We start from the raw sequence: 144,179 nt of genomic DNA, 5'->3' as shown, positions 1-144,179 counted from the left end.
ATACTATCATTCTTTATGTAATTTGTCAGTTTCTTTTTGTTCAGTTTAGTCACATGATTTCTCAAGTTACAGTATGTTTTCCAATCGGCTGTGCAGCCAGACCCTCTCAACCATACCATTTTTCAATTCCTCATCAATCCACTGGGATTTCAGTTTTTCAGTCGTTTCTTAATGGGTGCATGTTTATTAGTAACTGGAATAAGCAATTTCATAACTGTGTCAAGTGCATCGTCTGGTTGCTCCTCATTACACACCACAGACCAGCACGTGTTTTTTTACATCTTCAACATAGGAATCACTACACAACTTATTGTATGACCTCTTGTACACTATGTTACTTTGGAACTTTGGTTTTCCTAGATATGGCTGCAATATTATGATCACTACATCCAAAGGATTTGTAGCAGATTTCTGCAGCATTAGTAAAGATGTACTCAATACATGTGGATGAATTCATTCCTGTGCTGTTTGGAAATACCCTTGTAGGCTGACTGATAACCTGAACCAGGTAGCAGGCACTGGTTACAGTTTGAAGTCTTTCTTGAGTGGGCAGCTTGATGGAAGCCAGTCAATATTTAGGTCACCCATAAAATGTCCTCTGTTATCACATTTATCAAGCATTTCACACACTGTTAGCACTTTGGTCTATAGCAGCTTCCCACAATAATGGGCTTTAGGTGAGGCAGGTGAACCTGTAGCCATATTATTTCAACAGCATTTGACATGAGATCCTCTCTAAGCTTTACAGGAATATGACTCTGAACACAAATGGCAACACCTCCACCATTGGCATTCCTGTCTCTTCTGAAGAGGTTGAAACCATGTATTGCTACCACTGTATCATCAAAAGTATTGTCTGAGTTTCAGAGAAAGTCAATATATGTTATCTGTTCCTAGCAAGTTATCGATTTCATGAACCTTGTTCCTTAGCCAACATATGTTAATGTGGGCAATTTTTTGCACTTTTTTTAGGATTCTTGATTGATAAGCCTCCCAGTAAAGCAATAAAAACAGAGGGAGACATGATAGTGATATTTGTGTTTCAGCTGGTAGTGCAGGGTGAACTGCACACAGTGGACTTCCTACTAGGGCAAACCGCGAACAGTATAACTCAGGTTCATAGGTGCGAGATTACTGCATACAACAGCTGTAGGATCGACAGAGACATTCAGGGGAGTTAGAGGGACATACATTAGGTTACTTACATTATAACTGCCAACGCCCCTTGGACAATGTACACTAGCGCTACGACAACTCAGCGACACAATGGTAGGGATTATCTGAGCAGGGCTTGGGTTACTGATAAGTAATTGTCTCAACGCAGCCTTGAAATGCGCAGACAGGGTCCAGGAGCCAAGATGATTTGGATTGACTCTGTCATTCCTGTAGAGCATCTTCTGTTTCCAAAAGATGTCAAAGTTATTTCTAAAAGGTATGCCAACAGAGCTACAGTAGTCTTTCAGCCAGGTGTGTAATGCCAGTAGTCTGCTGAATCTTTCACAGTCACGGCCCAGTGACGTTACCGGGCCTGAAATACAGTAATTGGCCGCTTTTTTTGAATCTTTCAGAGCTAGAATCAGTTCTTTTAAAATAAATGTTCAGCTATTCCAAGCTAGCCTTACTAATGTCGTTTGACCCCACATGGACTACAGCAGCGTCAGCCCCCAGCAGCTGTGGTAGAATGGTAGGAAGCAGCCTTGTAATGTCCTGTGTTCGTGACCCAGGGTAGCACAGGGCTTTTGCCCCGGGAATATAGATGTTTCTCACCATAGAGCTGCCGATGACGACAGCTGGTGAGTTTGACGATAACGGTGATGATGATGATGTTGATACTGTTGTGATGAGATGAACATGATGGTATGGATGAGGATGATGGGGAACACTTTTTATTTGAGGGTCTGCTTTCTTATATTAAAAACATGATGACTATTTATTAATAATGTGATACGTTACATAGATAGATAGATATATATAAGGACTGTTGGTTAAATAAACATGTATCCCAGTGTTTCCTGGTCCTGGGGACCTAGCCTGACGACTCATATTAAATGATTCCGCTGCTCTGTCATTCACTACATACTTTAGTCTGAGACTTCCATCATTTAAGTTGTTTGTGGGGATGAGGGGCACAAGGGACTTTCTGGCCCAACCCATCGGTTTCTAGACCAATCAGACAGCCCCGAATGTATTCGCATTTGGTCAAGGGTCAGGGAGGTACTCAGCTCCAGACTCATTGCAGAGAAGAAACTAACGTCCGTGGGCGTGGCGTAACGTTTGGCGGGAGCAAGGACTCTGTGTAGCCAGGAAACTGAGGACCCAAAATGGTGCCAATTTTTGTTTTTGCCCTGTAGGTTTGATGATGAGTTGAATGAAGTGTGTTAGTGGACATTTATTGTTTTTGTCCTTCCACTAAGGCAACTGCACATTTGTCACTTCTGTTAATAAAAGCTTGAAAAATTATGATTATTCATGTGTGGTCGCTCTCTCTCTAGGTCTGGACACCCCTCTCCAGCAGTACCCCTTCAAAGAGTGGCAGGTGACTGGGTTGGACCTGCTGCAGCTCTCCTCCCAGGACCTGGAGCGGCTGGGCGTCCACAAGATCAGCCACCAGGAGCTCATCCTCGAGGCTGTGGAGAAGCTCTGCTCCCTGGTGAGACCCGGGCTGCTGCTCCCTAGGGGCTGGAGGGCTCATAGATTGATAGAAGGCCCAAGTTTTTATTTAATTTTTTTCTGGTTGGAAGATTTCCGGAATAAACAGGGAACCCGAAATCCTCCTACCAGGATTTCTGGAAAACGTAGGAATTTGGGGGAAAGTTACCGGCATTTTTGGTTGATCAAATAAAATTTGATTTGTCACAACTGGTGTAGACTTTACCATGAAATGCTTGCTGACGAGCCCTTCCCAATGATGCAGAGTTTAAAAATAAAATACACAAGAATGGAGCTATATACAGGGAGTACCAGTACCAGATCAATGTGCAGAGGTACAAGGTATTTGAGGTAGATATGTACATGAAGGCAGGGTAAAGTGACTACACATCAGGATAGATAATAATAAGGTATTTGAGGTAGATATGTACATGAAGGCAGGGTAAAGTGATTAGGCATCAGGATAGATACCAGTAAAATAAAGAACCAAGTAGCAGCAGCAAATGATGAGTGTAAAAGTGTGTGTGTGTTTTGTGTTGTCGTTATGCATGCGTGTGTGTGTGGTCAGTGCAAGATCGAGTCAGTGCAGATAGTTTGGGTACCAATAATTGACTATTTAGCAGTCTTATAGCTTGGGGGTAGAAGCTGTCTCTGAGCCTGTTGGTCCGAGAGCCGACGCTCCGGTACCGTTTGCCGGACAGTAGCAGAGTGAACAGTCTATGGCTTGGGTGGTTGGAGTCTTTGGCAATTTTTTGGGCCTTCCTCTGACACCGCCTGATATAGAGGTCCTGGATGTACATGGGCTGTCCGCACCACTCTCTGTTGCTGTCAAGGGTGGTGCATTTGCCATACCAAGCGGTGATGCAGCCAGTCAAGATGCTGTCGATGGTGCAGCTGTAGAACTTTTTGAGAATCCGAGGACCCATACCAAATATTTTCAGCCTCCCGAAGGGGAAAACGCGCTGCTGTGCCCTCTTCACGACTGTGTGTGGACCATGTTAAGTCCTTAGTGATGTGGACGCCAAGGAACTTGACGCTTTCAACCCGTACCACAACAGCCCAGTCGATGTTGATGGGGGCGTGATCTCCCCTCTTTCTCCTATAGTCCACGATCAGCTCCTTTGTCTTGCTGACGTTGAGGGAGAGGTTGTTGTCCTGGCACCACACTGCTAAGTCTCTGACCTCCTCCCTGTAGGCTGACTCATCAGCGACGGTGATCAGGCCTACCTCCGTCGTGTCGTCAGCAAACTTGATGATGGTGTTGGAGTCAGGAGGGGACTAAGCACAAACCCCTGAGGGGCCCACGTGTTGCGAGTAAGCGTGGCAGAGGTGTTGTTGCCTACCCTCACCACCTGGGGCCGGCCTGTCAGGAAGTCCAGGATCTAGTTGCAAAGGGAGGGGTTCAGTCCAGGGTCCCTAGCTTGGTGATGAGCTTGGAGGGGACTACGGTGTTGAACACTGAGCTGTAGTCTATGAACAGCATTCTCACATAGTTATTGCCCTTCTTGTCCAGGTGGGAGAGGGTAGTGTGAAGTGCATTTGAGATTGCGTGGATCTGTTGGGGCAATATGCGAATTGGAGTGGGTCTAGGGTGTCTGGGATGATGGTGTCATGACCAGCCTTTCAAGGCACTTCATAATTACAGATGTAAGTACTACAGGGCGATAGTCATTTAGGCAGGTTACCTTGGAGCTCTTTGGAACAGGGACAATGGTGGTCATCTTGAAACATGTTGAGATTATAGACTGGGAGAGCTGGTCTGCGCATGTTTTGAGAACACGCCTTGGTATTCAGTCTTGTGATTGCTAACCTGTTTTAAGCGTTTTGCTCAGGGCCTCCCGAGTGGCGCAGCGGTCTAAGGCACAGCATCGCAGTGCTAGAGGCGTCACTACAGATCCGGGTTCGATCCCGGGCTGTGTTCCAGCCGGCCGCGACCGGGAAACCCATGAGGCGGCACACAATTGGACCAGCGTCATCCGGGTTAGGGGAGGGTTTGGCCGGCTGGGATGTCCTTATCCCATCGCGCTCTAGCGACTCCTTGTGGCAGCTGGTCGCATGCACGCTGACTTCGGTCGCCAGCTGTACAGTGTTTCCTCCGACACATTGGTGCAGCTGGTTTCCAGGGTAAGCGAGCAGTGTGTCAAGAAGCAGTGCGGCTTGGCGGGGTCGTGTTTTGGAGGACGCAAGGCTCTCGACCTTTGCCTCTCCCGAGTCCGTACGGGAGTTGCAGCGATGGGACAAGACTGTAACTACCAATTTGGATATCACGAAATTGGGGAGAAAAAGGGGTAAAAAGTACCAAAATAATAATAATTTTAAAATGCGTTTTGCTCACACCGGCCATAGAGAGCGAGATCACACAGTCATCCAGAAAAACAGGGGCTTTTACGTAAGGCACAGTGTTGTATTCCTCGAAGCGAGCATAAAAAGCATTTAGCTCGTTTGGGAGTTCTGCATCGCTGGGCAACTCATGGCTGGTTTTCTCTTTGTAATCCGGTATTTTCTGCAAGCCCTGCCACATACGATGAGTGTCGGAGCCGGTGTAATAGGATTCCACCTTCCTCCTATATTCTCCTTTTGCATGTTTGATGTCTCGTCGTAGCGGGCTTTCATTTATGTGTCCATGTCCGTGTTCCTTGTAAGCGGTAGCTCTAGCCTTTAGCCCAGCACCGATATTGCCTGTAATCGATGGTTTTTGGTTTGGATGCATTCTTATAGTCACTGTGGGGATGACATCATCTATGCACTTATTAATGAAGCCTGTGACTGTTGTGGTAAACTCCTCAATGCTATCGGATGAATCCCGGAATATATCCCAATCTGTACTAGCAAAACAGTCTGCTTCATCTGACCACTTCTGTATTGAGCGCTTCACTGGTACTTCCTGTTTTGAGCTTTTGTTTGTAGGCAGGAGAATGGAGTCATGGTCAGATATGCCGAATGGAGGCTGAGGGATGGCCTTGTATACGTTTCTGTGGGTAGAATAAAAATAGTCTGGAGTTTTAGCGCCCCCTAGTGGCGCAGGAGACGTGTTGTTAGAAGTGAGGTAGGACGGTTTTGTCTCCCCGCGTTAAAGTTTCCGCCCACCAGAAACGCTGCGACTGGGTGAGCGGTGTCTTGTTTGTTTATGGCCCCATACAGTTCATTGAGTGCCAGAGTGGTGTTGGCTTGTGGAGGGATGTAGACAACCGTGATAATTACAGATAACAACTCTCTTGGTAGATAAAAGGGTCTGCAGCTTACCATGAGCTATTCTATATCAGGTGAGCAAAAGCTGGAGATTTACTTCACACTGAAAGCAGCACACCAGTTGTTATTTAGGAAAAAACACACTCCACCTCCTTTCGACTTCCCCGAAGCCGCCGTCCGATCCTGTCGCTGCATGGAGAATCCACTGAGTACTACGTGCATAGCGTCATCATCCAGCCACGGTTCAGTAAGACATATAATATTGCAGCTTTTCAAGACTCTCGAACGGAGCTCATCCATCTTATTCTCGAGTGACTGGACATTTGCCAACAGAACAGGGGGAGCGCCGTTCATTTTCACCAGGACTCCACCTCGTCTCCCGCGTCTACGCCTGCAGCGTTTTGGTAGCCCATGGAACAAACGAATAGGTACCGGTATGAACAGCTGAGTCGGAGTTGAAGTCACATATGAAGTCAAAATCAATGTTAGCAACTGTCGATCTGATGTCCAGAAGTGCTTGGCTGTCATATGTGATAATAGTATGAACTTGTACAAAAAAAGTCAAGATAAACATGATAAGTCACTATATAACAAAGGGTTGGAACTCTCCGTCGGCGTCATCTTGGGCAGAGAACTCATTCCAGGAGATTATAAAAGTATTTCGACTACGTTTGCATTTCATGTAATTTAATCAGGAATTAGAAAAATTTCCCCAAAACAGCTTTACTGCTTGCCAGGAGGTAATGGTTATTTGTGGGAGGAGGAGAAGATTGGGAGGGTTCAGGATTTCACAGCCAATCTGCCATTGACAGCACAATGCATCCCATAGGGCGGCGCACAATTGGCCCAGCATCGTCCAGGTTTGGCCGGTGTAGGCCGTCATTGTAAATAAGAATTTATTCTTAACTGACTTGCCTAGTTAAAAAAATAAAATAATTATAATAATATGTAATTAACATTTCTCAAGTTAGGATTCAGCCCAGAGAGATCATTTCCAATAGACGATACTTCACATTCGTCTTTGGTTCTATAGTAGGCTAATATTGTCGGTACAGCGTGTGCACAGAATGTCGAGCAATAGAGAGACCTTGAGCCGAGTGGAGAAGAAGAACACAAGTGCTTCAATGTGAAGTTCTTTTTCATTCTCGTTTGGGCAAAAACTGTAGCAGTATCAGAAACACAGATCTGGGGCTGTACCAGCCAAAAATAAGTAACTGGTTTTATTTTAACCTTTCAAGTCCCCCTCTGACATTCACCAACTGCCATTTACAGATTACAGCAGAGGGTTGAGTTATTAAATTCAGGCTTCATCGTTCTCTCAATATATTTATCTCTTTAATTCCCCATGTCTTCCATTCTCTCACTCTATACGTTTTTCCCAAATTAAATTGTCTCTGCTCTCCTCCCTCCATCCCTTGCTTTTTCTCTCGCCACAAACTTTCTGTGGACTCAGTCTCAGGACACTAATGTAAACAGAGGACACGTTTCTGTGTTTCACCGCTTCCAAGTTTCAACATGCTTTTGTTTCCCCTGGGAGGATTAATTAAATCGAAGGGACGGTGCCGGGGCCTGTGGGTTTGAGTGGCGTAACCGCGGACGTCAGGCCGGGGCTAAGCCGTTGATCTGCTTGTAATAGTCTGCTTTAAAAATAACTGAGTAACAGGGGGTTTCTGCCCTTCATGAATTAATGAAGTGGTCTCAGAGTGGGAGTGCTGATCTGGGATCAGGTCCCCCCCTGTCCATGTAATGCTATTCATTATGATCTAAAAGGCAAAGCTGATCCTAGTTCAGCACTCCTACTCATTATGAATACTGGCCCTGGTCTTTCCTGTGGTCTGAATGGCCCCAGCAGCATGTAGTGACTAAAGGTCTGATCAGGTGCTGGGTGCTATTAACTATAATACCGTAATGGCTTATGGTAAGCTTACCGGAGGGAAATGTTATGAACTACAAAGGACTCCTATTGAGATTTATAGCTGCTGTGTGTGTGTGTGTGTTGGGGGGAGATGAGTGTGTGTGTGTGTGTGTGTGTGTGTGTGTGTGCGCGCACGCTAACGTGCGTGAGTGTGTTCTGTCTCGTTTCTAAGTGTGTGTGTGCATGGAGATCTCTGGAGTGTACATCCTTGAGTGTGTGCTGACATAGGAACAACTGGTCAGACACCCCATAATAACCATCTACTGCATTGAAATATCCATAAAACATTAATGAACACTTCCTAATGGTTGATTTTGTTTTCTGTTGGTCATGTGACCACGTCCTTAATCACAGAGCTATACAACACACATCTCTTGACCATATGACCATAAGTGTGTGTGTGTGGTGGTGGGGGGTGTATTTGTGTGTGTGTGGTGGTGGGGGGTGTATTTGTGTGTGTGTGTGGTGGTGGGGGGTGTATTTGTGTGTGTGTGCAGACAAATGACCAGCTCCTTGAAAGTGTGAAAAGACAGTAATGACTGTCCTTCATTATGAGGCCATCCACCGTCTATTGTTCTTCCCCAGATTGTATATATTTTAAAATACATACATACAGACATGTGCATTCGGAAAGTATTCAGACCCCTTGACCTTTTCCATGTTTTGTTACGTTACAGCTTTATTCTAAAATGTATTACATAGTTTTTTCCCCCTCATCAATCTACACACAATACCCCATAATGACAAAGCAAAAACGTTTTTTTTCAGAAATCTTTGCAAATGTATTAAAAATAGAAAATAAAAATATGCCATTTAGATAAGTATTCAGACCCTTTACGCAGTACTTTGTTGAAGCGGGCTGTCATGTGCCTTTTTAGTGAGGAGTGGCTGAAACTGTAATATCTTATGTTTCACGGAGTCGTGGCTGAACGACAACAATGACAACATTCAGCTAGCAGGCTATACACTACATCGGCAGGACAGAACGTCTGACTCTGGTAAGACAAGGGGCGGCGGTCTGTGTATATTTGTAAACAACAGCTGGTTGTCTTGACTTCTTTCTTATCTCATTCTCGTTGGCACCAAAAGTAAAAAAAGTGTTGATAGGGGACAGAATGCGGTCAGACCATCATGTAATAGGCATATATATTACTCTTACTGAATTTCCACGTGGGCGAGGATATTGGAAATTTAATCAAAGCCTATTGGATGATAATTTATTTATAATTAGAACAAAGGAATTTATAACTGATTTTTTCCAACATAACAGAGGTACAGCGAATCCCCTTATTGTATGGGACACCTTTAAATGTGCCTTTAGAGGCCATGCAATTCAGTACTCATCTCGAAAACAAAAGCAATTTAGGTCAAAAGAGTTTATACTAAGAAAGGAAATAGAAAGTCTAACAGAACAGATAGATGGCAATAAAAACTGTAACATAGAGGCTCAGAATAAATTAGAGGAAAAACAAAAAGAAATGGAGAAACTTATTCAAGAAAGATCAAGTGTAACATATTATAAAAATAAAGCAAACTGATGGAATATGGGGGAAAAATGCACAAAATTCTTTTTAATCTTCAACATAGGAATGCTACCAAAAAGAACTTAATGAAACTGGTTACAATTGACGGAGTCACCCATGATTCACCAAATGACATTTTGAAGGAAGAAACAAAGTACTTTAAGCATATGTTTTCTTTTCAGTCACCTCCATCTCCTCTAACTGAAGCTAATTGTAGAGATTTTTTTCTATTGATAATGTCAAATTAACAGCCACACAGAAAGACTCATGTGAAGGTGAAATTACAGAGGAGGAACTTCTGGATGCAATTAAAGACTTTAAGTCTGGGAAAACTCCAGGGTTGGATGGCATACCAGTCGAGGTATACCAAACCTTTTTTGATATACTAAGAGGACCGTTATTAGCATGTTTTAACCACTCCTATGTAAATGGTAGATTATCTGACACTCAAGAAGAAGGACCGATCTCATTATTACTGAAACAGGATACAAGTGGAAAATATAAAGATCCAGTCCATTTACAAAATTGGAGGCCCCTTACACTTCAGTGTTGTGATGCAAAAATCCTAGCAAAATGTATAGCGCATAGAATTAAAAAGGTATTGCCGGATATTATTCATTCTAATCAGACAGGTTTTTTACATGGAAGATACATTGGAGATAATATACAGTGGGGAAAAAAAGTATTTAGTCAGCCACCAATTGTGCAAGTTCTCCCACTTAAAAAGATGAGAGAGGCCTGTAATTTTCATCATAGGTACACGTCAACTATGACAGACAAATTAAGGAAAAAAAATCCAGAAAATCACATTGTAGGATTTTTAATGAATTTATTTGCAAATTATGGTGGAAAATAAGTATTTAGTCACTGACAAACAAGCAAGATTTCTGGCTCTCACAGACCTGTAACTTCTTCTTTAAGAGGCTCCTCTGTCCTCCACTCGTTACCTGTATTAATGGCACCTGTTTGAACTTGTTATCAGTATAAAAGACACCTGTCCACAACCTCAAACAGTCACACTCCAAACTCCACTATGGCCAAGACCAAAGAGCTGTCAAAGGACACCAGAAACAAAATTGTAGACCTGCACCAGGCTGGGAAGACTGAATCTGCAATAGGTAAGCAGCTTGGTTTGAAGAAATCAACTGTGGGAGCAATTATTAGGAAATGGAAGACATACAAGACCACTGATAATCTCCCACGATCTGGGGCTCCACGCAAGATCTCACCCCCGTGGGTCAAAATGATCACAAGAACGGTGAGCAAAAATCCCGAACCACACAGGGGGACCTAGTGAATGACCTGCAGAGAGCTGGGACCAAAGTAACAAAGCCTACCATTAGTAACACACTACGCCGCCAGGGGACTAAAATCCTGCAGTGCCAGACGTGTCCCCCTGCTTAAGCCAGTACATGTCCAGGCCCGTCTGAAGTTTGCTCGAGTGCATTTGGATGATCCAGAAGAGGATTGGGAGAATGTCATATGAAACCAAAATAGAACTTTTTTGGTAAAACTCAACTCGTCGTGTTTGGAGGACAAAGAATGCTGAGTTGCATCCAAAGAACACCATACCTACTGTGAAGCATTGGGGTGGAAACATCATGCTTTGGGGCTGTTTTTCTGCAAATGGACCAGGACGACTGATCCGTGTAAAGGAAAGAATGAATGGGACCATGTATCGTGAGATTTTGAGTGAAAACCTCCTTCCATCAGCAAGGGGCATTGAAGATGAAACGTGGCTGGGTCTTTCAGCATGACAATGATCCCAAACACACCGCCCGGGCAACGAAGGAGTGGCTTCGTAAGAAGCATTTCAAGGTCCTGGAGTGGCCTAGCCAGTCTCCAGATCTCAACCCCATAGAAAATCTTTGGAGGGGAGTTGAAAGTCTGTGTTGCCCAGCGACAGCCCCAAAACATCACTGCTCTAGAGGAGATCTGCATGGAGGAATGGGCCAAAATACCAGCAACAGTGTGTGAAAACCTTGAGAAGACTTACAGAAAACGTTTGACCTGTGTCATTGCCAACAAAGGGTATATAACAAAGTATTGAGAAACTTTTGTTATTGACCAAATACTTATTTTCCAACCATAATTTGCAAATAAATTCATAAAAAAATCCTACAATGTGATTTTCTGAATTATTTTTCTCATTTTGTCTGTCATAGTTGACGTGTACCTATGATGAAAATTACAGGCCTCTCTCATCTTTTTAAGTGGGGGAACTTGCACAATTGGTGGCTGACTAAATACTTATTTTCCCCACTGTAAGGCAAGTATTGGAAACATTAGAACACTATGGAAAATATGGGAAACCAGGCCTGCTATTCATAGCAGACTTCGAAAAGGCATTTGATAAAGTTCGATTGGGTTTATATATAAATGCCTGGAGCATTTCAATTTTGGAGAATCTCTTATAAAATGGGTCAAAATCATGTATAGTAACCCTAGGTGTAAAATAGTAAATAATGGCTATTTCTCAGAAAGTTTTAAACTGTCAAGAGGAGTGAAACAAGGTTGTCCACTATCGGCATATCTATTTATTGTGGCCATCGAGATGTTAGCGATTAAAATCAGATCTAATAATAATATCAGAGGATTAGAAATAAAGACCTTAAAAACAAAGGTGGCATTGTACGCTGATGATTCATGTTTTTTTTTAAATCCACAACTAGAATCCCTCCACAGCCTCATAGAGGATCTAGATACATTTTCTAACCTCTCTGGATTACAACCAAATTATGACAAATGTACTATATTACGTATTGGATCACTAAAAATACAATTTTACATTACCATGTAGTTTACCAATAAAATGGTCTGATGGTGATGTGGATATACTGAATACATATCCCAAAGGAAATAAATGATCTCACTTCAATACATTTTAATAGAAAATTAGCAAAATAGATAAGATCTTACTACCATGGAAAGGAAAATACCTGTCAATTTGTGGAAAAATCACCCTGATTAACTCATTAGTATTATCACAGTTTACCTATTTGCTTATGGTCTTGCTACGCCTAGCGAACAGTTTTTTAAATTATATGAGAAAAAAAATATTCAATTTTATTTGGAACGGCAAGCCAGACAAAATTAAAAGAGCATATTTATATAATGAATATGAATTCGGAGGACAGAAATTATTAAATATTAAAGCATTAGACCTATCACTAAAAGCTTCCAGTCTTACAAAAGTTATACTTAAATCCGAACTGGTTCTCAAGCAAATTAGTAAGATTGTCTCACCCAATGTTCAAGAAAGGCCTTTTTCCCTTTATTCAGATTACAACCTCACACTTTCAGTTATTTGAAAAGGAAATAATCTCCCAAATGTCACTATTTCTAAAACAAGCCATAGAAAGTTGGTTGCAATTTCAATTTAATCCTCCAGAAACGACAGAACAAATAATGCAACAAATATTGTGGTTAAATTCAAATATACTAATTGACAAAAAACCTTTATTTTTGACAGAATGTTTAAAAAAGGTATAATCTTTTGTAAAATGATATCATCGGTAGGACTGGTGGAGTTATGACGCACTATGCAGCTAACAAAAACATATGGAAATGTCTGCTCTACCCAAAATTACAACCAAATAATGGCAGCATTACCGCAAAAAATGGAAGAGGAAAGTGGAAGGGGGAGAAAGTAAGGAACTTGTCTGTCGGCCTTGCATTAAAGAACATAATTGGTTAAGGGAAACTGTGATAAATAAAAAATATATCAGTTTCACTTAAGGACCAAAGGATTGACAGCCGTCCCATATAGATTGCAAAATAGTTGGGAAGAGATCTTTGATGTACCGATCCCATGGCATAGTGTTTATGAACTGACACGCAAAACGACACCGGATTCAAAAATTAGAATCTTTCAATTTAAATTACTATATAAAATCCTTGCTACCAATAGAATGTTATTTATATGGGGGATACAATCTTCCCAGCTCTGCAGATTTTGCTGTGAAGAGACGGAATCATTGGACCATTTGTTTTGGTTCTGTCCATTTGTAGCTTGTTTTTGGACACTGGTCCAGGAATGGCTAAAGGATTGCAATATTTACCTGGAACTAACCTTGCAGATAGCATTACTGGGTGATCTGAAAAGTCATAGTCAATCAATCAATAATATAATAATACTTTTAGCAAAGCTGTTTATTTTAACTCTCAATCTGTAGAAGCAATGAGAATAGAAAGGTTCAGAATTATTGTAAAACATCACAGCACGGTTGAAATATATATGGCAAATAGAAATCCGATATGGATGGTGTTAGGCAGAGATAGATGGGAGGTATTGAATAGGAGTTGAAGGATGGGACTAATAACAAATAACAACAAATAATAACAAAGATAGCTAATAATGTAAAGCATACTGTGTCCATAATAAGTATATAGGTTGTATGTTGGGGAGCTTTTGGGAAAGAGCACAGTTAGAAAGATATGGCATATAGAAGCAAACCGGATGGACATCATGAAAACGATCGGAGAGGTTGAGAGTAGAAGTAGTTCAGGAGCAAAAAATTAATAAATAATAATAATAATAATAATGATATATGTATGTATGTATATGTATATATATATGTATATATATAATAGAATTATTGTAAAATTAACTGTGTCCATAAGGTGTAGATAGTAAGTATAGACCGAAGTAGAGACCTGGGCATTGTTGTTCACTAATTTACTCCAAGTAGGGAAAGGATGGTGGGGTTGAAAAGTAATAAAGGGGAGTATATATATAAAAAAAAAAAAAAAAAATGGGGGATTGGAAGTGATGCAGACAATTACATTGATAGAAGATACAATCTATCTGCAATATTAACAACAGCTGGTGCACAAAATCAAATACTAAGGAAGTCTCGAGGTTTTGCTCGCCTGAGGTAGAGTATCTTATGATAAGCTGTAGACCACACTATTTACCAAGAGAGTTTTCATCTATATTTTTCATAGCTGTCTATTTACCACCACAAACCAATGCTGGCATTAAGATTGCACTGAATGAGTTGTACAAGGCCATTAATCAACAGGAAAACGCTCATCCAGATGCAGCGCTCCTAGTAGCGGGGACTTTAATGCAGGGAAACTTAAATCCGTTCTACCTCATTTCTACCAGCATGTTAAATGTGCAACCAGAGGGGAAAAAACTCTAGACCACCTTTACTCCACACACAGAGACGCATACAAAGCTCTCCCCTCGCCCTCCATTTGGCAAATCTGACCATAACTCTATCCTCCTGATTCCTGCTTATAAGCAAAAACTGAAGCAGGAAGCACCAGTGATTCGGCTAATAAAAAAGTGGTCAGATGACGCAGATGCTAAGCTACAGGACTGTTTTGCTAGCACAGACTGGAACATGTTCCGGGATTCTTCAGACAGCATTGAGGAGTTCACCACATCAGTCACTGGCTTCATCAATAAGTGCATCGATGATGTCGTCCCCACAGTGACCGTACGTACATACCCCAACCAGAAGCCATGGATTACAGGAAACATCCGCACTGAGCTAAAGGGTAGAGCTGCCGCTTTCAAGGAACGGGACTCTAACCCGGACGCTTATAAGAAATCCCGCTATGACCTCCGACGAACCATCAAACAGGCAAAGAGTCAATACAGGTCTAAGATTGAATCATACTACACTGGCTCTGACGCTCGTCGGATGTGGCAGGGCTTGAAAACTATTACAGACTACAAAGGGAAGCACAGCCGCGAGCTGCCCAGTGACACAAGCCTACCAGACGAGCTAAACCACTTCTATGCTCGCCCGAGGCAAGCAACACTGAAGCATGCATGAGAGCACCAGCTGTTCCGGACGACTATGTGATCACGCTCTCCGTAGCCGATGTGAGTAAGACTTTTAAGCAGGTCAACATTCACAAGGCCGCAGGGCCAGACGGATTACCAGGACGTGTACTCCGAGCATGTGCTGACCAACTGGCAAGTGTCTTCACTGACATTTTCAACATGTCCCTGACTGAGTCTGTAATACCAACATGTTTCAAGCAGACCACCATAGTCCCCGTGCCCAAGAACTCTAAGATAACCTGCCTAAATGACTACCGACCCGTAGCACTGACGTCTGTAGCCATGAAGTGCTTTGAAAGACTGGTCATGGCTCACATCAACAGCATAATCCCAGAAACCCTAGACCCACTCCAATTTGCATACCGCCCCAACAGATCCACAGATGATGCAATCTCTATCGCACTCCACACTGCCCTTTCCCACCTGGACAAGAGGAACACCTACGTGAGAATGCTATTCATTGACTACAGCTCAGCATTCAACACCATAGTGCCCTCTAAGCTCATCACTAAGCTAAGGATCCTGGGACTAAACACCTCCCTCTGCAACTGGATCCTGGACTTCCTGACGGGCCGCCCCCAGGTGGTAAGGGTAGGTAACAACACATCTGCCACACTGATCCTCAACACGGGGGCCCCTCAGGGGTGCGTGCTCAGTCCCCTCCTGTACTCTCTGTTCACCCATGACTGCATGGCCAGGCACGACTCCAACACCATCATTAAGTTTGCCGACGACACAACAGTGGTAGGCCTGATCACCGACAACGATGAGACAGCCTATAGGGAGGAGGTCAGAGATCTGGCCGTGTGGTGCCAGGACAACAACCTCTCCCTCAACGTGACCAAGACAAAGGAGCTGATCGTGGACTACAGGAAAAAAAAGAGGACTGAGCACGCCCCCATTCTCATCGACGGGGCTGTAGTGGAACAGGTTGAGAGCTTCAAGTTCCTTGGTGTCCACATCACCAACGAACTATCATGGTCCAAACACACCAAGACAGTCGTGAAGAGGGCACGACAAAGCCTATTCCCCTCAGGAGACTAAAAAGATTTGGCATGGGTCCTCAGATCCTCAAAAATTCTACAGCTGCACCATCGAGAGCATCCTGACTGGTTGCATCACCGCCTGGTATGGCAACTGCTTGGCCTCTGACCGCAAGGCACTACAGAGGGTAGTGCGTACGGCCCAGTACATCACTGGGGCAAAGCTCCCTGCCATCCAGGACCTCTATACCAGGCGGTGTCAGAGGAAGGCCCTCAAAATTGTCAAAGACTCCAGCCACCCTAGTCATAGACTGTTCTCTCTGCTACCGCACGGCAGCGGTACCGGAGTGCCAAGTCTAGGTCCAAAAGACTTCTCAACAGCTTCTACCCCCAAGCCATAAGACTCCTGAACAGCTAATCATGGCTACCCGGACTATTTGCACTGCCCCCCCACCCCATCCTTTTTACGCTGCTGCTACTCTGTTAAGTATTTATGCATAGTCACTTTAACTCTACCCACATGTACATATTACCTCAACTACCTCAACTAGCCGGTGCCCCCGCACATTGACTATGCCACGGTACCCCCCTGTATATATAGCCTCCCTACTGTCACTTTATTTTACTGTATATATAGCCTCCCTACTGTCACTTTATTTTACTTCTGCTCTTTTTTTCTCAACACTTTTTTGTTGTTGTTTTATTCTACTTTTTTGTTTAAAATAAATGCACTGTTGGTTAAGGGCTGTAAGTAAGCATTTCACTGTAATGTCTGCACCTGTTGTATTCGGCGCATGTGACCAATAAAATTTGATTTGATTTGATTTGATTCTGTCTGGCCACTCTTCCATAAAGGCCTGATTGGTGGAGTGCTGCAGAGATGGTTGTCTTTCTGGAAAGTTATCCCATCTCCACAGAGGAGCTCTGTCAGAGTGACCATCAGGTTCTTGGTCACCTCCCTGACCAAGGCCCTTCTCCCCCGATTGCTCAGTTTGGCCGGGCGGCCAGCTCTAGGAAGAGTCTTAGTGGTTCCAAACTTCTTCCATTTAAGAATGTAGGCCACTGTGTTCTTGGCGACCTTCAATGCCCTTCCCCAGATCTGTGCCTCGACACAATCCTGTTCCGGAGCTCTACGGACAATTCCTTCGACCTCATGGCTTGGTTTTTGCTCTGACAACTGTGGGACCTTTATATAGACAGGTGTGTGCCTTTTCAAATCATGTCCAATCAGTTGAATTTACCACAGGTGGACTCCAATCAAGTTGTAGAAACATCTCAAGGATGATCAATGGAAACAGGATGCACCTGAGCTCAATTTTGAGTTTCATAGCAAAGGGTCTGAATACTTATGTAAATAAGGTATTTCTGTTTTTTATTTTTGTAATATTTGCAAAAATCTCTAAACCTGTTTTTGCTTTGTCATTATGGGGTATTGTGTGTAGATTGATGAGGGAAAAAATTAGGCGTATGTCGCGCATCACTACTTCACAGGAGAGCCATTTGAACATAAACTATTTTTTTAAATCAAATGCGTTTTTTGGCAGAAATGCCTTCTGGAACATGTGAAGTGCCTTAATAACAACCTTGTATGCCATCTGTAAATACGAATAAAATTGTTAAATTACGAGCCTAGTTGGTTTAGCCATGGAAGAAGAGAGGAACCTTCTCGCTAGCCATGATTGGCTGAGATAATGGATGGGCTGGACATGCCGAGAGATGAGTTCGGATTGGTCTGCCTTGTATAACGCTTCTGTCTATAACATGAGCTGGTCAGTATGTGTAGGTAGTCCTTTCTAATGTGGCTTTTTTGAAAGATATCATATAGTAGAACTGCAAAAGTGTTGCTCTCCACTTTCTGGAGGACCGAATTTTGAAATTAGTGGAATGTCCGGTAGAATTAGAGTATGATAGCTAAGGAGATGGAGAAAATTCTGGCGTTTGATTGCAAATATGCAAAGGCAGTCGAAAAGAGAACACACAGGCTGTTGTATAAAACACCTGTCTCTGGATTACATCTTCAAACTAAGGGAAACCATGGCATCCGTGACAGAGAGGGAGAAGCGTCCATCCATGTATACGGGTAAGATAGTCTAGCTAGCTAAATTTTCAGATATTTCACATTTCTAATTTTGTCAAAGTCGTTTTCATTTCAAGTTCAAGCGTACTGTTAGCTAGCTAGTTAACGTTAGCTGGCTGGCTCGCTAGCTAATGTTACGTGTATGATCTGTGTAGTAATATTATTCACATCTCAGAGCCATTTGCATTGCTAGTTATAGCCTAATGTTAGCTAGTTAACTAACATTGAACCTTTCTGGTTAGTTACCTGCAGATTCATGCAGGGTAGTAACATTATAAATTGCGATTATGGTTCATTGTTTAGCTAGCTAGCTACATGTCCCAGCAAAAGACTCCACTATGCAAGTAACGTTAACCATTTCAATAGAATGTTTATGATGTCACTGTGACAACTGTCGATAGACGTAGCTGGTAAATTCACTCTGGCCATCTACTCCGATTTCAGAGCACTCTCGTCTGAGTGTGCCAGAGCGCAGAATAACTGACAAATTTACGAACGCTCAACACCCGTTGAATATGGCCAGTGTTAGTAAACGTTGTCAAAAAAGTGTAATTAAATAATTGTTGCCAGCAGCACAGTTACAGTCACCAACGCTCTGGATAACATAAAAGCAGCCTAACCAGCTCTGCTAGGGTGAGTAAAATGGTCAGAGTGAGCTGTTCTCTCATATGTGTCTGGAAGTAGCTAGCCAACGTTAGCTTGGGTGCTTGACTGCTGTTGTGAGGTCAGAACGCTTGGATCAACCCTACTCCTCAGCCAGAGCGTCCAGTGTACGCTCCGAGAGCAAAAAGTTCTTAGTTTATGAACGCCCAGAGCGCACATTTACATTTTAGTCATTTAGCAGACGCTCTTATCCAGAGCGACTTACAGTTAGTGAATACATATAAAAAAAAATTATACTGGCCCCCCGTGGGAATCGAACCCACAACCCTGGCGTTGCAAACGCCATGCTCTATCAACTGAGCTACATCCCTGCCGGCCATTCCCTCCCCTACCCTGGACGACGCTGGGCCAATTGTGCGCCGCCCATGAGTCTCCCGGTCGCGGCCGGCTGGGACAGAGCCTGGATTCCAACCAGGATCTCTAGTGGCACAGTTAGCACTGCGATGCGGCGCCTTAGACCACTGCGCCACTCAGGAGACACTCCAGATAGAATTTAAGACAAACCTGTAATATAAACCAGGCTTTAGTCTTGAAATCTTTGGTTGTTTAGTACACTGCCTCACATGTGAATCCTTAAAGAGATGGGTGGGGCTAAGGCTTAAGAGGGTGTGAACAATGCTGAATGGGTGTAGACAAAGAAGAGGTCTCCAGTAGGTACCAAAACATTCAAGTGCCATTCTTTCAAAAGTGAGCAGAATTACTTTCCCATTGTTCCTCAACTGTAGTGTATGATATACCATTTTCTAGCTCAGTCTCTACTGTTATCCAATATAAAAAATACAATTTCAAATTTTGCTAGATAAGATCGAACCGGTCGGTCATATACACACTACCGGTCAAAAGTTTTAGAACACCAACTCATTCAAGGGTTTTTCTTTATTTTTACTCTTTTCTACATTGTAGAATAAAAGTGAAGACATCAAAACTATGAAATAACACATATGGAATCATGTAGTAACCAAAAAAGTGTTAAACAAATCAAAATATATTTTATATTTGAGTCTTCAAATAGCCACCCTTTGCCTTGATGACAGCTTTGCACACTCTTGGCATTCTCTCAACCAGCTTCACCTGGAATGCTTTTCCAACGGTCTTGAAGGAGTTCCCACATATGCTGAGCACTTGTTGGCTGCTTTTCCTTCACTCTGCGGTCCGACTCATCCCAAACCATCTCAATTGGGTTGAGGTTGGGGGGTTATGGAGGCCAGGTCATCTGATGCAGCACTCCATCACTCTCCTTCTTGGTAAAATCTCCAATTTGGACTACAGACCAAAGGACACATTTCCATTGCTCGTGTTTCTTGGCCCAAGCAAGTCTCTTCTTCTTATTGGTGTCCTTTAGTAGTGGTTTCTTTGCAGCAATTCGACCACGAAGGCCTGACTCACACAGTCCCCTCTGAACAGTTGATGTTGAGATGTGTCTGTTACTTGAACTCTGAAGCGTTTATTTGGGCTGCAATTTCTGAGGCTGGTAACTCTAATGAATTTATCCTCTGCAGTAGAGGTAACTCTGGGTCTTCCATTCCTGTGGCGGTCCTCATGAGAGCCAGTTTCATCATAGCGCTTTGGTTTTTGCGACTACACTTTCAAAGTTCTTGAAATGTTTTGTATTAACTGACCTTCATGTCTTAAAGTAATGATGGACTGTCGTTTCTCTTTGCTTATTTAAGCTGTTCTTGCCATAATATGGATTTGATCTTTTACCAAATAGGGCTATCTTCTGTATACCACCCCTACCTTGTACGACACAACTGATTGGCTCAAATGCATTAAGAAGGAAAGAAATTCCGTAAATTAACTTTTAATTGAAATGCATTCCAGGTGACTACCTCAGGAAGCTGGTTGAGAGAATGCCAAGAATGTGCAAAGCTGTCATCAAGGCAAAGGGTGGCTATTTGAAGAATCTCAAATATAAAATATATTTTGATTTGTTTAACACTTTTTGTTACTACATGATTCCATATGTGTTATTTCATAGTTTTGATGTCTTCACTGTTATTTTACAATGTAGAAAATTGTAAAAATAAAGAAAAATCCTTGAATGAGTAGGTGTTCTTAAACGTTTGACCGGTAGTGTGTGTGTGTATGTACAGTTGAAGTCTGAAGTTTACATACACCTTAGCCAAATACATTTAAACTCAGTTTTTCACAATTCCTGAAATTGAATCCTAGTAAAAATTCCCTTAGGATCACCACTTTATTTTAAGAATGTGAAATGTCAGAATAATAGTAGAGAGAAGGATTTGGGTCAAACGTTTCGCGTAGCCTTCCACAAGCTTCCCACAATAAATTGGGTGAATTTTGGCCCATTCCTCCTGACAGAGCTGGTGGAACTGAGTCAGGTTTGTAGGCCTCCTTGCTCGCACACACTTTTTCTGTTCTGCCCTCAAATTTTCTATAGGATTGAGGTCTGTGGTTTGTGATGGCCACTCCAGTACCTTGAATTTGTTGTCCTTAAGCCATTTTGCCACAACTTTGGAAATATGCTTGGGGTCATTGTCCATTTGGAAGACCCATTTGCGACCAAGCTATAACTTCCTGACTGATGTCTTGAGATGTTGCTTCAATATATCCACATAATTTTCCTTCCTCATGATGCCATCTATTTCGTGAAGTGCACCAGTCCCTCCTGCAGCAAAGCACCCCCACAGCATGATGCTGCCACCCCCGTGCTTCACGGTTGGGATGGTGTTCTTCGGCTTGCAAGCAACCCCCTTTTCCCTCGCAACATAACAATGGTAATTATGGCCAAACAGTTTATATTTTTGTTTCATCAGACCAGAGGACATTTCTCCAAAAAGTACGATCTTTGTCCCCATGTGCAGTTGCAAACTGTAGTCAGGCTTTTTTTATGGCGGTTTTGGAGCAGTGGTTTCTTCCTTGCTGAGCGGCCTTTCAGGTTATGTCGATATAGGACTCGTTTTACTGTGGATATAGATAATTTTGTACCTGTTTCCTCCAGCATCTTCACAAGGTCCTTTGCTGTTGTTCTGGGATTGATTTAAACTTTTCGCACCAAAGTACGTTCATCTCCAGGAGACAGAACGCGTCTCCTTCCTGAGCGGTATGATGGCTGCGTGGTCTCATGGTGTTTATACTTGCGTACTATTGTTTGTACAGATGAAAGTGGTACCTTCAGGCGTATGGAAATTGCTCCCAATGAAGAACCAGACTTGTGGAGGTCTACCATTTTTTTTCTGAGGTCTTGGCTGATTCCTTTTGATTTTCCCATGATGTCAAGCAATGAGGCACTGAGTTTGAAGGTAGGCCTTGAAATGCATCCACAGGTACACCTCCAATTGACTCAAATGATGTCAATTTGCTTATCAGAAGCTTCTAAAGCTATGACATCATTTTCTGGAATTGTCCAAGCTGTTTAAAGGCACAGTCAACTTAGTGTATGTAAACTTCTGACCCACTGGAATTGTGATACAGTGAATTATAAGTGAAATAATCTGTCTGTAAACAATTGTTGGAAAAATTACTTGTGTCATGCACAAAGTAGATGTCCTAACCGACTTGCCAAAAATAAATTTGTGGAGTGGTTGAAAAACGAGTTTTAATGACTCCAACCTAAGTGTATGTAAAGTTTCAACTGTGTATATACTTGTGTGTGTGTGTGTGTGTGTGTGTGTGTGTGTATATATATATAGATAGATAGATCGATAGAGAACAATACAAAACATACAAATGACAACATACAGACACACACAAACATCCACAACATCACCCCTGCCCAGACCCACCTACTCATCTCCAGTGCCCTCATCACTCTCCGCCACATGGCCTCAAACTGCACTATTTTGTTTATTTCCGTCGCCCACGCACTTTCAACATTTAGATAAAGAATTTGACCATTCCATTGGTTGATTTCCAGTTTTTAAGTACTTTTTTTTTCAAGATGATTGACGAGAAGTATCGTCCAACCCATCGGGTCTCTCACTGCACTCTCATATGCCATGTCCTGAAATATGCAGACAGGCGGATTAAAAGGAAATGTACACTGTAATACTTCTGACAGCCAGTGTTCTAACTACGCCCATAACTTTTGTGACTTCATATCATTCCCAGAAGGCATGGATTATTGAGTCATTTTTAGTTTTACACTTAAGACATGACTCTGCCGTTGTGCTGTAGAATTTTGTGAATTTTGTCTCTTGTGTAATAAATTCTATACATTCGTTCATACTGGATTAAGCGTCAATTTTTGTTAACTGTAATTTCGTTAGTTATGTTCCAACATTCCCAATATCAGTTCTTTTTTTGAAGTCTTGGTTCCAATAGTTAATTTTTAGTATTTCTTTTTTTTGTCTGTTAGACAGGGTAACTTACTTATCAAATAGGATTCCCTCAAGATTGCGCTGATTTCCAAACGATTTCAAGTAGAAATGTATTGATATGAAACTTTTAAGTTGCATGTATTTGAAAATATCTACATTGGTCAGTCCAAAATTGCTTTTTAGTTCTGTAATGGAAATATATTTATTTCCTATTACCAAGTCATTTACAGTTTCTGGCTTTTTCATTTTCCATGTCGACCAATTTTATAGGAGAATTCTGAAAAGATATCCATGGATTGTTCAATAGGATTGTGTTTTTTTTAGGGAGTGATATTAGTTATTGTAGAATAGTTTTCATTTTCTTCCATATTATTATAGTGTTCTTAACTAATAAAGTTGTCAATGTTCTTAGCTTTATCCTTTGAAAATAGACATGTGAAAAGATTCTGGGGATTAGCATGCACATCTTTAATATGTACTCATTGTCCCTCTTTAGTGCATTTTAACTATACAGTGCCATCGGAAAGTATTCAGACTCCTTGACTTTTTCCAAATTCTGTTACATTACAGCCTGATTCTAAAAGGGATTAAATAAATAGAAAATCCTTAGCAATCTACACACAATACCCCATAATGACAAAGTGAAAACAGGTTTTTAGAAATTTTTGCAAATGTATTAAAAATACTAAACTGAATCCTTATTTACGCAAGTATTCAGACCCTTTTCTATGAGACTCAAAATTGAACTCAGGTGCATCCTGTTTCCATTGATCATCCTTGAGATGTTTCTACAACTTGATTGGAGTCCACCTGTGGTAAATTCAATTGATTTGACATGATTTGGAACGTACACACGTGTCTATATAAGGTCCCACTGTTGACAGTGCATGTCAGAGCAAAAACCAAGCCATGAGGTCGAAGGAATTGTCCGTAGGAATTGTGGCCTCCATCATTCTTAAATGGTAGATGTTTGGAACCACCAAGACTCTTCCTAGAGCTGGCCGCCCTGCCAAACTGAGCAATCGGGGGAGAAGGGCCTTGGTCAGGGAGTTGACCAAGAACCCGATGGTCACTCTGACAGAGCTCTAGAGTTCCTCTTTGGAGATGGGAGAACCTTCCAGAAGGACAACCATCTCTGCAGCACTCCACCAATCAGGCCTTTTTATGGTAGAGTGGCCAGACAGAAGCCATTCCTCAGTAAAAGGCACATGACAGCCCACTTGGAGTTTGTCAAAAGGCACCTAAAGACTCTCAGACCATTAGAAACAAGATTCTCTTTTTGGCCTGAAAGCCAAGCGTCTGGAGGAAACCTGGCACTATTCCTACGGTGAAGCATGGTGGTGGCAGCATCATGCTGTGGGGATGTTTTTCAGCGGCAGGGACTGGGAGACTAGTCAGGATCAAGACAAAGATGAATTGAGCAAAGTACAGTGAGGTCCTTTATGAAAACCTGCTCCAGAGGGCTCAGGACCTCAGAATGGGGCGAAGGTTCACCTTCCAACAGGACAACAACCCTAAGCACACAGCCAAGACAACACATGAGTGGTTTCAGGACAAGTCTCTGAATGTCCTTGAGTGGCCCAGCCAGATCCCGGACTTGAACCCGATCGAACATCTCTGGAGAGACCTGAAAATAGCTGTGCAGTGACGCTCCCCATCCAACCTGACAGAGCTTGAGAGGATCTGCAGAAGAATGGGAGGAACTCCCCAAATACAGTTGTGCCAAGCTTGTAGCGTCATACCCATGAAGACTCAAGGCTGTAATCGCTGCCAAAGGTGCTTCAACAAAGTACTGAGTAAAGGGTCTGAATACTAATTTTAAATTTGATATTTATTTTGTTTTTATATATATATATATATATATATATATATATATATATATGCAAACATTTCTAAAAACCTGTTTTTGGTTTGTCATTATGGGGTATTGTGTGTAGATTGATGAGGGAAAATAAACAATTTAAAGAAATGTTTTAATAAGGCTGTAACGTAATAATGTGGAAAAGGTAAAGTGGTCTGAATACTTTCCGAATGCACTGTGTTAGCAAGTAAAAGCCCTGGGTGGAGAGATGATACAGTTCCAAGTCTGGAAGGTTAAAACCACCCTCAGACTTAGGAAGATATACAGTGAGGGAAAAAAGTATTTTGATCCCCTGCTGATTTTGTACGTTTGCCCACTGAGAAAGAAATGATCAGTCTATAATTTTAATGGTAGGTTTATTTGAACAGTGAGAGACAGAGTACCAACAAAAAAATCCAGAAAAACTCATGTCAAAAATGTTATAAATTGATTTGCATTTTAATGAGGGAAATAAGTATTTGACCCCTCTGCAAAACATTACTTAGTACTTGGTGGCAAAACCCTTGTTGGCAATCACAGAGGTCAGATGTTTCTTGTAGTTGGCCACCAGGTTTGCACACATCTCAGGAGGCATTTTGTCCCACTCCTCTTTGCAGATCTTCTCCAAGTCATTAAGGTTTCGAGGCTGATGTTTGGCAACTCGAACCTTCAGCTCCCTCCACAGATTTTCTATGGGATTAAGGTCTGGAGACTAGCTAGGCCACTCCAGGACCTTAATGTGCTTCTTCTTGAGCCACTCCTTTGTTGCCTTGGCCGTGTGTTTTGGGTCATTGTCATGCTGGAATACCCATCCACGACCCATTTTCAATGTCCTGGCTGAGGGAAGGAGGTTCTCACCCAAGATTTTTTACGGTACATGGCCCCGTCCATCGTCCCTTTTGATGCAGTGAAGTTGTCCTGTCCCCTTAGCAGAAAAACACCCCCAAACCATAATGTTTCCACCTCCATGTTTGATGGTGGGGATGGTGTTCTTGGGGTCATAGGCAGCATTCCTCCTCCTCCAAACACGGCGAGTTGAGTTGATGCCAAAGAGCTCGATTTTGGTCTCATCTGACCACAACACTTTCACCCAGTTCTCCTCTGAATCATTCAGATGTTCATTGGCAAACTTCAGACGGGCCTGTATATGTGCTTTCTTGAGCATGGGGACCTTGTGGGCGCTGCATTATTTCAGTCCTTCAGGGCGTAGGGTGTTACCAATTGTTTTCTTGGTGACTATGGTCCCAGCTGCCTTGAGATCATTAACAAGATCCTCCCATGTAGTTCTAGGCTGATTCCTCACCGTTCTCATAATCATTGCAACTCCACAAGGTGAGATCTTGCATGGAGCCCCAGGCCGAGGGAGATTGACAGTTCTTTTGTGTTTCTTCCATTTGCGAATAATCGCACCAACTGTTGTCACCTTCTCACCAAGCTGCTTGGCGATGGTCTTGTAGCCCATTCCAGCCTTGTGTAGGTCTACAATCTTGTCCCTGACATCCTTGGAGAGCTCTTTGGTCTTGGCCATGGTGGAGAGTTTGGAATCTGATTGATTGATTGCTTCTGTGGACAGGTGTCTTTTATACAGGTAACAAGCTGAGATTAGGAGCACTCCCTTTAAGAGTGTGCTCCTAATCTCAGCTCGTTACCTGTATAAAAGACACCTGGGAGCCAGAAATCTTTCTGATTGAGAGGGGGTCAAATACTTATTTCCCTCATTAAAATGCAAATCAATTTATACAATTTTTGACATGCGTTTGTCTTGATTTTTTTGTTGTTATTCTGTCTCTCACTGTTCAAATAAACCTACCATTAAAATTATAGACTGATCATGTCTTTGTCAGTGGGCAAACGTACAAAATCAGCAGGGGATCAAATACTTTTTTCCCTCACTGTAAAACTTTCCTGTTTTATTCTGAGTGTTATTTTCCCATATAAAGTCCTGTTATGACCGAGTATACTTTTTTAAAAGAATGTCTTCGGTGGTGTCATAATGTGAGGTGTAGGTGGGGTTGAAGTCAGGCGCAGGACACCGAGGTATAGTCCAAAATGTTTACTAAAGTCCAAAATGAACAAAGTACAAACACTATGCACGGCCACAATACAAACAAGGTGGCGACTAAGCGCAATTACGCATAGACAAGCGTAATTACAAAAATACACAAAAACACGACACGAACCACAAGACGACTGGCGAAAACAACACACAACTAATCCATACAAACACAGGGAACTTATAGGACATGTAATCAACGCAAACCAGACACAGGTGCAACGGACAGACAAAAGCAATCGCACATGAAACATCCAACGGTGGCAGCTAGTACTCGGGGACGGCGAACGCCTTTGCCTGCCCGAACCAGGAGGAGGAGCAGTCTCGGCCGAAACCGTGACAGTACCCCCCCTTGACGCGCGGCTCCAGCCGTGCGCCGACCTGACCTCGGGGACGGCCAGGAGGACGCGGACCCGGGCGCGTGGGATGCCCATGGTGGAACTCTGTCAGGAGGGGATGGATCGAGGATGTCCCTCCTGGGCACCCAGCACCGTTCCTCCGGACCGTACCCCTCCCACTCCACGAGATATTGGAGACCACTCCTCCGGCGCCTGGAGTCCAAGATGGTCCGGACCCTGTCGCCGGGGGCCCCCTCGATGTCCAAAGGGGGGCGGAGGGGTCTCTCCTATCTCCTCTTCTTGGAGTGGGCCAGCTACCACCGGCCTGAGAAGAGACACATGGAACGAGGGGTTAATATTTTTGTACTCAATAGGCAGTTGTAATCTGTAACACACCTCGTTCAATCTTCTCAGGACTTTGAAGGGCCCCACAAACCGCCGACCCAGCTTCCGGCAGGGCAGGCGGAGGGGCAGGTTTCGAGTCGAGAGCCAGACTCGATCTCCCGGTGCGTACACCGGCCCCTCACTGCGGTGGCGATCGGCGCTCGCCTTGTGTTGACGGATGGCACGCTGCAGATGGACATGGGCAGCGTCCCACGTCTCCTCCGAGCGCCGAATCCACTCGTCCACCGCAGGGGCCTCGGTCTGGCTCTCGTGCCACGGTGCCAGGACCGGCTGATACCCTAAAATACACTGGAAAGGTGTTAATCCGGTGGAGGAGTGGCGGAGAGAGTTCTGGGCCATCTCTGCCCAGGGATATACCTCGACCACTCCTCCGGCCGGTCCCGGCAATAGGACCTCAAAAACCTACCCACATCCTGGTTAACACGTTCAACCTGCCCATTGCTCTCTGGGTGGTACCCCGAGGTAAGGCTAACCGAGACCCCCAGGCGTTCCATAAAGCCCCCCAGACTCTGGAGGTGAACTGGGGACCTCGGTCGGACACAATATCCTCGGGGTCCCCATAGTGCCGGAACACGTGGGTAAAGAGGGCCTCGGCGGTCTGTAGGGCAGTAGGGAGACCCGGCAGTGGGAGGAGACGACAGGCCTTAGAAAACCGATCCACAACGACCAAAATGGTGGTATTACCCTGGGAAGGGGGTAGATCGGTCACAAAATCTACCGATAGGTGGGACCATGGTCGTTGTGGAACGGGCAGAGGATGTAACTTACCCCTGGGCAAATGTCTAGGTGCCTTACACTGGGCACACACCGAGCAGGAGGAGACATAAACCCTCACATCCCTGGCTAACGTTGGCCACCAGTATTTCACGCTAAGGCAGTGCACCGTCCGACCAATACCAGGATGTCCAGAGGAGGGGTGATGTATGAGCCCAAGAAATAAGCCGATCACGAACCTCGAGCGGAACGTACGTCCGCCCCACAGGACACTCGGGGGAGTAGGGTCGGTACGCAGCGCCCGCTCGATTTCCGCATCGACCTCCCACACTACCGGAGCCACCAGACAAGACTCCGGAAGTATGGAAGTGGGCTCAATGGACCTCTCCTCCGTGTCATACTGCCGGGACAGTGCGTCTGCCTTACCGTTCTGGGACCCAGGGATGTATGTGATCTTAAAAACAAACCGGGTCAGGAACATGTTCCACCTAGCCTGACGAGGGTTCAATCTCCTAGCTGCCCGGATGTACTCCAGGTTACGGTGATCAGTCAGAATGAGAAAAGGGTGTTGAGCCCCCTCAAGCCAATGCCTCCACACCTTTAGGGCCTGGACTACAGCTAACAGCTCCCTGTCCCCAACGTCATAATTGCGCTCCGCCGAGCTGAGCTTCTTGGAGTAGAACGCACAGGGGCGGAGCTTAGGTGGCGTGCCGGACCGTTGCTGACAGGACTGCCCCAATACCGGTCTCGGACGCGTCCACCTCTACTTGGAAAGGCAAAGAGGGATCCGGATGCGCCAGCACCGGGGCCGAGGCGAACAGGTTCTTCAGCTTGACAAATGCCCTGTCCGCCTCAGCTGACCACTGCAAGCGCACCGGACCCCCCTTTAGCAGAGACGTAATGGGAGCTGCAACCTGTCCAAAGCCCCGGATAAACCTCCGATAGTAATTAGCAAAAACCCAAGAACCGCTGCACCTCTTTTACGGTGGTTGGAGTTTGCCAATTACGCACAGCCGATACCCGATCTACCTCTATCTCCACGCCAGACGCGGACAACCGATAACCCAAAAAAAGAGACGGACTCCTGGAAGAACAAGCATTTCTCTGCCTTGACATACAAGTCATGCTCCAACAGTCGTCTCAATACTCGGCGCACCTGGGCTACATGCTCGGCTCGTGTAGAAGAATACACTAGAATGTCGTCAATGTACACCACTACACCCTGCCCATGCATGTCCCGGAAAATCTCATCAACAAAGGATTGGAAGACTGAAGGAGCATTCATTAACCCGTACGGCATGACGAGATACTCGTAATGACCCGAGGTGGTGCTAAATGCTGTTTTCCATTCATCCCCCTCCCTAATGCGCACCAAATTGTACGCGCTCCTGAGATCCAACTTTGTGAAGAAACGTGCTCCGCGTAATGACTCCGTCATCGTCGCAATCAGTGGAAGTGGGTAACTGTATTTTACGGTGATCTGATTGAGACTACGGTAATCAATACACGGGCGCAATCCCCCGTCCTTTTTCTTCACAAAGAAGAAACTCGAGGAGACCGGAGAAGTAGAGGGCCGATGTATCCCTGTGCCAAGGACTCGGCTATGTAAGTCTCCATAGCCGCAGTTTCCTCTTGAGACAAGGGATACACATGACTCCTGGGAAGAGCTGCTCCGGTCTGGAGATTTATCGCACAGTCCCCCTGTCTATGAGGAGGTAGCCGTGCTGCCCTCGCTTTGCTAAACGCTAGAGCTAAATCCTCATACTCGGGGGGAATGCGCAGTGCGGGCACTTGGTTCGGACTCTCTACCGAGGTCGCCCCTATGGAAACACCTAGACATCTCCCTACACACTGGGCAGACCACTCCATAAGAGCCCTCTGTTGCCACGCTATGGTAGGATCGTGGGTGCTTAACCAGGGAAGCCCCAACACCACTGGATACGCAGGAGAGTCAATCAGATAGAACTGAATGACCTCCTCATGACCCCCCTGCGTAGTCATAGTCAGCGGTGCTGTGACATCCCTGATCAGACCTGACCCCAATGGCCGGCTGTCCAAAGCATGGACAGGGAATGGAACTTCTACCGGCCGAAGGGGAATTCCTAACCTAGCACAAAATGCCCTATCAATAAAGTTCCCAGCTGCGCCTGAATCTACTAGCGCCTTATGCTGGGAATGAGGTGCCACCTGTGGAAAACGCACAGGAATGCTCATGTGACCAACAGAGAGCTCTGGGTAAGTGGGGCGCCTACTCACCTGAAATGACTCCCCAGTGCGTGACCTGTTGTCCCTCTCTCAGAAAACCTTCCCCAGCACCTGGCCGCGGTGTGTCCTCCACGGCCACAGTTGGTGCAGGGGTTGGTTTTCCTCGGTTCTCCCTCCTCCTCTCTCTAGCGCCCAGCACCCCCGAGCTCCATAGGAATTGGCTCAGAGGTGCTGGAGGATGGAATGGACGACCCCCCACTCGGGGACGTCCCGCGGGTGGCCAGCAGGGTGTCAAGCCTGATGGAGATGTCCACCAGCTGGTCGAAGCATAGATTGTTGTCCCTGCAGGCCAGCTCACGACGGACGTCTCTCTCGCAGGCTACACCGGTACTGGTCGATGAGGGCCCTCTCATTCCATCCCGAATCCGCAGCTAACGTCCGGAACTCCAGTGCGAACTCCTGTGCGCTCCTCTTCTCCTGTCGGAGGTAGAACAGACGCTCCCCGCCGCCTTCCCTTCAGGTGGGTGATCGAAGACTGCCCGGAAGCGGCGGGAGAACTCAGCGTAGGTGATGGTAGCTGCGTCTATTCTCCTCCATTCGGCGTTGGCCCATTCCAACGCCTTGCCGGATAGACAGGAGATGAGGGCGGAGACGCTCTCGTATCCCGAGGGCGCTGGGTGTATAGTAGCCAGGTATAGTTCTATCTGCAGGAGGAACCCCTGACACCCGGCTGCAGAACCGTCATATGCCCTCGGGAGCGAGAGCCGAATGCCACTGGGTCCCGGTGCTGAGAGAGGAGGACTGGTTGTTGGTGATGGGATAGTGGGTGATGGCGTGGGCACTTCCCTAGTCACCAAACGACTCAGCTTGTTGGACGCCTCGTCAAGGGCGGCCTCAAGTTGCTGGAACAAAATGTCTTGATATCGTAATTGTTCCTCCAGCAACCTGGGTGCCGCCACTGCTCCTGCTGACTCCATAAAGGTGTGTTGTTCTGTCATAATGTGAGGTGTAGGTGGGGTTGAAGTCAGGCGCAGGACACCGAGGTATAGTCCAAAATGTTTACTAAAGTCCAAAATGAACAAAGTACAAACACTATGCACGGCCACAATACAAACAAGGTGGCGACTAAGCGCAATTACGCATAGACAAGCGTAATTACAAAAATACACAAAAACACGACACGAACCACAAGACGACTGGCGAAAACAACACACAACTAATCCATACAAACACAGGGAACTTATAGGACATGTAATCAACGCAAACCAGACACAGGTGCAACGGACAGACAAAAGCAATCGCACATGAAACATCCAACGGTGGCAGCTAGTACTCCGGGGACGGCGAACGCCTTTGCCTGCCCGAACCAGGAGGAGGAGCAGTCTCGGCCGAAACCGTGACAGGTGTGGTAATTGGTATTACCAAGATAAATATAAAAACGTTGAGAGCCATGCCATTCTAAAAAGGTTTATTCCACCTGTAAGATTCATGGGAAGATTGTTCCATTTAAAAAGATGTGCCATCATATTGTTGAGTAATGGGATGAAGTTGTCGTTATATGTGTTGGTTGTTGTCACTTATTAAGCATCCTAAGTATTTGATGAAAGTTGTGGTCCACATAAAGAATTGCTGTAGATTGTGAGTTATTATTTCTCCTATTACCATTTTAGTTATTTTTCCACTTACATTTTATACCCAGATTGGATTTCAACAAAGATTTTTTGGCTTTAATTTGGGCCTCTGTCATTAACTTGTTTATACACTGCGAATAATATTTTATAAGCAGTGTGTGATATTTGGTCCGCTGTGCAATCTTTTGGAAGCGGTGTGTGCTAGCTGTGCATACGTTTATCATATTGTTGGATGAGTTTTCGTGTGATCGTTTATGTAGGCAGACACTCTTAGATGTCATTGTGCATCATGGCAATATGAATATAATATACCTACAGAACTAGATCTACTTTCCAATGAGGGATCAGACCCTCCAGTTGAGTGTCTTTCAGTTTACTAAGCCAGTCAGTACACTAATACAGTATTGTGCACACTCTTAGCGTCTTATTCATTCTCACTCTACAGTCTATACTCTGTCTGTCTGTACTGACTCTACAGTCTTGACTCTCTGTCTGTCTGTACTGACTCTACAGTCTGGACTCTCTGTCTGTCTGTACTGACTCTACAGTCTGGACTCTCTGTCTGTCTGTACTGACTCTACAGTCTGGACTCTGTCTGTCTGTACTGACTCTACAGTCTGGACTCTCTGTCTGTCTGTACTGACTCTACAGTCTGGACTCTCTCTCTCTCTGTCTGTCTGTACTGACTCTACTGTCTGGACTGACTCTACAGTCTGGACTCTCTGTCTGTCTGGACTGACTCTACAGTCTGGAAACTGTCTGTCTGTACTGACTCACAGTCTGGACTCTCTGTCTGTGTACTGACTCTACAGTCTGGACTCTGTCTGTCTGTACTGACTCTACAGTCTGGACTCTGTCTGTCTGTACTGACTCTACAGTCTGGACTGTCTGTCTGTACTTACTCTACAGTCTGGACTCTCTGTCTGTCTGTACTGACTCTACAGTCTGGACTCTCTGTCTGTCTGTGAGGTGTATGTGAACTCACAGCACACTTGCCCTTGTCTCACTCTCTGTTTCCCTCCTTGTCTCCCTCCCCAGACGTACGGTATGGGGAGGGGAGAACCCTGCGCTGTCTGACAGAGAACCTGTGTGTGGTGGCCCACTCCTGATCATGGGCATCCAGATCCGCTGGAGGGTGAACACCTACGATGGGCAGAGCGCCACCAAGCTGCCAGCCAGCGTACTGCAGGTTGTGCTGGAGCTGATCACCTCCGCCAAGGGCCTCTTCTCCCTGCTCAACAGGTAAATTACACACACGCATGCACACACACACACACACACACACACACTACAGCCCTTTATTACATCACTTTTACAATGATTTAGGCATTGTATCATATACACTACCGGTCAAAGGTTTGGACACACCTACTCATTCAAGGGTTTTTCTTTATTTTTTACAATTTTCTACAGTGTAGAATAATAGTGAAGACATCAAAACTATGAAAATAACACATATGGAATCATGTAGTAACCAAAAAAGTGTTAAACAAATCAAAATATAGTTTATATTTGAGATTCTTCAAATAGCCACCCTTTGCCTTGATGACAGCTTTGCACACTATTGGCATTCTCTCAACCAGCTTCACCTGGAATGCTTTTCCAACAGTCTTGAAGTAGTTCCCACATATGCTGAGCACTTGTTGGCTGCTTTTACTTCACTCTGCGGTCCGACTCATCCCAAACCATCTCAATTGGGTTGAGGTCGGGGGATTGTGGAGGCCAGGTCATCTGATGCAGCGCCCCATCACTCTCCTTCTTGGTAAAATAGCCCTTACACAGCCTGGAGGTGTGTTGGGTCATTGTCTTGTTGAAAAACAAATGATAGTCCCACTAAGCCTAAACCAGATGGGATGGCGTATCGCTGCAGAATGCTGTGGTAGCCATGCTGGTTAAATAAATCACAGACAGTGTCACCAACAAGCACCCCCACACCACCTCCTCCATGCTTTACGGTGGGAAATACACATGCGGAGATCATCCGTTCACCCATACCGCGTCTCACAAAGACACGCGGTTGGAACCAAAATCACCCATTTGGACTCCAGACCAAAGGACACATTTCCACCGGTCTAATGTCCACTGCTCGTGTTTCTTGGCCCAAGCAAGTCTCTTCTTCTGCAGAAATTGGACCATGAAGGCCTGATTCACACAGTCTCCTCTGAACAGTTGATGTTGAGATGTGTCTGTTACTTGAACTCTGTGAAGCATTTATTTGGGCTGCAATTTCTGAGGCTGGTAACTCTAATGGACGTATCCTCTGCAGCAGAGGTAACTCTAGGTCTTCCATTCCTGTGGCGGTCCTCATGAGAGAGCCAGTTTCATCATAGCGTTTGATATTTTTTGCTACTGCACTTGAAGAAACTTTCAAAGTTATTGAAATTTTCCGGATTGACTGACCATGTCTTTAAAGTAATGATGGACTGTCGTTTCTCTTTGCTTATTTGAGCTGTTCTTGCCATAATATGGACTTGGTCTTTTACCAAATAGGGCTATCTTCTGTATACCCTCCCTACCTTGTCACAACACAACTGATTGGCTCAAACGCATTAAGAAGGAAAGAAATTCCACAAATTAACTTTTTAAGAAGGCACACCTGTTAATTTAAATGCATTCCAGGTGACTACCTCATGAAGCTGGTTGAGAGAATACCAAGAGTGTGCAAAGCTGTCATCAAGGTAAATGGTGGCTATTTGAAGAACCTCCAATATAAAATATATTTGGATTTATTTAACACTTCTTTTTGGTTACTACATGATTCCATATGTGTTATTTCATAGTTTTGATGTCTTCACTATTATTCTACAATGTCGAAAATAGTAAAAATAAAGAAAAACCCTTGAATGAGTAGGTTTTCTAAAACTTTTGACCGGTAGTGTAGGTATGGCCATTGGGCTGCTAAGCCCTATGACTAGGATTCAGAGTTTGATTGGACAGTCTGTAGAGAACAACAGCAGGCAGGAGAAGACTAAGAGATAATAATATGTTGTCAGTCGACCTCCGACTTCTGCGTGTTAGGACCTGGAAGGGATCACGTTGTTGGGCCTTTTTGGTTTTGGTGTACACATTGAGAAGGTGCTCAGCTTCTTTGTTGTGCCTTGTTGGTTACTCAGTGTAGGTGTTTATAATGCTGATAGTCATCTCTTACTCTGCACCTCTGTCTGTCTCTCTGTCTCTTTGTCTGTCTGTCTCTGTCTGTCTGTCTCGCTTTCAATTCAATTTGCTTTATTGGCATGATGTAACAATGTACAAAGCGTGCACTTTGGAGATTTAAGTGATTCATTTACAATATTAACATAAAAATAATAATCAAGATTGTCAACGAAACAATCCGTAACAACAATAATCAAGGGTAAAAATAACCATACAATGGACAATAATAACAGTGGTATAGAGGACATGTGCAGGTTGGTCTGTCAGACTCAGTCACTCATCTTATTGCAGGCAGCAATGTAGTGTGCTTCCAACCCACAGCTCTCTGCATCCTCCCCCAACAGGACGGGTAGCCGATTCTCATCAGAGAGGTCTTTGAAACCTTGAATAAGGGTTTCAAATTTGGGGAAATGACACTCTCTAATTGGTTTATATTTTTTACATTTTGTCAGGAAATGCGGCTCTCTCTGGTTCTGCTGTGGTGCATTGGTTGCACAGTCTTTCCTTTACAGGGAGCCAGGTTTTCCTGTGTCTACCCTTCTCAATGGCAAGGCTGTTCTCACTGAGCCTGTACTAAGGTTTTGATCAGTAACCATGGTCAAGTAGTTTGCCATGGTGTACTGTTGATTTTAGGGCCAGATAGCACTGCATTATGCTTTGGGCTTGTGTTTCCCAATAGGTCATGTAGTTTTGTATTGACTGTGTTGTAATTTGGTTTATTCTGATTGATTGGATGTTCTGGTCCTGAGGCTTCAGTTAGTAGAACAGGTTTGTGAACTCAGGAACATCTGGATGAAGGACTCTTTATTTAATATATTTTCTTTCTTTCGTTCTTTCTTTCTTATATTTACATTGGTGACGTCTTTCTCTCGTCTCCTTTCACTTTCCTGTCACTCTTATCACTTTCTATCGTGATGCTATGTAGGATGGGTTATGTTCCAACCTTATCAGCCTCCCTTATCCTCCATCAGGAATGCATCATTCAGTTACGCCTTTAATTACATGAAAATCTGCATATTTCTTTGATTTCCAGATGTATCCCTTTCTTCATGTGTCTGTCTGTGTCCAGGTACCAGTTTTCCCAGCTGAGCGGTTACACGGCCAGTAGGAACATCATCACCTACTGTAAACACCTGGGGACCACCGTACACAAGGTAGTCTACTGCTCCCATGTTAAAGAACTGAGTCGTGTTTTTTTGTTTTTAACTGTTTTAAACGGAAAGCAAAAATTTAGTGTTTCTTATTGGACAAGTCCAGGTAGTCCCTCCCTGTTTCAGTCTGTTTTCTTCCATTTAGTGCCTAATGAACACGACCCAGTGTTCCATCATGGCTGATGATGTTTTCATTGTACAGGCGCTCACTGCTGAATGAATGAATGAATGTCGTTCTCTAATACATAGGAGTAACCTGACCAGGAAAAACTCTGGTCCTTGTTAACAAAATAATAATTTTCTACACATTGAATGAATGGCCTTGAGAGGTGAATTCAATCTGAATTAGCTTTTCTAGTTGGACCAAACAATACTTACCAGACACATTTCATCTTTAGAGGAGGTGTACACAAGGCAGGCTGGAGGAACTACAACTGTGTTTGTGTTGCTGCTTTCCACGGCCACCTAACACAGTACAACAACAGCAATCTCACTCCCCTCCTATTGGGGAATGCACAGACCAACCACATGCATTCTTTATCTGGCTGCATGCTTGGAATAGTTTTGATACCTTGAAGAACAACAGGTTGACTGCCAAGAAGGAGTTTTTTTTGCAGCTATATTTTGTATTTTTGTGTTAGGAAATTGTGTAAGAGTGGGAGGAGGTGGATGAATGTGTATTTAATGTGATTTGTAATGCAGAGTTAAAGTGCAAGTTCTAGACTGGGTACTTGTGAAAAAGACAGGCCTGGATTTGGTGCCTGGGGGAGGGTGGAGCAGGGGCGGGAGGGATTTGGGGATTTTCAGGGAGGGAGTAAGAGAGGGGGCGGAAGTGAGGGGAGTTAGCGATCTTCGGGGGAGGGAGTGGTAGGGGGAGGGTGGACGGATGGAAGGGTTCACCGGAACTCAACTTGTAGTTCACTGGAACTCAACTTGTAGTTCACCTGCTGTGAGTTGCAGTGCAGTCAGACCAATGAGAGACTGATAGAGAGCGAGAGAGAGGACACGGAGAGATCCCAGAGTACTACATTTAGAGCTCTTACTTGCAGACCTATTTGCAGCTCTGGATTGTCTCCAGCCAAAGTAGGTAGAACTCTGGAGCTGTTTTTCTGCTGGCTTTATTGCATTTTGATTGAATACTGTAGCTAACTGGTTTAACTACCGTATGTGGATGTCTGTTTGTTTGATTGTCCACACTTGCAGTGCTAACAGTTTCTGTACATTTAGACCATAATAATACATTTATCTTGTAGAAAATGGCTTTTTGTTTTTTCTGTTGCTTTTTTGTTTTCTTTTTTTTGTTTGCATAATACATTAGAGACGTGATAAATAGACTTGACCTCTTCTTCACAAATCAATGCAAAGCTCTTTTGAAACAGACTATCAAAGGCTTTGAAGTGTGAAACTCACTCACTACATTCATTTTGCATCCAGAAAATGAATAATGACACATTTGTTGTAGCCAATTCATGAATATGACTGACTCTGAGTAAGAACCATGGGCTAGTCATACTATTTTTATGGTAAGAACCCACGCAGAAAGGAAGGAAGCTGGGAAGTGAGTGTCTGCTGGAGGTTAAATTGGAACAATGAGGGCCTTTGAAAGATGTTTCTTGTCCAGCCAAGTTCTGGCTTACTGACTGTTATTTATTTATTTTTGTACGAAACCTATCCAAACTGTAGACTCAAGGTAATTAGTAAGTGAAACTTTGTCAGGCTTCATCATTACGCCAGACTGTTTTGACGGTAGACTGCTCTGTGCTGGAGGCGATGAGGGGTTTGAAATTACTACCCATTGTTTGGTTGGTTCCTGTTTTGGACCCAATGAGTCCCAATAGTCATAGGCCTTATTCATCTACAGTATGATGGAGGACTGTGTGTACCACAGAGAGAGTGTGTGTGTGTGTGTGTGTGTGTGTGTGCGTGCGTGTGCCACAGAGAGTTGCTGAGGTATCGGATATTAGTGGACAGAATCCAAGATTCCGGTGCTTTAGGAAGGCAGTTTTGTATGTACAGTGGGGGAAAAAAGTAATTAGTCAGCCACCAATTGTGCAAGTTCTCCCACTTAAAAAGATGAGAGAGGCCTGTAATTTTCATCATAGGTACACGTCAACTATGACAGACAAATTGAGATTTATTTTCTCCAGAAAATCACATTGTAGGATTTTTAATGAATTTATTTGCAAATTATGGTGGAAAATAAGTATTTGGTCACCTACAAACAAGCAAGATTTCTGGCTCTCACAGACCTGTAACTTCTTCTTTAAGAGGCTCCTCTGTCCTCCACTCGTTACCTGTATTAATGGCACCTGTTTGAACTTGTTATCAGTATAAAAGACACCTGTCCACAACCTCAAACAGTCACACTCCAAACTCCACTATGGCCAAGACCAAAGAGCTGTCAAAGGACACCAGAAACAAAATTGTAGACCTGCACCAGGCTGGGAAGACTGAATCTGCAATAGGTAAGCAGCTTGGTTTGAAGAAATCAACTGTGGGAGAAATTATTAGGAAATGGAAGACATACAAGACCACTGATAATCTCCCTCGATCTGGGGCTCCACGCAAGATCTCACCCGTGGGGTCAAAATGATCACAAGAACGGTGAGCAAAAATCCCAGAACCACACGGGGGGACCTAGTGAATGACCTGCAGAGAGCTGGGACCAAAGTAACAAAGCCTACAGTGCAAGACGTGTCCCCCTGCTTAAGCCAGTACATGTCCAGGCCCGTCTGAAGTTTGCTAGAGTGCATTTGGATGATCCAGAAGAGGATTGGGAGAATGTCATATGGTCAGAAGAAAACCAAAATATAACTTTTTGGTAAAAACTCAACTCGTCGTGTTTGGAGGACAAAGAATGCTGAGTTGCATCCAAAGAACACCATACCTACTGTGAAGCATGGGGGTGGAAACATCATGCTTTGGGGCTGTTTTTCTGCAAAGGGACCAGGACGACTGATCCGTGTAAAGGAAAGAATGAATGGGGCCATGTATCATGAGATTTTGAGTGAAAACCTTCTTCCATCAGCAAGGGCATTGAAGATGAAACGTGGCTGGGTCTTTCAGCATGACAATGATCCCAAACACACCGCCCGGGCAACGAAGGAGTGGCTTCGTAAGAAGCATTTCAAGGTCCTGGAGTGGCCTAGCCAGTCTCCAGATCTCAACCCCATAGAAAATCTTTGGAGGGAGTTGAAAGTCCGTGTTGCCGAGCGACAGCCCCAAAACATCACTGCTCTAGAGGAGATCTGCATGGAGGAATGGGCCAAAATACCAGCAACAGTGTGGGAAAACCTTGTGAAGACTTACAGAAAACATTTGACCTGTGTCATTGCCAACAAAGGGTATATAACAAAGTATTGAGAAACTTTTGTTATTGACCAAATACTTATTTTCCACCATAATTTGCAAATAAATTCATAAAAAATTCCCTCATTTTGTCTGTCATAGTTGACGTGTACCTATGACGCAAATTACAGGCCTCTCTCATATTTTTAAGTGGGAGAACTTGCACAATTGGTGGCTGACTAAATACTTTTTTCCCCCACTGTACACCCACTTGAGTCTTAATGCAAGATAGCTGAGTTATAAGGCAGAAGGGACTGAGACTGACTGGTGTCTTTCATTGGATTGAGGTTGTATACAGTTTATTGGAAAAGTGTCGTTTCTAAGAATTTCTATTAGACTTAATAAGAACATGCTAGAATAGGGCCGACAACCTCACAACTGACAAAACACATCCACACAGGTGGGTTGGTCCTCTCTCTGCCCGTCTCTCTCTCTCTGCCCGTCTCTCTCTCTCTGCCCGTCTCTCTCTCTCTGCCCGTCTCTCTCTCTCTGCCCGTCTCTCTCTCTCTGCCCGTCACTCTCTCTCTGCCCGTCTCTCTATTCAAGTAAATTCAATTCAATTTAAGAGCTTTATTGGCATGGGAAACGTACGTTAACATTGCCAAAGCAAGTGAAGTAGATAGTAAACAAAACTGAAATAACAATAAATATTAACAGTAAACATTACACTCAGAAGTTCCAAAAGAATAAAGACATTTCAAATGTCATATGATGTGTGTGTGTGTGTGTGTGTATGTATATATGTGTGTATATATATATATATATATACACACAGTGTTGTAACAATGTGCAAATAGTTAAAGTACAAATGGGAAAATAAATCAACATAAATATGGGTTGTATTTACAATGGTGTTTGTTCTTCACTGGTTGCCCTTTTCTTGTGGCAACAGGTCACAAATATTGCTGCTGTGATGGCACACTGTGGTTTTTCACCCAGTAGATAAGGGAGTTTATCAAAATTGGGTTTGTTTTTGAATTCTTTGTGGATCGCTGTAATCTGAGGGAAATATGTATCTCTAATATGGTCATACATTTGGCAGGAGGTTAGGAAGTGCAGCTCAGTTTCCACCTCATTTTGTGGGCAGTGTGCACATAGCCTGTCTTCTCTTGAGAGCCAGGTCTGCCTACGGCGGCCTTTCTCAATAGCAAGGCTATGCTCACTGAGTCTGTACATAGTCAAAGCTTTCCTTAAGTTTGGGTCAGTCACAGTGGTCAGGTATTCTGCCACTGTGTACTCTCTGTTTAGGGCCAAATAGCATTCTAGTTTGCTCTGTTTTTTTGTTTGTTCTTTCCAATGTGTCAAGTAATTCTCTTTTTGTTTTCTCATGATTTGGTTGGGTCTAATTGTGTTGTTGTTGTTGTCCTGGGGCTCTGTGGGGTCTGTTTGTGTTTGTGAACAGAGCCCCAGAACCAGCTTACTTAGGGGACTCTTCTCCAAGTTCATCTCTCTGTAGGTGATGGCTTTGTTACGGAAGGTTTGGGAATCGCTTCCTTTTAAGTGGTTATAGAATTTAACGGCTCTTTTCTGGATTTTGATAATTAGCGGGTATTGGCCTAATTCTTCTCTGCATGCATTATTTGGTGTTTTACTTTTTACACAGAGGATGTTTTTGCAGAATTCTCCATGCAGAGTCTCAATTTGGTGTTTGTCCCATTTTGTGAATTCTTGGTTGGTGAGCGGACCCTAGACCTCACAACCATAAAGGGCAATGGGTTCTATAACTGATTCAAGTATTTTTAGCCAGATCCTAATTGGTATGTCACATTTTATGTTCCTTTTGATGGCATAGAAGGCCCTTCTTGCCTTGTCTCTCAGATCGTTCACAGCTTTGTGGAAGTTACCTGTGGCGCTGATGTTTAGGCCGCGGTATGTATCGTTTTTTGTGTGCTCTAGGGCAACGGTGTCTAGATGGAATTTGTATTTGTGGTCCTGGCAACTGGACCTTTTTCGGAACACCACTATTTTTGTCTTACTGAGATTTACTGTCAGGGCCCAGGTCTGACAGAATCTGTGCAGAAGATCTAGGTGCTGCTGTAGGCCCTCCTTGGTTGGTGACAGAAGCACCAGATCATCAGCAAACAGTAGACATTTGACTTCAGATTCTAGTTGGGTGAGGCCGGGTGCTGCAGACTGTTCTAGTGCCCTCGCCAATTCGTTGATAAATATGTTGAAGAGGGTGGGGCTTAAACTGCATCCCTGTCTCACCCCACGGCCCTGTGGAAAGAAATGTGTGTGTTTTTTGCCAATTTAAACCCACACTTGTTGTTTGTGTACATGGATTTTATAATGTTGTATGTTTTTTCCCCAACCCCACTTTCCATCAATTTGTATAGCAGACCCTCATGCCAAATTTAGTCAAAAGCTTTTTTGAAATCAACAAAGCATGAGAAGACTTTTTCTTTTGTTTTGGTTTGTTTGTTTGTCAATTAGGGTGTGCAGGGTGAATACGTGGTCTGTCGTACGGTAATTTGGTAAAAAGCCAATTTTGACATTTGCTCAGTACATTGTTTTCACTGAGGAAATGAACTAGTCTGCTGTTAATGATAATGCAGAGGATTTTCCCAAGGTTGCTGTTGACGCATATCCCACGGTAGTTATTGGGGTCAAATTTGTCTCCACTTTTGTGGATTGGGGTGATCAGTCCTTGGTTCCAAATATTGGGGAAGATGCCAGAGCTAAGGATGATGTTAAAGAGTTTAAGTATAGCTAATTGAAATGTGTGGTCTGTATATTTTGACGTATTATGACATAAATGTAAATGTAAAAATACCATCAACACCACAGGCCTTTTTGGGTTGGAGGGTTTGTATTTTGTCCTGTAGTTCATTCAATGTAATTGGAGAATCCAGTGGGTTCTGGTAGTCTTTAATAGTTGATTCTAAGATTTGCATTTGATCATGTATATTTTTTTGCTGTTTGTTCTCTGTTATAGGGCTAAAAAGATTGGAGAAGTGGTTTACCCATACATCTCCGTTTTGGATAGATAGCTCTTCGTGTTGTTGTTTGTTTAGTGTTTTCCAATTTTCCCAGAAGTGGTTAGTCTATGGATTCCTCAGTTACATTGAGCTGATTTCTGACATGCTGTTCCTTCTTTTTCCATAGTGTATTTCTGTATTGTTTTAGTGATTCACCATAGTGAAGGCGTAGGCTCAGGTTTCTGGGTCTCTATGTTTTTGGTTGGATAGGTTTCTCAATTTCTTTCTTAGGTTTTTGCATTCTTCATCAAACCATTTATCACTGTTTTTACTTTTCTATGGTTATCTGTTATCTCTCTCTGCCCATCTCTCTCTCTCTCTCTGCCCATCGCTCTCTCTCTGCCCATCGCTCTCTCTCTGCCCATCGCTCTCTCTCTGCCCATCTCTCTGCACATCTCTCTCTCTCACTCTCTCTCGCTCTGCCCATCTCTCTCTCTCTCTCTCTCTCTCTCTCTCTCTCTCTCTCTCTCTCTCTCTCTCTCTCTCTCTCTCTCTCTCTCTCTCTCTCTCTCTCTCTCTCTCTCTCTCTCTCTCTCTCTCTCTCTACCCATCATTATCAAGTTCCAGCTCTGGTAAGGTCAGCAGAATACACAGTCACGCACGCGTGCATGACACCACCGTCCTCATATGCGTGCAACAAGTTAGCCCTTGGCTAAGAAACTTAAATGTCAAATCTCTTGTGACCTTGTTTCAGAGAGGCAGGCTTTGAATGATAATGCTCCCATTATTACATTGCTTGTTTCTAGAGAATTGGTTCATCTGTAACAAGAACAAGGGCCAGACAGATCATGTGTGACCCAAATGGCACCCCATTCCTATATAGTGCACTACTTTGGACCAGAGCCCTATGGACTGTGGTCAAAAGTAGTGCACTACTTAGGGAATAGGGTGCCATTTGGGACACAGCCATGTCTCCCAGGGCCCTTCTAGAAAAGAAAGAGCACTCTTCCATTTCCTGCCTGTATAAAAACACAGGAGTGTGTGTGTTTTATGTTTGCACGTGTGTGTGTGTCTCTCTCTCTCTCTCTCTCTCTCTCTCTGTCTCTCTCTCTCTCTCTCTCTCTCTCTCTCTCTCTCTCTTTCTGTGTGTGTGTGTGTGTCTGCCTCCCTCCCCACTCTTGGGGTTTATTTTCTCCAGTGCCTTGAAGGGCCATGAGTCAGCTGCTGTGATCCTCCACTCCACCACTGACTACTGGCTCTGTAGGGCTGGAGAGGATAGGCTCACACAGTACTAGACAACAACAAGCAAAGTCCATTCCACAGAGCGAGAGAGAGGTGGACACTGAGAGCGTGGGCGATAGATGGAGAGGGAGGGAGAGTTACATTGAGAATTTCTGTGAACATGGAGAGAGGATCAAGGAAGAATTGTTTGAAGGAGTCGTATTGAGGTATGTGAGAATGAGAATGTAATACTGTTTGTGTTTTGAATCTGATTGGTTTCCAATGGCCTGTTAGTGATACAGAATCTTGACAGTAAAGGCTACTGTAGTTAAGAACGTGATATTGCTTCTCTAAGATGTGATACAGGAGTTTCTTGCTGCTTCTGTTCACAAACTTTGAGTCATCGATGTTATTCAATGATCATACCCATTGATAGAGTGAGTTTAGACTCTTGGAGGTTGACAAATGCACCTTCTTATTCACAGCTGTGGTGAAGTTTTATAGGATGATTTTATCTGTTTCGAATAGTTTTGTTGTCATCAGAAATACATGTTCTAGTTAGTTAGTTGTCTGGTTGAGGTGCTACTGAGCACGACGTGCTCAACCAAGAAGACGTATTTTCAACGTCTTTCAATTTCCTTTTAACGTCTTTTCAACATCTTTCAACGTCTTTTTAACGACTTTTCAAAGTTTTGTGCTCATGAGGTTGGTGAGTTAATGATTAAGTGTGCAGCTCGTTGCCATGTTCCAGTAGAAGTAACTGATCATGAGCAGGGTTGAGGTTACTTTCTAAATGTAATCCGTTAGTTACCTGTCCAAAATTGTAATCAGTAACGTAATTTTTTTGATTACCCAAACTCAGTAACGTAATCTGATTACTTTCCGTTACGTTTGGATTAGTTTCCTCTTATGAGGAATTAGAGAAAGACAATGGATCCATCAAACGCATTTGGTGTGTCATCATAGTGGTCTCTGATTGGTGGTCATCATTTGGTGTGTCATCATAGTAGTCTCTAATTTGTGGTCAGACTCGCTCAGGTAGAACAAACTTAAGATTGCACCTTTTTCAGTGCTGAAATGGAATGTCTTTGAGAAAACAAGGTGTCAGTGTATTTTTTTCGCAAACATCCTTTCTGAAAAAGTAATCCAAGAAGTAATCATCTAGTTTTTCAAAAGTATATGTAATCTGGTTACAGTATTTTTTTCTGGTAAAGTAACCAGTTTATCAGTTACTCCCCAACCGTGACCATGAGCTTGTTCAACAAACACCAGTGTCAACACCAGCTGCCTGGTGATGACTCATCACTTTGACCACTCATGTTACACAATGAAGGGACATGAGCCATTTCAATCAGATATGTATTGTTTCTAGCCTGGGTGCCAGGCTGTTTCTGCTCTCTTGCCAGCTCTTTATGGAATTGTCATGCCAAACAATGGCTTGACAATGGAGTAGGCAAAAGCACAAACAGATCTGGGACCAGCCTGCAGACAGATCTGGGACCAGCCTACAGACAGATCTGGGACCAGCCTACAGACAGATCTGGGACCAGCCTACAGACAGATCTGGGACCAGCCTACAGACAGATCTGGGACCAGCCTACAGACAGATCTGGGACCAGCCTACAGACATCATATGTTAGCATTTGCAGTTCACTTAGGCTGAGTTTTATTGTAGTTACAATTTGAAGTAATAGAGTTAGGAAATGTTGAACGTAACACTCCAATATAGAGCAGGGAGAAAGTGAACTGTCACTCCTTGGAGTCCCTTCACCAGCATTTAAAGAGGTATACTCCTAATCATCACTTGGGTTGGTTTGGTGCAGACCTGGGTTCAAATGATATTTAAAATAATTTCAAATACTTTACCTGGGCATGACTGAGCTTGCCTGACGCAATGGAAGCAATAGAATAGTCGCAAAAGAGCAAACCCCGCCCATCTGGTACTTTAGACCAGTGGTTCCCAAACTTCCATCATTGGGGAACATCCCGCTCGGGGGGCTAAAAAACGTTAGCTTGCTGGGCCCCACAGTTTCGGAACCACTGCTTTAGACAGGCTGGGTTGGTTTTGTGTTGAAGAGGTATAAAGAGATACACCCCAGGTATGTTCCTACACACACACACTCATTCACTCACACTCACAAATGCATGCTTCAGTTCGACTAAATTGCCTCCCAGTGATGATGTGGCACATATCCTATGGACATTTACTCATAAAATGACCTTTTTCTTTTATTGTGCCAATTCATCTCTATGTACGCTATAGGAAGCCCACTCACACTTAAAGGTCCAATGCAGCTGTTTGTATTTCTATCAAATCATCTTTGGGTAACAATTAAGAACCTTACTGTGATTTTTTTCAATTAAAATGGTCAAAAATAAACAAATATAGCTTAATAGCGAAGAGCAATTTCTCAAGCAAGAATTTTGCTATGACTCTCTGGGAGTGGTCTGAGTGGGGAGGGGAAAACCGAAAACTAGCTGTTATTGGCAAAGAGGTTTGGAACTCTCTTTATTATTGGTCTATTAACAAATTTACAGCCTGGTGATTTTTATTTATTTATTTATTTTTATTTCACCTTTATTTAACCAGGTAAGCCAGTTGAGAACAAGTTCTCATTTACAACTGCGACCTGGCCAAGATAAAGCAAAGCAGTGCGATAAAAACAACAACACAGAGTTACATATGGGGTAAAACAAAACATAAAGTCAAAAATACAACAGAATATATGTATACAGTGTGTGCAAATGTAGTAAGTTATGGAGGTAAGGCAATAAATAGGCCATAGTGCAAAATAATTACAATTATAATTTAGTATTAACACTGGAGTGATAGATGTGCAGAAGATGATGTGCAAATAGAGATACTGGGGTGCAAATGAGCAAAATAAACAACAATGTAAATGACAATATGGGGATGAGGTAGTTGGGTGGGCTAATTACAGATGGGCTGTGTACAGGTGCAGTGATCGGTAAGCTGCTCTGACAACTGATGCTTAAAGATAGTGAGGGAGATAAGTGTCTCCAGCTTCAGAGATTTTTGCAGTTCGTTCCAGTCATTTGCAGCAGAGAACTGGAAGGAATGGCGACCAAAGGAGATGTTGGCTTTGGGGATGACCAGTGAGATATACCTGCTGGAACGCATACTACGGGTGGGTGTTGCTATGGTGACCTATGAGCTAAGATAAGGCGGGGATTTGCCTAGAAGTGATTTATAGATGACCTGGAGCCAGTGGGTTTGGCGACGAATATGTAGTGAGGGCCAGCCAACAAGAGCGTACAGGTCACAATGGTGGGTAGTATATGGGGCTTTGGTGACAAAACGGATGGCACTGTGATAGACTACATCCAATTTGCTGAGTAGAGTGTTGGAAGCTATTTTGTAAATGACATCGCCGAAGTCAAGGATCGGTAGGATAGTCAGTTTTACGAGGGCATGTTTAGCAGCATGAGTGAAGGAGGCTTTGTTGCGAAATAGGAAGCTGATTCTAGATTTAACTTTGGATTGGAGATGCTTAATGTGAGTCAGGAAGGAGCATTTACAGTCTAACCAGACACCTAGGTATTTGTAGTTGTCCACATATTCTAAGTCAGATCCGCCGAGAGTAGTGATTCTAGTTGGGCAGGCGGGTGCAAGCAGCGTTCGATTGAAGAGCATGCATTTAGTTTTACTAGCGTTTAAGAGCAGTTGGAGGCCACGGAAGGAGTGTTGTATGGCATTGAAGCTCGTTTGGAGGTTTGTTAACACAGTGTCCAATGAAGGGCCAGATGTATACAAAATGGTGTCGTCTGCGTAGAGGTGGATCTGAGAGTCACCAGCAGCAAGAGCGACATCATTGATATACACAGAGAATAGAGTAGGCCCGAGAATTGAAACCTGTGGCACACCCATAGAGACTGCCAGAGGTCCAGACAACAGGCCCTCCGATTTGACAAATTGAACTCCATCTGAGAAGTAGTTGGTGAACCAGGCGAGGCAGTCATTTGAGAAACCAAGGCTATTTAGTCTGCCAATAAGAATGCGGTGGTTGACAGAGTCGAAAGCCTTGGCCAGGTCGATGAAGACGGCTGCACAGTACTGTCTATTATCGATAGCGGTTATTATATCGTTTAGGACCTTGAGCGTGGCTGAAGTACACCCATGACCAGCTCGGAAACCAGATTGCATAGCGGAGAAGGTACGGTGGGATTCTAAATGGTCAGTGATCTGTTTGTTAACTTGGCTTTCAAAAACTTTCAAAAGGCAGGACAGGATGGATATAGGTCTGTAAGAGTTTGGATCTAGAGTGTCACCCCCTTTGAAGAGGGGGATGACCGCGGCAGCTTTCCAATCTCTGGGGATCTCAGACGATACGAAAGAGAGGTTGAACAGGCTGGTGATAGGGGTTGCGACAATTTCGGCGGCTAATTTTAGAAAGAAAGGGTCCAGATTGTCTAGCCCAGCTGATTTTGTAGGGGTCCAGATTTTGCAGCTCTTTCAGAACATCAGCTATCTGAATTTGTGGGAAGGAGAAGCGGGGGGGCATGGGCAAGTTGCAGCGGAGGGTGCAGAGTTGGTGGCAGGGGTAGGGGTAGCCAGGTGGAAAGCATGGCCAGCCGTAGCAAAATGCTTGTTAACATTTTTGATTATCGTAGATTTATCGGTACTGACAGTGTTTCCTAGCCTCAGTGCAGTGGGCAGCTGGGAGGAGGTGCTCTTATTCTCCATGGACTTTAGTGTCCCAAAACTTTTTGGAGTTAGTGCTACAGGATGCAAATTTCTGTTTGAAAAATGTAGCCTTTGCTTTCCTAACTGATTGTGTATATTGGGTTCTGACTTCCCTGAAAAGTTGCATATCGCGGGGGCTGTTCGATGCTAATGCCGTACACCACAGGATGTTTTTGTGCTGGTCAAGGGCAGTCAAGTCTGGGGTGAACCAGGGGCTATATCTGTTCTTAGTTCTGATTTTTTTTTTATGGGGCATGCTTATTTAAGATGGAGAGGAAAGCACTTTTAAAGAACAACCTCGCATCCTCTACTGACGGAATGAGGTCAATATCCATCCAGGATACCCGGGCCAGGTCAATTAGAAAGGCCTGCTCGCTGAAGTGTTTTAGGGAGCGTTTGACAGTTATGGACGCAGGCAATGAGGCAGTGATTGCTGAGATCCTGGTTGAAGACAGCGGAGGTGTATTTAGAGGGTAAATTAGTCAGGATGATATCTATGAGAGTGCTCATGTTAAAGGATTTAGGGTTGTACCTGGTAGGTTCCAAGATAATTTGTGAGATTGAGGGCATCTAGTTTAGATTGTAGGATGGCCGGGGTGTTAAGCATATCCCAGTTTAGGTCACCAAGTAATACGAACTCTGAGGATAGATGGGAGGCAATCAATTCACATATGGTGTCCAGGGCACAACTGGGGGCTGAGGGGGGTCTGTAGCAAGCGGCAACAGTGAGATACTTATTTCTGGAAAGGCAGATTTTTTTAAGTAGAAGCTCAAACTGTTTGGGCACAGACCTGGATAGTATGATAGAGCTCTGCAGGCTGTCTCTACAGTAGATTGCAAATCCGCCCCCTTTGGCAGTTCTATCTAGACGGAAAATGTTGTAGTTGGGAATGGACATTTCAGAATCTTTGGTGGCCTTCCTAAGCCAGGATTCAGACACTGCTAGAACATCAGGGTTGGCTGAGTGTGCTAACGCAGTGAATAACTCAAATTTAGGGAGGAGGCTTCTGATGTTAACATGCAAGAAACCAAGGCTTTTGCGATTACAGAAGTCAACAAATGATAGCGCCTGGGGAGCAGGAGTGATACTGGGGGCCACAGGACCTGGGTTAACCTCTACATCACCAGAGGAACAGAGGAGGAATAGAATAAGGATACGGCTAAAGGCTTTAAGAACTGGTCTTCTAGTGCGTTGGGTACAGAGAAAGAAAGTGGCCGATTTCCGGGCGTTGTAGAATAGATTCAGGGCACTATGTACAGACAAGGATATGGAAGGATATGAGTACAGTGGAGGTAAACCTAAACGTTGGGTAAAGATGAAAGAGAGCATCACTGGAGGCACCGATTGAGCTGGTCTCTGCGTGTGTGGGGGGTGGGCCAAAGGATCTATCTGAGACAGGTTGAGCAGGACTGGGGGCTCTACATTGAAAAAGTACAGTTAGAACTAACCGAAACAGCAATAGGCAAGGCTTATTGACATGGGAGATAGGCATAAAGCAGTCACAGGTGTTATTCAAGAGAGCTAAGACAACAGCTGGTAATGGCAATGAAAGTTTGAGCTGAGGCTAAACAGATCAACAGGATGGGGTACCGTATAAAGGAACAGTCCAGCAGGCATCAGCTGTGTAGCTGAGTGAGCATAAGGTCCAGTGAACAGCAATAAGTAAGTCCGGGAGCAGTTCAGTGGCTGCTACGCTACAGGCGAGCTGGAGGCACGGCTGTTGATTTGCGTGTGCTAGGGGGCCGGGGCTAGCAGATAAATCTTCGTGGTTGTCGCAACGGGAAGCCTGTTGAAACCACATCAGACGATTACGTCGGCAGACCAGTCGTTATGGATCGGCGGGACTCCGTGTCAACACTAGGAGGTCCTGTCCGGTTGACAGAGAGGTAGATAGCCGGGAGATGGGCCTGGCTCGAGGCTAGCTCAAGGCTAACTGGGGTTAGCTTCAGGACAGTGGTGATTAGTGGTGATTAGCCAACAACGACAACAGCCATTCGGTTGCAGCTAGCTAGTTGCGATGATCCGGTGTTAAGGTCCAGTGATTCAGTGATTCTGGCAGAAAATCCGATATGCTCTGGCTCGATAGCGCGATGTGCAGACTGGCCGATAATTGTCCAGGCTAGAGCTGGCTGGTAGGTAGTGCAGGCCACGGCCACGGACAATGGTGAAGACCGCTAACGGTGGCTAATAGCAAGTAGCTAGTTAGCTGGCTAGCTGGCTAGTTTCAGCCAGAGGTTCTGGATAAAAATGTATGAAGAAATAATGATGTCACCAGACAGGCCAAAACTCCATTCCAGGTGGTATTTTCTAACAGCTCGTACACTAAAAGAGCATTATCATCATTTTCACTATTTCACAGTATTATTCCAACCTCATAGTGTGGAAATAGATATAAAACACAGGGGGGGAAATGTGGACTGCACTGGGCCTTTTAAACTACTCAAGGGCTTTTTGTCACAATGATTATTAACGTTTGTGTGGTGTGTGTATGCATACATGTGTGTGAATGCATCATGAGATTAGAGTGCAGTATGTTCTTCCACCCAGAACAATCCACATCTGTTTCCTAGACAACTGCAAAGCACACCACATAGACACCAGGCATGTAGTTGAAGTGCATCACTTGACCTAACTGTATGGGAGAAGTGAACCTTATGTTTGAGTAGCTGTGCCTTGCTCCCACGGTATATGAATCCAATCCAAGTTGAACGCTACTTTCTGAGTGTGTCATTTCCTGTATAAATTAGACTAACAACAGTAATTTACAATTCATTATAGATTATTTCAAGTGAATGGCTATACCCTCAGTCTCACTTTTACGGGCCATCGTTAATTAACTGGAATAAAGGCATATTACATAAGCAATAACGCACAACAGACAGTGTTGAATAACTGTACACCTCTGGCAGTGTGAGAAGGCACAAAGCAGAAGGTCAATTTTTATAAAGACTTTATTTATTATAGAAGTAATGGAGGCTTTCATATTCACTCTTCTGCTAAGCAGCAACCACAGTCTGTGAGGAAGTCATATTGAGGAAAAATGGAACATTGAAGTGCCAGGGGCTGTTGTGAACAGAGCTGGGTAGTGATGGGGGCTGTTTGGAACAGAACTGGGTAGTGATGGGGGCTGTTGTGAACAGAGCTGGGTAGTGATGGGGGCTGTTTGGAACAGAACTGGGTAGTGATGGGGGCTGTTTGGAACAGAACTGGGTAGTGATGGGGGCTGTTTGGAACAGAGCTGGGTAGTGATGGGGGCTGTTTGGAACAGAGCTGGGTAGTGATGGGGGCTGTTTGGAACAGAACTGGGTAGTGATGGGGGCTGTTTGGAACAGAACTGGGTAGTGATGGGGGCTGTTTGGAACAGAACTGGGTAGTGATGGGGGCTGTTTGGAACAGAACTGGGTAGTGATGGGGGCTGTTTGGAACAGAACTGGGTAGTGATGGGGGCTGTTTGGAACAGAACTGGGTAGTGATGGGGGCTGTTGTGAACAGAACTGGGTAGTGATGGGGGCTGTTTGGAACAGAACTGGGTGGCAATGGTGGGTGGGGCTGTGGGGGGCTTTTGTGGCAGTGGGGGTCCTCTCCCTGGACAATGCTACCAGTAGATGTGGTCCTCTCCCTGGACAATGCTACCAGTAGATGTGGTCCTCTCCCTGGACAATGCTACCAGTAGATGTGGTCCTCTCCCTGGACAATGCTACCAGTAGATGTGGTCCTCTCCCTGGATAATGCTACCAGTAGATGTGGTCCTCTCCCTGGATAATGGAACCAGTAGATGTGGTCCTCTCCCTCGATAATGCTACCAGTAGATGTGGTCCTCTCCCTGGATAATGCTACCAGTAGATGTGGTCCTCTCCCTGGATAATGCTACCAGTAGATGTGGTCCTCTCCCTGGATACTGCTACCAGTAGATGTGGTCCTCTCCCTGGATAATGGTACCAGTAGATGTGGTCCTCTCTCTGGATAATGGAACCAGTAGATGTGGTCCTCTCCCTGGATAATGCTACCAGTAGATGTGGTCCTCTCCCTGGATAATGCTACCAGTAGATGTGGTCCTCTCCCTGGATAATGGTACCAGTAGATGTGGTCCTCTCCCTGGATAATGGTACCAGTAGATGTGGTCCTCTCTCTGTGATGTCAGATGGGGATCACATGTTGGTGGGGAGGCAGCCTGCCGTCTGATAGTGCTGAGCGATTAACTGAAATGTCAGTTATTTTTTGTTTTTTAAACAACTAATTGACCGACATCAGTTCAATTATTTTAATTCCATCTCCTTAATTTTTTTCCTGTGAGCTCAATGCGCACATTGCATAGTGTCTCTAGAGATAAATCAGATCAAGCCCAAACTGTGCGATGTAGTAGGGAGTTGTAGTTTCCAACAGGACAAAGTTCTGAATAGTTTAGTGCAGAACATGTTGTAATTAACTACAATGGCCATAATCCATTGCGCGTCGGTATGTTTCTTTTACTCATGCTACGTTAGATTAGTGTCGGGCAGACACGGAGAGAAGAGAGAACACGGGAGAGGAGTAAAAAACAGTTGCTTTGAGAGGTATCTCTACCTGAAAAAACATGATCTAAGTGATTGATAGTTGGTATTCAGCAGTCATAAAGGTCTGCGTTATTTACTTTGAAGAACTACTAAAATAGTGATTTAGTCAGACAGCATAGGCAGCAGCTCTATAGAGATGAGATGATGACTTGGAATGAAATAATAAGTCAACAAAAAACAAATGTAATATACACAACTGAAATATTTTATTAAAGTAAAGTAATGTGAATAAATGATGGTTAATAAGTGAGTATAAATGGGCAGTTACTACCATCATTATATTTTTTATTGATTGTTTTATTCTGTGTTGTTACAGCATTGAACTTGCATACAGCATTTAATGTAAAAAAAAGAAAGAAAAAAAAGTTATTACTTTTTAATAATCTAACCGAAGCCGAACCGACCTCAAAAACCACTAATCGCTCAGCACTACAGTCTGATGATGTTGGTGTGACGTATGTAAGCCACTGTGAAGTCATCAAATATTCCTTTGAAGTGTGTGTGTGTGTGTGTGTGTGTGTGTGCATGCATGAGTCCATACAGTACGTGTGTGTGTGTGTGTGTGTGTGTGTGTGTGTGTGTGTGTGTGTGTGTGTGTGTGTGTGTGTGTGTGTGTGTGTGTGTGTGTGTGTGTGTGTGTGTGTGTGTGTGTGTGTGTGTAGGTGAGCCTGCTCTCTCACCTCATAGAGGAAGTACCATAAAGAAGCGTGTGTAGAGTTCCATGGCTGTGCTTTCCCTCAGCACACCCACCTGATCTACAGAAAGAACAGTTTCAGGGCTGAAGTGCACCTGTCCTGTCATCACTGAGGCTGTTTCCCAAATGGCACCCTATTTCCTGGCACCCTATTTCCTATGTAGTGCACTACTTTTGACCAGGGCCCACCAGGGCATAGGGAGCCACTTGGGACACAGACCCAGATATCCTGTTCTGTGGGTTCACAAAGAAGAAGAAGAATGTATCCCAGGAGGATGGAGGAAGCATGCTTTTATGGTAATAGCAGCATATGGGGGAATTTGAATAATTTAAATAGATGGCACCTGTCATAGAGAATCTGTAACGTTAGGATGTCACTCACCTTTGAGGTCTGTGGACATTGTACTAACTTTGATTTTGGAGTGTACTGCCCCTTTAACTATTGAGCTGGGGATCAGAGTGGTTGGATGTCTTTAGACGTTTACGTAAGAAGGCCTGTGGCGTGGTGTGGTGCCCTAATGTAAATACAGGGGGGGGAAAAAGTATTTAGTCAGCCACCAATTGTGCAAGTTCTCCCACTTAAAAAGATGAGAGAGGCCTGTAATTTTCATCATAGGTCCACGTCAACTATGACAGACAAAATGAGAAAAGAAAATCCAGAAAATCACATTGTAGGATTTTTTATGAATTTATTTGCAAATTATGGTGGAAAATAAGTATTTGGTCAATAACAAAAGTTTCTCAATACTTTGTTATATACCCTTTGTTGGCAATGACACAGGTCAAACGTTTTCTGTAAGTCTTCACAAGGTTTTCACACACTGTTGCTGGTATTTTGGCCAATTCCTCCATGCAGATCTCCTCTAGAGCAGTGATGTTTTGGGGCTGTCGCTCGGCAACACGGACTTTCAACTCCCTCCAAAGATTTTCTATGGGGTTGAGATCTGGAGACTGGCTAGGCCACTCCAGGACCTTGAAATGCGTCTTACGAAGCCACTCCTTCGTTGCCCGGGCGGTGTGTTTGGGATCATTGTCATGCTGAAAGACCCAGCCACGTTTCATCTTCAATGCCCTTGCTGATGGAAGGAGGTTTTCACTCAAAATCTCACGATACATGGCCCCATTCATTCTTTCCTTTACACGGATCAGTCGTCCTGGTCCCTTTGCAGAAAAACAGCCCCAAAGCATGATGTTTCCACCCCCATGCTTCACAGTAGGTATGGTGTTCTTTGGATGCAACTCAGCATTCTTTGTCCTCCAAACACGACGAGTTGAGTTTTTACCAAAAAGTTCTATTTTGGTTTCATCTGACCATATGACATTCTCCCAATCCTCTTCTGGATCATCCAAATGCACTCTAGCAAACTTCAGACGGGCCTGGACATGTACTGGCTTAAGCAGGGGGACACATCTGGCACTGCAGGATTTGAGTCCCTGGCGGCGTAGTGTGTTACTGATGGTAGGCTTTGTTACTTTGGTCCCTGCTCTCTGCAGGTCATTCACTAGGTCCCCCCTGTCACGGTTTCGGCCGAGGCAGCTCCTCCTCCTTGTTCGGGCAGGTTTCGCCGTTCGTCGTCTCCGGAGTACTAGCTGCCACCGCTCCATGTTTTCTGTTTGACTAGTTTTGTCTGATTAGTCACACCTGTCTTGTGTTATGTCTAATTAAGCTCCCTATTTAGTTTCCCTGTTATGAGTGTTGTGTTGTGTGTAATTGTTTCGTGTTGGTGTCGTTTCGTACCTGTGTTTTGGTACGCCACCTCTGTATTGCCTACTTCTCGATTTAGAGGAGTTTTGCGCGCCTGTTTTGGGCGCTTGTGTTTCACGCCTGTGTGCGTTTTGCCTCTGGCTATTTTGGATTTTTGCATTGCATTTTCCAGTAAAGTATTTTGGACTCTCCTTCTGCTTCTGCACTTGATTCCACACCACACCATTTCTACACGGCCCTGACAGAATTCCACACCACTTCGATGGAATCAGCAGGAGCACAAGTCAACAGCGTGGAGGGACGTCTCCAGGGACAGGAACATCGCATTAATCGGATCGGGCACGCGTTGGAGGGCGTCATGGACACTCTTCGGCGCTGGGAGATCAGCGGTGTTCCCACAGCCCCACCGATCGCTCCATCACCACCAGAGAACCTGCCTACTCATCCACCGGAACCCAGTGGGATTCGGCTCTCGCTCCCGAGGGCGTACGACGGCTCCGCTGCCGGGTGTCAGGGCTTCCTTCTGCAAGTGGAGCTCTACCTAGCCACTATACACCCGGCGCCCTCGGGATACGAGAGCGTTTCCGCCCTCATCTCCTGTCTCACCGGCAAGGCGTTGGAGTGGGCCAACGCCGAATGGAGGGGAATAGACTCCGCCACAGTCACCTATGCGGAGTTCTCCCGCCGCTTTCGTGCGGTCTTTGACCATCCACCAGAGGGAAGAGCGGCGGGGGAACGTCTATTCCACCTTCGACAGGGGATGAGGAGCGCTCAAGAATTCGCACTGGAGTTCCGGACTCTAGCGGCTGACGCGGGGTGGAATGAGAGGGGCCCTCATAGACCATTTTAGGTGTAGCCTTAGGGGAGGACGTCCGCAGGGAGTTAGCGTGTAGGGGACGCTACGTTAACTTTTGACCAGCTTGTGGACATGGCTATTCGTCTGGACAACCTACTCACGACCCGCGGACGTCCCAGATGGGGGCCTCCCATTCCACCCTCCAGCACCTCCGAGCCTAGTCCGATGGAGCTGGGAGGGCTGGCGCTAGAACTAAAAGAGGAAGGAACCCGAGGGGAGCAGTCTCCTGCACCAAGTGTGGCCGCGGAGGACACACCGCGGCTAGGTGCTGGGGAGGGTTCCCTGAGGAGGGAGATGGCAGGCCATACAGTGGGGGAGTCCACCCAGGTGAGTAGGCGCCCTACTTACCCAGAGCTTTCTGTCGTCCACTTTACATTGCCTGTTTGTTTTCCACAGGTTGCACCTCGTTCCCAGCATAAGGCGCTAGTCGATTCAGGCGCAGCTGGGAATTTTATAGATCGCAAATTTTGTGTTAAGTTAGGGATTCCCCTCCTTCCAGTCGATAAACCTTTCCCCGTACATGCTTTAGATAGTCGTCCGTTAGGATCTGGGTGGATTGGGGAGCTCACAGCGCCACTTAGGATGATGACGCAGGGGGGTCATGAGGAGACGATTCAACTCTATCTGATTGACTCTCCTGCGTATCCGGTGGTACTGGGGCTTCCCTGGTTAACCACCCATGATCCTACTATTTCGTGGCGAGAGAAGGCTCTTCAAGGGTGGTCTGCTCAGTGTGAGGGGTTTTGTCTGGGTGTTTCCGTAGGGGCGACCTCGGTGGAGAGTCCGAACCAGATGTCGGCACTGCACATTCCTCCTGAGTATGAGGATTTGGCACTTGTGTTTAGTAAGACCCGAGCGGCAAGGTTGCCACCTCATAGACAGGGGGATTGTGCGATAGACCTCCAGATAGGAGCAGCGCTCCCGCGGAGCCATGTGTATCCTTTGTCACAGGAGGAGAAAAAAGCTATGGAGACGTACATTGCCGAGTCTCTGAGACAGGGATACATACGGACCTCTACTTCTCCCGCGTCCTCGAGCTTCTTTTTTGTGAAGAAGAAGGATGGAGGTCTGCGTCCGTGTATTGATTACCGCGGTCTCAATCAGGTGACTGTTAAATACAGTTATCCACTCCCGCTGATTGGGACTATGACGGAGTCATTACACGGGGCACGGTTCTTCACAAAATTGGACCTCAGGAGCGCATATAATTTGGTGCGCATTAGGGAGGGTGATGAGTGGAAGACAGCATTTAGTACTACATCCGGCCATTACGAGTATCTGGTCATGCCATATGGGTTAATGAATGCTCCATCAGTCTTCCAATCATTTGTAGATGAAATTTTCCGGGACATGCAGGCGCAGGGGGTGGTGGTGTACATTGATGATATTCTGGTGTACAGCCCTACCCGGGCCGAGCATGTAGCCCTGGTGCGCAGAGTATTGAGGAGACTGTTGGAGCATGACCTGTATGTCAAGGCTGAGAAATGTCTGTTCTTTCAGGAGTCAGTTTCCTTTTTGGGTTACCAGTTGTCTGCGTCAGGGGTGAGAATAGAGGTGGACCGAGTGTCCGCCGTGCGTAATTGGCAAACCCCAACGACAGTTAAAGAGGTGCAGCGGTTTTTGGGGTTTGCGAATTACTACCGGAGGTTTATCCGGGGTTTTGGTCAGGTGGCAGCTCCCATCACGTCTCTTCTGAAGGGGGGTCCGGTGCGCTTGCAGTGGTCGGCTGAGGCGGACAGGGCTTTTGGTAAGCTGAAGGACCTGTTTACCTCGGCTCCGGTGTTGGCGCACCCGGATCCCACTTTACCGTTTCAAGTTGAGGTAGACGCGTCCGAGGCTGGTATAGGGGCCGTTCTATCTCAGCGCTCGGGTACACCACCTAAGCTCCGCCCCTGTGCTTTTTATTCTAAGAAGCTCAGTCCGGCGGAGCGGAATTATGACGTAGGGGACAGGGAGCTGTTAGCCGTAGTCCAGGCCCTAAAGGTGTGGAGGCATTGGCTTGAGGGGGCTCAGCACCCTTTCCTTATTCTGACCGATCACCGTAACCTGGAATATATTCGTGCAGCTAGGAGACTAAAGCCTCGCCAGGCTCGATGGACTATGTTTCTCGCCCGGTTTGTGTTTAAGATCACTTACATCCCTGGGTCCCAGAACGGGAAGGCAGATGCTCTGTCCCGCCGGTATGACGCGGAGGAGAGGTGCGTGGAGCCCATTCCCATACTACCGGAGTCGTGTCTGATGGCACCGGTGGTGTGGGAGGTCGATGCGGAGATCGAGCGGGCGTTGCGTATCGACCCTAGTCCTCCACAGTGTCCGGTGGGTCGGACGTACGTCCCGCTCGAGGTCCGGGATCGGTTGATTTATTGGGCTCACACGTCTCCCTCCTCTGGACATCCGGGTATTGGCCGGACGGTGCACTGCCTTAGCATGAAGTACTGGTGGCCAACATTAGCCAGGGATGTGAGGGTTTATGTCTCCTCCTGCTCAATATGTGCCCAGTGTAAGGCACCCAGACATTTGCCCAGGGGTAAATTACAGCCCCTGCCCGTTCCACAGCGACCCTGGTCACATCTATCGGTGGATTTTGTTACCGATCTTCCCTCCTCCCAGGGGAATACCACCATCCTGGTCGTTGTGGATCGGTTCTCTAAGGCCTGTCGTCTCCTTCCCATGCCGGGTCTTCCTACTGCCCTACAGACCGCTGAGGCTCTATTTACTCACGTCTTCCGGCATTACGGGGTACCCGAGGATATAGTGTCTGATCGAGGCCCCCAGTTTACCTCCAGAGTCTGGAGAGCATTTATGGAACGTTTGGGGGTCTCGGTGAGTCTTACCTCGGGTTACCACCCGGAGAGCAATGGGCAGGTCGAAAGAGTCAACCAGGATGTGGGTAGGTTTCTGAGGTCATACTGTCAGGACCGGCCGGAGGAGTGGGCGAGATATGTGCCCTGGGCCGAGATGGCACAGAACTCTCTCCGCCACTCCTCCACTAGACTAACCCCTTTTCAGTGTGTATTAGGGTATCAGCCGGTTCTGGCACCGTGGCATGAGAGCCAGATCGAGGCCCCCGCTGTGGATGAGTGGGTAAGGCGCTCGGAGGAGACGTGGAACGCTGCTCATGTCCATCTGCAGCGTGCCATACGTCGACAAAAGACGAGCGCCGACCTACGCCGCAGTGAGGGGCCAGTGTACGCACCTGGAGATCGAGTCTGGCTCTCAACCAGGAACCTGCCCCTCCGCCTGCCCTGCCGGAAGCTGGGTCGGCGGTTTGTGGGGCCTTTTAAAGTCCTGAGGAGATTGAATGAGGTGTGTTACAGGTTAGAACTACCTATTGATTACAAGAATATTAACCCCTCATTCCATGTGTCTCTCCTCAGGCCGGTGGTAGCTGGTCCACTCCAGGACTTCGAGATTGAGGAGACTCCTCCGCCCCCGTTAAAGATCGAGGGGGCTCCGGCGTACACTGTTCGGACCATCCTGGATTCCAGACGCCGGATGGGGGTCTCCAATATCTCGTGGAGTGGGAGGGGTACGGTCCGGAGGAACGGTGCTGGGTGCCGAGGAGGGATATTCTGGATCCGTCCCTGATGACCGAATTCCATCGTGGTCATCCTACGCGCCCGGCGCCGCGCCCTCCGGGGCGTCCCCGAGGCCGGAGTCGGCGCACGGCTGGAGCCGCGCGTCAAGGGGGGTACTGTCACGGTTTCGGCCGAGGCAGCTCCTCCTCCTTGTTCGGGCAGGTTTCGCCGTTCGTCGTCTCCGGAGTACTAGCTGCCACCGCTCCATGTTTTCTGTTTGACTAGTTTTGTCTGATTAGTCACACCTGTCTTGTGTTATGTCTAATTAAGCTCCCTATTTAGTTTCCCTGTTATGAGTGTTGTGTTGTGTGTAATTGTTTCGTGTTGGTGTCGTTTCGTACCTGTGTTTTGGTACGCCACCTCTGTATTGCCTACTTCTCGATTTAGAGGAGTTTTGCGCGCCTGTTTTGGGCGCTTGTGTTTCAAGCCTGTGTGCGTTTTGCCTCTGGCTATTTTGGATTTTTGCATTGCATTTTCCAGTAAAGTATTTTGGACTCTCCTTCTGCTTCTGCACTTGATTCCACACCACACCATTTCTACACGGCCCTGACACCCCCGTGTGGTTCTGGGATTTTTGCTCACCGTTCTTGTGATCATTTTGACCCCACGGGGTGAGATCTTGCGTGGAGCCCCAGATCGAGGGAGATTATCAGTGGTCTTGTATGTCTTCCATTTCCTAATAATTGCTCCCACAGTTGATTTCTTCAAACCAAGCTGCTTACCTATTGCAGATTCAGTCTTCCCAGCCTGGTGCAGGTCTACAATTTTGTTTCTGGTGTCCTTTGACAGCTCTTTGGTCTTGGCCATAGTGGAGTTTGGAGTGTGACTGTTTGAGGTTGTGGACAGGTGTCTTTTCTACTGATAACAAGTTCAAACAGGTGCCATTAATACAGGTAACGAGTGGAGGACAGAGGAGCCTCTTAAAGAAGAAGTTACAGGTCTGTGAGAGCCAGAAATATTGCTTGTTTGTAGGTGACCAAATACTTATTTTCCACCATAATTTGCAAATAAATTCATAAAAAATCCTACAATGTGATTTTCTGGATTTCTTTTTCTCAATTTGTCTGTCATAGTTGACGTGTACCTATGATGAAAATTACAGGCCTCTCTCATCTTTTTAAGTGGGAGAACTTGCACAATTGGTGGCTGACTAAATACTTTTTTTCCCCACTGTAGATCCAGCTCAAGCGTCTCGCTCTCTCTCTCTCTCTCTCTCTCATTCTCTCTCTCTTGCTCTCTCTTTTTCTTCCCCCCTCTCTAGCCCTCTTGCTCTCCCTCTCACGTCACACAAGCTTTAATTGGCTAACTGTAATCCAAGCGCTCATTGCTTATAGGAGTTCACAGGATTTACCCTCCACCCAACAGGGCAACCCAGGTAAACACACACAGTCACACACACGTACACACACACACTGTCCCAGGGACGAAAATAACCTCCCACTCGCTCTGCTATGTTGACACAACGTTTTATCACTATTTCATAACAGTGACTTTGAATACAATTGGTCTGCCCCTCTAAAAAGGTGTGTTTGTCAATGAAGTGACGAGTGAGGTAAATATGAAATGGATAATTTTCTAGTAACAGATGACATTCATATCCGCTGAAACTCTCTTAGATAATACCTTTGATGATAGAGTGGTAGCAATACAAGGTTATAAAATTTACAGAAAATACCGAAATGCCAATGGTGGAGGTGTTGCTGTGTCCAACATAATCCAGGTAGAATCAGGAATTCCCCAGGGCAGCTGTCTAGGCCCTTTACTTTTTTCAATCTTTACTAACGACATGCCACTGGCTTTGAGTAAAGCCAGTGTGTGTCTATGTATGCGGATGACTCAACACAGGTGTCTTCACAGTCCCCAAGTCCAGAACAAACTACGGGAGGTGCACAGTACTACATAGAGCCATGACTACACGGAACTCTATTCCACATCAAGTAACAGATGCAAGCAGTAAAATTAGATTTAAAAAAAAAACAGATACAAATACACCTTATGGAGCAGCGGGGACTGGGAAGCAACACAAACATAGGCACAGACACATGCATACACACACACGTACACATGGATTTTGTACTGTGGATGTGGTGGAGTAGAGGCCTGGGGGCACAGTGTTGTGAAATCTGGGAATGTATTGTAAAGTTTTTTTTTAAAATTGTATTTACTGCCTTAATTTTGCTGGACCCCAGGAAGAGTAGCTGCTGCCTTGGCAATGAGCGGCCTGGATGGCATGTGTCAAAGTTTGTGTTAACAGAGAGGACATTCTAGTGCTTATACTACTCTTGGATGGTCCACTTCCTGGTGTTTTGGAATGCCTCAGGCCTTTTTATCATAGAAAGTAGGACATCAAACCATCAGAATGTCCCACTGTCAGATATCAGTACTGTTTTCAGTCTCTGTGGGGTCTCGTGTATTATTCACACGTCCCTGATCCTGTTTTCATTCTGCTCTTTTGACAGGATTCCGCTGTTTACGAGAAAGAGAAGGACATCATCTCCATCGTAAGTACACTCATATCAACAGCTTTATTTTCCTCAGCTACTGTCTTTTCTAAATACTGTTCCTAATTATTAGTTAAATGAAATATTAATTTCCGTATAATGATTTTAATCGTTAAGGGACAAACAGTGATAATTATCACAAGCTGATGTGTGGTGGTGCAATGGATCTGTTGTTTATTCAATAACTTAATGTTTAATTATATCTGTCCCTACTCAAAAGTCTACTAGACTAGTGCAACCATTTTCCCCAGAATATATTTTATTTTTATTTTTTTTCCAGTTCTAATGCAAACAACAACTTAATTAGAAGCATGTGATTTTATACATCAAAATATATACTGAACAAGAATATAAATATAAATGAAACAATTTCAACGATTCTACTGAGTTACAGTTCATAAAGGGAATCAGTCAACTGAAAGAAATTCATTAGGCTCTAATCTATGGATTTCACATGACTGGGCAGGGGCTCAGCCATGGGTAGGTCTATGAGGGCATAGGCCCACCCACTTGGCAGCCAGGCTAACCCACTGGGGAGCCAGGCCCAACCAATCAGAATCTGTTTTTCCCCCACAAAAGGGCTTTATTACAGACAGAAATACTCCTAAGCACACCCCACCCCACCCCTCCTCAGACAATCCCGCAGATGAAGAAGCCGCATGTGGAGGTCCTGGGCTGGCGTGGTTACACGTGGTCTGCAGTTGTGAGGCTGGTTGGACGTACTGCCTAATTCTCTAACACGACGTTGGAGGCAGTTTATGGTAGAGAAATGAACCTTCAATTCTCTGGCAACAGCTCGTGGACATTCCTGCAGTCGGCATGTAAATTGCACGCTCCCTCAAAACTTGAGACATCTGTGGCAAAACTGCACATTTTAAAGTGGCCTTTTATTGTCCCCAGCACAAGGTGCACCTGTGTAATGATCATGCTGTTTAATCAGCTTCATGATATGCCACACCTGTCAGGTGGATGGATTATCTTGGCAAAGGAGAAATGCTCACTAACAGGGATGTAAACAAATTTGTGCATTTTGTGGAATTTTTTTTCATCTCATGAAACATGTATGGAAACATATATAGCCTGAATTTAAAATGAATCACTGGTCTACACACACTACCCCATAATGTCAAAGTGGAATTATGTTTTTAGAAATTTTTACAATTTAATCAAAAATGAAAAGCTGAAATGTCTTGAGTCAAAAAGTATTCAACCCCTTTGTTATGGCAAGCCTAAGTAAGTTCAGGAGTAAAAATGTGCTTAAGAAGTCAATTATAGGTTGCATGGACTCTGAATGCAATAATAGTGTTTTACATGATTTTTGAATGACTACCTCATCTCTGTACCCCACATATACAATTATCTGTAAGGTCCCTCAGTCGAGCAGTGAATTTCAAACACAGATTCAACCACAAAGACCAGGGAGGTTTTCCAATGCCTCGCAAAGAAGGGCACCTATTGGTAGATGAGTAAATACATTTTTAAAAAGCAGACATTAAATATCCCTTTGGTGAAGTTATTACTTACACTTTGGATGGTGTATCAATACACCCAGTCACTACAAAGATACGGAGTCCTTCCTAACTCAGTTCCCGGAGAGGCCAATGGTGACTCCACAATACTAACCTAATTGACAGAGTGAAAAGAAGGAAGCCTGTACAGAATATAAATATTCCAAAACATGTTATCCTGTTTGCAATAAGGAACTACAGCCTGAATTCAAAATGGATTCAATAGATTTTCTCTCTCATCCATCTACACACAATGCCCCATAATGACAAAGTGAAAAAATGTGTTTAGACATGTTTGCAAATTTATTGAAAATGAAATGCAGAAATATTTCATTTACATATGTATTCACATCCCTTTACAAGTAGACCCATATAAGATGTACAATATAAGTGAAACAATTTTTTATGTACAACATCTGTCCCGCCAGTGTCGTCAGCTGGTGGCTGTGTGTGATGAGATCCTGAACTGCAGTCCAGAGGCGCTCCTTACCCACACTGCCCTGCTGGAGAGGGTTGACCTGGTGCCTGTCTCCCCCGGTGACCACCTGGTAAGTGGCACACTGTCAGTGTCATTCTAACGAACCAATCAGATCTGCGACTGGCTCTGGCTAACCAATCAGAACATCTGTCATTGAGCCCTGTCTGCCTCTACCTCCTGTCTCTACCTCCACCTCTACCTCCTGCCTCTACCTCCACCTCTACCTCCTGCCTCTACCTCCAGTCTCTACCTCCTGCCTCTACCTCCACCTCTACCTCCTGCCTCTACCTCCAGTCTCTACCTCCACCTCTACCTCCTGTCTCTGCCTCTTCCTCCTGCCTCTACCTCCTGTCTCTGCCTCTACCTCCTGCCTCTACCTCCAGTCTCGACCTCCTGTCTCTACCTCCAGTCTCTACCTCCTGTCTCTACCTCTCTGTCTAACTAATCAGACATAATTCCATTAGGTCATCCTGATCGTCCTTTAGGGATGACTCATGTTACTCCTTCTCTTTATGTCACTCTGACCTCCTTGTTTCTCTTCTGTTTCATCATCCTCTCTGATCCTTTATTCAAACTTCTTGTTACTTTCTCTTTCTCCTCCTGCCTCTCTCTTGTTCTCTCGCTCTCTCTGTCCAATCAGTCCTCAATCGACCTCCTTCTTTGTTATAGGTGTCTCATTTGCTATCCTTCTCTCTCTCTTCCGTTTTCTCTCGTTCTTCCTTAGTTTTCCATTTTCACTATATTTGTCATGAAAACAAATCACCTTTTATGATAAAGCATTGCATGGGTCTAACATCCATCAAGATCGCCTACTATTACTAACGTGATGAGTAGATTGGATAGTCATAAGTTAGGCTAATAATATAGTGGACTCACTGTTCGCAAAAAATACCTTTCTGCTTTCCTTCTGCTTTCTTTGTACATCCACAGCTCAGACCTCCTAGGAGGATCCTAAAAAAAATGCTTTTATAAACACATTTCATGCAATTCTACAACACTTTACTTTCCATGACTGGAGACATTTAGCGTAATCTTTAATACCACAAAATGATCGGGTAAGGCTGATCAGCTGACACTGATAAACTGAGCTCAATAAAAAATACCTTGTCTTGAATTCAACCATCTAATCGAGGCCTATGAAAGGGGAGATATGCATATTGTAGCCTATGATGTCTATCTAGCCTGGAGGAGGAAATGATTGTCCTAAAAAAAACTTGCCACGGACTCACCTAATGATAAAGACGGTGAATATGCGGCACACACTCACCGGGGATATGGCCGACGCTCTCCGCTATAGTGACAATAAGCAGTGGTGGAAAGAGTACCCAATTGTCATACTTGAGTAAAAGTAAAGATACCTTAATAGAAAATGACTCAAGTAAGTCACTCAGTAGAATACTACTTGAGTAAAAGTCTAAAAGTATTTGGTTTTAAATATACTTAAGTATCAAAAGTAAAAGTATGAATAATTTTAAAATTCCTTATATTAAGCAAACCAGACGGCACAATTTTCTTGTTTTTTAAAAATTTATGGATAGCCAGGGGCACACTCCAACACTCAGAAATAATTTACAAACAAAGCATTTGTGTTTAGTGAGTCCGCCAGATCAGAGGCAGTAGGGATGACCAGGGATGTTCTCTTGATAAGTGTGTGAATTGGACCATTTTCTGTCCTGCTAAGCATTCAAAATGTAAGAAGTACTTTTGGGTGTCAGGGAAAATGTATGGAGTAAAAAGTACATTATTTTTTTGGGGGGGAGTTGTCAAAAATATAAATAGTAAAGTACAGATACTAAAAAAACTACTTAAGTAGTACTTTAAAGTATTTATACTTAAGTACTTTACACCACTGGCAATCAGATTGTTGGCTCAATAGCCTATTGGGAGTGATTCGAATTTTGATTGTCTTTAGTTAGGCAATCTCACCTTTGTCTCCTCTTCTGTGTTTTTTCCACAATGTATATTTAAAAATATGTATTGTGATAGGCTAAGGCCTATCACAGATGCTTTTCACTGACAGCCGCAAATCAACAGTCAGCTCTGATATTTTCTACACGCGCTGCCCAAATTGCAGGCTTCCCAAATTGCGCATTTCCAGGCAGTATGCACTTGTGATGTGATTTAAAACAATCCTCAGCAATTATTTTAAAATAAGCTAATGATCCTCTGTGGCAGATCATGCTCTCTGGTGTAGTGTTTTGAAGGATTTAATGTACTTTTGTATAAACAGGAGTAATTATGTAATTTTAGTTTATTTACTTTAGGGGAAGCTTTTGGACGCAGCGCCCATGCCACCATCCCACTCATTTATTTTATATTTTTATTTTATTTTTCTGTTCAAGTTTTCCTCCTCCTTCCTCTGAGTTACAATATACTCTGGTATACTCTGGGACTGGGCCATGTTTCAGTACATTTACATTACATTACATTTTAGTCATTTAGCAGACGCTCTAATCCAGAGCGATTTACAGTTAGTAGAGTAGTGCAAAAGCATTGTTCAAAGTGCAAAACTTCCGTAAACCTCATTAAACTTAATTACAATCTGCCAGCGTAATTGAATAAAAAATGTTTATTCTACAATGTGCATCATAAAGAGAACTATTCATGTATTTTCTCAGTTTACTAAACTCTAGTTAAATAATCGGCTCCTTATAACACACATTGTTGAAACGTTTCAAATTAAATCACACTGAATTTTCAACCCATTGGCCTCAGAAGAGCAAATACAAATGGCTAGGAAACTGAAACAGTGGAAATCAATGAATTCCCCTTCAGATTATGGGTGACCTATACTACATGACCAAAAGTATGTGGACACCTGCCCGTCGAACATCTCATTACAAAATCATGGGCGTTAATATGGAGTTGGTCCCCCCTTTGCTGCTATAACAGCCTCCACTCTTCTGGGAAGACTTTCCTCTAGATGTTGGAACATTTGCTGGGAACTCTGTAGCGAGTGTTGCAACCGAGGATTTTTACGCGCTCAGTGGTCCCGTTCTGTGAGCTTGTGTGGCCTACCATTTCGTGCTCCTAGACGTTTCCACTTCACCATAACAGCACTTACAGTTGACCAGGGCAGTTCTAGCAGGGCAGATATTTGCCAAACTGACTTGTTGGAAAGGTGGCATCCTATGACGGTGCCAGAAAGTCACTGAGCTCTTCAGTAAGGCCATTCTACTGCCAATGTTTGTCTATGGAGATTGCATGGCGTTGTGCTCGATTTTTATACACCGGTCAGCAACGGCGTGGCTGAAATAGCCAATCCACTAATTTGAAGGGGTGTACACATACTTTTGTGTATATATAGTGCATCTCTACTCCCCAAGGAGCCAAAGGGTTTAAGTCAAGTCAGTTGAGGAGCACCCACTGTGGGCGCTCACCCTCTGATCAGAGCACCCACTGTGGGAGCTCACCCTCTGATCAGAGCACCCACTGTGGGAGCTCACCCTCTGATCAGAGCACCCACTGTGGGAGCTCACCCTCTGATCAGAGCACCCACTGTGGGAGCTCACCCTCTGATCAGAGCACCCACTGTGGGAGCTCACCCTCTGATCAGAGCACCCACTGTGGGAGCTCACCCTCTGATCAGAGCACCCACTGTGGGAGCTCACCCTCTGATCAGAGCACCCACTGTGGGAGCTCACCCTCTGATCAGAGCACCCACTGTGGGAGCTCACCCTCTGATCAGAGCACCCACTGTGGGCGTGCACCCTCTGACCAGAGCACCCACTGCAAGGCATTTAAGCCTTATTGCTCCTGTAAGTTGCTCTGGACAAGAGCATCTACGATATGACTAAAATGACAAATGTAAATGTTATCAGTATGGACATACAGGTTGGTCACTATTAATCAGTATCTTTCCATGACATAGACTGACCAGGTGAATCCAGTTGAAAGCTATGATCCCTTATTGATGTCACTTGTTAAATCCACTTCAAACAGTGTAGATGAAGGGGAGGAGACAGGGTAAATAATAACTTTTAAGCCTTGAGACAGTTGAAACATGGATTGTGTATGTGTGCCTTCCAGAGGGTGAATGGGCAAGACAAAATATTGAAGTGCCTTTTGAACGGGGTATGGTAGTAGGTGCCAGGCGCACCAGTTTGAGGCAAGAACTGCAACGCTGCTGTTTTTTTTAACGCTCAACAGTTTCCCGTGTGTATCAAGAATGGTCCACTACCCAAAGGAAATCCAGCCAACTTGACACAACTGTGGGAAGCATTGGAGTCAACATGGGCCAGCATCCCTGTGGAACGCTTTCGACACCTTGTTGAGTCCGTGCCCCGAAGAATTGAGGATGTTCTGAGGGCAAAAGGGGGCGCAACTCAATATTAGGAAGGTGTTTTTAATGTTTTTCCACACTCAGTGTATAGTACTCAGTGTATAGTACTCAGTGTATAGTACTCAGTGTACATGACTTTTAGAACTAGAGTAGAATGAGATTGGAGAGAAAGTTTGGGGATTTGAATGCTGTGTGAGATGTTCAATACTGTTGTGATTTTTTGGCTAATTAATATTCAAGATAATTGACTGATTTTAATTACTGGAATAATTAATTGATCAGATTAATTTTATTAATTTAGTTATCCTATCCAAATTAATCTGAGGGGCACCATTTAAGGGTTGGATTATAGAGACCCTTAAATGAACTCAGTAGTTATCATTAACCGTTATACCATTAATCCTATATCAACAATAGCCTTAATCAACAGTCAATTTATATTATTGTACAGCAGTAGCAATACAAGGATATAACATCTATAGAAGAGACAGGAATGCTTATGGGGGAGGTGTTGCTGTCTACCCAGCAACACCTCCCCCATATCCCTGTATTGCTACTGCTGTATCAAATAAATTATCTAAGTGAGTCTCAGAAATGGCTAATATATGAATGTTATCTGATGTTAGCAAGTTATTGATTTCATTAACCTTATTTCAAAAGGCTACATATATTAATATGGGCTTTTTTCAGCCCTTTCCTGGGTAGCTTATTAGAGATTGATATAGTATGGAAAAGAGCAAACAAAGCAAGAGAAAAGACAAACATTCAGCATCCATTAATCAGTTGTAAGTGTGTGTGTGTGTGTGTGTGTGTGTGTGCTGTGGGGTTAAAGCTATGAACCCTTAGGCTTGGCTCTCTCATCCCTTCCAGGCTTCTGGGAGGGCAGGTGGACAATGAGCCTGTCACGCGCTCTGGCAGGTTTCATGGCTGGGATAAGTTCTTTCCTCTTCTGGTACACAGCATCAGGATAGTCCTCGTTGAGGAAGATGTACGTTCCGCTACCTTGTCCTTGAACCTCAGGAACTTGACCACTATCGGGTCTGTCACGTGGGCCGGTGGTGGGTTTTCCAGTCCTGTGGGCGCTCTCCACCTCAATCTTCCTGTGGTCCATCTTCAGTTTCTCAGAGATCATTTCCCTCACTTTGTCCTCAGACTCATTCCAGCTCTCATGTGGAGATTCTGCAATTCCGTCCACAGCAATGTTGTTGCTCCTTGATTGTCCCTCTAGATAATCTGATTTCTCTGTCATTGTTATCATGGATTCACATGCAGAACTGATGTCCTCTCTCAATGACTTACAGATTGCTGTCATCTTGCTGTTCTCCTGTTTCAACTCATCGATCTGACCCTTGGAGTACTGCAAACTGTTCTTCAGGTCTTGGAGCTCTCTGGTCTCTGGTCGTCCATTATTTTGTTATTATTATTATTATTATTATTATTATTTATTTATTTACATACAATCTACCTGCAGTGAAGCCGCTCAACATTTTAATTACATTCCAGTCATCTATCACAGGGGTTCCCAAACTTTTTCACTCAGGTCCCCCTCCGGCATTGGGGAACATCAATGCTGCCCCCTTGCGCGTGCATGCGCGCCACGTCGATTTCTATGGGCACAAGCACTGTTCATGACACAAACTGTTCACACCCCTCTTGTTGGCGGAGAGAAAATGTAGCAGTTTTAAAGCTTATTTCCTGGAATTCTACACATTTTTGTCATGTTTAATATGTATTCATGTGATATTTGAGTGACTAGAACAATTCTACAAAATCTATGGGCTAAAAAAACCTAGCTAAAAAATGTTAGCTGACATGGGCTAGTTGATCTGGGCATTTCTGACAAGTTATAAATAGCTCTCTAAGGTACACAATGAGGAAAACTGATGATGCACTACTCCATTTTGAAATCGCACCTTGCATTGAACCAGTTAAGATCAAAGGTCAAAACCCAGTGGATGTCACATCCATCATGAGACTGTAGTGTCATACCGTCTCCAATAGTTGTGTATCCATCTGCTTATCTTTGGCAGTCACCCGCTGAGTTCTGTGACAAGATATTAGCTGGGGACGAGGTGATCCAAGTCAATGACCAAATAGTGGTGAGTAAATTGTACACACACACACACACACACACACACACACACACACACACACACACACACACACACACACTGGCTGAGTCTGGCCCAGCCAAGCATGATGATAACCATGATTATGACTGTAATAACATTATCTGCCACAGTGGAGATTTGATCTGATAATCATAGTCATCAGAGAAAATCTGATCTAATGAGAGAGTTGTGAGCCATCAAGGTCTTAGTGTGACTCGAAGACCATGGGTGTTAACTGATAATAGAATTCACATATCGCTGTTAGAATTGATTATATTCCATTAAATCAAACGTGTAATTGATTTCTTGGCAAAATGTATCATAAGCAAAAAGTGAATCAATACTAGCCTGGTCCCAGATCTGTTTATGCTGTCTTGCCATACAATGACCATAGGAGTTGGCTACAGTAGATGGCACGAACAGATCTCAGACCAGGCTAAATCAATACTGTACAACATTGGGATTTCCATTATGCTTAATGAATAGGTTTCACTGTATGTTATGATATGTTACTTTCTTTTTGTCATATTAGTGTAGGTCATAGCAGACCTGTTTTGAAATAGTATTTTAACTGTGCTTGATGGAGCTTGCCTGGAGCAATAGAACTGATGGGGAAAGTCCCAGAAGTGCAAAGCTCACCCATTTGGCACTCCAGGCTGGCTCTAGCATATACTATTCAAACCCAGGTCTAGGTCATTATGAACTATATGGTCTATATGAGCTGCAACTATGACTACAACAAGTATATGGGTCTACAAGTCCCATGGTGCTGTGCTCTGTCAGGTTGGCTGGAGCAGGAATAACCTGTTGAAGAAACTACAGGAGAACCCCGGTGGGGTGACGCTGGTCCTCAAGAAGATCCCTGTGTCCCTGAGACTCAAAGACACACCCCAACAGCCCCCTTGCCCACAGGTTGGTTAGGATACAGTGTGAAACACACACACACACACACACACACCACATTCTTATTTCCTTCAGGCCCATATTCACCAATATCTACGTTCAACATTCCACCACACCAACACACACTGGACACAGGATACGGGGCGGCAGGTAGCTTAGTGGTTAAGAGCATTGTGCCAGTAACCGAAAGGTCGCTGGTTCTAATCCCCGAGCCGACTAGGTGAAAAATCTGTCGATGTGCCCTTGAGCAAGGCACTTAACCCTAATTGCTCATGTAAGTCGCTCTGGATAAGAGCGTCTGCTAAATGACAAAAAAAAATAAAAATAAAAAATACTCACTAGTTCATTATAAGTGACTTTTTCCTGACCGCTGGTACTAACATAACATACTGTAATAGATTCTGGAAGGAGTATGAAAAAGAGGGTGTGTGTGTAGTGTCTATCAGAGGAGGCAGGCGGGAGGAGCTATAGGAGGACAGGTGCTCATTGTAATGGCTGGAATGAAATGAATAGAATGGTGACTCTGGACAACTCCCTGTCGTTCTCTGCAAACATCAAAGCAGTGACTCGCTCCTGCAGGTTCATGCTCTACAACTTCCGTAGAGTACGACCCTACCTCACACAGGAAGCGGCGCAGGTCCTAATCCAGGCACTTGTCATTTCCCGTCTGGACTACTGCAATTCGCTGTTGGCTGGGTTCCCCACTTGTGCCATCAAACCCCTGCAACATATCCAGAATGCTGCAGCCCACCTGGTGTTCAACCTTCCCAAGTTCTCCAATGCCACCCCGCTCCTCTGCACACTTCAATGGCTTCCAGTCAAAGCTCGCATCCACTACAAGACCATGGTACTTACCTATGGAGCAGCAAGAGGAACTGCCCCTCCCTACCTTCAGGCTATGCTCAAACCCTACACCACAACCCGAGCACTCCGTACTGCCACCTCCGGTCTCTTGGCCCTCCCACCTCTACGGGAGGGCAGCTCCCACACAGCCCAGTCCAAGCTCATCTCTGTCCAGGCACCCCAATGGTGGAACCAGCTTCCCCCTGAAGCTAGGACAGCAGAGTCCCTGCCCATCTTCCAAAAACATCTGAAACCATACCTCCTCAAAAGAGTATCTTAAATATTCCCACATCACTCTGCCCCCTACTAGCTCGGACAGCTTTGAGGAAAAATTTACTTACTATGACTGATCTGCAATTGTCCCACCTAGCTATCTTAAGATGAATACACTAACTGTAAGTCGCTCTGGATAAGAGAGTCTGCTACATAACTCAAAATGTAAAACGTAGAATAAAAGCTCCTTAAAATCAGTTTAAAATTACAGGGCTATGAGGATAAGAGGAGAGAGAGAGAGACATTTCAAATCCTTCCAAAGCTTCTTCAGCACAATTCAGAGAGAGGACAGTACCTTCTTCCTGACCCCTCGTCCAGACCAGGAGTTCTTCCTGACCCCTCGTCCAGACCAGGAGTAGTTCCTGACCCCTTGTCCAGACCAGGAGTTTTTCCTTGGTCAGATAATATGGAAAGTAAAAAAACAAAACAAAACAAACACAGGCTCTACTTCTGAGTTCATTTATACAGTGAGGGAAAAAAAAGTATTTGATCCCCTGCTGATTTTGTACGTTTGCCCACTGACAAAGAAATGATCAGTCTATAATTTTAATGGTAGGTTTATTTGAACAGTGAGAGACAGAATAACAACAAAATAATCCAGAAAAACGCATGTAAAAATTTTATAAATTGATTTGCATTTTAATGAGGGAAATAAGTATTTGACCCCTCTGCAAAACATTACTTAGTACTTGGTGGCAAACCCCACACACACACTGACAGAAGACAGAGGGCCATGTGAATCAGTAATGTGTTGTGATGCTCACTGGTTTTGTTGTTTGTGTTGGAGCGTGAATCTCTTTGTTTGTTTGTTTGTTTGCTTGTTTCTATGTTTGTTTGTTTGCTTGTTTCTATGTTTGTTTCTTTGCTTGTTTCTTTGTTTCTTTGTTTCTTTGCTTGTGTCGGGCCCCATGTCTGGTGTGTGAGCGTGTGTGTGTGTGCCGCGGGTGATGGGGATGTCATGTGGATCATAAAAGCTGGCTTTTTGTCCTGAGGGCTCCATCCACATGGTGCGCTGTGGCTCAGAACACACACACACACACACAACACACACACACACACTCTCACAAACACACGCACACACTGCATTAAAAGGAACTATGCACAGTTTCCAACTTCACACCTTCTCTCTTCATCTGAAGTGACCAGAGTGGGTGGAGGGTTAACACACTTTCTGCTGGCTGGTTTTCAGGAGGAGGAGGAAGAGGAGGAGGAAGAGGAAGAGGAGGGAAACCAGAGATTCTCTGTATTGGAGAGAGTAGCAGCCTCAGTCAGGTCCCTGTCATTCAGGTGAGTGTACACACACACACACACACACACACACACACACACACACACACACACACAGACACACAGACACAGACACAGACACAGACACACACACACACACACACACACACACACACACACACACACGTATTACTCCTACTTTAGTACTTTCTGTGTGTACAGATAGGGTTGAAATCACAGGAGGTTGGTGGCACCTTAATTGGGGAGGACGTGCTCCTGATAATGGCTGGAGCGGAATGAGTGGAATGGTATCAAATAGATGGTTTCCATTTGTTTGATGCCATTCGATTGACTCCCTTCCAGCCATTATTGTGAGCCGTCCTCCCCTCAGCAGCCTCCACTGGTTGAAATACACCATTTGAAACAACAATTTCAACATATTTTTTATCTTTATCAAATGAAGTCCAGCATTTTTAAATGGAGATAGCGTTTTTAAGACAGAAACTCCTCAGTTGTTTGAGTCTAAACCGCTTTCCTGTCTATAATGCGTGATTTTAAAATAAATATCAGAAATGTTTCCTCTCGCACGAACTTGCCTGACCTGTCGGCAACAGGCAGCATGATTATAATGAACCAATGGCTCTGTGACAAGGTCATGTTGCAAATGCCATAAAGGCTGCCATAGGCTGTCATTGACCACAGTACACTCACTGGAAACCAACAGAGGCCTGGTGCATTAGAGCACTAAATAATATTGTGTCCTGTGATACTCCTGAAAGACATTTGACTCAATCTGATATCCTTGTTGAGTTGAGACTAGTTCTGACTTCTAAGAAGTTTTAGTTCAAATTATATATCCACACTTAAGGGCAATTTTAAAGGGCAAATTCACCATAGAGCCTGGGTGATAGTGTTGTTGTGTTGGGTCCATAGAGACTGGGTGATAGTGGTGTTGGGTCCATAGAGCCTGGGTGATAGTTGTGTTGGGTCCATAGAGCCTGGGTGATAGTGGTGTGGTGTTGTGTTTGGTCCATAGAGTCTGGGTGATAGTGGTGTGGTGTTGGGTCCATAGAGCCTGGGTGATAGTGGTGTGGTGTTGGGTCCATAGAGCCTGGGTGATAGTGGTGTGGTGTTGGGTCCATAGAGCCTGGGTGATAATGGTGTTGTGTTGGGTCCATAGAGCCTGGGTGATAGTGGTGTTGTGTTGGGTCCATAGAGCCTGGGTGATAGTGGTGTTGTGTTGGTCCATAGAGCCTGGGTGATAGTGGTGTGGTGTTGGGTCCATAGAGCCTGGGTGATAGTGGTGTGGTGTTGGGTCCATAGAGCCTGGGTGATAGTGGTGTTGTGTTGGGTCCATAGAGACTGGGTGATAGTGGTGTTGTGTTGGGTCCATAGAGCCTGGGTGATAGTGGTGTTGTGTTGGGTCCATAGAGCCTGGGTGATAGGGGTGTTGGGTCCATAGAGCCTGGGTGATAGTGGTGTTGTGTTGGGTCCATAGAGACTGGGTGATAGTGGTGTTGTGTTGGGTCCATAGAGCCTGGGTGATAGTGGTGTTGTGTTGGGTCCATAGAGCCTGGGTGATAGGGGTGTTGGGTCCATAGAGCCTGGGTGATAGTGGTGTTGTGTTGGGTCCATAGAGACTGGGTGATAGTGGTGTTGTGTTGGGTCCATAGAGCCTGGGTGATAGTGGTGTTGTGTTGGGTCCATAGAGCCTGGGTGATAGTGGTGTTGTGATGATGTGTGTCCCCTCTCTCTGTATGCAGGGCAGCGGTTCAGGGGCCAGTGGTGAGCCAGCCCATGGGCCAGGAGGAGTCAGAGCTGTCCAATGACAGGGGATTGGACGGCAGCCTGACGTACACCTCACACCCCCACCACCAGGGGGAGCTCTCCTACCTGTCTGCAGGTCAGAACCATAGACATGACCATATCTGGGTAGGAGGCGTGCCTGGTCACGTAGGCCAATAGGATACGTTTCAGAAGGATTAGCCTACCTGGCATTTACAAGAAATGGTCATAAAAGTATAGCATAAAAGTCACCTAATTGATTCCCTTTTTTTCATTCATTCAATTAAGTATTAGAACTAATTACACCGCTGATACGGCATCCAGAACAAGTTGGTATGATACTGGAGAAAACCAGCCGATACTAATCGAAACAAGGAGGTGCAGGAAGGAATTTAACCAATGGAGGGAGGCATTTCTCCTTTTCCGCTTGAAAACGTTTCAAAATATTTTGCTACGGTGTGCCGCACTGAACATGACCCTAGTAAATAAATAGCAGCTAAAGTAGGACTGTTGGAGACAGAATGTTAGTTGCACACAGTAGTGAGATATTGATAACCCTAGTTGTGTTGTATAAAAGGTTATCTCACGTGTGTGTTTCTGTGTGTGTATGTGTGTTTGTCCTAGGAGAAGCCAAGGGTTTTGAGGGGTTCAGCCCCAGGCCCAGGGGAGAGGGCTCTGTGCCCCCCAGAAGTCCGTCCCCCCGGGTACTAGAGCTAAGCAGAGCTAGCATCAGTTCCTGCCCTGAGATGGGCGGAGACATGGTGAGTGTGAAACACACCCTCTGTTTTGTAACTATCACATAGAAAATGAATTTGACTGATTTAGGTGTTTCCTCACTGAGAAATGCTGTAGTTGCAGACAATTTAGACTTGAACATTTGGATAAGACTGTTCTGTTTTCCACTGTTAGGATGATAAAGAACCACAAAAGGTGTCTACAAAAGGTAGGTCTTTGTGTTTTCGTGAACTTGTCAAAAACTGTTTTTCGACTTCCTTATTTAGTGGATGTATTCACTTTCCTACATGTCACTGAGAGTGTTTTTGTATGAACATAGGCCACGCAAAAACCTTGACTTTCTCTCTCTCTCTCTCTCCTCTCCACCCCTTCTCCCCCCCCTCTCTCTCCTCTCCACCCCTTCTCCCCCTCTCGCTCTCTCCTCTCCACCCTTTCTCCCCCTCTCTCTCCTCTCCACCCCTTCTCCCCCTCTCTCTCTCTCCTCTCCACCCCTTCTCCCCCTCCCTCTCTCTCTCTCCTCTCCACCCCTTCTCCCTCTCTCTCTCTCTTTCTTCTGTACTCTCGCTCTCGCTCTCCCCCCCCAGGCAAGTGTACAGCGATGAGCAGGCGGCGTGTGTCGTGTCGTGAGCTGGGTCAGCCCGACTGTGATGGCTGGCTGTGGAAGAAGAGGAAGGAGAGCAGTGTGTTCATGACCCAGAAGTGGCAGCGCTTCTGGTTCGTCCTCAAGGGCCCCACTCTCTACTGGTACACCAGCCAGCAGGTGAAGACATTCATTTATTATCTCATTGTTGCTAATAGAAATAGTCAAATCAAGCGGTTTCTGGATAGATGGAATGCTGTAAGTGTAGGAGAGGGTTGGCACATGCACGAGGAACTAGGATAGTTGAAGAACCTCCAACCCCCACCCCTATCCCTTCATCCAACAAAAAAGGACAAGAAAAAGGACGGTATACATATGGACTCATTTCCCGGCTGTGCCATGAAAAGCTGCGCGCAGTTCGGAATCAGAAAGCTCTTTGTTCGCTTAGCAGTGGACACGGTAACATGCAACTTCAAATACAGCTCATGCAAGTTAACAAAAACTTAATCAGATGGTTATCATCTACAACATCACAGATGTCATCACAGGATTGATAACCTAGCAAACTACCAAGCCAGCGAGGCAAGGTCAAATATCCCAAATAGAGCTAGATAAAGCCAGAAGAATAATATACTTGTTGATCACAGCTATAGCCGTCAGTCTGGTGTCTTCATGGTCAATGAAAGTTCACTCACTCACTGTTAAGTTTGTCAAGGTCCAGACTTTTTGTAAATGAAAAATGGCTCTGTAGACAGACCTACACAATCAAGTCTGCTACTTTAGCATAGGTTTATTTCTAGAACATGGTAACAGTGGCAGAACAGTGGTTGTTCGGGATGGTGCAACATTACAGACCATTCAGATAGAAATGTATTATGTAGAAGAGATATGATTGTCTATCATGAAGAATGGGGAATCATGGCGACTCTATTCATTACATTTCTACCTGCGACGTTCTGAATATTTCACATCACTGAATACACCTATTAACTTTCATGTTTATTTATCTTTTTGAATTGACAGGGTTCTGCTCACATCAATGTACAGTTAAAGTGCAATTGTGTTATTATAAAAGCTTGTTTCCACCTCAAGTCCTTGGGCTGGCTCCAGCAGATAACAGACAATATGCTATTGTATCATATTATACACTCTATGTCATTGGCAAGTTTATGCATGTAATGTTATAGAGACCCATTAATAACATGGCTAAAAGTGTTGCATTTATCACTGTGACTGTGATAGTATTATTGCATGTGGTTGTGGTTGTACACAGTTCTGTTTTATCAGCCTAAACAGGTTTCCACTGTGCAGTGGGATTGGTCATTCTCTCTGGTTATTGTGATAGTAGCCTGGGTATGCCAGAGAGAACACTGTGCTTGTAGGGTTCAGTCTGGTTTAACCAGGCTATCATGGCAGCAGCTCATGGCCTTGTGGTTAGAGTGTCGGGGGTTCGATCCCTGACAGACTTTAAAAACTGAGCATTCATTGGGGGTAAGGCACTGCGATAGACTAGCGCCCTGTCCAGGGAATGTACTTGTACATCAAGCTGCTTCACGCTACAGAAACAGGAAATAGGGTCCTGCCCTGTGGGCCGTTCTGGCTCGGACAAGGCCACTTACTTACTATCATGGCAGCAGGAGTTGTGGTTGATTTAACCTATATCTTTCTTTGTCATTGTCAGGAGGAGAAAGCAGAGGGCCTGGTTCATATCTCCAGCTACAACATAGAGAGTGCAGGAGAACACAAGAGGAAGTAGTGAGTACCCTTGCCACATGAAGTGTCTAGAGGAAGTATGGAGAACCCTTGTAGTGTGATAAGATAAGTCATTTAGGACCTGGCCCCTTTATTCATAAAGCATCTCAGAGTAGGAGGGCTGACCTAGGATCAGGTCTGTCCATGTAATTATGATCTAAAGTACTCAACAGATCCTAGATCAGCACTCCTACTCTGAGAAGTTGTATGAATACAGCCGTATTGTAGTCACATCTGGGTTCAAATAGCAATTTAATATCCAGCATCTGGAGGCTTTTTGATTTCCTTGAGTTAGTCTCAGAACGCTCAACGCTGGAGCTGACTTCATCATAACTGTCTCTCTCTCTCTCTCCCCAGTGTCTTCCAAATGTGTCACCAGCGCTTCCAGACTTTCTTCTTCGCCGCTGAGAATGTCAAAGACATGAGCAAGTAGGTGTGACGGATTATGAACACATCAGGAGTTGGAACCGGTTCAGGGAACAGAACCAAAAAATAACAAAATTTTACATGAATGAAAGTTATCTATACTGTTTCAGAACAGAACCATTATTTTAAAAGCATGGGGACCGGTTAATAACGCTATTTTAAGTTCAGGGCATTTTATTCCAGTCCCACAAAAAACACAACAAAGCACCTATGCAAAGCCCACCCTCTGTCACTCAGAAACTTCTCTCAGTGTCTGCCTGCCAGCTGAAAACTCCACGTCGGGGTCCGCAGCTGTGCCACAGCCAGGCAAATTGGTGCTGTGACGTCGTCGTGACAACAGCAAAACGCTATCTAGCGACTTCTATCAACAATTCAAAGAGCCGATAGCGGATCCCCACCTGCAAAATTTCAGTTGCGTCTCGCACCCTTGTCTTTCCATCACACATGTAAACAACTCCCTGAGCTCCAGCTCGCCTGCTCCATAGCGAGCTGCTCTATCCACACTGCATGATTGGTGAAGGAATCTAATGTCGAGCTAAATGTACAAAGAAAAATATATATTTCAGAGGTTTAAAAAGGAACCGAAATGAATTTGTTTGGGTTCGAACCGGTACAGAACTTTATTTAGCTTGTCGGAACAGTGGAACGGAACATTAAAAAAAGAGAACGAAACAATTAGAAAATCACTTTGGTTCCAACCCCTGCTTCGAATACACATTGTGCTAATACACACTGCTAATACACACACACACCGTTCTCTTCCCTAAATGACTAGAGGATCTACAGGCCCACAGCATATTTCATTGATTCATATAAGAAAACCTGCCAGGAAATGCACAACTGAGGATTCCCCATAGAAACAATGACAGAGATGTCCCAGTGATTTGATCTGCATTGTGTATCATTCATCTGCATTGCGTATCATTCATCTGCATTGCGTATCATTCATCTGCATTGCGTATCATTCATCTGCATTGCGTATCATTCATCTGCATTGCGTATCATTAATCTGCATTGCGTATCATTCATCTGCATTGCGTATCATTCATCTGCATTGCGTATCATTCATCTGCATTGCGTATCATTCATCTGCATTGCGTATCATTCATCTGCATTGCGTATCATTCATCTGCATTGCGTATCATTCATCTGCATTGCGTATCATTCATCTGCATTGCGTATCATTCATCTGCATTGCATATCATTCATCTGCATTGCGTATCATTCATCTGCATTGCGTATCATTCATCTGCATTGCGTATCATTCATCTGCATTGCGTATCATTCATCTGCATTGCGTATCATTCATCTGCATTGCGTATCATTCATCTGCATTGCGTATCATTCATCTGCATTGTGTTCATACGATGTAACGCGGATAAAGAGACGTATTCGGAATGTTTGAGACAAAGAATGAGTGATGTTGGTTGGGTCAGGCAAGGTTGTCTGCTTGCCTTCTATGGCTTCTGTGTCTTGTTGGCTACAGCCATGGTCAGTGTTGGCTCTTTATTTAGACAAGGTTATTATACCACACATGGGTCACAATTAGCCTGGTCCCAGATCTGTTTGTGCTGTCTTGTCAACTCCATTGCTATCATTGTCACGTGGCACAAGCAGATCTGGGACCAGCCTTATAAAGATGAAGAGAAAGACTGTCACATTTAGGTTGTATTGAATATACTGGAACATTATGATAGAACAATGTCTGTGGTTGTTTGACACCACAGATGCAGATGAATGATACGCAATACAAAATATTATTATATTATTATACTTCACAGCTGTGTGAGGGAGACAACACTCAACTGAATCACTCCATTGCAGTCTCTGTCTGGCTCTGAAATATTATACAGATGTCTCTGTCTGGCTCTGAAATGTTATACAGATGTCTCTGTCTGGCTCTGAAACGTTATACAGATGTTGTCTCTGTCTGGCTCTGAAACATTATACAGATGTTGTCTCTGTCTGGCTCTGAAACGTTATACAGATATTGTCTTTGTCTGGCTCTGAAACGTTATACAGATGTTGTCTCTGTCTGGCTCTGAAACGTTATACAGATATTGTCTTTGTCTGGCTCTGAAACGTTATACAGATGTTGTCTCTGTCTGGCTCTGAAACGTTATACAGATGTTGTCTCTGTCTGGCTCTGAAACGTTATACAGATGTTGTCTCTGTCGGTGTGCAACGATCTGGTGTTATCTCGTTCTGAGTACTGACCACTGATAGGTTGACCACTGATAGTTTGTTCACTGACCACTGACAGTTTATTCACTGACCACTGATAGTTTGTTCACAGACCACTGACAGTTTGTTCACAGACCACTGATAGTTTGTTCACAGACCACTGACAGTTTGTTCACAAACCACTAATAGTTTGTTCGCGGGCAGGTGAGGTAAAGCGAGGTAGGCTACTTCAGGAGTACTGACTACTGAGCATATATGATAGTCTGTGCTGCCACCTTGTGATAATTTGTCATTACTACAGAAACGGGCAGATATTTACATAGTACAGGGGTTGTTCCAGTTGAAAGTAAAGATTTTATGTTCTAACTTCCAATTTATGTTCTAACTTACCCAGTGAGCACAAGACGTTGAAAATATGTATTTTCAACCAAAAAGGGTAGGCTGGGAAGGCTGTTTTTATTGTATATCAATTGATCCCAGTGGGAAAGCTGAATGCTTGGAGGGAATTCAAACGCATAGCTGTACATAAATGTTTTCCTAATGGCCTGCTTAGCTCTACCTCGCAGACATCCGTTCAAAATGGAGGTATTTTAGGAACTCTACCCTCCAGTTTCCCCACTAATTTCCTGTGAGTGCACACGGCAAGCTGCTTTGATGTCCGGCCCCGTATTTATAAAGCGTCTCAGAGTAGGAGTGCCGATCTAGGATCAGATCCCCCCCCCCCCGTCCATGTAATCTTATTAATTTGATCTAAAAGGTGAAACTGATCCTAGACCAGAACTCCTACTAGCTTTATGAATACAGGCCCTGGAGTGAACACTGTTTCTTCCTCTGCAGATGGATCAACTGTCTGATCACAGCCATACAGAAACACAAGAAGTTCCACAAAGGACCACCGGACAGCGAAGAGGGTAGGATAAACTTTTCATGAAACCTTGAGATTTGATTGGATGATTATGTATTTCATCACCATTTTCCTTCTTATTGTAGTCCTTGATAGTAGCCAAATCAAAAATACATTGCAGGCTACATCCTGGACTAACAAGTTTCAATGGAGATTCTCATCTGTGTCTGAGTAACCATCCAAATGTGTTTAAAAAATAGAACAACAGGTCTGGACAAGCGGAAGTTCTAATGATAAGGTTGATTATTTGTCTTTGTGGACAGAGTGTTACAGTGAGACGGAGTCAGAGGATGAGGGTTCTTCTTCTTCTCCACGAAGAAACAAGATCTACACGGTGAGGAGAGTCACACACTCTCTCGCTCTCGCTCGCTCTCTGTCTCGGTGTGGATAACAAGTGTCTCTGTCTTTTCATATTGTGATGTCTGTCTATGGAGCCAGATAGCTGCCAAAAGGTTCAACGTACACTACCGGTCAAAAGTTTTAGAACACCTACTCATTCAAGAGTTTTTCTTTATTTTTACTATTTTCTACATTGTAGAATAATAGTGAAGACATCAAAACTATGAAATAACACACATGGAATCATGTAGTAACCAAAAAAGTGTTAAACAAATCAAAATATATTTTATATTTGAGATTCTTCAAATAGCCACCCTTTGCCTTGATGACAGCTTTGCACACTCTTGGCATTCTCTCAACCAGCTTCATGAGGTAGTCACCTGGAATGCATTTCAATTAACAGGTGTGCCTTCTTAAAAGTTAATTTGTGGAATTTCTTTCTTTCTTAATGCGTTTGAGCCAATCAGTTGTGTTGTGACAAGGTATACAGAAGATAGCCCTATTTGGTAAAAGACCAATTCCATATTATGGCATGAACAGCTCAAATAAGCAAAGAGAAACGACAGTTCATCATTACTTTAAGAAACACGAGCAATGGACATTAGACCGGTGGAAATGTGTACTTTGGTCTGGAGTCCAAATTTGAGATTTTTGGTTCCAACCGCCGTGTCTTTGTGAGACGCGGTGTGGGTGAACGAATGATCTCCACATGTGTATTTCCCACCGTAAAGCATGGAGGAGAAGGTGTTATGGTGTGGGGGTGCTTTGCTGGTGACACTGTCTGTGATTTATTTAGAATTCAAGGCACACTCAACCAGCATGGCTACCACAGCATTCTGCAGCGATACGCCATCACATCTGGTTTGGGCTTAGTGGGACTATCATTTGTTGTGTTTTTAAGGGAAGGCCTGTAATAAAAACAGTTATAAAACACAAATATAGTTCAAAAATTATTCCGCAAGACACTAATACCCAAAATGATAGCCTAAATTGCAATGCCTACAGGTTGAAGGCCTATTTTCTGATTTGAATAGGCCTATTTTGTGATTTGGATAGGCCTAAATGTTCATGACCCGATTCATATAAACAGGGGTGCAACTTTCACAGGGGACAGGGGGGGGGGACATTCTGAAATTGCATTTTTGTCCCCCCCAGTTTTATCATTGGAATGTGATACAAAACAAGGCAACAGTGTGCTTTAGGACCATGCCAATGCTTCCGAGCACTCGGGTAGGCTGTTTGGAGTAGGCTGTTTGGAGTGTTTATTCGACTGGCTTTAGGACCACGCGGACACCAAAGAGCGGGCTGATGGGCTGTGTGAAGGCAAAGCTTCTGGAAGGCTGGCTGGACGAGCACAGGAGAGTTTAACATAATTCAGTGTACACGTTGCGTGCTTTCACCAAGTTGTAAAAGGAACAGAAACTGGCTACTCTTTAGTTGACTGATGTAGCTGGCAAGGTAACTGCTGTTTAACTTAACAGAAAAAAAAATGAAACTAGTGTTTATTCGCAGTGCTGAGCTGAGATGTAACGTTAGCTAATGTTTCATCCCCTCTAGACTGAGGTGAATGAGTAGCTACCACAGCCAGGTCAGCTCTAGCCTCTAGTTATCTGTCAGATAGCGATATGAGGTGGCTATTATTACTATCTGACAGCAGTTGTTTGTATGGACGTGTTTTGTAGCCTTTGTTTTGTCACGTTTCAGAAGTAAATGAAGCTTTCGCCAGTTGATGTAATGTTAGAGAGAGATCTTGCCAAAAGTTGGCTTACATTGGCTATTATTTTTGCCTCAATCAAACCTGAATCAAACTAACCATCGGCCAAACGATTGAAGATTGATATTCTGACGTTTTTTCAGTGCAATGTGAGTTGTATTAGTCAGTATGTCAATGTAACATTATTGATCTGTCAGTTTCCCTAGATAATTCCCTACTTTTCACACTGACACAGTAATAAACAGCTCTAATGTTACAGGCTTCACTGTCATGGTGCACAGTAGAGGTCTGCGTGGGACCGATCTCATCATCCCACTCCCGCCCGCACCCGCTGGCATTCTGTCCGACTCCCACCCGCTACCGCAAGAACTTGTCCCAAACCCAACTGCAGTCCCACAATGTTATTTTAGGCATATGTGACGCAGCTCACTTGCCAGCCATGGTCCCAGCAATATCAAATGCGCAAAGATAACTCAAGAAATAAGTTAAATTACCAGATATTCTCACCTGGCCTAACATTGTATTACTGGGCTATATCAGCCAATATGCTAGATATAGTTAGAAGAGAGCAGAGTTGGAGAGACTGTAATCGAGGCTGTAATCGCTGCCAAAGGTGCTTCAACAAAGTACTGAGTAAAGGGTCTGAATGTAAATGTGATTTCTTTTTTTAAATACATTTGCTAAAATTTCTAAAAACCTGCTATTGCTTTGTCGTTATGGGGTATTGTGTGTAAATTGATGAGTGGGAAAAAAAAACAATTTAATCAATTTTATAAGGCTGTAACATAACAAAATGTGGGAAAAAAGTCAAGGGGTCTGAATACTTTCCGAATGTACTGTAGATGGGAGGGGTTGAGTGGGGCTGAAGGAGGGGACTAAAAACAAACACAAGATAACTATTATGAAATATACTGTGTCCATAAAATGTATATATAGGATGTATAAGCTGGAAGTAGAAGCCTAAGTGTTGTCCATTAGTTTACTCAAATAAGGGGAGGGATGGTAGGGTTAAGGGAAAATAATAAAGGAAAAATATATATTCCAAAAAATATATATGGGAGAAATATTTTTGTTGTACTTTTACCCCATTTTCTTCCCAATTTTGTGATATCCAATGGGTAGTTACAGTCTTGTCCCATCGCTGCAACTTCCCTATGGACTTGGGAGAGGCGAAGTTCGAGAGCCATACGTCCTCCGAAACACGGCGCTGCCAAGCCGCACTGCTTCTTGACACGCTGCTCGCTTAACCCGGAAGCCAGCCGCACCAATATGTTGGAGGAAACACCGTCCAGCTGGCGACCGAAGTCAGCCTGCGATGCAGTGCCTTAGACCGCTGCGCAACTCGGGAAGCGTCCCCCCCACTTCTAAAACCAAAGTTGCACCCCTGCATAAAAATCATGTGAAATTATTTAAAATTCATATTAACCGCCCCTACAGAGCATGCTTTGGCAAGATTTTGAGTGATGAAATACATTTCTAAATATTCTATACAAAAATATTTTGAGTGGCAAAGATTCCAGTGGTCATACATAATTGCTAGATTCACCAAACATCTATTATTATTCTATGTTTCATTATTCCTGGTATATACTACTGGTTATGATTGCAGACAGAGCCCAGAGAATGGGATGGTGCAATATTGAATAAGTCATATTTTGATAAGGTTCATGCATAGGGATGTCCACGTCAACCAGAGATATGCCCATGCTGTAGAGATGCACCTAGCGGACTGAAACTTCACTGTTGTAGGCATATTACAGCTAGTGCTATCTAGACTTGCGCTGGCAAACAAGTCCATTACATTAGCTACCTAAATGTGAAGTAAACTCAACCCTCTTTCCGGTACAGTGTTATGCTTGTTCGCGTAGCACTCCTCACAGGCCGTTTGGTATACGTTTTTTGTTGTTGGTGCGATGAAACTGCCAAAACTCTGAAAGGTATTATTGTACGTCAGAATTGTAACACAAGATTTGTTCAAGCCTAAAATGTTAGTCTGTAACCGTAACATGGTGTTTGTGTGTTCACAGATGACATTTCACATTTACGTTTCATGTTTCACGCATGGCTTTTCTTACGATCCTAACAATTTATGTATAGATTTTCTTACCATCCTAACAATTTATGTATAGATTTTCTTACGATCCTAACAATTTATGTATAGATTTTCTTACGATCCTAACGATACGTACGTTCAACCTTTTTGGCAGCAATCTGGCTCCATATCTGTCTCTCTGTTTATAACAAGTATCTGTCCTTTCATATTGTGATGTCTGTCTCGCTCTCTCTCGGTGTGGATAACAAGTGTCTCTGTCCTTTCATATTGTGATGTCTGTCTCGCTCTCTCTCTGTGTTTATAACAAGTGTCTCTGTCCTCTCATATGATGTACTATATTATTTTATTTATTATTTATTACTCTCCACTTGCCTGTCTCCACTTGCCTGTCTCCATTTGCCAGGCCATCATTGTACCAGTAAATAACAATGTCTTCTTAACTGACTCATGCCTATAGGGCTCCTTAGTTTGTCCTGGTAGAAAAACTATGCTGTAGAATAAATGTCCAAGCCAGATCTCTCTGGTCTGCCACACCTATTCTCGCTCTCTCTTGCTCGCACTCGCTCTCTCTCCCACACCCTTCCCCACCTCTCTCCCCCTCTCTCTCTTTCTCTCCCTCTTTCTCTCTCTCTCTCTCTCACCCTTCCCCACCTCTCTCCTTCTCTCTCTCACACCGTTCCCCACCTCTCTCCTTCTCTCCCTCTCTCACACCCTTCCCCACCTCTCTCCTTCTCTTCCTCTCTCTCGCTCACACCCTTCCCCACCTCTCTCCTTCTCTCCCTCTCTCTCGCTCACACCCTTCCCCACCTCTCTCTCTTTCTCTCTCTCCGACCCCCTCTTACCGTCCACTCATAAAAAAAGCAAGGTTCCATACTAATCTAATATGTTGTGTGTGTTGGACACCAGAAAACCCTGTCCAATACACTGCCTCGGGCCAAGAAGGAGAAGGAGAAGGAGAAGGAGAAGAAGAACAAGGTTCAGGTTCCCGCTCCACCCCCAGGACGCAGCAGAAGCCCGGGTACAGTAGAGCACCTCTCTGTATCGCCACAAGGTGACAGAAGAGTCATTTAGGGGGATTCAATTAGCTAGTGATCCATTGATGGATACTTTTTATTTTCTCCCAGATTGCTCCAATGTTCTGGAGGCTTCGCCTGTCTCTCCCTTCCCTGTTGTCTGCCTGTCTCTCCCTTCCCTGTTGTCTGCCTGTCTCTCCCTTCCCTGTTGTCTGCCTGTCTCTCCCTTCCCTGTTGTTGCCTTCTCCTTCCTGTTGTCTGCCTGTCTCTCCCTTCCCTGTTGTCTGCCTGTCTCTCCCTTCCCTGTTGTCTGCCTGTCTCTCCCTTCCCTGTTGTCTGCCTGTCTCTCCCTTCCCTGTTGTCTGCCTGTCTCTCCCGTCCCTGTGGTCTGCCTGTCTCTCCCTTCCCTGTGGTCTGCCTGTCTCTCTCTTCCTTGTTGTCTGCCTGTCTCTCCCTTCCCTGTTGTCTGCCTGTCTCTCCCTTCCCTGTTGTCTGCCTGTCTCTCCCTTCCCTGTTGTCTGCCGGTCTCTCCCTTCCCTGTTGTCTGCCTGTCTCTCCCTTCCCTGTTGTCTGCCTGTCTCTCCCTTCCCTGTTGTCTGCCTGTCTCTCTCTTCCCTGTTGTCTGCCTGTCTCTCCCCAATGTGTTCAAATATGCCATTAGCAATAATAAAATGGGTTTGTGTCTTACTTCATTATGTGTCCTGATATCTTGAAAACATACAATGCCAAAAGTGAATTACAGCCGCAACATCTCTCTCCCCCCTCCCTTCCTCCCCCCAGCAGGAGCTCCGGAGGATGAGATGGGCGTGCTGTTCCACGGGCTGAAGGAGGGCGGCGTGTCCCTGATCGGCAGAAAGCAGCCACAGACCCACGACCACTTCCGAAAGTCCTTCATCCGGCGCAACAACAACCCGGTCATCAACGAGAAGGCCCACACACTCCGCGCGCTGCAGAGCACACTCAAGGTTAGGGTCAAGCCTCAGAGCTTAAAGCCTCTCCAACTAAGCAGTGTCCCCCATCATGTGCTCCTTTTGGGTGCTACTCTTTTGTATTGTATTGGTTGCCATGATGCCGTGAGGTCGTGAGGTCGCCAAGGCATTTTGTAAATATTTGTAATAATTAATTGTTTTTATAGCATTTTTCCCTACTAACTTTTTGTTTTATGAATTAACTATTGATTTAGCTTATTATTATAGTCTGAATAGTTTGAATCCAGCACGTTTTCAAGACTGAAGTTGGCGGTTGGTTTTTGGCTAGCTAGCTAGCTAATGTTAGCTGGCTAGCATGCAATGTTTTGATTTGATTATGCCAAGTTTAATACATTATTTATTTTTATTGTTATAAGTTCACCATATGGGGATTCAGTCCACAAGTAGTCTCACCTTTCTTTGACCGATGTGATGCCCTTAATTGTGTTCTCTTTCATACAAGTGCCCTCTCTCTAAGTAGTGTGGCCTTCAACCAATGTTATTCTCTAAATTGGGTCGTCTTTGAAAGAAGGGGTCTTTCCACAAGTGGTTTTCCTCATGTCCTAGAAAGTTGTGAAAGGAACAGTTACACTGAGTATACCAAACATTAAGAACACTTTTCTAATATTGAGTGTGTTGGAGTATGTGAGTATGTGCGTGTGTGCTTGTCTGGCATCTGTTGTGGGGGTGGGGGGGGGTGTTGGGGGGGGGATGGGATGGACCGCGGGAATTATTTGCTAGGATAATAATTGCTTGTCAATGAATTAAATGTAATACAATGGCAATCCTGGTTATATGTTAGAATCCTATGCGTGAACTGCCGACATTATTACGCATATTAATTGATAATGATGGAAAATAGGATATGCATAATAAAAAATAAAAAAATAGTTATATAGATATATATATATAGAGGTGAAAGCATTGGAAATGCTTTTGGCGGTTAACCTGCTTCTGTTTTGTGGGTGGCACTGTGTGCTGTTTTCGATGGATGGGTCCTGGCCTCTCGGGGCCTTAGGGATACGGAGGGACGTGGGTGGGATGCTGATCACTGGGATGACGGCTCAACTTGGGATGGGGAGGGGCTTTAGCGGGGAATTAGTGGAGAACAATTGAAGGGTTACTCCGTAGCAATGCAAATATCACGGTACAGCTATATGGACACTCAATCATTACGCTATTTTTTATTGGTAAATTTACAAACATATATAATGATAAATAGACTTGAAACTTGTATCTCATTATGGTGTATGGTGAAATAAGTATAGCCAGTTATAATTGTAATGGCTTAGCTGATAATAACAAAAGAAGAACAATATTTACATGGCTCAAAGAGAAGGAATATAATATCTATTGTATACAGGAAACTCATTCAACAATTCGAGATGAAGTAGCGTGGAAAAAGAATGGGGGGGAAATATACTTCTCCCATGGGCAAAGAAATTCAAAAGGGGTGATGATATTAATTAATAGTAATTTCGATCCGAATGTGCAAATTGTCCAAATAGATACGCAAGGTAGATGGATTATTTTAAATATGGTATTGGACCATAAACAGATATGGCTCATTAACCTTTACGGACCAAATAATGATGATCCACAATTCTTTGACAATATATATAATAAATTATCAAGCCTGCAAGCAACTCAAGACAATATTATTATGGTGGGGGATTATAATACTGTTTTAAATAGCTCAATGGACCGAAAAGGAAATCACACCACAAACAATCACCCACATGCTCTTAAGGAAATTGTGAATGTCATGGATACATTAGAACTAGTAGATATATGGAGGCTTAAATATGCTGATCTAGTGAGATATACATGGCGGAGACTGAATCAAGCTAGTCGTCTTGACTTCTTTCTTATCTGATTCTCGTTGGCACCAAAAGTAAAAAAAGTGTTGATAGGGGACAGAATGCGGTCGGACCATCACATAATAGGCATATACATTACTCTGACTGAATTTCCACGTGGGCGAGGATATTGGAAATTTAATCAAAGCCTATTAGATGATAATTTATTTATAATTAGAACAAAGGAATTTATAACTGACTTTTTCCAACATAACATAGGTACAGCGAATCCCCTTATTGTATGGGACACCTTTAAATGTGCCTTTAGAGGCCATGCAATTCAGTACTCATCTCGAAAACAAAAGCAATTTAGGTCAAAAGAGTTTATACTAAGAAAGGAAATAGAAAGTCTAACAGAACAGATAGATGGCAATAAAAACTGTAACATAGAGGCTCAGAATAAATTAGAGGAAAAACAAAAGAAATGGAAAAACTTATTCAAGAAAGATCAAGTGTAATATATTATAAAAATAAAGCAAACTGGATGGAATATGGGGAAAAATGCACAAAATTCTTTTTTAATCTTCAACATAGGAATGCTACCAAAAAGAACTTAATGAAACTGGTTACAATTGACGGAGTCACCCATAATTCACCTAATGATATTTTGAAGGAAGAAACAAAGTATTTTAAGCATATGTTTTCTTTTCAGTCGCCTCCATCTCCTCTAACTGAAGCTAATTGTAGAGATTTTTTTCTATTGATAATGTCAAATTAACAGCCACACAGAAAGACTCATGTGAAGGTGAAATTACAGAGGAGGAACTTCTGGATGCAATTAAAGACTTTAAGTCCGGGAAAACTCCAGGGTTGGATGGCATACCAATCGAGGTATACCAAACCTTTTTGATATACTAAGAGGACCGTTATTAGCATGTTTTAACCACTCCTATGTAAATGGTAGATTATCTGACACTCAAGAAGAAGGTCTGATCTCATTATTACTGAAACAGGATACAAGTGGAAAATATAAAGATCCAGTCCATTTACAAAATTGGAGGCCACTTACACTTCAGTGTTGTGATGCAAAAATCCTAGCAAAATGTATAGCGCATAGAATTAAAAAGGTATTGTCGGATATTATTCATTCTAATCAGACAGGTTTTTTACATGGAAGATACATTGGAGATAATATAAGGCAAGTATTGGAAACAATAGAACACTATGGAAAATATGGGAAACCAGGCCTGCTATTCATAGCAGACTTCGAAAAGGCATTTGATAAAGTTCGACTGGAATTTATATATAAATGCCTGGAGCATTTCAATTTTGGAGAATCTCTTATAAAATGGGTCAAAATCATGTATAGTAACCCTAGGTGTAAAATAGTAAATAATGGCTATTTCTCAGAAAGTTTTAAACTGTCAAGAGGAGTGAAACAAGGTTGTCCACTATCGGCATATCTATTTATTGTGGCCATTGAGATGTTAGCTATTAAAATCAGATCCAATAATAATATCAGAGGATTAGAAATACAGGGCTTAAAAACAAAGGTGTCATTGTACGCAGATGATTCATGTTTTCTTTTAGATCCACAACTAGAATCCCTCCACAGCCTCATAGAGGATCTAGATACATTTTCTAACCTCTCTGGATTAAAACCAAATTATGACAAATGTACTATATTACGTATTGGATCACTAAAAAATACAATTTTCACATTACCATGTAGTTTACCAATAAAATGGTCTGATGGTGATGTAGATATACTCGGAATACATATCCCAAAGGAAATAAATGATCTCACTTCAATAAATTTTAATAGAAAGTTAGCAAAAATAGATAAGATCTTACTACCATGGAAAGGAAAATACCTGTCAATTTGTGGAAAAATCACCCTGATTAACTCTTTAGTATTATCCCAGTTTACCTATTTGCTTATGGTCTTGCCTACGCCTAGCAAACAGTTTTTTAAATTATATGAGAAAAAAATATTCAATTTTATTTGGAACGGCAAGCCAGACAAAATTTAAAGAGCATATTTATATAATGAATATGAATTCGGAGGACAGAAATTATTAAATATTAAAGCATTAGACCTATCACTAAAATCTTCAGTCATCCAAAAGTTATACTTAAATCCGAACTGGTTCTCAAGCAAATTAGTAAGATTGTCTCACCCACTGTTCAAGAAAGGCCTTTTTCCCTTTATTCAGATTACAACCTCTCACTTTCAGTTATTTGAAAAGGAAATAATCTCCCAAATGTCACTATTTCTAAAACAAGCCATAGAAAGTTGGTTGCAATTTCAATTTAATCCTCCAGAAACGACAGAACAAATAATGCAACAAATATTGTGGTTAAATTCAAATATACTAATTGACAAAAAACCTTTATTTTTTGACAGAATGTTTAAAAAAAGGTATAATCTTCGTAAATGATATCATCGGTAGGACTGGTGGAGTTATGTCGCACATGCAGCTAACAAAAACATATGGAAATGTCTGCTCTACCCAAAATTACAACCAAATAATTGCAGCCTTACCGCAAAAGTGGAAGAGGAAAGTTGAAGGGGGAGAAAGTAAGGAACTTGTCTGTCGGCCTTGCATTAAAGAACATAATTGGTTAAGGAAAACTGTGATAAATAAAAAAGTATATCAGTTTCACTTAAGGACCAAAGGATTGACAGCCGTCCCATATAGATTGCAAAATAGTTGGGAAGAGATCTTTGACGTACCGATCCCATGGCATAGTGTTTATGAACTGACACGCAAAACGACACCGGATTCAAAAATTAGAATCTTTCAATTTAAATTATTATATACAATTCTTGCTACCAATAGAATGTTATTTATATGGGGGATACAATCTTCCCAGCTCTGCAGATTTTGCTGTGAAGAGATAGAATCATTAGATCATTTGTTTTGGTTCTGTCCATTTGTAGCTTGTTTTTGGACACAGGTCCAGGAATGGCTAAAGGATTGCAATATTTACCTGGAACTAACCTTGCAGATAGCATTACTGGGTGATCTGAAAAGTCATAGTCAATCAATCAATAATATAATAATACTTTTAGCAAAAATGTTTATTTTTAATTCACAATCTGTAGAAGCAATGAGAATAGAAAGGTTCAGAACTTTTGTAAAACATCACAGTACGGTTGAAATATATATGGCAAATAGAAATCCTATATGGATGGTGTTAAGAGATAGATGGGAGGTATTGAATAGAGTTGAAGGATGGGACTAATAACAAATAACAACAAATAATAACAAAGATAGCTAATAATGTAAGCATACTGTGTCCATAATAAGTATATAGGTTGTATGTTGGGAGCTTTTGGGAAAGAGCACAGTTAGAAAGATATGGCATTTAGAAGCAAACCGGATGGACATCATGAAAATGATCGGAGAGGTTGAGAGTAGAAGAAGTTCAGGAGCAAAAAAAATAAATAAATATATATATATATATATATATATATATATATATATAGATATAGAATTATTGTAAAATTAACTCTGTCCATAAGGTGTAGATAGTAAGTATAGACCGGAAGTAGAGGCCTGGGCATTGTTGTTCACTAATTTACTCCAAGTAGGGAAAGGATGGTGGGGTTGAAAAGTAATAAAGGGGGAATATATATATAAAAATAAAAATAAACATGGGGGATTGGAAGTGATGCAGACAATTACATTGATAGAAGATGCAATCTATCTGCAATATTAAGCTGATCCATCCCCCAAAAAAAAAAAAAAAAAAAAAAAAAAATATGGTGTTCTCTTTCATACAAGTGCCCTCTCTCTAAGTAGTGTGGCCTTCAACCAATGTTATTCTCTAAATTGGGTCGTCTTTGAAAGAAGGGGTCTTTCCACAAGTGGTTTTCCTCATGTCCTAGAAAGTTGTGAAAGGAACAGTTACACTGAGTATACCAAACATTAAGAACACTTTTCTAATATTGAGTTGCACCAGCCCCTCCCTTTTGCCCTCAGAACAGCCTCAATTCGTCGGGGCATGGACTCAACAAGGTGTCGAAAGCGTTCCAAAGGGATGCTGGCCCATGTTGACTCCAATGCTTCCCACAGTTGTGTCAAGTTGGCTGGATGTCCTTTGGGTGGTGGACCATTTTTGATACACACAGGAAACTGTTGAGCGTGAAAAACCCAGCAGCGTTGCAGTTCTTTACACACTCAAACCGGTGTGCCTGGCACCTACTACCATACCCCGTTCAAAGGCACTTCAATCTTCTGTCTAGCCCATTCACCCTCTGAATGGCACACATACACAATCCATGTCTCAATTGTCTCAAGGCTTAAAAATCCTTCTTTAACTCGTCTCCTCCCCTTCATCTACACTGATTTGAAGTGGGTTTAACAGTTGACATCAATAAGAGATCATAGCTTTCACCTGGACATTCTATGTCATGGAAAGAGCAGGTGTTCCTAATGTTGTGTACACTCAGTGTATAGCAGTGCTTATAGGTATGGCCCTGACTGTGTGACCTGACCAGGAGAAACTCCTGCCTGGCCCCAGGTCACCTAGCCAGGAGAAACTCCTGTCTGGCCTCAGGTCACCTAGCCAGGGGAAACTCCTGCCTGGCCCCAGGCCACGTAGCCAGGAGAAACTCCTGCCTGGCCCCTGGCCACGTAACCAGGAGAAACTCCTGCCCCTAACTATAGCGTACTAATATGAACATTGAACACCTATGTATGATTTTTTGCATTGTGTGAACCTTCTGTGAATCACTCCACTCAGGAAAGAGCTAAAATGTTAATTTTCTCAATGTGTAAATGACCATCTGTTCTCAATGTGCTTCTAGGATAAAGAGGCGGAGCTCCAAATCATAAACAAGGTGCTGGAGGACTCTGCGCTGACGTCCCAGAAGTACCGCCAGTGGAAAGAACATAACAAAGACTTACACCTGGAGATCGAGAAACTGTCCGTCCAACGGGCTAAAGCTGTAGCCAAGGTAAAGGACACACCCCCTGGATCGTCTCCTGGGGAGATGGGGGAGGCGGTTGCCGTGGAAACAGAGGGCGCATGTGGACTGAGCCTTGGTGACGGGGAGATGCTTGTGGACGCGGAGCCATCGTTGTCGAGCACGATGAAGAACGCAGCAGGCGACTCAGATGTTGAGCCACAGTCAGAGCAAACAGCGACTGCAGGGAGCAGCATAGACAACGTAGCTAGCCCAGAAAATTTATTCTACATATGAGACACCACTGGACTGATCTGATGGTGGTTTCCCTACTTACCATCAGATAATTATGATTAGGGCCTGGAGTGTTTCTCGACCATATGACCTAACCAGGAAAAACTCATAGCTGTAGTTATAGCTGTGATTCATGACTTTAGTAATAGCTGTGATTTTGTTATGGCGTTTTTCCTGGTCAGGTGATGTGGTCAGGATAAACACTGGGCCCTCAGGGGTTTTGTTTTAAATCGTTTTTTGACTGTTGTTGATGTACGAAAGACAGGGTTTGTCTATCCAAGCCAATTGTATCACGCCAAACCTGCGGAATTCAAGTTACGGTATTCAAATGACAAAAAACAAACCATTTTTCCAAGTGTCCCTCTGTGTTGATAGATACAGTGGGGAAAAAAAGTATTTAGTCAGCCACCAATTGTGCAAGTTCTCCCACTTAAAAAGATGAGAGAGGCCTGTAATTTTCATCATAGGTACACGTCAACTATGACAGACAAATTGAGGAAAAAAAATCCAGAAAATCACATTGTAGGATTTTTAATGAATTTATTTGCAAATTATGGTGGAAAATAAGTATTTGGTCACCTACAAACAAGCAAGATTTCTGGCTCTCACAGACCTGTAACTTCTTCTTTAAGAGGCTCCTCTGTCCTCCACTCGTTACCTGTATTAATGGCACCTGTTTGTACTTGTTATCAGTATAAAAGACACCTGTCCACAACCTCAAACAGTCACACTCCAAACTCCACTATGGCCAAGACCAAAGAGCTGTCAAAGGACACCAGAAACAAAATTGTAGACCTGCACCAGGCTGGGAAGACTGAATCTGCAATAGGTAAGCAGCTTGGTTTGAAGAAATCAACTGTGGGAGCAATTATTAGGTAATGGAAGACATACAAGACCACTGATAATATCCCTCGATCTGGGGCTCCATGCAAGATCTCACCCCTTGGGGGTCAAAATGATCACAAGAACGGTGAGCAAAAATCCCAGAACCACACGGGGGACCTAGTGAATGACCTGCAGAGAGCTGGGACCAAAGTAACAAAGCCTACCATCAGTAACACACTACGCCGCTAAGGACTCAAATCCTGCAGTACCAGACGTGTCCCCCCTGCTTAAGCCAGTACATGTCCAGGCCCGTCTGAAGTTTGCTAGAGTGCATTTGGATGATCCAGAAGAGGATTGGGAGAATGTCATATGGTCAAATGAAACCAAAATATAACTTTTTGGTAAAAACTCAACTCGTCGTGTTTGGAGGACAAAGAATGCTGAGTTGCATCCAAAGAACACCATACCTACTGTGAAGCATGGGGGTGGAAACATCATGCTTTGGGGCTGTTTTTTCTGCAAAGGGACCAGGACGACTGATCCGTGTAAAGGAAAGAATGAATGGGGCCATGTATCGTGAGATTTTTAGTGAAAACCTCCTTCCATCAGCAAGGGCATTGAAGATGAAACGTGGCTGGGTCTTTCAGCATGACAATGATCCCAAACACACCGCCCGGGCAACGAAGGAGTGGCTTCGTAGAAGCATTTCAAGGTCCTGGAGTGGCCTAGCCAGTCTCCAGATCTCAACCCCCATAGAAAATCTTTGGAGGGAGTTGAAAGTCCGTGTTGCCCAGCGACAGCCCCAAAACATCACTGCTCTAGAGGAGATCTGCATGGAGGAATGGGCCAAAATACCAGCAACAGTGTGTGAAAACCTTGTGAAGACTTACAGAAAACGTTTGACCTGTGTCATTGCCAACAAAGGGTATATAACAAAGTATTGAGAAACTTTTGTTATTGACCAAATACTTATTTTCCACCATAATTTGCAAATATTCATATGTATTGATTCATTAAAAATCCTACAATGTGATTTTCTGGAAAATATTTTCTCATTTTGTCTGTCATAGTTGACGTGTACCTATGATGAAAATTACAGGCCTCTCTCATCTTTTTAAGTGGGAGAACTTGCACAATTGGTGGCTGACTAAATACTTTTTTTCCCCACTGTATATACTGTATTCATGGGATGTTATGGACTGTCTTTTCTACTGTTGCATATCTATGGCTAAGATTTTTAAAGGAGATTTAAAAGCTAAATTATATCTGTGTTGGATGCCTCTTATGTACATAGAATGTTACATGTCACTTAACAAAATGTATTGTACTTTTTAAACGTAGATTGTATATATTTTTGCACAGAATAAGGTCCTGATGGACAACATTATGACATTATTATAGCTCAAAGACAATCATTGTTTATTTTAACCTGATAAGGTTAACATGTAAGACTGTTCCCAGACCTCTGCCTGTGTGTGTGTGGGCTTGGTTTGCCCAATGCATCTTGAATATATTGATTAAATATATTCTGATTGAGCAGTAGGGATCCTCACTGGTGACTGAGCATGTGTCGAATGCAGTAAAGAACAAATGATGAACGCATTCATTTGCAAACAGTTTGTCATTCAAGAAGCCATTGTGCTAACTGATGGTCAGGTGAAACTGTCAATAAAATGCCAATACCATTATTTCAAAAATTTCTATTGAGATTTATCTTGCGGAAAATGGGAATTTTGTTTTGCATTCACTGCTGTAATAAGTTATGATAAAAGTGTTGACAGGGTTTTGGTAGCACTATTTTACAGAACTGCCTGTCCTTGATACAGTGAGGGAAAAAAGTATTTGATCCCCTGCTGATTTTGTACGTTTGCCCACTGACAAAGAAATGATCAGTCTATAATTTTAATGGTAGGTTTATTTGAACAGTGAGAGACAGAATAACAACAAAAAAATCCAGAAAAACACATGTCAAAAATGTTATAAATTGATTTCCATTTTAATGAGGGAAATAAGTATTTGACCCCCTCTCAATCAGAAAGATTTCTGGCTCCCATGTGTCTTTTATACAGGTAACGAGCTGAGATTAGGAGCACACTCTTAAAGGGAGTGCTCCTAATCTCATCTTGTTACCTGTATAAAAGACACCTGTACACAGAAGCAATCAATCAATCAGATTCCAAAATCTCCACCATGGCCAAATCCAAAGAGCTCTCCAAGGATGTCAGGGACAAGATTGTAGACCTACACAAGACTGGAATGGGCTACAAGACCATCGCCAAGCAGCTTGGTGAGAAGGTGACAACAGTTGGTGCGATTATTCGCAAATGGAAGAAACACAAAAGAACTGTCAATCTCCCTCGGCCTGGGGCTCCATGCAAGATCTCACCTCGTGGAGTTGCAATGATCATGAGAACGGTGAGGAATCAGCCCAGAACTACATGGGAGGATCGTGTCAATGATCTCAAGGCAGCTGGGACCATAGTCACCAAGAAAACAATTGGTAACACACTACGCCGTGAAGGACTGAAATCCTGCAGCGCCCGCAAGGTCCCCCTGCTCAAGAAAGCACATATACAGGGCCATCTGAAGTTTGCCAATGAACATCTGAATGATTCAGAGGAGAACTGGGTGAAAGTGTTGTGGTCAGATGAGACCAAAATCAAGCTCTTTGGCATCAACTCAACTCGCCGTGTTTGGAGGAGGAGGAATGCTGCCTATGACCCCAAGAACACCATCCCCACCGTCAAACATGGAGGTGGAAACATTATGTTTTTCTGCTAAGGGGATAGGACAACTTCACCGCATCAAAGGGACGATGGACGGGGCCATGTACCGTCAAATCTTGGGTTAGAACCTCCTTCCCACAGGCAGGGCATTGAAAATGGGTCATGGATGGGTATTCCAGCATGACAATGACCCAAAACACACGGCCAAAGCAACAAAGGAGTGACTGAAGAAGAAGCACATTAAGGTTCTGGAGTAGCCTAGCCAGTCTCCAGACCTTAATCCCATAGAAAATCTGTGGAGGGAGCTGAAGGTTCGAGTTGCCAAACGTCAGCCTCGAAACCTTAATGACTTGGAGAAGATCTGCAAAGAGGAGTGGAACAAAATGCCTCCTGAGATGTGTGCAAACCTGGTGGCCAACTACAAGAAACGTCTGACCTCTGTGATTGCCAAAAAGGGTTTTGCCACCAAGTACTAAGTCATGTTTTGCAGAGGGGTCAAATACTTATTTCCCTCATTTAAAATGCAAATAAATGTATAACATTTTTGACATGCGTTTTTGTAGATTTTTTTGTTGTTATTCTGTCTCTCACTGTTCAAATAAACCTACCATTAAAATTATAGACTGATCATGTCTTTGTCAGTTGGCAAACGTACAAAATCAGCAGGGGATCAAATACTTTTTTCCCTCACTGTAAATACTATTGACCTCTGCTGGAATTAGCATGATAACAGTGGGCCCCCCAGATAGCATATGAACACGTCATAAGCCATGATTTTTATTTATTTTTATTACAGGACATTATAGTATGTGGACACCTGCTCGTCAAACATGAAATTCCAAAATCATGGGCATTAATATGGAGTTGGTCCCCCATTTGCTGCTATAACAGCCTACACTTCTGGGAAGGCTTTCCACTAGATGTTGGAACATTGCTGCTTCCATTCAGTCACGAGCATTAGTGAGGGCGGGCACTAATGTTGGGCAATTACGCTTGGCTCGCAGTCGGTGTTCCAATTCATCCCAAAGGTGTTCGATGGGGTTGAGGTCAGGGCTCTGTGCAGGCCAGTCAAGTTCTTCCTCACCGATCTCGGCAAATCATTTCTGTATGGACCTCGCTTTGGGTCATGCTGAAACAGGAAAGGGCCTTCCCCAAACTGTTGCCACAAAGTTGGAAGCACAGAGTCGTCTAGAATGTCATTGTATGCTGTAGCGTAAAATTTCCCTTCACTGGAACTAAGGAGCCTGAACCATGAAAAACAGCCCCAGACCATTATTCCTCCTCCACTAAACTTTACAGTTGGCAATATGCATTCGGGCAGGTAGCGTTCCCCTGGCATCCGCCAAACCCAGATTTGTCCGTCGGACTGCCAGATGGTGAAACGTGATTCATCACTCCAGAGAACGTGTTTCCACTGCTCCAGAGTCCAATGGCGGCAAGCTTTACACCTCTCCAGCCAACGCTTGGCATTGCACATGGTGATCATAAGCTTGTGTGCGGCTGCTCGGCCATGGAAACCCATTTCAATTATCCCCGGACCAACAGTTCTTGTGCTGACGTTGCTCCCAGAGGCAGTTTGGAACTCGGAGTGAATGTTGCAACCGAGGACAGACGATTTTTACACGCTTCAGCACTTGGCGGTCCCGTTCTGTGAGCTTGTGTGGCCTACCACTTCACGGCTGAGCCGTTGTTGCTCCTAGACGTTTCCACTTCACAATAACCACTTACAGTTGACCGGGGCAGCTCTAGCAGGGCAGAAATGTGATGAACTGACTTGTTGGAAAGGTTGCATCGTATGACGGTGCCAGAAAGTCACTGAGCTCTTCAGTACGGCCATTCTACTGCCAATGTTTGTCTATGGAGACTGCATGGCTGTGTGTGCGCTCGATTTTTATACACCTGCCAGCAACGGGTCTGGCTGAAATGGACGAATCCACTAATTTATCCATACTTTTAATTTATCCATACTTTTGGCCATGTAGTGTAGCTTTAAAACTGTAACATTTTCTCTCAGCCTCATGGCAATGTGTAAAATAGCATGAGATTAGCTATAACACCATAGAATTAGGAATTAGAATAGTACTTATTAAGTAGTATATTATTTACTAAGTAATTTAACAGAAAAGTAATTTAACAGAATCTCTATGTATATAACTGCAAATGTTTCTCTCTGCCACCTTGGGGGGCCTCGCGAAACTGCGCTACACCACTGGAACCTTGTACTTTGGAAATCAACAAAAATAAGGAACAACATAGTTCTACTAGTACCAAGTTCTACTAGTACCAAGTTCTACTAGTAGCAAATAGGTTTTTGCTGTTTGCCATCTTACCATGTCATTTCTCAGTCATTTCTGTGCCGTAAGAAAGTTATTCTGAAGTTTTATGTCACTGACAGATTTGAATGTTGTTTAGTTCCTTGTATTTCCTCCTCATTGTTTTCCAAGACGCTTGCTGTCATAGTTACCTCACAGAGAAAACAACAACTCGTGAATGTCATTGGACAGGACGGGTGCCAGTGTGTGTCTTTTCACAGTCTGTGTGAATTTTGAAGAGGAATGTGTTGGTTATTATTGGCACAACTTCCTGATTTGGCTAAAGGCTCTTTGTGCAGTGCCAAGAAAACAAGCAGAAAGACAAAGTGGTAGCACATACAGTGGGGAGAACAAGTATTTGATACACTGCCGATTTTACAGGTTTTCCTACTTACAAAGCATGTAGAGGTCTGTAATTTTTATCATAGGTACACTTCAACTGTGAGAGACGGAATCTAAAACGAAAATCCAGAAAATCACATTGTATGATTTTTAAGTAATTAATTTGCATTTTATTGCATGACATAAGTATTTGATCACCTACCAACCAGTAAGAATACTGGCTCTCACAGACCTGTTAGTTTTTCTTTAAGAAGCCCTCCTGTTCTCTACTCATTACCTATATTAACTGCACCTGTTTGAACTCGTTACCTGTATAAAAGACACCTGTCCACACATTCAATCAAACAGACTCCAACCTCTCCACAATGGCCAAGACCAGAGAGCTGTGTAAGGACATCAGGGATAAAATTGTAGACCTGCACAAGGCTGGGATGGGCTACAGGACAATAGGCAAGCAGCTTGGTGAGAAGGCAACAACTGTTGGCGCAATTATTAGAAAATTGAAGAAGTTCAAGATGACGGTCAATCACCCTCGGTCTGGGGCTCCATGCAAGATCTCACCTCGTGGGGCATCAATGATCATGAGGAAGGTGAGGGATCAGCCCAGAACTACACGGCAGGACCTGGTCAATGACCTGAAGAGAGCTGGGACCACAGTCTCAAAGAAAACCATTAGTAACACACTACGCCGTCATGGATTAAAATCCTGCAGCACACGCAAGGTCCCCCTGCTCAAGCCAGCGCATGTCCAGGCCCGTCTGAAGTTTGCCAATGACCATCTGGATGATCCAGAGGAGGAATGGGAGAATGTCATGTGGTCTGATGAGCTAAAAATATAGCTTTTTGGTCTAAACTCCACTCACCGTGTTTGGAGGAAGAAGAAGGATGAGTACAACCCCAAGAACACCATCCCAACCGTGAAGCATGGAGGTGGAAACATCATTCTTTGGGGATGCTTTTCTGCAAAGGGGACAGGACGACTGCACCATATTGAGGGGAGGATGGATGGGGCCATGTATCGCAAGATCTTGGCCAACAACCTCCTTCCCTCAGTAAGAATTGAAGATGGGTCGTGGCTGGGTCTTCCAGCATGACAACGACCCGAAACACACAGCCAGGGCAACTAAGGAGTGGCTCCGTAAGAAGCGTCTCAAGATCCTGGAGTGGCCTAGCCAGTCTCCAGACCTGAACCCAATAGAACATCTTTGGAGGGAGCTGAAAGTCTGTATTGCCCAGCGACAGCCCCGAAACCTGAAGGATCTGGAGAAGGTCTGTATGGAGGAGTGGGCCAAAATCCCTGCTGCAGTGTGTGCAAACCTGGTCAAGACCTACAGGAAACGTATGATCTCTGTAATTGTAAACAAAGGTTTCTGTACCAAATATTAAGTTCTGCTTTTCTGATGTATCAAATACTTATGTCATGCAATAAAATGCAAATTAATTACTTAAAAATCATACAATGTGATTTTCTGGATTTTTGTTTTAGATTCCGTCTCTCACAGTTGAAGTGTACCTATGATAAAAATTACAGACCTCTACATGCTTTGTAAGTAGGAAAACCTGCAAAATTGGCAGTGTATCAAATACTTGTTCTCCCCACTGTATCTTTACAAATCCACCTTGTGTGGTAGCACATATCTGTACAAATCCACCTTGTGTGGTAGCACATATCTTTACAAATCCACCTTGTGTCTAAAGACACTTCAGCACCTTTCAGTCATAATTACCCTGTTTGTCTGCCGGTTTCAAAACAACAGGATGTTCGTTAAGGGCTCGATTGACTAAAATATACCACAAGCAGCCTAAAATTGGCTTTCTTTATCGTCAGTTCTTGAGGCAGCTTGTGCTAACTTAGCGGCTTATAGAGCTCACCAGACAGAAATTAGTTACCTCCGGTTCGTTCAGCCATTCCTATGGGGGGAAAGAATAGGGTTTTGGGATAAACCCTGAAAATAAAGTCTGAGGTTAAGACCAGCTTAGGAGGTCTTAATGTACTTGTTTTGATTACATGAATGCTTCGTATGATGTGGGAGTGCCCTGCAGTTAAATGCTTTGGGGACAAAGGTAGAAAGTTCATTTCGAAGTGCAGTAATGTAAGTATTCAATGTTTTGCATCTGCTATGTTACTTAACGATGATAGCTCCTTGAATCTCTCAATCAATCCGATACTATTGCTACTGGCAGGCAGCACTGCCGCAAAAAAGATGTTGGCTCTTAGATGGCAATTACCTCACTCTCTCCCAATCCGCCAGTGGATGCAGTTACTATTAGAAGTTATAACATTAGAATTATCGACAGCGAGTATGAATGATGCTAGTCAAGGAACAATTTAGGCCTGGAAAAATATACATCACTCTGTCAAGAATAATCTCAGCTAAAGCCCAATGTGTTCTGCAATCTATAAAGCCCAACACCTACAGTGCCTTCAGAAATGATTCATACCCAAATATATTTATTTTCTCACCCATGTACACACAATACCCCATAATGACTAAGTGAAAACATGTCACTACATGTAAGAATCTCCTTTGGCAGCGATTACAGATTTGAGTCTTTCTAGGTCAAATTCCTAAGGCACTAAAGTAAGACTGCAAAAAATGTGGCAAAGAAAATTATTATGTTTGGGGCAAATCCAATACAACAGATCACTGAGTACCAATCCTGCTGGATCGAATCCCAGAGCTGACAAGGTAAAAATCTGTCGTTCTGCCCCTGAGCAAGGCAGTTAACCCACTGTTCCCCGGGCGCCGAAGACGTGGATGTCGATTTCGGCAACCCTCTCCGCACCTCTCTGATTCAGAGGGGTTGGGTTAAATGCGGAAGATACATTTCAGTTGAATGTATTGCTGACTAGGTATCCCCCTTTCACCCTTTCCTTTCATATTTTCAAACATGGTGGTGGCTGCATCATGTTATGGGTTTGCTTGTCATCAGCAAGCACTAGGGAGTTTTTTTAAATAAAAATAAACGGAATAGAGCTAAGCACAGGCAAGATCCTAGAGGAAACCTGGTTCAGTCTGCTATCCAACAGACACTGGGAGACAAATTCACCTTTCAGCAGGACAATAACCTAAAACACAAGGCCAAATATACACTGGAGTTGCTTACCAAGACGACATTGAATGTTCCTGAGTGGCCTAGTTAGTTTGGACTTAAATCAGCTTGAAAATCTATGGCAAGACTTTAAATCTGGCTGTCTAGAAATGATCGACAACCAACTTGGTGTGCAAAACTCTTAGAAACTTACCCAGAAACACTCACAGCTGTAATTGCTGCCAAAGGTGCTTCTACAAAGTATTGTCTCAGGGGTGTGAATACTTATGTAAATGAAATATTTCTGTATTTCATTTTCAATACATTTGTAAAAAAAAAAAAAAATATTACGGGGTATTGTGTGTAGATGGCTGTAGACTTTAGGCTGTAACACAACAAAATGTGGAATAAGTCAAGGGGTATGAATACTTTCTGAAGGCGCTGTACATGTGACTTCTGCTATCAGAATACAAAGATAGCATTAAAAACGCAGTTCTAAACGCACAACAGTCGCATTGTGGTCGGATTATGTTCAGATCTGGCTGACCACTTCAGGTGGTCAGGGATGCATTGTGTGCAGATATTTCCTCAGTCTGGATGCAATCAGGCTACCAAAAGCGCATACAATGGGCGACGTCATCAGCACTCTGCCCACAAGTCTCCAGAAATCGTGTGTTTTGGGAGCGAGAGGCACCTTTTCATTATAACGTTGGAGGAAATGCGTTCCTAGCATGTGAGGAACGCGTTTGCTGGCCTCATAAATGCTAGCTAGCTAGCTAATATTTAAACAATTTTTTGTTTGGCTAGAGTTGTGCTGACACGTTACAATCCCTTTAGTGTTGCTTGCAAGCTTGCTGGCTAGCTACAGAGGTTCGCTGGTTAGTTAGCTACAGTTAGCTACTGCCATGCGTTCAGAATAGGCGATATGCACAGGCGAGCATGACGTATTTCCGATTAAATCTCAGGATGGATGTAAACTTCCGGTTATCGTAGAATGCTGTGCTACCGTATGCTAGCATTGAATGCTTGTCGTCAAAAACATCCGAAACGGTTAATTTTCGTTGTTGTTGTTGTTTATCTTAATGTTTATGTTAATGTTTTTACTTGTAATACTTCGTCTTGACTTATAACACGATGACGTGTAAACGTACGAAAGTGTCCTTTCAAAAACGGGATGACAGCTCTTCCAGCCATCACTGCTGTGTGCCGCAATGTACAGTGTCTGCCAGATGCAATTCTTCTGTTAGTTTTTTTACTTTTCCCAAAGACAGTGAATTACATAAACGATGGGTGATTAACATTCGACGAGTCAACTTTCTTACAACAAACACACGAGTCTGCAGCCGACACTTTCTAAGTGAAGATGTGATAGAGCCTCCGACTCCAGCTGGGCGCAGACGTCTGAAGAAGGGAGCTGTTCCAGTGCTGTTTCAATGGAACAATTTCAGTCTTCCAGCCCCATGGCCCGGAGTTTGGGAAAGGACCGAGCGTCCCAACACAGAAACCATGAATGATCCTTCTGTGGAATTGGACTGTCCTCCTGACCATGACTACTGCAACAGTACTGAACCTGCTGCCCTGGATATGTCCCTTGACCACAATGAAGAACTTAGTGTACTTTCCTACTGTCTTGCACCACTTGGCTATACTGTCTCCCACCACTTACCTATTTTCTTGTGCCATTTACCTACCTTCAAACAGTATTGGCAGAGCAGTAGGTGAGTGGTGCAACATCGTAGCCTAGTACCAATAACAACAGTAGAGTGAACAGTAGAGTGAAGGTTTTGCTCCTAAAGTACAAAAGCAAAGAAGTTGGGCCATATGTTTATAAAGAAAGAAGTAAAGATGACAGGACAGTTTTGAGTAGAACATCAGCAGTTTGAAGAATAGCTGAGTGGAATATGTTACTGTCAGGAAAATGTAGTAATCTCATTATTGTTTACATTTCAAACCAAACTCCAATTTGTTTACAACAGAACCAACAACAAAGCATGGCAATTCCCACTCAGCTACCCTGGTCTCTATTAGGCTACCACTGTTCAGCTATCGTGAAAACCACTAAAGTTCTAAAGTGTTCTCTTAGCAATGGCAATCAAAGCTGTGGTAACATTAAACGAGTAAAACATGTGTTGAACGGAACTGTCACGCCCTGGCTCTAGGGACTCTTTTATGTTGAGCCAGGGTGTGTAGAGTCTATGTGTTTTTGTTCTATGTCGTATTTCTAGTATTGTGTTTCTATGTTGGCCAGTGTGGTTCTCAATCAGAGGCAACAAGTATCAGCTGTTGCTTGTTGTCTCTGATTGGGAACCAGACTTAAGCAGCCAGTTTTCCCACAGTGTTTGTGGGATCTTGTTCCGTGTTGGTTTGTGTTAGACCGAGGACGTCACGTTATCGTTTGTTGTTTTGTTCGTGAAATCAGTTAATTAATAAAATATGTTTGCATTCCATGCTGCGCCTTGGTCCTCCTCCTTCGACGATCGTGACAGAAGATCCCACCAAACCAGGACCAAGCAGCGTGTCCAGGAGCAGGCAGCCTGGACATGGGAGGAGATATTGGACGGGAAAGGGTCCTGGACTTGGGAGGAGATACAGGCCGGGATGGATCGGCGTCTGTGGGAAGAGACGGTGGAGGCGCGCCGTGAGAGAGACAGCGGCGCCAACGGGTCAACGTCGGACACGCAAGAGGCAACCCCAAGACATTTTTAGGGGGGGCACACTGCATGGACGACGGGGCTGCTGCAGGCAGCTACAGGGCGAGTTTGGGGATTAGGAGAGGAGGCCACCGGGTTTGGGGGGCCGGAGGGGAGGTTGGCGGAGCCTAGAGGTAGAGCAGAGCCAACTCCCCGTACTCAGGCATGGCAGCGTGAGACTGGGCAGGTTCCGAGGTATGCGGAGCTGCGTACTGTACCGCGAGTGGTCCGGCACAGTCCGGTACGTCCTGTGCGAGCACCCCGCACATTCGTGCGAAGGTGGGCAGGCAGCCAGGACGGAGTGTGCCGGCTCAGCGCTCGTGGCCTCCAGTGCCCCTCCTCGGTCCCGGATATCCTGCGCCAGTGTCACGTCCTGTTATGCCAGTACGTGTACACACAGCCCGGTACGTCCTGTGCTGATGCCTCACACAGAGTGTGTGAAGGTAGGCATTCAGCCAGGACGGGTTGTGTCAGCTCTTCGCTCCAGGCCTCCAATCCATCTCCACAGCCCGGTCCGGCCCGTTCCTGCTCCCCGCACCAAGCCAATGGTGCGCGTCGCCGGCCCGGCCCGGCCTGTTCCTGCTCCCCGCACCAAGCCTATGGTGCGCGTCGCCAGCCCGGCCCGGCCTGTTCCTGCTCCCCGCACCAAGCCTATGGTGCGCGTCGCCGGCCCGGCCCGGCCTGTTCCTGCTCCCCGCACCAAGCCTATGGTGCGCGTCGCCGCCCGGTCCGGCCCGTTCCTGCTCCCCGCACCAAGCCAATGGTGCGCGTCGCGCCCGGCCCGGCCTGTTCCTGCTCCCCGCACCAAGCCTATGGTGCGCGTCGCCAGCCCGGCCCGGCCTGTTCCTGCTCCCCGCACCAAGCCTATGGTGCGCGTCGCCGGCCCGTTCCTGCTCCCCGCACCAAGCCAGGGGTGCGCGTCGTCAGCCCGGTCCGGCCCATTCCTGCTTCCCGCACCAAGCCTGGGGTGCATGTCGTCAGTCCGGCACAGCCCGTGCCCGGTTCACCGGTGCCTGGTCAGGTACCGGTCAGCTGCTCCACACCGGAGCCTAAGCAATCCGCTCCAACGATGTCCAGTCCAGCTCCAGCCAGCGGGGCCAGACCGGACCAGGGGGCGCTACGGGGGATTGTTGGAGGGTGGTGGTCAAGCCCGAGCCGGAACCGCCTCCGAGGAGGAATGCCCACCCAGCCCTCCCCTGTTCGGTTATGTTCAGGCGCGGTCGCAGTCCGCGCCTTTGGGGGGGGGTACTGTCACGCCCTGGCTCTAGGGACTCTTTTATGTTGAGCCAGGGTGTGTAGAGTCTATGTGTTTTTGTTCTATGTCGTATTTCTAGTATTGTGTTTCTATGTTGGCCAGTGTGGTTCTCAATCAGAGGCAACGAGTATCAGCTGTTGCTTGTTGTCTCTGATTGGGAACCAGACTTAAGCAGCCAGTTTTCCCACAGTGTTTGTGGGATCTTGTTCCGTGTTGGTTTGTGTTAGACCGAGGACATCACGTTATCATTTGTTGTTTTGTTCGTGAAATCTGTTAATTAATAAAATATGTTTGCATTCCACGCTGCGCCTTGATCCTCCTCCTTCGACGATCGTGACAGGAACCTTGAACAAGTTCAACAGAACTTTGAATGTGTCACTTAATCTAGTCCTACTCTCAGCTGGTGTGGTGGCTTTAGTTTCTTCATTGAGCGGTAGCAGTGGGCTCTCACAGAGATCTCATTTGTAGCACTGTTTTTACATGAAGTGAGAGGTATATACACATGATTAAACTTTATTTAAAGCATGATTAACCTAAAGCAGGACGGAGTCATGACTTAAAACACCAAAGCAAGGCTTCTAGCTCAGGCTAGCTAGCGTTAGCATATTACCTTCAAAGTTGCAAAGAAAATAAGAAACTTAAAATGTGAAGCCTTTTTCCAGTTTGCTACGTGGTGTCGTACTGGATGTCCGGACGACCCTCCGTATATCATTAACAGATACTTTAGGCAACTCCTGCAAACACCTTGTCAACTTAATCTCTGCCATCATAACGGTCTACTGTCACTGTCTGTTTTTTTACGCCAATGCGGAAGTGATGCGTGCATAGAGCCTATTCCATGAACTCTATCATCAGAATGCTAAAGCTGCATGAACTGTCAAGTTTAGACACGGCCAAAGTCATGGAAAGAGCAGGTGTTCTTAATGTTTTGTATACTCAGTGTATATACACACTCACACACACTTCACTGACACTCTCACACAAAACCCCCACTCATTCCCATATGGTACATACACATATGCACACACATGCTTAACACACACGCATACCCAGGGTCGGAATACCGCATTTGGGGCCCATGAGGCTAAGAGAAAATGTTGCAGTTTTAAAGCTCATTTTCTGCAATTCTACACTTTTTGCAATAGGTCAGAGAGAAAAATGTGCTGTTTTATAGCTCATCTCATGGTATTAATAGTTCATATTTTGCCATGAGTCTGAGAGAATTTTTTACAGTTCTAAAGCTAATTTCCTGCAATTCTACACATTTTGCTATCATATGCTATCTGGGGAGCCCCCGACCCCCAAAAAATTATAAATCAAAATTGGGTTGGCCAAATTCATAGGAAGAAAATAAATTCAACATGCCACATTGGGTTCAGAAACCCGCCAGAAACCACTCTGTTCGTACCGCTAGATTCTGTTTACCACAAAGAGCGTTTGATTTGATCTGTTCTCTTCTACCTTTCCTGGTTGGCAAAGTACCAGCATGTTGTCTCTGGTTTAGAATCTGTTAGAGAACGGAAAACTGAATCTGAATGCATCAGAGAAGTTGAATATATGAAACTTTTTGTTAAACTCGAAATTATATAGTTTGTAAACTTGATACACAGACAATCTGCAATATCTAACATATTGAAATTGAATTTTAAAGCTGAATGCAATATTCATTTAATTCAGTTTCAAATCATGAAATACAAGTTCAATTTACAAATGCAATGATTCCATTTGTGCATTACAAATAACATTTTTTGAATTCAAATACAATATCTAAATACAAATGAAAAAATATTGAATTCAAATACAGTTTCTGTTGGCACTGAAATCGCTCCATAATCTGTGTCCTGCTTGTTCTTCGGCTGTGAGCAGTAGATACAGGAGGGACATCAGGGCCGAATCTTGAAGCTGAGCAGCAAAGTCAAAAATACAACATAAAATATATGTACAGTGTGTTCAAATGTAGCAAGTTATGGAGGTAAGGCAATAAATAGGCCATAGTGCAAAATAATTACAATTAGTATTAACACTGGAATGATAGATGTGCAAGAGATGATGTGCAAATAGAGATACTGGGGTGCAAATGAGCAAAATAAATAACAATATGGGGATGAGGTAGTTGGGTGGGCTAATTTCAGAATGGCTGTGTACAGGTGCAGTGATCGGTAAGGTGCTTTGACAACTGATGCTTAAAGTTAGTGAGGGAGATAAGTGTCTCCAGCTTCAGAGATTTTTGCAATTCGTTCCAGTCATTGGCAGCAGAGAACTGGAAGGAATGGCGGCCAAAGGAGGTGTTGGCTTTGGGGATGACCAGTGAGATATACCTGCTGGAGCGCATACTACGGGTGGGTGTTGCTATGGTGACCAATGAGCTAAGATAAGGCGAGGATTTGCCTAGCAGTGATTTATAGATGGCCTGGAGCCAGTGGGTTTGGCAACAAATATGTAGTGAGGACCAGCCAACAAGAGCGTACAGGTCACAGTGGTGGGTAGTATATGGGGCTTTGGTGACAAAACGGATGGCACTGTGATAGACTACATCCAATTTGCTGAGTAGAGTGTTGGAGGCTATTTTGTAAATGACATCGCCAAAGTCAAGGATCGGTAGGATAGTCAGTTTTACGAGGGCATGTTTGGCAGCATGAGTGAAGGAGGCTTTGTTGCGAAATAGGAAGCCGATTCTAGATTTAACTTTGGATTGGAGATGCTTAATGTGAGTCTGGAAGGAGAGTTTACAGTCTAACCAGACACCTAGGTATTTGTAGTTGTCCACATACTCTAGGTCAGACCCGTCGAGAGTAGTGATTCTAGTCGGGTGGGCGGGTGCCAGCAGCGTTCGATTGAAGAGCATGCATTTAGTTTTACTAGTGTTTAAGAGCAGGAGGCTACTGAAGGAGTGTTGTATGGCATTGAAGCTCGTTTGGAGGTTTGTTAAAACAGTGTCCAATGAAGGGCCAGATGTATACAAAATGGTGTCGTCTGCGTAGAGGTGGATCTGAGAGTCACCAACAGCAAGAGCGACATCATTGATATACACAGAGAAAAGAGTCGGCCCAAGAATTGAACCCTGTGGCACCCCCATAGAGACTGCCATAGGTCCAGACAACAGGCCCTCCGATTTGACACATTGAACTCTATCTGAGAAGTAGTTGGTGAACCAGGCGAGGCAGTCATTTGAGAAACCAAGGCTATTTAGTCTGCCAATAAGAATGCGGTGGTTGACCGAGTCGAAAGCCTTGGACAGGTCGATGAAGACGGCTGCACAGTACTGTCTATTATCGATCGCGGTTATAATATTGTTTAGGACCTTGAGCGTGGCTGAGGTGCACCCATGACCAGCTCAGAAACCGGATTGCATAGCGGAGAAGGTACGGTGGGATTCGAAATGGTCGGTGATCTGTTTGTTAACTTGGCTTTCAAAAACTTTCGAAAGGCAGGGAAGGATGGATATAGGTCTGTAACAGTTTGGATCTAGAGTGTCACCCCCTTTGAAGAGGGGGATGACCGGGGCATGGTTCCAATCTCTGGGGATCTCAGACGTTATGAAAGAGAGGTTGAACAGGCTAGTAATAGAGGTTGCGACAATTTCGGCGGCTAGTTTTAGAAAGAAAGGGTCCAGATTGTCTAGCCCAGCTGATTTGTAGGGGTCCAGATTTAGCAGCTCTTTCAGGACATCAGCTATCTGAATTTGGGTGAAGGAGAAGCGGGGGGGGGGCATGGGCAAGTTGCAGCGGAGGGTGCAGAGCTGGTGGCCGGGGTTGGGGTAGCCAGGTGGAAAGCATGGCCAGCCGTAGCAAAATGCTTGTTGAAATTCTCGGTTATTGTAGATATATCGGTGGTGATAGTGTTTCCTAGCCTCAGTGCAGTGGGCAGCTGGGAGGAGGTGCTCTTACTCTTATTCTGGGTAATGGAGTTCTGGAGGAATGTCTGGGTAATGGAGTTCTGGAGGAACTTCTGGGTAATGGAGTTCCCCTCACAGTGATGGTGGTTATGTAGGTCGTCCTGTAGTGTAGGTTGTCCTTGTTCAGAGAGACAGATTGGATTGTGGATCTGAGATGGTGGCCAGAAGAGTCAGACAGTAGACTTCGGTCACACCATGAGGGAGGACACCGCCAAGCAACAAGGAGGAAAGAGGAGACATTAGACATTGCCTCACCCAAAACAAAACCATTTGGCGCTGACACAAATATGACTGACCCGCTGTGTGTGTGTGTGTGTGTGTGTGTGTGTGTGTGAGAGATAATGAGAGAGAGAGATAATGAGAGAGAGAGAGCTCATTTGGCTTCTGTGGTCTGCTGGAAGACCACAGACGCTTACTATAGTATGTTGTAGTATACTGTAGAATACTACAGTAAATACTGCAGAATTATCCACAAAAAAACACTAGTAAATACTACAGTAATGTACGCAAAAACACTACAGACTACACTTTTTTAACGATAGTAAATACTACAGTATTAATTTGCATATACCCATTCCCCTCCCCCATATCTCAATTTGTGCCACCCATAAGTGAGAAACGACCTGTACATGCCAAGTATAGATCATATTGTGTTCCCTACAGGTTGTACTGTAGGAAAGAGCAGAAGCTCTGAAGGTTATGGAAAATGTACTCTTATGGGTATTACTCCAGTAGGTTTCCTGAAGGAGAAAGCCTCTTCTATGTCAAAGATAATTAAACAAAAACACTACAGTAAATACTACACTAAATATTACTGTATACTACAATCCACAAAAACACCACAAATTACTATAGTACTGTATATACTAAAATTGTATTTTACTACTATAGTTAACTATTAATACTCTCTCTCTCCACTAGCCGGCCTCCTCCCAGTACCATGCCCTGAACTTTAGTCACTAGCCGGCTACCACAAGGTTCCTCAACCCTGCACATTAGAGGCTGCTGTCCTATGTACAGTGAGGGAAAAAAGTATTTGATCCCCTGCTGATTTTGTACGTTTGCCCACTGACAAAGAAATGACCAGTCTATCATTTTAATGGTAGGTTTATTTGAACAGTGAGAGACAGAATAACAACAAAAAAATCCAGAAAAACGCATGTCAAAAATGTTATAAATTGATTTGCATTTTAATGAGGGAAATAAGTATTTGACCCCCTCTCAATCAGAAAGATTTCTGGCTCCCACGTGTCTTCTATGCAGGTAACAAGCTGAGATTAGGAGCACACTCTTAAAGGGAGTGCTCCTAATCTCAGTTTGTTACCTGTATAAAAGACACCTGTCCACAGAAGCAATCAGTCAATCAGATTCCAAACTCTCCACCATGGCCAAGACCAAAGAGCTCTCCAAGAATGTCAGGGACAAGATTGTAGACCTACATAAGGCTGGAATGGGCTACAAGACCATCGCCAAGCAGCTTGGTGAGAAGGTGACAACAGTTGGTGTGATTATTCGCAAATGGAAGACACAAGAACTGTCAATCTCCCTCGGCCTGGGGCTCCATGCAAGATCTCACCTTGTGGAGTTGCAATGATTATGAGAACGGTGAGGAATCAGCCCAGAACTACACGGGAGGATCTTGTCAATGATCTCAAGGCAGCTGGGACCATAGTCACCAAGAAAACAATTGGTAACACACTACGCCGTGAAGGACTGAACTCCTGCAGAGCCCACAAGGTCCCCCTGCTCAAGAAAGCACATATACACGCCTGTCTGAAGTTTGCCAATGAACATCTGAATGATTCAGAGGAGAACTGGGTGAAAGTGTTGTGGTCAGATGAGACCAAAATCGAGCTCTTTGGCATCAACTCAACTCGCCGTGTTTGGAGGAGGAGGAATGCTGCCTATGACCCCAAGAACACCATCCCCACCGTCAAAGATGGAGGTGGAAACATTATGCTTTGGGGGTGTTTTTCTGCTAAGGGGACAGGACAACTTCACCGCATCAAAGGGACGATGGACGGGGCCATGTACCGTCAAATCTTGGGTGAGAACCTCTTTCCCTCAGCCAGGGCATTGAAAATGGGTCGTGGATGGGTATTCCAGCATGACAATGACCCAAAACACACGGCCAAGGCAACAAAGGAGTGGCTCAAGAAGAAGCACATTAAGGTCCTGGAGTGGCCTAGCCAGTCGCCAGACCTTAATCCCATAGAAAATCTGTGGAGGGAGCTGAAGGTTCGAGTTGCCAAACGTCAGCCTCAAAACCTTAATGACTTGGAGAAGATCTGCAAAGAGTAGTGGGACAAAATCCCTCCTGAGATGTGTGCAAACCTGGTGGCCAACTACAAGAAACGTCTGACCTCTGTGATTGCCAACAAGGGTTTTGCCACCAAGTACTAAGTCATGTTTTGCAGAGGGGTCAAATACTTATTTCCCTCAATAAAATGCAAATCAATTTATAACACTTTTGACATGTGTTTTTCTTGATTTTTTTGTTGTCATTCTGTCTCTCACTGTTCAAATAAACCTACCATTAAAATTATAGACTGATCATTTCTTTGTCAGTGTGCAAACGTAAAAAATCAGCAGGGGATCAAATACTTTTTTCCCTCACTGTACATAGTCATGGAACACTAGTCACTTTAATAATGGAACACTGGTCACTTTAATTATGTTTACATACTGTTTTACCCACTTCATATGTACAGTATATACTGTATTCTGGTCAAGGCCTATCCTATTTAACTTTTGCTGTACAGGGTATACAGAAGATAGCCCTATTTGGTAAAAGACCAAGTCCATATTACGGCAAGAACAGCTCAAATAAGCAAAGAGAAATGACAGTCCATCATTACTTTAAGACATGAAGCTCATTAAATCCGGAAAATGTCAAGAACTTTGAAAGTTTCTTCAAGTGCAGTCGCAAAAACCATCAAGCGCTATGATGAAACTGGCTCTCATGAGGACCGCCACAGGAAAGGAAGACCCAGAGTTACCTCTGCTGCAGAGGATAAGTTCATTCAGTAACAGACACATCTCAACATCAACTGTTCAGAAGAGACTGTGTAAATCAGGTCTTCATGGTCGAATTGCTGCAAAGAAACCACTACTAAAGGACACCAATAAGAAGAACAGACCTGCTTGGGCCAAGAAACAGGAGCAATGGACATTAGACCGGTGGAAATTTGTCCTTTCGTCTGGAGTCCAAATTGGAGATTTTTGGTTCCAACCACCGTGTCTTTGTGAGACGCGCTTTGGGTGAATGGATGATCTCCACATGTGTAGTTCCCACCGTAAAGCATGGAGGAGGTGTTATGGTGTGAGGGTGCTTTGCTGGTGACACTGTCTGTGATTTATTTAGAATTCAAGGCACACTTAACCAGCATGGCTACCACAGCATTCTGCAGCAATACGCCATCCCATCTGGTTTGGGCCATCATTTGTTTTTCAATAGGACAATGACCCAACACACCTCCAGGCTGTGTAAGGGCTATTTGACCAAGAAGGAGAGTGATGGAGTGCTGCATCAGATGACCTGGCCTCCACAATCCACTGACCTCAACCCAATTGAGATTGTTTGGGATGAGTCGGACCGCAGAGTGAAGGAAAAGCAGCCAACAAGTGCTCAGCGTATATGGGAACTCCTTCAAGACTGTTTGAAAAGCATTCCAGGTGAAGCTGGTTGAGAGGATGCCAAGAGTGTGCAAAGCTGTCATCAAGGCAAAGGGTGGCTATTTGAAGAATCTCAAATATAAAATATATTTTGATTTGTTTAACACTTTTTGGGTTACTACATGATTCCATATGTGTTATTTCATAGTTTTGATGTCTTCACTATTATTCTACAATGTAGAAAATAGTAAAAAAAAGAAAAACCCTTGAATATATATATATATATATATATATATATTTATTTATTACATATACACACACACTCTCACACACTCTGGACTCCGACATTGCTCGTCCTAATATTTCTATATTTCATAATTCCATTCTTTAACTTTTTAGATTTGTGTGTATTGTTAGATATTACTGTACTGTTGGAGCTAAGAACACAAGCATGAACATGTATTCAGTATCTGTGCTAAAGGCCTGTTTAAATTCCCTGGGCGATGTTCTAATATGCTCAATGGCGTAAACAAGGAATATAAATTGAACTATTTGCATACATTTTCTTGGTAAGAGGCCTGCGTCTAGGGTAATTCTGTAAGATTTGAGTTGAAGTGGATGAATCATAGGTCGTCTTCAAACCTTAGCATACTAAAACCATTAAAAAGAAACCCGTACACTTTTCGTATATGTTTTATTTATCTTTGAAACGAGTATCAATACAAAAGAATCGCCATGGTCAATCAGAAGATATATTACAGGGATATAGCTACAGCATTGAAATGTTGCAAAAACATACAAAGAGAAATCCAAAAGCCTTCACAAAAAACTCAGCTAAAAGATTTTGAAAGGGGTTGATCTGAAACATAGTGGTTATAGCACAGTGGCTTGGGGGAAGAATTCTGTGGTAACACAATACAACCTAGAAATGTGTACAGTCTTCTATTAAAGAAGGCCACTCAGGTTTTTGTGAAGGCAATACCCGTGAAGTGGGAAATGTGTGACTTTGGTTCAATCTAGGGTGTGTGTTGGACAATTCAGGCTACAGCATTATCCTATTGGCAGTACCATTATATAGCAAACATAATGGTGTGAGAAGTAATATGGTATATATATATATATATATATATATATATATATACACTTTTTTTTACTATCAAACAATGGCACCGTTCCCATTACTTGAGATCTCTTGGAAGAAATGATAACTACATGACAAGCAGCAAGAATGGCAGTCTTTGAAAAAGTTGACAACATTCACGATATGTCTCCTGAAATTGAAATACGTAGCTTGTGGATGTTTGTGAAAAATGGGTCATGGTATCGCTGTAGGTCTCCTCAAAGAGATAAATCAAACGTCATATTAATTTCTATTTACATAAAATATTTACAGCATCGTCATCATAATTAGTCATAATCGCTCTGTTATAAAATATAAACCATAATAAAAAGTCATAAGGGGGTTAAATGGTATTTAGAAAGTCAGTGACTGGCATCAATATAAAGCATTTGGTCTGAAGTCTGTTCAATGGTTGAACGGATGGTGTGTCTTCTTTGGCCCCATTGGTCTTTGTCCTGTTGGCCTGGCCAATAGAGTCTCTCACAGGGCAGTGCTTAAAGGGTTGAAATCGGCAGGCAGTTTGATTGGGCAGACCTTGCCATTTGGTGGGCCGAACATAAAAAACGTCCGCCCTCTCTTCATAACTCCATGAGAGTGACCTGGAACTGACTGCTCATGACTTCAGAGATCTCTATGAGGAATGCCGAGTGGTTGCTGTAGTGTTCGATGATGATGTCATCCATATTGACGAATATCCTGAAAGAGAACGGACAAAGAACAGATTCATGTTTTGTACCACACTTTATATAACAGGCTACATGTTACGTAAATTGTTTGCTGCTGTCTGGCTGAGACATTTTGTAGTCACGAAACAAAAAGAGTGAGAGGCCTCCAATTCCCTCAACACTGCAAACAATTAATCAGGCCCGACTCCTTTTCCCAGAGGGCAACCTGGCTTTACGGTAAGTAAAAGCGACCTGCCTGCTCACGCTACCTGGAGGGAAGGGACTTGATTTGAAGACTATACGTGGAATGAGAATGCTACAGAACCTGTTGGGTTCTCCATGTAATGTCCCCACACAGCAGGGCGGTGTGACAGAAGAACCACACGGCATTCTGGGTGACAGTCCCCCTCTAATCTTCTCCATCAAGTCAGCTTCAACAGATTACTGCCTTACTGCGTTACACCCGTTCATTGACATGGATTCTTGTGTGAAGACTGCAGGCCTACTTTACCACTAGGGGTAGATCTCAAGCTTAGGGAAATGTTGTCACCTTTACAGTAAACGTAAAGACCTTCGATGTAAAACTAGAATAGTATAGAAATCCTTTCGAAAGACTATGGCTCAAGCATTGAACACACAATAGCCGCCATTATTTCATTTCATGGTTCACATGTTGCCAATAGAGATACCAGCTCTTCCTCAAAGGTTACTCCCATTCAATGGCAAGCACCTGGCAACCACATATTTTCACAATAAGGTGGCTCCCTCCGCCTTAAATCAAAACCCTTGTCTATCAGAGTAGGTACCTATTTTCACTCAACAAAACAAATAGACCAAAACACTTCTACTTGGTGTAGCTACGGGATGGGTAGATCAGATTACAGAAACATAAATACTGTAAAGTAAAACAAATCGGCTAACTCATCCATCTTTCCATCCTGTTTCTTTTTCGGAAGAGCAAATTTTTATTTTATATATATATATTTGTTTTGTCATTTAGCAGACGCTCTTATCCAGAGTGACTTACAGGAGCAATTAGGGTTAAGTGCCTTGCTCAAGGGCACATCGACAGATTTTTCACCTAGCCGGCTCGGGGATTAAAACCAGCGACCTTTCGGTTACTGGCACAATGCTCTTAACCACTAAACTACCTGCCGCCCTACATTCCAGCAGACATCGAGCTAGCTAGCTCACCTAGCCGGTCTGTCAACTTTGGTTGGTTTCCTTACTGAGGACATCACAGTAAAATAGAAGGATGTATTGCAAAAAGAAATAGTAAAATGGTAGAGTACTGGGAAAGATGGGTTAGTCTGTGGACATCTGAGGGTTGGAATTAAGATTAGAGTGTTCTGTATATGAGAGTGAAAATAGCTGTATGTATCAATAGAAGATGTATTGTTGTCCATTGGTTTACTCCAATCAGGGGAGGGGTGGTAGGGTTGGGGGAACATTTTTAAATAGGGGGATTAGAAACTATGCTAACAATTAGTTTGACAGAACCCAGAATCTATCTGCAATATTGAAGCTGATCTACTAAATAAAAAAGTTGTACAAAATTAAACAAAAAAAAGTTTTGAAAAAGACTTCAACCAAGATTCAAACGAGGTACCATAAAACATTAATTAAACGCTGAGTCACAAATAGCCACCTGTCCCCTTTAATAGCTGGGCAACTGCACACATTTCCGCAAATAAACACCTGCTTCAGACAAACGCTGGGTCTAAATGAACTGTTTGAGGTTACCATGAATTACCATAAATTGTGTACGAGGTTTAATGTTTGATTTGCTACATTGAATAATTCAGTAATGACAACAACAAAAAATTATGTCAATCATCCATTTCTATCGCCAGTAAGAAACTGCTAGCCATTGGCTGCTAACAGCAGAGAACGGTTAGCTAACTGACATGCACAAAAACAGTCAATAACTTCGGGAGTACAGACCCTCAGAAATCGGCAGATCGCCCTATAGTGGCGAAAGTAAGAACTACCGAAAATGCACAGTGAAAGAGGATAAGTATTATTCTGTCAATTTTTTAGAGGCATACTAAGACAAAATAAATGTGACAGTGTGTAAATGATAACACAGTGCAGGAAATTAAGAAATTGATTTAAATGCTGGAAGTGAATGCTGGAATTAAACAATGAACTATGAAATGAGTGAAAGCTGTGTCTATTAAGGAAATAGATGCCTGGTTCAAATAAAAGCCTGTCTCTAATAAGCTCCTGTTGTGTTCAGTGATTTAAGCAAATAAACACCTGGGCTATTAATTTAAGTTTTTACGGTAAGTAGTATATCCTGCAGCGCACCTACTTAGTCAAATCCAATCAGTTTTCCTTCAATTTACTGTAACTTGCTAATGCTACTTAGGAATACAATTGCTAATTATGTAGCATAGCTAATGCTAACACTTGTTCCTCTTGATGTAAAAACACAGATCAAGGCCTCAGAAAGTAATTTACCCTCTTTTGCATTTCTTGTATATTTTCCCGATGGTGTCCTCTTGCATGCCATACTTTTCAGAAATCTGAGAAAGGAACAAAGGAAAGATGAGTATCACTGTCAACTACAGTATTCTCTCATGCTTGAACGATGAGATGCTTGGACAATGACAACAATGTTGGGTAAGGAATAAGTATTAAGAGTGTACTACTTACCGCTTGTCTCAGGCCTTTCAGAGTTGGGGTGTTGAGCATGAGAGCATCGAACACCTCCTCGGACTCTGTTCTCACGTACAGGAGTACTGAAAAACAGGACAACATAACACGTCAGGTGTACCAGACCAGGAGAAAACAGGACAGCAGAACACGTCAGGTTGTGTACCAGACCAGGAGAAAACAGGACAACATAATACGTCAGGTTGTGTACCAGACCAGGAGAAAACAGGACAACAGAACAGTGACGTGTATTCACGGATGCCAAGGGAAGCCAGGCTTCCCTAGAAAATGAAACAAATAAAAAATGTACATAAAATAACGTATCTTTCGTCTCTCTGTGTTTCATAATTTTGTATCTCACCGGAGGAAGCATCCAATTGAGCGAAACAGCGCCCCTTTGTCTCTGTATGTATAGCCCATCTATCTGATGCTTTCTGGTCAAAAAGAGTATGATATTCTTGCCACCCGTAGCATTGAATTCAAGGAAGCCAGTGAGAATTTGACCTCCCTTGATAAAAAAAAGTATGAAATAATAGCCAATCAGCGTTGAGCTAAACTGAGTGAGCTCAACTGTGAATGGTCCTGGCGCACCCACATTTTTTTTCAAGGGAAGCGAGTTTGGATTTGGCTTTACACCAGTCCATCAGATCAAAATACCAAATGTCACTGACAGAACTTGAATTGTTGCATCTCGATGTGTTGTTGTTCTCCGGTGGCTAGCTAGCTAAAATTGGCCCTTTTCCTAAATTAGCCATGGATGGAGATAGGGATTTGGACTTGTGGTTTTACTTCATTCTCCGTACTGGCCAATGATTATAACAGCGATTCTGATTTAACCATACATTTTTACATTGTGCCTGACAGGATGGAAGTTCAATATGTAGCTAGATGTAGTAGGCTAATGTTAACTAGTATGCTCATCGTTGCCCATGAAAGGAAGTTAGGCTAGCGAGCAAGCATTTATTGCCAGTTAGCCTAGGACAACAAAAATGTAAAACGTGTACTGTATGACAGTCATAGACGGTTTCATCAACACGAAAGAGAGGAGGATGGCATACACACACACACAAATCAGAACCATGGACAGCCACATATTTATACTGAACTAAAATATAAACGCAACATGTAAAAGTGTCGGTCCCATGTTTCATGAGCTGAAATAAAAGATACCAGAAATGTTCCATATGCACAAAAAGCTTATTTCTCTCAAATTTTGTGCACACATTTGTTTACATCCCTGAGAATTTCTCCTTTACCAAGATAATCCATCCACCTGACAGGTGTGACATATCAAGAAGCTGATTAAACAGCACGATCATTACACAAGTGCACCTTGTGCTGGGGCCAATAATAGGGAATGTGCAATTGGCATGCTGACTGCAGGAATGTCCACCAGAGCTGTTGCCACAGAATGTAATGTTAATTTCTCTACCATAAGCCACCTCCAATGTCGTTTTAGGGAATTTGGCAGTACGTCCAACCGGCCTCACAACCGCAGACCACGTGTAACCACGCCAGCCCAGGACCTATACGTCCGGCTTCTCCACGTCCGGCTACCTGGACAGCTGATGAAGATGTGGGTTTGCACAACAGAATAATTTCTGCACAAACTATCAGTAACCATCTCAGGGAAGCTAATCTGCGTGCTTGTCGTCCTCATCAGGGTCTTGACCTGACTGCAGTTCAGCGTAGTAACTGACTTCAGTGGGCAAATGCTCACCTTCGATAGCCACTGGCACGCTGGAGAAGTGTGCTCTTCACGGATGAATCCCAGTTTCAAATGTACCGGGCAGATGGCAGACAGCGTGTATAGCGTTGTGTGGGTGAGCGGTTTGCTGATGTCAACGTTGTGAACAGAGTGCCCCATGGTGGCGGTGGGGTTATGGAATGGGCAGGCATAAACTAAGGACAATGAACACAATTGCATTTTATTGATGGCAATTTGAATGCACAGAGATACCGTGACAAGATCCTGAGGCCGATTGTCGTGCCAATCATCCGCCGCCATCACCTCATATTTCAGCATGATAATGCACGGCCCCATGTCGTAAGGATCTGTACACAATTCCTGGAATCTGAAAATGTCCCATTTCTTCCATGGCATGCATACTCACCAGACATGTCACCCATTGAGCATGTTTGGGATGCTCTGGATCCACGTGTACGACAGCGTGTTCCAGTTCCCGCCAATATCCAGCAACTTGGCTCAGCCATTGAAGAAGAGTGGGACAACATTCCACAGGCCACAATCAACATCCTGATCAACTCTATGTGAAGGAGATATGTCGCGCTGCATGAGGCAAATGGTGGTAACACCAGACACTGACTGGGTTTCTGATCCACGCCCCTACCTTTTTTAAGGTATCTTTGACAAACAGATGCATATCTGTATTCCCAGTCATGTGAAATCCATAGATTAGGGCCTAATGAATTTATTTCAATTTACTGATTTCCTTATATGAACTATAACTCAGTAAAATCTTTGAAATTGTTGCATGTTGCGTTTCAAATTTTTTTGTGTGTAGCTTACGTTGTTTGGACTAAATTGTTTTTGGTATCTTTAAGTTGTCACTATATTAGACTAAACGTGATTTGATTTTGAAATGGTTCTGGAATTGTAGGGGCAGCTCCTATTTTCTTTGCGACTTGCAATAACTCTCCGTGGTTCTACATCAATAGTTGTTTAGTAGTCCAAAAATGTCAGAAACATTACCTTGCTTGACCATGCTGTAGGTCATGTAACTGTTTGTTACATTCAATATGCTTTGTGGACTTCACCGGACAGATGTTGCTCTCCGGTTTTGTGATGAAACAAAGGTGTGGTTGAATTTATTCTGCCACTGTGTCTTCTTATTGTCTCAGCCTTATATATATATACTGTATATATCACTTTCACAAGGTATATGAACTAACTGCTTCTAGAGCAAACAACGCAATTATCACAACACCCTTTTTTTCTGGCTTGGCTTCCCCAGTGATTTTATCCACGCACCGCTACTGCAACAGAATACGTCAGGTTGTGTAACAGACCAGGAACACAGTAGTACTCTGGTTTTGATATTGACAACTCATTCTTTGCATCGTACCGTATGTATTGTCTGTATACCCGCTTTGGGTTTGGCCAATTCCATTTCCATTCAGAAAGTGCACTGTACTTTCAATTGTATTTTTCTCTTTACCTCTCTGTTGTTCCTCCAATCTGGCCTGCTTGCTTGGAGGTGGGCTACCACTGCTCTGGTCCACTCTATCAGGGTACAGTCTCTTCAGGGAGGTCCTTTCAACTTCTTCCAGTGTTGTGGGAGGTGCCTACACAGAGAACAATCATTAGGTACAGCTCCTCTATAGAATGTTATTGCTTCATTTCCCATCCCAGCCATAGTATGGCTGGGACAGTCATGAATAGGAATGTTATTATTATCACTGCTAAATACGTCTCCCATGACCCTGTAGAGACAAACATGAATGGTGACACAGATGCAGATAGATAAAAGGTTCCAGACAATACGTTATGCAGATAGATAAAAGGTTCCAGACAATACGTTTATCTATCTAGACTATCAGAGACGTTAGTTTCACAACCGGTCACAAGCGAGTCTAATTTTTTATTGTATATAAGACAGAACATTTCCAGACACTTTTACTTATCAAGATAACATTAATTCGTTTGGGGATTTTTCAGTTCTCTCCCCTCTTAAGAAACTGGGATTTTCTAAGACATTTATCTAAGACCATATTTTCTTTGACAGATGGAACGATGTATGGGACTCAAATAAGTCTTGTAAATCATCCCAGAGCTCAGAAAAGCAAATGACCCCCTTCACCTTTATCCTAAATTAGGGCACATCTCTCCCTTGCTTCCTCTCTTAAAGCAGTGTCTAGTAAGTATTTTTTATTTATTTATTTATTTTTATTTAACCTTTATTTAACCAGGTAAGCCAGTTGAGAACAAGTTCTCATTTACAACTGCGACCTGGCCAAGATAAAGCAAAGCAGTGCGATAAAAACAACAACCCAGAGTTAAATATGGGGTAAAACAAAACATAAAGTCAAAAATACAACAGAAAATATATATACAGTGTGTGCAAATGTAGTAAGTTATGGAGGTAAGGCAATAAATAGGCCATAGTGCAAAATAATTACAATTAGTATTAACACTGGAATGATAGATGTGCAAGAGATGATGTGAAAATAGAGATACTGGGGTGCAAATGAGCAAAATAAAGAACAATATGGGGATGAGGTAGTTGGGTGGGCTAATTTCAGATGGGCTGTGTACAGGTGCAGTGATCGGTAAGGTGCTTTGACAACTGATGCTTAAAGTTAGTGAGGGAGATAAGAGTCTCCAGCTTCAGAGATTTTTGCAGTTCGTTCCAGTCATTGGCAGCAGAGAACTGGAAGGAATGGCGGCCAAAGGAGGTGTTGGCTTTGGGGATGACCAGTGAGATATACACTTGGTATTAACACTTGGTAGCAGACTGAGCACACACCCACTCCCCCTCCACACTCCCCCTCCAAATACCCACTCCCCCTCCCCCTCCACACACCCACTCCCACTCCACACACCCACTCCCCCTCCACACTCCCCACTCCCTAAAGCCCAGACTGTGGGAACTAAAGGCCTGTCAGAACAGCAGCTCTTACCACCTCCACTAGCTTGAGTCAATATCACTGAAAAGGGGGGCTCGGTGAGTGTGTGTGCCAGGTGAGTGTGTGTGTCTTTGTGTAGGTTCCTGCAGGTTATCCCGTGTGTCAGTCACACTAGAGTCGAGTTTCGAGTCGAGGAATCTGAATAGCCCACCAATTAGATAGTCTGATCTCGGCGTCTGCCTCTCCTCACTCTCCCTGACTCTCTCCCTTATCCCAACCCACTTTTCCCACAAACTTGTTTTCCCACACCATCCCTTTTTCCCCCCCCTTTGTGTGCCAGAGCCCCAAGCTACAGTCCCAGGATAGCAGGGAACATGACTCAACTCACTGTTGTGGTGGTGAACTCCAAGACGAGGGAGGAGGGAGGAGGGAAGAGAGAGGAGGGAGGAGAGAGGGGGGAGACCTACCAGGCCACAGCGCTGCATGTTGGAGAGGTGCATCTCTGGGATAAAGAGGACAGGGTTGGTGACGTGGTCCTCCAGGGTCTTGAAGAAGGTGCTGTCACTTCCCATGGAGCTGGACACTACTGCCTTGTTGGCTGAGGAGGAAGAGGAGAACACTGGGTTAGAATGGGCATTATAGAATCGCCTGTTTAATTAAGACCTAAAGGGCTGGTTTTCTGGGTGCTTTTTAGTCTAGGAGTAGGGTTAACCTGAGTCTGGGAAATTGGCTCTATGACATTGTAATGCTTGTGAGACTGAATTCTCCTCTTTAAGGAAGAATAGGTACTGAACAGTGACACTATTTATACAAGTGGGGATAAATCCCAAAATGCCAATTTCGTTAGAAACCCATGGGGCCTTAAATTACAATCACAGACGGAGAATGCAGGATTTCTTTCCTGCTTGTCTTATTTCACTGCTGATTTAGTCAGACTATTTAAATCACGTAATGGAGTTGAGTTGGGCTTGTGAAGGCCAAGCCTCATCATGAAAGCAGATACCCAAACTGTAATGAAATTAGTTATTTGCATGTTCTGACACGCTAACCACACCGCTTGCGTTTCTTGTGCGAGCGTTGCAAAATAAATGTACATGTTATTCAATCTTTTCATCCAAACTGCTCGCGCGCGCGAACAAGCTTCTGCGTAGCCAGGCGCTAAAATAGAACTTGGTTCTATTTTTCACCCTTGACATGCTGCAAGTCCCGCCTCTCCCATCTCCTCATTGGTTTTTAGGAGCCTATACCCACGTGGGTGACTGAAAGCTGAACTGAGGTCCACACTCCAGTCCAGTTGGTGGTGGTAATGCACCTTAAAGCTGGTTGCCAAGCGCCATATAAAGTCCACAGAAGAAGAAGAAGAAGAAGAAGACTAAGAAGAAGAAGAAGACTGAAGGGGGATAGATGCCTAGAAACTAACTAAATTTCCCCTTTTATCTGTGGATTAATTGTCGGAGTAGAGAACACACGATTTTAGGTGACTCAAAATGGGTCAAAGTTCTACAAAGATCCAGGAAAAAAGGACTTTGTGCATTTCAGGTAAAATAACAACCCAATGTTTATATCCCATGACAAATTAACTAGCAACATCAAGCTAGCTAGCTAAATGTCCATAAATGTTTAATGCGTTTCGACCTGTCCCCAAATGAATATAGTTGGTTCAGAGTTCGTTTTGATATTTCAACCTGCGTCTCCTGATTGCGTCTGGTGTGCATGGACAAAATCAACATGTGCGATGGTGCACGTGGACGCCTGTTGTAGTCAGCCTGTTAGACACAGCATGGTGTTAGATGTCTCCTGGGGTTTACATCTGTCATTGGGTTAGTGTTTGTGTGCGGATGTAGGTTGTGATTATTTTTCTATAATAAGACGGTGCCTGAAGAACTCGTACTTTTGGAGTCGATGACAGTCTTGCCCCTTCTCTTGCTCCTCTTCCTGTCCTCATCTCTCATCTTCCTCTCCGCACCCTGAGGAGAAAGACCCAGACACACACGGTCACAACTCTACTCTGACACACTAACCAGTCCGCCATACAATAGGTGCATCTCTTAGAGAAGAAGCAGCAATAAAATAATACAAATCAGTTTTTCTGTCATGGTTGAGCTAGCCTAACTAGTACTATGGTCCGGTCACCCCCCCCACATTGTAATAGAGCGAATAAGAGGGACCACATTCATGACACAACACTCATTCACCAGCTGCTAAACCAGTTTGTTTGGCTTGTGTCTCAGTGAGCGCCACAACACATTATCACGCTACTGTGTCAAAACAGCTAGTGGCAGCGGATGACAGTCCAAAAGGCGGATAGATTGAAAAGATTACATGGCCATAGGGGCTTTTGACGACAACTATCGGATTTCAAGCCAACAATGGGATTAATGACATAGGTTCAATTTATGAACCAGACAACTCTGAGATTAAAGCATCTATTTTTGTCACCTGCACAGCTTTAGGTCATAAACTAGAGATACATTAACTGTATAGGACTTAGTACCAAACCTTGGAGGACACCACTAAATATATATTGTAAAGCATACAGTGCATTCAGAAAGTATTCAGACCCCTTGACTTTGTTACGTTACAGCCTTATTCTAAAATGGATTAAATTGTTTGTTTTCCTCATCAAGCTACACACAATACCCCATAATGACAAAGCAAAAACAGGTTTAGGCATTTTTGCAAATTTATGAAGAAAAAAAAAGGAAATCACATTTACATAAGTATTCAGACCCTTTACTTAGTACTTTGTTGAAGCACCTTTGGCAGCGATTACAGCCTTGAGTCTGCTTGAGTATGATGCTACAAGCTTGGCACACCTGTATTTGGGGAGTTTCTCCCGCTCTTCTCTGCAAATCCTCTCAAGATCTGTCAGGTTGGATGTCCCGAAGCAACTCCTGCGTTGTCTTGGCTGTGTGCTTAGGGTTGTTGTCCTGTTGGAAGGTCAACCTTCACCCCAGTCTGAGGTTCTGAGCGCTCTGGAGCAGGTTTTCATCAAGGATCCCTCTGTACTTTGCTCCGTTCATCTTTCCCTCGATCCTGACTAGTCTCCCAGTCCCTGCCGCTGAAAAACATCCCCACAGCATGATGCTGCCACCACCATGCTTCACCGTAGGGATGGTGCCAGGTTTCCTCCAGATGTGACGCTTGGCATTCAGGCCAAAGAGTTCAATCTTGGTTTCATCAGACCAGAGAATCTTGTTTCTCATGGGCTGAGAGTCCTTTAGGTGCCTTTTGGCAAACTCCAAGCGGCTGTCATATAGCCTTTTACTGAGGAGTGGCTTCCGCCTGGCCACTCTACTATAAAGGCCTGATTGATGGAGTATTGCAGAGATGGTTGGCCTTCTGGAAGGTTCTCCCATCTCCACAGGGGAACTCTGGAGCTCTGTCAGAGTGACAATCGGGTTTTTGGTCACCTTTCTGACCATGGCCCTTCTCCCCCGATTGCTCAGTTTGGCCGGGCGGCCAGCTCTAGGAAGAGTCTTGGTGGTTCCAAACTTCTCACATTTAAGAATGATTGAGGCCGCTGTGTTCTTGGGGACCTTCAAACCTGCAGAAATTTTTTGGTACCCTTCCCCAGATCTGTGCCTCGACACAATCCTGTCTCGGAGCTCCATGGACAATTCCTTCAACTTCATGGCTTGGTTTTTGCTCTGACATGCACTGTCAACTGTGGGACCTTATGTAGACAGGTGTGTGCCTTTTCAAATCATGTCCAATCAATTTAATTTACCACAGGTGGACTCCAATCAAGTTGTAGAAACATCTCAAGGATGATCAATGGAAACAGGATGCACCTGAGCTCAATTTCGAGTCTCATGGCAAAGGGTCTGAACAGTTATGTAAATAAGGTATTTCTGTTTTATATTTTAGTAAAATTAGCAAAAAAAATGTTTTCGCTTTGTCATTATGGGGTATTGTGTGTAGATTGATGAGTAAAACAATTTATTTAATAAATTTTAGAATAAGGCTGTAACGTAACAAAATGTGGAAAAAGGGAAGGGGTCTGAATACTTTCTGAATAACAACCCATCTACGACACATCTATAAGCCCTTCAAAAAATTTGACATTTGAGATACATAGAGATCTTTACTGACCTTATCACAGAAGATTTTGACCTGGACGGCAGCTCTGTGGATGAGGCGGTTGGTGCCGGTGCTGAAATCATAGGTGTCGATCTGGAGGTTGAGAGGAAGCCCCTTCACTCCCTTCTGAGAGGAGAAGTCTGTACTCAGAGAGTTGATGCCAATGTACACCTGGAGAAGGAGAGAGGATAAGAGGGTTAACATGATATCAGACAAGGAAATGTGCAGTATTATACAGAGCCATGAATGCATGGAACTCCCTTCATCTTATATAGCGCAAGTGAACATCAAACCTGGTTTCAAAAAACAAATAAAGAAACACCTCACGGCACAACGCCTCTCCCGTATGCTACCTACATTTTGTGTGCATGTACTGACATGTATGTGTAACTGATAGATACACATGCAAACTACATGTTAAAAGTAATTTTTCTGTAATGTGTCGGACCCCAGTAAGACTAGCTGTCGCCATTAGCATTGGCCAATGGTGATCCTAATAAATTAAAAAAATTAAACAGCTACTGAATTGGAGAACTTTCTAGAACTGTTTTGGTGCTCTTCAAAAAGGTCCTGGCGCAGTAATGAGAACTTTGAGAATCATTAAACCATTTACGCGATTCACAATTGCTTCACTGCTGTTCTATTCAATGTCATATAATAAGAAGTGATACAGAGAGAGAACGTCGCGTGTGTGTGGGTGGCTGGCTGGCTACTCTTTGACCAATGACGTCCAATTATGATATTTTCTCTTAGGTGTGACAGAGAAAATAAAAGGATTGAGTGACAAGCCTAGACACATCTCTGATCGGGAAGAAGTGTGGGGACAGAAAAAGCTTAACAAAACAAAAACTGGGAATCTATGGACACGTGTTGTGATGACACCTTTTTGGATTGGGAACCCTCCACTTGTGGAAAAATGTACAGACATACAGTATAACAGAAAAGTCTAGCATGTTTCCACAATGGCTGTGTCTTGGTAAGGTTTCAGGATATAAGAGGCCCTGATTTTAACAGACTTGTTCTGGGGCCAGTCGTAAAGTGGGATGAGTTAGTAGATCACTGGTTGTGACAACAGGTGTTGAAATTAGCTTTTCTCTCTCTCATTCCTTCCAACCTGTCTTTTCCCCTCTCTCTCTCTCTGTCTCTGTCTCTCCCTCTGTCTCTGTCTTTCTCTCTCTCTCTCTCTCTCTCTCTCTCTCCCTCTCTCTCTGTCTCCCTCTCTGTCTCCCTCTCTCTCTCTCTCTCTCTCTCTCCCTCTCTCTCTCTCCCCCTCTCTCCACCTGCAGTGAGTTTCACTGCCCCACCCCTATGGGTGTGAACAGATTGCAGTAAGCGTTCTCGACATGTCGCTCTTGCCTTGTGGTGACAGGCGCCCCGGGGCGGCCGCATGCCAGGGATTCCTCCCCTCCCAACCCTCAGCGCTCCCTCATCGCCCCATTTCATCTGAACGGATAGCGTGGCTAGGTAAATAATAGGGGCGTTACAAGCGCTATGACTTTATCTGTGTGTGTGCAAGTGTGTGTGTCAGCGTGTGTGTTTTTCCACTGTTGCGCCAGTTTCCTGGCTGCTCTTACTTTAGCTTCCTCATTGGGGTTCCAGATGAAGGACAGAGCGTTGAAGGCCACCTCTTCCACATGGCTGATGCCGCTGAAGACCTCTTTGTAGTCAGCTAGAAGATAGATAGAAAGATATTGATTTAGTTCAGAGATAATTAAGTGGTTATCTGCCCTGAAAAGATCCAGGCTTATGAAAGAAACCAGATTGTGGTTATCTCTTCTGAAGAAATACAGGCCTACGAAAAAGCAACAACAACAACTGATAAAATCTTCCAGTCATTGACATTTTCTGTTACTATACTATGCTTGTGTTTGTGTGTACATGGTAAAGGCTGCTGTGCATACCGATGTCAATGACCCTCTGCTTAACGGTCGGCTGCCTTGCGTGCCAGTGATTCCAGCACCTCAGCTGGATCTCTGCACTCTTGTCATTCTCAAACACCGCCATGACAACCGTCTGGAGAAAGAGAGGAGAGAGAGAGAGAGAGACCATCAGACAAGGTACATTTTGTGTACGTTGAGTGCATCGTTGACTCAGAGAAAGACAAACTACTGGGCCCGTTTCATTCAGATGTCAGCCGCTGCATTTATTACTCCAAATCCCCAATTCTCTCCTGGAATTGTCACCAGCTATTAGCAGGGCTTGTGTGTGTACTCTCTTTTCAACTGAGAAAAGAGAGGGCTGTCACCCAGGCCTTTAGCGCCTCACCTCTCCCCCTGTTCTCCCTCTCGGCCTGACTAACTGGCTGACATGCATTGGGTTTGGCCCCGCCATACGAAGTATGTACAGAGCCTGGCGGAACACCAAAAACAAAATCACTCATCACAAGAAGAGAGAACAACGTTCCTGCCCTGATCCACCATGACAGTCAACAATAGTGAACCAAGGGAGATTTTTTGAAGGAACATACTTTCGCTGGGGTTGTGTCAGATAGAACATCCTATGATGTCATCAAAGCTCGGCTCACCTTGACTTTGTTGGAGGACAGGCTGTCCACCCCCTGTAGGGAGATTGGGTAGAACTGGCCTTTGTTGAGGTAAACCATGGGCAGCTGGGACGACTTGTGCTGGGTGGCTTGAGGGGCTCCCAGAATGAACTGGAAATCATTCCTGGAGACAGAAAAGACAGAGAAGAATGGTAATGGTCAGCATTATGCTTTGCCATTGGAATGTCAATGATATTCATTACCTTTAGCCTAATTAGATTAGCATTAGCGATACTGGGCATCGCTCAGTGTTCAAGCTGACATAATGACTTTGAAGTCATCACACAGGTGTTCTAATTTGATTTGATTCCCAGGGCACATAGCTACCTGTATCTCTCTGGAGGGGAGTTGGTGTAGGAGTCAGAGTACACTGGGCTGGGCTGCTTGGTAAAGGGATCGCTGTAGGGTAGAGCCTGTTTCAGGGCAACACAAGAAAATAGTAACGAGGAGATGGAATGTGAAAAAAGAAAGAAAGAGAGAGATGGAGGGAAACTAGAAGTGAAAGGGGAGATGAGAAGTTGCCAGAGATGAAAATGTACAAAGGACACCACCAGTTGTGATATAGACAAATAAACAAGATGGCTGCTCTGGTTAAAGCTGTAAGCTTACCTCAGTGGTGGCCTCAGGGAAGACTGTCTCTGTGGGCCACTTCTGGGAGAGCAGGGAGTCGAACATGTTGTTGATGGCCTGCTTGTCATAGGTGTCGGCACTGGAGTTGAGGGGGAGAGGGTTTTGGGGGACAGAGGGGGGGCAGAGAGACGATAGCTTGCTGTTGAGGTCCAGCGCCTCCTGGGGGTTGTTGATGATGTTGGTAGGCGTCTCCAGGGAGACCAGCTCGGGGGAGGAGCCACTCAGTGTCCTGGGTTGTGGGGAGGGGGAGGAGTTTAGATACAGGACAAACCCAATTGGCCACCCCCTCTTTTGTACAGCAGCACACATACACACAATTACAGACTACAAATGTGTAAAAGTCAATAAAGCATGAATAAAGCCAGTGTAGTTCTCAGAGTCCACTGAGCACACAGTGCTACTGAAAGTGAACTAAAGAGAGTTTACCGCCTAATCCCAATATTGTTTCCCTCTTTCTTTATTTGAGTTTATCTATGGGACTGACTGCCGTGTTTGACGGGACAACAGCGCGGCCACCGACGGCAATTTTTCAACCCAGACAAAAGAGAGGGTGAGTGAGAGGGAGAGCTGGGGCTGCTTCTCCTCCTTTTGTGAGTCAGAGACTGTGTTTTTCAGGAGGAGGTGTACCACGGCCCATAATCCCTTGGGGTTCTGTTTGACAGGGGGATTAGCCACTAGCTCACCCAACTCTGACCTCGCCAAAGCCCTGCCCTTTCTCTGCTGCTTGACTCCATGTAAAGGGGCTTGACTCCATGTGAAGAGGCTTGACTCCACGACATAGGAACTCCCAATACCACCCGGGAACCACTTAAAAATCCCTTTAACCTCCTATCTTCCCCATACCCCTTTAGTGTCTGCCTCTACGGTTTGATTGACAGGTGACATTCTCTTGGCCTTTACCCTGATCGCTCAATCAAGCCTATACTCTTGGTAGTGTAAAAAAATTGCTTAGATATCAATCTTACCTCTCTGGCTTGTACATACTGCTGCCTCGGCTGCATGCAACCATTTTCTGTTCTTTTGGTGTCTGTGAACATGAGACAACAACAGGGAGTTGTTTCAGTACAACACACATACAGAGGAGACAGGTTGAACTTAAACGGGTGTTATAACACACACGTTACCTTGCACTGCTCGTAGGTGAGCAGGCTGTCTGTGTAGGCCCAGGAGTCCATGATGAGGTTATTGTAACACTGGTAGTTGAAGCTCTCGTTCTGAAGGACCAATCCCAGAGTCCTGCAGCGCACAGACCAGCAGAAAAATCACATTAATGAACTCACCATTATAGATAGATATAATACAGATCAAATTGGTAGGCTTCACATTCTGAATAAAGCATTGCAGTGAAGGAGGTAGCACTTGACTTAATAATTAAATTCAGTTTTTGGCATGTTTTGGCTGTGGGAAGTGCCTCTTTGCCTGTGCATATGTTAACCTTTGTAGTAGAAATGCAAGACTTTATGGTGTGAGTGTCTGCATGCTAAGAACAACCTTAAGCGCTGCACATACTTGCCCCTGGGCTAGGAGGAGGGTTTCGATTGCAAAACCACAGATCTTATTAAGATTTGGCTGCTCACCGCATAGGTGTCAAGAGCTCACCCACACACAAATATGCCTTGTATAACCTCAAAATTATTACGTTAACTAGAACTGGATCATAATATCAGTTACCTTAGAACAGTATCATGTTTAAAAAAAAATAAAAATAAAGAAATCACTTATGAGAACTTATTTGTTATAAGCCTTTCCCCTCCTAGGGTCGTAGTGATTTTTAAGTAAAAAGGTCAGGATCCGAGCTGTCACCTGGGAGATCTGAGTTTCCAAAAGTTTGCCAAAAGTCCAGACACAAAACAAGGGATTTAGGGGAAGGATCAGTAACTCCTCAGGATAAACAGAAAGAAAAGTGGGATTTTGTTTTGGGAATTTCCTGGCTACTGAGAGTGGGGTACGCCTCCTGTAAGTTGAGTGGCCAGCGTGCAAACAGAGCAGGTTTACCTTTGAGCTACCACATAATATGCTGACAACAAAAGGAAGACTTCAGGCATTGACATCCCACTGTGTTTGACCAGGACAGAGAGAATTACAATGAGGCTTATTAGCATAAAATTATCACTGTCATTCTATACCTCTTAAGATACCTATACAACTGTTTACTAAAATGCCTTCTCTCAAAACTGCAACCCACCACTGCAAAGACTGATTTAACAACAGACACCTGTTCTAAGATACACCTGTTTCTCCCTCTACAGACACTCACCTGCCTCAGTGTACATTAACACTACAACATTCCATTAGCTACTCTTCCCCTTACAAAAAAAGATTGCAGTTTTGAAACTGCAGTAAAAGTGCAGTAACTGCAGTCGACTGTGGTATTTTGGACGCAGTAATTGCAGTATACTGGTCCTCTGTAGCTCAGCTGGTAGAGCACGGCGCTTGTAACGCCAAGGTAGTGGGTTCGATCCCCGGGACCACCCATACACAAAAAAAAAAAATATATGTATGCACGCATGACTGTAAGTCGCTTTGGATAAAAGTGTCTTCTAAATGGCATATTATATTATATTATTATAATTGCAGTGTACTGCACTCTGACTGCAATCTTTTTTGGTAAGGTTCTTCCCCTAAATACTGCTCAATACAGATGTTACAATAGAGAATCCCTGTCTAGAGTTTCACCACTACGTTATGTAATTCAATACATTCCACCTCGTCATGTACCAGGCTCTCCAACACATTCAGGGGGGGGTTCTCCACAAAATATACGTTTTTTTCAAAAAAACACACCTTTCACATGGGGGTCTCATTGCACAACATAAAGAGGAAGAGAAGGGGGGGGGCCCTGCATATCTCACCCTCTCTCTCAGGAAGTGTAGGTAACTCTTACTGTTCAACAGAAGATGAATGAATGGACAAGTCAGCGCTTGCATCATTATCTATTCTGGCCCTCAGCAGAAAAGTTTAGATAAAGGATCAGAGGAAGGGAAATTAAGAGGTAGACTGTTGCAGAACCAAAAGCAGTTACAGCCAAAGGGCCTTACATCATTCCAACCAACGGATGCACTTATGCCACGTTCACGCGGTTATCGTAGAAAAGAAAGACGATCCAGAGTTTCCCATTTGGGAAACAATCAATAGGAAGCTCTACGCAAATAACTTACTTACGTGAACGTGGCATTAAAATATTAGACTGTCTAATACGACTGGTTGCATTTTACCTTAGCAGGTATATACCACAAGACACAAGTCCAAACACATTTCCTTTAAGGAACACATTCTAGCCACAAAACACCCCCTTTAACCCCGTAAATCATAGATTTTTTTATTTATTTAACCTTTTATTTAACTAGGTAAGTCAGTTAAGAACAAATTCTTATTTACAATGATGGCCTTACAAACATAGCATGTCACAGAGAACCACATAAAGAAGCTGTCAACTTACTCAATCTCTTTGGTCATGACTCCTTTCCAAGACAGCAGAGTTTAGGTTCCTTTGGGTAAAGTCTCCTCTAGTGGTTGTGGGTTTGTGCGTCTCAATGAGAGTGAGCCTGTTTTGATTCCTGTCCTCACCAGCTCCCCACATTTATTTCATGCTGACAGGTAGCTTCCCTCACTCGCGCCTGATTGGCCGAGGGCTCTGGAGACAGGTGCCTGATAGGACAGGTGTAGAGGAGTTAACTGTTTCAGTGCTGATGGAAAACAAGGTGTGAATGGTTGGGTACTTAGCAGGACAATCCTGGAAAGTGTTTCACCCATCTCATTAGGAGTTAAAGAAAAGAGTGAGATTGATTTCTCCAAGGTGTGAAATGCTTCTTATGTAAAGTGAGAAAACTAAGTGTTTTTGCAGGAACTAGGTTTTAGAATGGTTTAGAATTTAGAATTCAGCATCATTATACAGTGTTGAGAAAATTCAACTGGTGGTTTTGGTGCCCTTATTTGCTGGGGATCAGTGTTTGTAATAGTTTTTTGCATAACTATTTAACGAGGGTAGTTCAGAGTAGTAGTAGCTGAGGACTTTATATTTGGATAAGAGTTGAAAGGATTTGTTACATTGCATATTGAATGATCCACAAGAGGAACATGATTTTAAGATTATAATATCTGGTCCCTATAACGAAACAAAGACCATACCATCATTTCAAATTGATATACTGGTACACCCATTTACATTTATTTAATGAGCATAAGTTATTTCTGCTGTTTAATGTTTTAAAAATTAGATTTGGATTTTTTATGGTTTGGATTTTACATTTCAACATAGATAAAACTGAAATATTAATTTTTTCAAATCTGGAAAGAATTTCAAATGAGAATTCACAATTCTCAAAGTGCAATACATCTTTACATATTTCACATTTAATATGAAACACCGCGTACATGGTTTATTTTATGTATTGTATTTCTGTATGTGATCAGCCCATATAGCATAAACCAAAATATGGAGATGGTATGACATACAGTCTTTCCTCCTTTCACAATAAGAACAGGACGCCGTGTTCTTTTAAGGATCTTCTCCGATTGTTACAATAATACGGCTCTTCCAGGCAAACTTGCACTGGCCTCATCCACCCACCTTCCTTCCCTTTTAAAGAACCAAGAAGAAGGATATTGGCATCTGTGCAATATGTATCTAGCATCTAGAGTAGGAGTGCTGATTTAGGATCCGTTTAGCCTTTTAGATCACAATGAATATGATTATATGTACAGGGAGGAACTGATCCTTGATCAGCGCTGAGCTTGCCTAACATGTGTTACATGTGCTAACCCCACTCAGTATTTTTTACTTTTTACCTTTATTTAGCCAGGTGTATCCTGTACAATATAAATGTAGTTCCTGTATACAACAGTGAATGCACTCATGTGGTTTCCCTGTTGGAAGGATTCCCTGGCCTTTTTAAATATTTAATATATACAGTGGGGAGAGAACAAGTATTTGATACACTGCCGATTTTGCAGGTTTTCCTACTTACAAAGCATGTAGAGGTCTGTAATTTTTATCATAGGTACACTTCAACTGTGAGAGACGGAATCTAAAACAAAAATCCAGAAAATCACATTGTATGATTTTTAGGTAATTAATTTGCATCTTACTGCATGACATAAGTATTTGATCACCTACCAACCAGTTAGAATTCCGGCTCTCACAGACCTGTTAGTTTTTCTTTAAGAAGCCCTCCTGTTCTCCACTCATTACCTGTATTAACTGCACCTGTTTGAACTCGTTACCTGTATAAAAGAAACCTGTCCACACACTCAATCAAACAGACTCCAACCTCTCCACAATGGCCAAGACCAGAGAGCTGTGTAAGGACATCAGGGATACAATTGTAGACCTGCACAAGGCTGGGATGGGCTACAGGACAATAGGCAAGCAGCTTGGTGAGAAGGCAACAACTGTTGGCGCAATTATTAGAAAATGGAAGAAGTTCAAGATGACGGTCAATCACCCTCGGTCTGGGGCTCCATGCAAGATCTCACCTCGTGGGGCATCAATGATCATGAGGAAGGTGAGGGATCAGCCCAGAACTACACGGCAGGACCTGGTCAATGACCTGAAGAGAGCTGGGACCACAGTCTCAAAGAAAACCATTAGTAACACACTACGCCGTCATGGATTAAAATCCTGCAGCGCACGCAAGGTCCCCCTGCTCAAGCCAGCGCATGTCCAGGCCCGTCTGAAGTTTGCCAATGACCATCTGGATGATTCAGAGGAGGAATGGGAGAAGGTCATGTGGTCTGATGAGACAAAAATAGAGCTTTTTGGTCTAAACTCCACTCGCCGTGTTTGGAGGAAGAAGAAGGATGAGTACAACCCCAAGAACACCATCCCAACCGTGAAGCATGGAGGTGGAAACACCATTCTTTGGAGATGCTTTTCTGCAAAGGGGACAGGACGACTGCACCATATTGAGGGGAGGATGGATGGGGCCATGTATTGCGAGATCTTGGCCAACAACCTCCTTCCCTCAGTAAGAGCATTGAAGATGGGTCGTGGCTGGGTCTTCCAGCATGACAACGACCCGAAACACACAGTCCTGTTGAAAAACAAATGATAGTCCCACTAAGCGCAAACCAGATGAGATGGCATATCGCTGCAGAATGCTCCATGCTGGTTAAGTGTGCCTTGAATTCTAAATAAATCACAGACAGTGTCACCAGCAAAGCACCCCCACGGTGGGAATTACACATGCAGAGATCATCCGTTCACCTACTCTGCGTCTCACAAAGACACAGCGGTTGGAACCAAAAATCTCAAATTTGGACTCATCAGACCAAAGGACAGATTTCCACCGGTCTAATGTCCATTGCTCGTGTTTCTTGGCCCAAGCAAGTCTCTTCTTCTTATTGGTGTCCTTTAGTAGCGGTTTCTTTGCAACAATTCAACCATGAAGGCCTGATTCACACAGTCCCCTCTGAACAGTTGATGTTGAGATGTTTCTGTTTCTTGAACTCTGTGAAGTATTTATTTGGGCTGCAATTTCTGAGGCTGGTAACTCTAATGAACTTAACCTCTGCATCAGAGGTAACAAAGGTCTTCCTTTTCTGTGGCGGTCCTCATAACAGCCAGTTTCATCATAGCGCTCAATGGTTTTTGCAACTGCACTTGAAGAACCTTTCAAGTTCTTGAAATTTTTTTGACATCTTCCGGATTGACTGACCTTAAAGTAATGATGGACTATCATTTCTCTTTGCTTATTTGAGCTGTTCTTGCCATAATATGGACTTGTTTTTTTTACCAAATAGGGCTATCTTCTGTATACCACACCTACCTTGTCACAACACAACTGATTGGCTGAAACGCATTAAGGAAAGAAATTCCACAAATAAAATTTTAAGAAGTCACACCTGTTAATTGAAATGCATTCCAGTTGACTACCTCATGAAGCTGTTTGAGCGAATGCCAAGAGTGTGCAAAGCTGTCATCAAGGCAAAGGGTGGCTACTTTGAACAATCTGAAATCTAAAATATATTTAGATTTGTTTAACACTTTTTTCGGTTACTACATGATCCCATATGTGTTATTTAATAGTTTTGATGTCTTCACTATTATTCTACAATGTAGAAAATAGAAGAAAATAAGAAAAACCCTTGAATGAGTAGGTGTGTCCAAACTTTTGTCTGGTACTGTGTGTTTGTATAAAACCCTGCTTCTAGTTCTATAGTCCTAGCTTTGAATAGTGTGGGTCAGGGTTGGGGACAGGGTCAATACCATTTCAATTCAGTCGGGAGATGAACAATGACATTTCAATTAAGATGTTTTCCATTCTTTCAATCTATTGCAATCCACTTTCTGAATGGATGGAATTGAAATGGAATTGACCCTGGTGTATATAGCCTAAACTTGACTTTCAGACCGTCTCTGCACACTAGATAAATGTATCGTCACTGTCTGATAAAAACCTCTCATCTCCAAAGCATAAACTTTTCAGGAAATTAAAAATATTACCATATTTATCCATTAACGAAAAATACAATTATGAAACTTCCAAAGCGATTTTGAATACATTTTCTTTTTCCTATAGTCATGAAATCTTCAGAGTACATTGAGGGGAGTTGCTACTTGCAATACATGTACATTATTTACATAAAAAATGCCAAAAATGGAGTTACGAGGTTTTCATCAGACAGCGACGATATATTCAATGCATGCTTCTGTGCAGGTGTTTGTGTGTGTTTGTCTGTGCCCGCATGTGTACCCGTGTGTGTGTGTACCCGTGTGTGTGTGTACCCGTGTGTGTGTGTACGTGTGTGTGCATGTGCCTGTGTGTCTCTCTGTCTGTGCATATGTATGCATGTGTGTGTGTGTGTGTGTGTGTGTGTGTGCATGCGTGTTTGTGTGCGTGTGTCTGTGTGTATTTTCTGTTGCTGAGACTTCAGGGCATCTGGTGTGGTGACACACGAGGGGGCGTGCTCTACGGCCCGCCCACCCACACACACACACACTCACCCTCTAACACACACACACCGAGACACACATACACACACACATACACCGAGACACACGGGACACACCCTCACACACACCGAGTCCCGAGGGCAAGTTGGACAGATCAGAAAGCGAAAGAGAGAAGATGCACTCTGAGTGACACACCCTGGGATTAAAGTATTCATCCACATGAAGCCTTATTAGTTGAACTCAGTGAGGTCACACTTTTTAACAGTCTCGTCGGTTGAATTAGATTTTCAGCCAAGTTTTCTTTTTGCCCAATGAGATGCAAACAATATCATGAATATGCCATATAATGGTCATAGAGACAGGGAAATAAAAGAAAGATCTTATTAAATGTTTAACGAATTTCATTTATTTTTAAAGTGAGTCGGGCGAGCAAAAAATAATAATACTACATACATTTTATGTATTGGTGGCCCCGGGAATGTCATATCATATCACCTTTTACAGTGAGGGAAAAAAGTATTTGATCCCCTGCTGATTTTGTACGTTTGCCAACTGACAAAGAAATTATCAGTCTATAATTTTAATGGTAGGTTTATTTGAAGCAAGTATAAACACTATGGGACCACGAAGCCATCATACCGCTCAGGAAGGAGACGCGTTCTGTCTCCTAGAGATGAAGATACTTTGGTGCGAAAAGTGCAAATCAATCCAAGAACAACAGCAATGGACCTTGTGAAGATGCTGGAGGAAACAGGTACAAAAGTATCTATATCCACAGTCAAACGAGTCCTATATCGACATAACCTGAAAGGCCGCTCAGCAAGGAAGAAGCCACTGCTCCAAAACCGCCATAAAAAAGCCAGACTACGGTTTGCAACTGCACATGGGGACAAAGATACTTTTTGGAGAAATGTCCTCTGGTCTGATGAAACAAAAATATAACTGTTTGGCCATAATGACTATCGTTATATTTGGAGGAAAAAGGGGGAACTTGCAGGCCGAAGAACACCATCCCAACTGTGAAGCACGGGGTGGCAGCATCATACTGTGGGGGTGCTTTGCTGCAGGAAGGACTGGTGCACTTCACAAAATAGATGGCATCATGAGGAAGGAAAATTATGTGGATATATTGAAGCAACATCTCAAGACATCAGTCAGGAAGTTGAAGCTTGGTCGCAAATGGGTCTTCCAAATGGACAATGACCCCAAGCATACTTCCAAAGTTGTGGCAAAATGGCTTAAGGACAACAAAGTCAAGGTATTGGAGTGACCATCACAAAGCCCTGACCTCAAACCTATAGAACATTTGTGGGCAGAACTGAAAAAGCGTGTGCAAGCAAGGAGGCCTACAAACCTGACTCAGTTACACCAGCTCTGTCAGGAGGAATGGGCCAAAATTCACCCAACTTATTGTGGGAAGCTTGTGGAAGGCTACCTGAAACATTTGACCCAAGTTAAACAATTTAAAGGCAATGCTACCAAATACTAATTGAGTGTATGTAAACTTCTGACACACTGGGAATGTGATGAAATAAATAAAAGCTGAAATAAATCATTCTCTCTACTATTATTCTGACATTTCACATTCTTAAAATAAAGTGGTGATCCTAACTGACCTAAGACAGGACATTTTTACTAGTATTAAATGTCAGGAATTGTGAAAAACTGAGTTGAAATGTATTTGGCTAAGGTGTATGTAAACTTCGGACTTCAACTGTAAGAGGATAAAAAACAAAAGAATGACAATAAAAACTGAACGACTATAAAGCACCCTGAGGAAAAGCAAAGCTAAAAAGGTGTGTTTTAAGATCTCTTTTAAATATGTCCACAGTTTCGGTCCCCCTCAGGTTATCTGGCAGGCTATTCCAGAGGCTGGGGGCATAATAACTAAAGGCTGCCTCTCCATACCGCTTGGTCCTAGGCTTTGGGATAATTAAAAGGCCAGTGCCAGAGGACCTGAGGGACCTACTGGGTAACATAACTTAACTAGAATCATCACTCTCGACGGGTCTGACCTAGAGTATGTGGACAACTACAAATACCTAGGTGTCTGGTTAGACTGTAAACTCTCCTTCCAGACTCACATAAAGAATCTCCAATCCAAAGTTAAATCTAGAATCGGCTTCCTATTTTGCAACAAAGCCTCCTTCACTCATGCTGCCAAACATGCCCTCGTAAAACTGACTATCCTACCGATCCTTGACTTCGGCGATGTCATTTACAAAATAGCCTCCAACACTCTACTCAGCAAATTGGATGTAGTCTATCACAGTGCCATCCGTTTTGTCTCCAAAGCCCCATACACTACCCACCACTGTGACCTGTACGCTCTTGTTGGCTGGTCCTCACTACATGTTCGTCGTCAAACCCACTGGCTCCAGGCCATCTATAAATCACTGCTAGGCAAATCCCCGCCTTATCTTAGCTCATTGGTCACCATAGCAGTACCCACCCGTAGTCTGCGCTCCAGCAGGTATATCTCACTGGTCATTCCCAAAGCCAACACCTCCTTTGGCCGCCATTCCTTCCAGTTCTCTGCTGCCAATGTATGGAACGAATTGCAAAAATCTCTGAAGCTGGAGACTCTTATCTCCCTCACTAACTTTAAGCATCAGTTGTCAGAGCACCTTACCGATCACTGCACCTGTACACAGCCCATCTGAAATTAGCCCACCCAACTACCTCATCCCTATATTGCTATTTATTTTGCTCTTTTGCACCCCAGTATCTCTATTTGCACATAATCTCTTGCACATCTAGCATTCCAGTGTTAATACTATTGTAATTATTTTGCACTATAGCCTATTTATTGCCTTACCTCCATAACTTGCTACATTTGCACACACTGTATATATATTTTCTGTTGTATTTTTGACTTTATGTTTTTTTTATATATGTAACTCTGTGTTGTTTTTATTGCACTGCTTTGCTTTATCTTGGCCAGGTCGCAGTTGTAAATGAGAACCTGTTCTCAACTGGCTTACCTGGTTAAATAAAGGTGAAATAAATAAATAAATAAATAAATGTATTGGGGTGCACAATCGTGGATTGGTTTAAAAATGTATTCTAAAACTCACAGGCAGCCAGTGCAGAGATCTTAAAACCGGTGTAATGTGTGCTCTCCGTCTGGTCTTGGTCAGTACCCGTGCTGCAGCATTCTGTATGTTTTGCAGTTGACCAATGGCTTTTTGGGTAGACCAGACAGGAGAGCATTACAGTAGTCAAGCCTGCTTGTAATAAAAGCATGGATGAGTCTCTCTGTATCAGCCTGAGAGATTTAAGCCTTTTTATCAAGAGAGTTGAGCATCTCAGGGAGGCTAAAAGAGGCATCGTTCAGACATAATTCGAGAGAAAGTTGTGTATCTCTCTACTGGAAGTTTGAGAACATTGTTTATGCCTGAATCGTGCGATTTTTCAGTACAACTTTTACATTTTTCAGATTTTTATTTTATTTAGGAGAAAGGTAAAGAGGGGCATTGGTTAAACATTTAATTCAATATGTATGGCTTAACTTAGCAAAAACTATCACTTTCAAACATTGGACTAACTGTGTAATGCCATTAAAGCACTGA

The 144,179-nt window shown here is 43.7% G+C and overlaps 2 protein-coding genes across 2 annotated transcripts; one reads left to right on the top strand and one right to left on the bottom strand.

The window, feature by feature from the left end:
• The first annotated feature begins 31,463 nt into the window (after window positions 1–31,463).
• On the top strand, window positions 31,464–96,111 carry LOC121539705 (connector enhancer of kinase suppressor of ras 1). Its single transcript, XM_045206118.1, has 20 exons — window positions 31,464–31,468; window positions 33,304–33,507; window positions 36,488–36,572; window positions 61,467–61,523; window positions 62,608–62,649; window positions 64,586–64,705; window positions 70,948–71,016; window positions 71,812–71,940; window positions 74,237–74,334; window positions 76,038–76,177; window positions 76,684–76,820; window positions 76,969–77,002; window positions 77,379–77,554; window positions 79,056–79,129; window positions 79,484–79,555; window positions 82,574–82,647; window positions 82,904–82,974; window positions 87,653–87,797; window positions 88,540–88,724; window positions 95,343–96,111. Exons 1-20 carry the CDS (start codon window positions 31,464–31,466, stop codon window positions 95,736–95,738), a joined length of 2,313 nt encoding a protein of 770 aa, XP_045062053.1. The 3' UTR covers window positions 95,739–96,111.
• Window positions 96,112–117,105: 20,994 nt separating this feature from the next.
• On the bottom strand, window positions 117,106–136,247 carry LOC121539005 (grainyhead-like protein 3 homolog). Its single transcript, XM_041847167.2, has 15 exons — window positions 136,153–136,247; window positions 133,838–133,949; window positions 133,679–133,740; window positions 132,693–132,942; window positions 132,411–132,496; window positions 132,066–132,207; window positions 131,443–131,554; window positions 131,116–131,210; window positions 129,554–129,712; window positions 127,350–127,425; window positions 125,926–126,056; window positions 124,051–124,177; window positions 120,872–120,957; window positions 120,677–120,741; window positions 117,106–118,244 (listed from the first exon to the last, which is right to left on the bottom strand). Exons 1-15 carry the CDS (start codon window positions 136,167–136,169, stop codon window positions 118,127–118,129), a joined length of 1,638 nt encoding a protein of 545 aa, XP_041703101.1. The 5' UTR covers window positions 136,170–136,247; the 3' UTR covers window positions 117,106–118,126.
• Between the last annotated feature and the right edge of the window lie 7,932 nt (window positions 136,248–144,179).

Source organism: Coregonus clupeaformis, chromosome 21 (genome assembly GCF_020615455.1).
Source record: "Coregonus clupeaformis isolate EN_2021a chromosome 21, ASM2061545v1, whole genome shotgun sequence".
Lineage (NCBI taxonomy): Eukaryota > Metazoa > Chordata > Actinopteri > Salmoniformes > Salmonidae > Coregonus > Coregonus clupeaformis.
The sequence above is the reverse complement of the archived record's forward strand: the minus strand, read 5'-3'. Positions and strand labels throughout refer to the sequence as shown.

What these genes read in the sequence shown, in the direction of transcription:
- LOC121539705 (XM_045206118.1), top strand. An exon ending in AGAAGGACATCATCTCCATC is followed by an intron (nt 62,650 to 64,585) that starts GTAAGTACACTC and finishes CTGTCCCGCCAG; the next exon opens with TGTCGTCAGCTGGTGGCTGT. An exon ending in ACTGGTACACCAGCCAGCAG is followed by an intron (nt 77,555 to 79,055) that starts GTGAAGACATTC and finishes TGTCATTGTCAG; the next exon opens with GAGGAGAAAGCAGAGGGCCT.
- LOC121539005 (XM_041847167.2), bottom strand. An exon ending in TCACCTACGAGCAGTGCAAG is followed by an intron (nt 133,741 to 133,837) that starts GTAACGTGTGTG and finishes TCATGTTCACAG; the next exon opens with ACACCAAAAGAACAGAAAAT. An exon ending in ACATGCAGCGCTGTGGCCTG is followed by an intron (nt 124,178 to 125,925) that starts GTAGGTCTCCCC and finishes TTCTCTGTGTAG; the next exon opens with GCACCTCCCACAACACTGGA.